This window comes from Ascaphus truei, chromosome 20 (genome assembly GCF_040206685.1).
Source record: "Ascaphus truei isolate aAscTru1 chromosome 20, aAscTru1.hap1, whole genome shotgun sequence".
In the NCBI taxonomy this organism is placed as follows: domain Eukaryota; kingdom Metazoa; phylum Chordata; class Amphibia; order Anura; family Ascaphidae; genus Ascaphus; species Ascaphus truei.
In genome coordinates this window covers 13,179,124-13,300,163 of record NC_134502.1, presented here as the reverse complement: position 1 = coordinate 13,300,163, position 121,040 = coordinate 13,179,124, and the positions used below count along the sequence as shown (strand labels likewise).

At 46.5% G+C, this 121,040-nt stretch overlaps 1 protein-coding gene across 7 annotated transcripts; it reads left to right on the top strand.

Annotated features, from left to right (window-relative positions):
- The first annotated feature begins 13,205 nt into the window (after nucleotides 1-13,205).
- LOC142470678 (volume-regulated anion channel subunit LRRC8C-like) lies at nucleotides 13,206-69,137 on the top strand. Of its 7 annotated transcripts, none has more exons than XM_075577298.1 (4): nucleotides 13,206-13,366; nucleotides 33,984-34,081; nucleotides 62,948-65,272; nucleotides 68,894-69,137. In XM_075577298.1, the coding sequence occupies exons 3-4, from the start codon at nucleotides 62,963-62,965 to the stop codon at nucleotides 68,906-68,908; spliced, it is 2,325 nt and encodes a 774-aa protein (XP_075433413.1). In that variant the 5' UTR covers nucleotides 13,206-13,366; nucleotides 33,984-34,081; nucleotides 62,948-62,962; the 3' UTR covers nucleotides 68,909-69,137. The 7 variants fall into 7 exon arrangements, with proteins under 7 accessions (XP_075433413.1, XP_075433409.1, XP_075433411.1 ...); XM_075577294.1 differs by lacking the exon at nucleotides 33,984-34,081 and adding an exon at nucleotides 30,509-30,660; XM_075577296.1 differs by having other exon boundaries at nucleotides 13,206-13,957.
- Nucleotides 69,138-121,040: the final 51,903 nt, after the last annotated feature.

Below are 121,040 nucleotides of genomic sequence, written 5' to 3'. Positions count from 1 at the left end.
GCCTCACACCCCTGCCACCGAACACCCCTGCCGCCGAAAACCCCTGCGCCTGGCGTGGCCCGCATCAACTGTCCAGGAGTAAGTGGGGGAGCGGCCATTAATCAATAAATTATATCCCCCCTACCTCACCAATTTGAGCCCCGCAGGCTCACCGCCTCAGCCCAGGACCACATATGGTGCTTCCTGCCGCCGCGGGAACGCGCCTCCGTCGGCCGGCCGGCCGAGCCATCGGAGAAACAAGCAGCTGAGCCAACGGCGAACCGGGCGGAGGGGGGAGCGGCCCACGCCATCGGGGGACCAACCTGGGGGAGAGACGCCCCAGCCATCGGGGGACCAAGCGGGGGGCGGGGGTGGGCGGCAGATACATATTTTATGACAATACATATGCCCCCCTGCACTCCCCCCACCCCCCTGCACCCCCCCTCAAACCCCCATCACCCCTCAACACCCCCTCCACCACCCCTCACCACCACCCCTCAACCCCTCCACCACCCCTCAACCCCCCCCAAAAAAAACCCTCAACCCCCCAACACCACCCTTCAACCCTCAACCCCATCCCCACCCCCTCACCCCTCAACCCCCCCACCCCTCATCTTCCCCACCCCACCACCCCTAAACCCTGCCTCCCCACCCCTCAACCCCCCCCACACCACCCCCCCTCAAAACTCCCCCACCACACTACCCCTCAACCCTACCCACCCCTCAACCCCCCTCACCACCCCACCCCTCAACCCCCCTACCCCACCACCCCTCAAACCCCCCCACCCCACCACCCCTCGAACGCCCACCACCCCTCAACCCCCCCCCACCCCACCACCACTCACCTCCTCACACCACCACCTCTCAAAACTCCTCCCCACCACCACCACCCCCCAAACTCCCCACCACCACCCCTCAAACCCCTCACCACCACCCCTCAAACCCCCCACCACCACCCCTCAAACCCCCCCCCACCACCACCCCTCAAACCCCCCACCCCACCACCCCTCAACCCCCCCCCCCCCCACCACCCCTCAACCCCCCACCCCACCACCCCTCAACACCCACCCCACCACCCCTCAACCCCCCCACACACCCTCAACCCCCCCACACCCCTCAACCCCCCCACTCCTCAACCCCCCCCAACCCCACCAACACTCACCTCCCCCCCACCTCAAAACCCCCACCACCACACCACCCCTCAAAACCCCCCCACCAACACCCCTCAAACCCCCCCTTAATCCCCCCCACCACCACCCCTCAAACCCCCCCGCCCCACCACCACCCCTCAAGCCTCCCCCACCACACCAACCCCCACCCCTCAACCCCCCACCCCACCACCACTCACCTCCCCCCCACCCCACCATCCCTCAACACCCCCCCCACCACCCCTCAACCCCCCCTACCACCCCTCAAACCCCCCCCACCACCCCTCAAAACCTCCCCCCCTCACCCCTCAAAACCCCCCCTCACCCCTCAAACCCCCCCTCACCCCTCAAAAAAACCCTCACTCCTCAAAACCCCCTCAACCCCCTCTCAAACCACTCCCCCCAACCCCCCCACCACCACTTCCCCCCACCACTCCCCCTCCAACAACTCCCCTCCCACCACTCCCCCTCAAACCACACTCCCCCTCACCACTCCCCCTCAAACTACCCCCCCACCACTCCCCCTCAAACCACCACCCCCCACCACTCTCCCTCAAACCAACACCACCCCACCACTGCCCCTCAAACCAACACCCCACCACAACTCCCCCTCAAACCAACACCCCACCACCACTCCCCCTCAAACCAACACTCCCACCACTCCCCCTCAAACCACCACCACCCCCACCACCCCCCCTCAAACCACCACCCCCCCCACCACTCACCCTCAAACCACCCCACCACTCACCCTCAAACCACCACCCCCCCACCACTCACCCTCAAACCACCACCCCACCACCACTCACCCTCAAACCCCCCCCACCACCACCCCTCAAACCCCCTCCCAAACCCACCCCCCCACCCCTCAACCCCCCCGCCCCTCAACCCCCACCACCCCCACCCCTCAACCCCCCCACCCCTCAAACCCCCCCACCCCACTACCACTCACCTCCCCCCCACCACCCCTCAACCCCCCCCCACCACCACCCTTCAAACCCCCCTTACCACCCCAAACCCCCCCCCCACCACACCTCAAAACCTCCCCCCCTCACCCCTCAAACCCCCCCCTCACCCCTCAAACCCCCCCTCACCCCTCAACCCCCCCCCTCACCCCTAAAAAAAAAACCCTCACCCCTCAAACCCCCCCTCACCCCTCAAACCCCCTCACCTCTCAAACCCCCCCTCAAACCACTCCCCCTCAACCCCCCACCACCACTTCTCCCCACCACTCCCCCACCACCACTCCCCCTCAAACCACCCCCCCCCCCCACCACTCACCCTCAAACGACCCAACACCCCACCACTCACCCTCAAACCACCACCCCCCCACCACTAACCCTCAAACCACCACCCCCCCACCACTCACCCTCAAATCCCCCCCACCACCACCCCTCAAACCCCTCCCACCCCACCCCCCCATCCCTCAACCCCCCCGCCACCCCCCACCCCTAAACACACCCCCACCCCTCAACCCCCACCCCACCACCACTCATCTCCCCCCCCACCCCTCAAACCCCCCCCCCACCACCACCCCTCAACCCCCCCTACCACCCCTCAAACACCCCAACCACCCCTCAACCCCCCCACCCCTCAAACCCCCCCACCACCCCTTAAAACCTCCCCCCCTCACCCTCAAAAAAACCCCTCACCCCTCAACCCCCCCTCACCCCTCAAACCCCCCCTCACCCCTCAACCCCCCCTCACCCCTAAAAAAACCCCCTCACCCCTCAAACCCCCCCTCACCCCTCAAACCCCCTCACCTCTCAAACCCCCCCTCAACCCCCCCTCAAACCACTCCCCCTCAACCCCCACCACCACTTCCCACCACCACTCCCCCTCCAACTACTCCTCTCCCACCACTCCCCCTCAAACCACAGTCCACCACCACTCCCCCTCAAACCACCCCCCCACCACTCCCCCTCAAACCACCACTCCCCCTCAAACCACCTCCCCCCCTCAAACCACCACTCCTCCACCACTCCCCCTCAAACCACCACCCCCCCACCTCCCCCCCTCAAACCACCTCCCCCCCTCAAACCACCACCCCACCACCACCACTCCCCCTCAAACCACCACCCCCCACCACTCACCCTCAAACCACAACCCCCCCACCACTCACCCTCAAACCACCACCCCCACCACTCACCCTCAAACCCCCCCCACCACTCACCCTCAAACCCCTCCCACCCCACCCCCCCACCCCTCAACCCCCCCGCCACCCCCCACCCCTAAACACACCCCCACCCCTCAACCCCCACACCCCTTAAATCCCCCCACCCCACCACCACTCACCTCCCCCCCCCACCACCCCTCAAACACCCCCACCACCCCTCAACCACCACCCCTCAAAACCTCCCCCCCTCACCCCTCAACCCCCCCTCACCCCTCAAACCCCCCTACCCCCTCAACCCCCCCAATCACCCCTAAAAAAAAACCCTCACCCCTCAAACCCCCCCTCGCCCCTCAAACCCCATCACCTCTCAAACCCCCCTCAAACCACTCCCCCTCAACCCCCCCCGCCACCACCACTTCCCCCCACAACTCCCCCTCCAACCACTCTCCTCCCACCACTCCCCCTCAAACCACACTCCCCCACCACTCCCTCACCACTCCCCCTCAAACCCCCCCACCACTCCCCCTCAAACCACCCCCCCCTCAAACCACCACTCCCCCACCACTCCCCCTCAAACCACCACCCCCCTTCAAACCACCACCCCACCACCACTCCCCCTCAAACCACCACCCCCCACCACTCACCCTCAAACCACCACCACCCTCAAACCACCTCATCCCCTCATACCACAATCCCCCCACCACTCCCCCTCAAACCAACACCCACCACCACTCCCCCTCAAACCAACACCCCCCCACCACTCCCCCTCAAACCAACCCCCCCCACCAATCCCCCTCAAACCACCACCACCCAACCTCAAACCACCCCCCCACCACTCACCCTCAAACCACCACCCCTCCACCACTCACCCTCAAACCACCCACCACCCCACCACTCACCCTCAAACCACCACCACCCCACCACTCACCCTCCCTCTCTCTCCACCCACCCTTCATCTCCCCTCTCCCCTTCACCTCCCCTACCCCCTTCACCTCCCCTACCCCCTTCACTTCACCTCCCCTCCCCCCTTCACCTCCCCTCCCCCCTTCACTTCACCTCCCCCCCTTCACGCCACCTCCCCCCCTTCCTCTCTCCTTCCCCCTTCACCTTCCCGTCCTTGCCTTCCTGCCCCCCCTGCCTTCCCACCCGCCTCTGCCTTTCGCCCGCCCAGCTGCCTCTGGCTTTCGCCCGCCCAGCGGCCTCTGCCTTTTGCCCGCCCAGCCGCCTCTGCCTTTCGCCCGCCCAGCCACCTCTGCCTTTCGCCCGCCTCTGCCTTTCGCCCGCCCGCCTCTGCCTTTCGCCCGCCCACCCGCCTCTGCCTTTCGCCTGCCCACCCGCCTTTCGCCTGCCCGCGCACCCGCCTCTGCCTTTCGCCCGCCCGCCCACCCGCCTCTGCCTTTCGCCCACCCGCCTCTGCCTTTTGCCCGCCCGCACTGCCGCCACCTCTGCCTTTCACCCACCGCCTCACAGCCGCCGCACGCACTCGAGACACCCGCCACATCCGCCGCCCCTCACCCACCCACCACACTCGACACACACCTGCTGCCTCCCGCCCATGAGCCCCGACATCACTCACCAGCTGCCGGCCGCACTCAAACCCCTACACATCGACATCACTGACCAGCTGCTGCCCTCACTCACCACACAACCGCCGCCTCACACCCCAGCAGGACCCTCACTCACAGCCAGCACTCACAACACACGCGCCACCCGTACTCAACACCCACCCGCCACCTCACACCCTAGCGGGACACACACCTCACATTTTTAGATCAGTTATGTCACCAAAATATACATTGTACTGTGGTGTGTTTACAATAAAACATTTTAAAACAACATCGTATTACATTTTCTTCCATCTTTCTTGTCTACATTCAATCCAACCTTTCCAACAAATAGTCAACCTATTGTTACACGATTTATTTATAATACTACCTATTACGCATTTTCATCCCGGGCAATGCTGGGTATATCAGCTAATAAATCCTAAAATACACAAACAAGTAAATCATAAAGTGTTTAAACTGTGCATAAAAGATAGAGTGCATATAATGTGGAAGTTATCCCAAGTATATAGTGTAGCACAGTTTATAATAACAATATTCGGTGCATAATAATACAGAAAACGTGTCAAAACTATATAAAGAGAAATAAATGGAAACTATTTGCAGCTTAAACCCCTTAAAAGAATTGTTCCACCAATTTTTCTCATAGTCTTTCAACAAGCAACTTAGGGGAGGACAATGTGGTTACCAGAAAAAAAAAGGTGGCAAATCTTTGTGGTGGTAGTCTGGTAAATGAGGAACCCCCCAGGAGAAAGCAGAGAAGAAGATGATAGTGCCGACAGTACAAAAAGTTATTTATATAAATATCACTCTTAAAAATGGACACTCACATTGTGTCTATTCTTCAAAACATGTTATAAAATCATTGGAACTCCTTGTATAATGGATAGCTCCGCTCTCACTGCCTCTCCGTCTCTCGGACACCGGCATCTGACACAGGGTCTCTGCACTTCTGGATCAGCTCCCCAGATGCTCGTCTGCAGAAAGAATGTGTCTCTCTCTCTCTGTTCCCTGGATACACTCTACACTTTTCACAAATTCAGTGTCCTCAGGAGTTAACCTACAAAGATTTACCTCAGTTTTGGATTTGCTTTTGACATTGGGAAATATGTGAGGATCATTCTGACCACCAGACCCCAAGAAGTCCAATTTTAAGAACAAGGTGTTTAAAGTTCAAAGAATGGTGCTCAGCTACAGGACACTCACAAGCATAAGCATGCAAACAATCACAGTATGTAAATGCAGGCTGGACAGCTTTAAATTGTGGTTTTAGGCTTGTGTGAAGGAACAGTCATATATTGAACAGCAATGAAAAGTTCTTAGCCTAGTGAGACATACCACAGTACTCACAATAATGTCAATGATAAGGTAATTTCATGGCATAATGTAGGACAAAATAATTTCAAATGCCCAAAGCCAGTACCTTTATCCTTCTTTAGTTGAGCCTTCTGTCTTCCATAAATCCCAGCCAGTCCTAGGTGTGCAATCCGTAGAAGCAACAGATCCAGAAATAATGATGAAAAAATGGAGTACTATTAAAAACAAAACATCACAAAGTGGCCCCAATAAAAGTTTTATTACATCTAATGGACTAAAAAGACAGACAAGTGCGCACAGACCCCTGCAGAACCTGGGTAAGCCTTGTGAAGCGGGGCCCAACACTTAGCTAACTAGGATTCCCCCCGCAACCCATTTTGGCAAGTTGTGGCGAGGATGGAGGTGATCAGGCCTGAATAAAGGTGTTATACCCGGCTGGTCATCCTCCCCTCGCATTGGGAATGAAGGGGTTAACCTTATTTGCCATGCATTGCTGTGTTTGCCGTCCCAGCCGTTTTTACCCCCCATTTGCAGGCCATTCCCTGCCTGCTGTAGTAAAAGAAAATGTATTGCCTGCTATATTCTGTGGAGACACAAGATGGGAGTAGTGAGCACCACAGTAAGCACTGATTGAATACGTGTGGCTGTGGTTAAGCCGTCTATGTAAAGCATGGGTACCCATTTACTATTGGTTTATTTATTTATAAAAAAAAATACCAGGAAGTAATACATTGAGAGTTACCTCTCGTTTTCAAGTATGTCCTGGGCACAGAGTTAAGACAAATAATACATGGTTACAGATACAGTTACATAAATGAGCAGGGTATACATTATATAAAAGACATTGCATGCACAGTTAAAGATAATAAATATTATGGGCGTATGAAACAGTTACAGACCAGATAAAAATGTGTGACAGCCTTAGATTTGAAAGAACTTAAACTGGTGGTGGATGTGAGAGTCTCTGGTAGGTTGTTCCAGTTTTGGGGTGCACGGTAAGAGAAGGAGGAGCGTCTGGATACTTTATTGAGCCTTGGGACCATGAACAGTCTTTTGGAGTCTGATCTCAGATGATAGGTGCTGCATGTGGTAGGAGTGAGGAGCTTGTTCAGGTAGCTGGGTAGCTTGCCCATCGAGAATTTGAAGGCAAGACAGGAAAGGTGAACTTTGCGCCTAGACTCGACTGATGACCAATCTAGTTCTTTGAGCATTTCGCAGTGATGTGTGTAATCGTTGCATTGGAGAACAAAGCGACAAATTGAATTGTAGAGGGTGTCAAGTTTGCTAAGGTGGGTTTGAGGTGCCGAGCCATATACTATGTCTCCATAGTCAATAATTGGCATTAGCATCTGCTGCGCGATACGCTTTCTGACCAGGAGACGTAGGGGGGATTTGTTCCTGTAAAGTACCCCTAGTTTGGCATAGGTCTTGGTTGTCAGGGTATCAATGTGCATTCCGAATGTTAAGTGTGAGTCAAACCATATGCCCAGGTATTTAAAACTAGTGACAGGGGTTAGGGTGGTGTTAGTGTTGGTTCTAATCTGGAGCTCAGTCGCTGGAAGCTTTAAAAATTTAGTCTTGGTTTGACCTGTAACCACAAGTCAATTGGATAAGTGGTTTGCGGTTAGCTTAACCGATAGAATGTATCCGTTCCTCGGTTAGCTTTCTAACTTGAAAGGCGGCCAGTCAATTGACGTGAGAACTCTGTGAACTTGAGTTCCCGAAGCCGGCATTTCAATTAGGAAAGCTAACTCGAGAACGGAAGCACCCAGCACCCTGGTTTTTGGAGAGCACATGTAATAAAACACAACATGACTTTACAGGGAAAAATTACAGTACAAATACACCCAGAACATAATGTTTTAATACAGTGTGTAAAATGTGTGTTTAAACTGTATGGGCAGGACTTGTTCCTATAAGCCCGGGAAAAATTCCTTTAACCTGTAAATAGGTCGGGGTGGATGAGCTGTGGGTATTTTATTCCTGACACTTCGAAGGGATTCCGCTGACCAGTCGCCCCTCAGTCTAAAGAAGTGTCAGGGATGAAAGACCACAGAGCACCCTAATGTATACATGGCCCGATTCCTAAGAAGTCGTAGATACCGGGCCATTGACACCTTCGCGCCAAACCTCAGACTAAGAGACGCCAGAAAGAGGGTGTACCCCAGGTATGCTAAGTTGCCCGGGTGTCAAGCCGACACATGCACTTTGCAAACTGCGGACAACGCAGCTATTGGTGGGTTAAATCTTCTCAGGATGGGGATTGGGCACTCATGTTAAAGGTAGGCTGGAATTGTCTATAACTGTGCCTACCGAGCTATCCCCGGTGTGTTCATGATTCTTGATCCATGATGTGAATACGCAAGACTTTGTTCCAGCACAGCGGCAACCGGCCCCAGAGAGAAGGGGTTAATAACAACGTAAGTATGTGTGGCGTCTGTCAGCGTCGCCATCACAACTGCGCATGCGCGGCATTGCAGCGGGCACGGGCAGCAGACGGGGTATGGGCAGCAGACGGGGCACTGGCAGCAGACGGGGAACGGCAGCACAGACTATCCCGCCACATATGTCAACAGCCGCCGGCAGCGGGCGGGGAACGGCGCCGCTGCCAGCCGCTTATGCGCATGCGTGGCTTTCCTCTGCGGTCCCCATGACTACTGCGCATGCGCGGCATTGCAGCGGATGTGCGGGGGGGAATGGCGGCCATTAGGAACGGCGCCGGCGGCGATACCGCATATGTCATCGGCCATGTGGGGGGAGCAGCGGCCGTTAGGAGCGGCGCCGGCGGCTATCGCCGCCGCATCTGATTTTTTGACCGGGTGGGATGTCAGTGTTGGGGTCGGGCTGAGCCAGAACACAGCCCGGCCTCAACTGCCAGCACTGACGTCACATCCGTTTCATTTCTGTCTCCATAATCCATTTTTGCCCCAGTTCGAATGAGGTGCCACTAAAGAAGTTTCACTTCAAAAAAAGAGCCTCTCAGAGGGCCCTGCACTTTGGAGCTCAAATTTTAATGAGCCCTTCATAATTCAGACAGATGCCTCGAGGTAGGACTGGGAGCAGTTCTGTCCCAACAATTTGATGGTGTTGAACACCCCATATTGTTCATCAGCCGGAAGCTGTTCCAAAGTGAAGTGAGGTATTCTGTCATTGAGAAAGAGTGCCTCGCTGTAAAATGGGCAATTGAGGCCTTGAGGTATTATGTCGCCAGGGTACACTTCACCCTGGTCACTGACCACGCTCCCTTGAAATGGTTAAAAACCTTGAAGGACACAAACTCGAGGTTGACCAGGTAGTATATGGCCCTCCAGCCCTTCTCTTTTGATATACAGCATAGGCCTGGGAAGGACATGGAAATGCAGATTTTTTTGTCATGAGGAGTGGAGGGTTGGGCATCAGGCGTGTGGGGCCCTAGCCACACACAAACAGGGGAGGTATGTGACAGGGTGAAGTCAGGTACTAATAGTTATGCCTGGGAAACATACGTCTGAGCCCTTCATCCAGCACTCAGAGGGTTAACCCAGGAAGAATGGTTGCGTAATCAGGAAGGAAGCAGACACTCCTGACAACCAGCATGATATATAAGGAAGCCAATGCTTGTAGCAGGTGGCAGTCTCATACTACAGAGCTGGTGCATGCACACTGCTAGCCAGGCGGATTCCCAAACCTCTTTTTAAAAGGACATTAAGAACTTTAAATATTGTTTCCTGACTGTGTTATATATGTTAAAAGGGTTGGGAACTGGAGATAGCCAGCCAGCCTGATAGATAGAGCTTGGATTGTGAGTAAGTTCTCCCACTGTGGAGGAGATGTTATTTTCCTATGTTTTGTATTGCCTTGAAGGGACGGTGCGCCTAACTGTTTAGTTTTGCATTGAAGAAATAAAACCACTAAATATTTGCTTCAACCTGAAACTACACATGTGGACTATTGTCTGACCTCGCCTACAGGCCGTCCTGCCACAGACGGTACTAGACTGGATCAGGGTAGGCGGAGCACCACTAAAACCCGAGCTGACCAAGGTGGAGGCTATCCTGCTGTGGCCACTACCCCAGACCCAGAAGCTGGTATTAGTTTTTCTGGGGATAGCAAGATTCATTCCACACTACGGTGCCCTGGCCCAGCCACTGACCGGCCTGACCGTTCAGTGAGTTGGTCCCCCGAATGTGAAACCGCATTCCCAGCCCTAAAAGAAGCTCTGGTCAGCCCACCGATCTTTTCAGGCTCTAAGTGCACTGAGCAGTTCATGGTGTAGCCCGATGTCTCTACCTATGGCATAGTTGCTGGGCTTAGCCAGGGGGGCGCCCTACATCAAGAAAGAGTGTCTGGAAATCATGTGGGTATTGAGAAGGCTACAACCACATGTGTATGGGCAGACATTTACTATGGTCATTGATAACAACCACCTGATCTTGTTTTACTGAGTGTCAGGAGAGAAAGACCCCAGCCAGACAAAAGAGCTCAGACTGGCCTTGATTTTGGTGATCAACCTGTCAGCGTTGCTACCCCAGAGCTCTCATCTTAAGGGAGGAGGTGTGATGGAAGGGGAAATGTGGCCAGCATATTAAAGGTTAAGCCTAGCCATTGCTCCTACCAGTCAAGATAGATGGCATATTGTACCATCGTATAGTGGCCAAAATGGCTGATGTGTGTGATACTGTGTGCCCTGTAACAGCATATATAATGTAATGTATTTGAATTACTACTTTGTGTGCACTTCACTTAGCAAGCCAGCACACAAAGGAATCAGGGAATGCTATGTAAATGTTTGTGGGTAAAGTTTTTGGGACACTGTTGGAGTGGGGAGGGCTGTTTACTCAGGTATGGGGAAGGGTGACTCTAAGAGTGGAGCCATTGTTCATCCCACAACCGAGGCATCTATCCCTACAGGAGGTATTAGACTGAAACTGGAAACTGAGGCCTGGGTCTCAGTCCCGACTGACTCAGTTCCCAGTGGTCAGTTTGAATTTTCCACTCTCTTTAAACCAACCTCTGCAGGCTGTCATAAAGCACTGATATCTCCCACTGCCCTGCTTGGCCCATCACTGGTGAACCCTCGCTTTGTGATTGGCCTACATAGCATTCGTGCTGTGATTGGCCAACATAGCATCATTGCTTTTATTGGTCTGCATCCGGTCTTGCATGCTTTTTTAGATGGTCATTGTTTGATTGTTACATTGTTTTATTTTAATGTTTGAGGTACCTATATGTTGCTCTCTGTTTTGATAGCAGTATCAATGTTTTTGTGAGTTCTTTGGTCAATCTGTTACTTTGCACCATGTGTTACAAATTTGGCTGCCTATTTATGGCTGCCTGATGGTCTTCATGAGACTGCCCCCTGATGAAGTGTATGACGCGAAACGCATAGAGGATGTTTCACCCTCCCACTGCCACGTCACCACTAGTGCCTTCACTCGGCTGCCGATCAGCTGTCCTGCTAGGAGCCGGCCTTTCAACCAGCTCCTGTGCTCGCTTGTGGGACATTCCTTGTTAGGAGGTCGGAAGATTACAAGCCAGGCACTGCATCTTGTTGTGATGTTTCCAGTGGGTGTGCCGATGTATTTGTTACTTGATGTGAGTTTTTAATATGTGTGGTGTATTTAAAAATAGGATGGGGATGGACCAGGATGGTAACGTGAACCCTAAGGTGTATTGCCTAGTAGAGGTAGTTGCCACACTATGGTGGTAATAAAGTGTGCAATGTAATCACCAGAGGGTACCTAACAATTAGTAGGGTAATGTATCCAGCTGCATAACTCAACAACCAATGTCTGGAGTGTAGCTTGCTGGTGCTGAAATAGAAACAGTCTCAAACACATCATACACATCAAGCCAACCTATGATTGCTATTTGGTGAAAACCCTCCTGTAAGATGTGATAAGTAGTAGTCTAGGCCAGGGTCAATAGTAATGGGTACAGTATGTGTAGAAATCTTGTCATAGTGGAGATCTGACCCATTGGTAAATAAAGACACCTGACTACTGAGAAGCAAGAAATCAATGTGAGCTCAGGTAGGGTAACACACAATCATAGGTTGGTGGTATGTGGATTGAGTCTGTGTAGGACAGAATCTATATACTGCTATATAATGCAGTGTGATGTAAACATGGCTATCATGCCGACAGTAAACTGGTTACCATGTCAATTCCTTCTCTGCAATATGTGGTATTTTGATGTATCAAGTCTGCAGTTGGAATGTCCCATATAAATATGACAGCATAAAGGTACAGCCCATTCCTACAAAATATGCAATAGTACGTCTGCTCAATTGATCACACAATACTGTTGATAAAGTGGTGACGATATACCAATAATATACACAGACATCAATGCAGTGCTGGCTATGAAGTAACCTCTCTGTATATAGTGCAGTGTGTACAATGCACAGTAGATCAACAGAGAGGTATAGCCACATGTAGTATAATCTGCACTACTGTAACAGAGCCTGGTGTAATATGGCAAAGCCTGTTCAAAAAGTCACAGAATAATGTTAATGTGTGAATGGCAGAGTACTAAAATCATTGCAATAGTAATGTAATAGTGTAGTACTGGCTGTGTAGTCTCCTGCTGCCACTATATGTACACACTGACACATGAATGTATATAATGTATAATATATACATATTTATATAACTTATGTGATAAATGTCCCACTTAGCAACAAATGTAAGCGTTAGAACAACCAGAAAACACCTTGTGTGGCCTTTGCACTTGAACCTCTTTCCTCTCAGTTGCTATTTACTCTGCCTTTCCATCCTGTCCAAATGATTTTGCTATTACCATGCCTTTTTTCCCCTAACAGACCACCTTTTCCTCCCCTCTTGCCTTTTTGCAGCTCTACACTGACCATCCTCCTCCTACTACACCTCCCCCCATATCCCCAATACAACACCGTTTAACCCTTTCCATTTACCCCCGCCCCACGTCCCCCCTCTTCTCTCTGCAATGCCTTCGTTACTTTCCGCCTAAATCAATACCACGTGACTAGCGGAGCGCCACGTGTCTCTGCCTCCCTGGTTCCCGCTCCAGCTGGGTGGTGACGCAATGAAACCAAGCCGGTCGCGCACTCTTTACGTGCCCCGATTGGCCTACGCGCTTTCTTTACGTCCCGCCTTTCTGAATTAACCTCGCCACCTATTCCCGCCCGATTGTAGGGTCCGTCATCAGTACTCGGACCTCCATTTGCTCCGCAGCCGCCGCCATTTTGTGCGCGGTTTCTGGAGCGGGTGGATTACCACCCTGAGGTTGGTTCTCAGTTACAGTAACCACACCCCACACACTCTTCTTCCGATGGGGCCGAGGGCCACCGGAAGGGTGTTTGACACCCCATATTCCCCATGCAACATTTTCACTGTCGATTTAAGCCCTCAATAGGGTAAAGGTGGAGATTAACCCCTTCTCTGCTGCCAGCAGAGCCCAGTGACCTCCTCTGCCTCCCTTTATACACCCAGCCCGAGCAATATGCTCTTCCCAATGAGTTGCTCAGTGCTCCTTATTACACATTTTGAATTGTATTTGGTCTATTGCTAAATACTATTTGTGTTGTATGCAGGGTTGCCACCTTCAACTGACGGCCAACCCGGAGATTTTTTTTTTTTTAAATGACACTGTTGCCATGACAATGGGGCGCTATGCAACGTCACGCGGCGTCAAGTTGCCATGACAACGTGGCACCGCATGACATGTGGCATCTCATGGTCATGGCAACGGGAATCACGTAATACTGTTACGTCACGTGACGTTCCCGTTGGCATGGCAACGCAGCGCCATTTTACGCCGCGCAACCATATTGACAGTAGTTGTAGGGGGAGATGCCGAAGACATTGCTGTTGAAGGTACGGTTGCTGCGTTAATGGTATATGGAATTGTAAATTACCTTATGTCATTTCTATTATTTATAACCAACGCTGATGACAATCTCACAAAAGGTCAAGTTTGTGGAAAGCAACATGAATCACTAGTGGCGGTAGCAGCAGCAGCAATACATTGCCACAAGTTACACACACACACACACACACACACACACACACACACACATACAGTGTTCGACAATCCTATACATTTACACGCCCGGGTCGTGTAGATTTAACCCCCGGGCGAGTAAATATTGGCCCAAGCAGCACACGTGTTTTGTTTTTTAATTTCCCTGCTCGCGCTGCAAAAATAAAAATTAAAAAAACTCCCCCTACCTGACAGCTGATTGTCGCGCGCTCCCAGGCTTTGTGGGCGCGCGGCCAGGCTCTATATGAGCCCCCCCCCAACGAGCGGCCATTCTTTCTGCCCGGACATCTGTTGGAGGGTAAGTACTCGCCATTCTGCGGCCCCTCTGCTCCTTCCCTGCGATCCCCCTGGTCCCCACATGGCTCCCTGCTCCCCACCGCGGCAGCTCTCCTGTCCCCTGCTCCTGTCCCCTTCCCCTGCTCCTGTCCCCTGCTCCTGTCCCCTTCCCCTGCTCCTGTCCCCTGCTCCTGTCCCCTGCTCCTGTCCCCTTCCCCTGCTCCTGTCCCCTTCCCCTGCTCCTGTCCCCTTCCCCTCGATCCACCGATCACTGCCCGGGGTGGGAGGTCCCCGCTGCTGCAGCCCGGTTGGCGTGTGGGGGGGGGGGGCCTCGGCCCTCACCCCTCACCACGTGCCTCCCATGCGCCAGCTAGCCGCATGAGGAGGGGGGGATGTCGGGCAGTGGCGGCCACGGCAGGGCTGACTGTCCCCTGGGCGCCCGCTGGGGGCTACCTCGCCACGTGCCTCCCACCCACCCTGCTGATTGTCAGTCACCCCCCAGTCAGTCACCCCCCCCCAGTCAGTCACCCCCCCCCAGTCAGTCACCCCCCCAATTAGTCACCCCCCCCAGTCAGTCACACCCCCCCCACTCTGTGTATCACCCACCGTTTCTCCCCTCTGTCTCCTCCCCACACTCTCCCCCACACTCTCTCTCTCCCCCACACTATCTCTCCCCCACACTCTCTGTCTCTCTCCCCCACACTCCTCCCCCACACTCTCTGTCTCTCTCCCCCACACTCTCTCTCTCCCCCACACACTCTCTCCCCCACACTCTCTCTCCCCACCCCACACTCTCACTCCCCCCACACTCTCTCTCCCCCCACACTCTCTCCCTCCCCCACACTCTCTCTCTCCCTCCCCACGCTCTCTCTCTCTCCCCCCACACTCTCCTCTCTCCCCACACCCTCTCTCTCTCTCCCCCACACACTCTCACTCTCCCCCCCACACTCTCTCTCTCTCCCCCCCACACACTCTCTCTCTCCCCCACACTCTCTCTCCCCCCACACTCTCTGTCTCTCTCCCCCACACACTCTCTCTCTCCCCCACACACTCTCTCTCTCTCCCCCACACTCTCTCTCTCTCCCCCACACTCTCTCCTCTCCCCCCACACTCTCTCACTCCCCCCACACTCTCTCCACACCTCTCCCCCCCACACTCACTCTCTCCCCCCCCACACCTCTCCCCCCACACCTCACCTCTCCCCTACACTCTCTGTCTCTCCCCCCACACACTCCTCTCCCTCCCCCACACTCTCTCACCCTCCCCCACACTCTCTCTCACCCCCCACACTCTCTCACCCCCCCCACACTCACTCACTCCCCCACACCTTCTCTCTCTCACCCCCACACACTCCTCCCCCACACTCACACCCCCCCACACACACTCCCAACCCCCCACACTCCCCCCCTCCCCCCACACACCCACCCCCACACACTCTCCCCCCCACACACTCACTCACCCCCCACACTCCTCTCTCTCCCCCACACACTCTCCCTCTCCCCCACACTCTCTCCACTCCCCCACACACCTCCCCCCCACACTCTCACTCCCCCCCACACTCTCTCACCCCCACACTCCTCCCCCCACACACCTCCTCACTCTCCCACACTCTCTCTCTCTCCCCCACACACACCTCTCCCCTCCCCCCACACTCTCTCACCCCCACACACTCTCTCTCTCACCCCCACACTCTCTCTCTCCCCCACACTCTCTCTCTCCCCCAACACTCTCTCTCTCTCCCCCACACTCTCTCTCTCTCCCCCACACTCTATTCTCACTCTCCCCTACACTCTCTCTCTCTCCCCCACACTCTCTGTCTCTCTCTCCCACACTCTCTCTCTCTCCCCCACACTCTCTCTCCCCCCCCACACTCTCTCTCTCCCCCCACACTCTCCTCTCTCTCCCCCCACACTCTCCCTCTCCGCCCCACACACTCACTCTCTCTCCCCCCACACTCTCTCTCTCTCTCTCTCTCTCTCCCCCATCTCTCTCTCTCCCCCCCCACACTCTCTCACTCCCCCCCCCACACACTCTCTCCCCCACTCTCTCTTCACACACTCAACCCCCCACTCACTCTTCTCTCTCTCCCCCCCCACTCTCTCTCCCCCCCACACTCACTCACCCCCCCACACACACACTCTCTCTCCCCCCACACTCTCTCACTCCCCCCACACTCTCTCTCTCTCCCCCACACTCACTCTCTCCCCCACACTCTCACTCCCCCACACTCTCTCTCTCCCCCCCACACTCTCTCTCCCTCCCCCACACTCTCTCTCCCCCACACACTCTCTCCCCCACACACTCTCTCACCCCACACTCACTCTCCCCCACACTCTCTCACCCCCACACTCTCTTCCTCTCTCCCCCCACTCTCTCTCTCCCCCACACTCTCTTCTCTCTCCCCCACACACTCTTCTCCCCCACACTCTCACTCTCTCCCCCACACTCACTCTCTCTCTCTCCCCCACACTCTCTCTCCCCCACACTCTCTCTCTCCCCACACACCTCTCTCTCCCCCACACTCTCTCACTCCCCCCCCACACACTCACTCTCTCCCCCCCACACTCTCTCCTCTCTCTCTCCCACACCTCTCTCTCCCCCACACTCACCCACCCCCCACACACTCTCTCTCTCTCCCCCACACACTCTCTCTCTCTCCCCACACTCTCTCCTCCCCCCCACACTCTCTCTCTCCCCCACACACTCTCTCTCTCTCCCCCCCACACACTCTCTCCCCCCACACCTCTCTCCCCCATACTCACTCTCTCTCCCCCCCACACACTCTCACTCTCTCCCCCCACACTCTCTCCTCTCCCCCACACTCTCCCTCTCTCTCCCACTCTCTCACTCTCCCACACTCTCTCTCTCTCCCACACACTCTCTCTCTCTCTCCCCCACACTCTCTCTCTCCCCCACACTCTCTCCCCCACACTCTCTCTCTCCCCCCACACTCTCTCTCTCTCCCCCACACTCTCTCTCTCTCCCCCCACACACTCTCTCCCCCACACTCTCTCTCCCCCACACTCTCTCTCCCCCACACTCTCTCTCTCTCCCCCACACTCTATCTCTCTCCCCCACACTCTCTCTCTCCCCCACACACTCTCTCTCCCCCACACTCTCTCTCCCCCACACTCTCTCTCTCTCCCCCACACTCTCTCCCCCACACTCTCTCTCTCCCCCACACTCTCTCTCTCCCCCACACTCTATTTCTCTCTCTCCCCTACACTCTCTCTCTCTCCCCCCACACTCTCTCTCCCCCCCACACTCTCTCTCTCTCCCCCCACACTCTCTCTCCCCCCAAACTCTCCCTCTCTGCCCCACACACTCTCTCTCTCTCCCCCCCACACTCTCTCTCTCTCTCCCCCCCACTCTCTCTCTCTCCCCCCCACACTGTCTCTCTCTCCCCCCCCACACTCTCTCTCCCCCACTCTCTCTTTCTCTCTCTCTACCCCCACTCTCTCTTTCTCTCTCTCCCCCCACTCTCTCTCCCCCCCCACACTCTCTCTCCCCCCCACACACTCTCTCTCTCTCCCCCACACTCTCTCTCTCTCCCCACACTCTCTCTCTCTCCCCCACACTCTCTCCCTCCCCCACACTCTCTCTCCCCCACACTCTCTCCCCCACACTCTCTCTCTCCCCCACACCCTCTCTCTCTCTCCCCCACACTCTCTCTCTCTCCCCCACACTCTCTCTCTCTCCCCCACACTCTCTCTCCCCCACACTCTCTGTCTCTCTCCCCCGCACTCTCTCTCTCCCCCACACTCTCTGTCTCTCTCCCCCACACTCTCTTTCTCCCCCACACTCTCTCTCTCTCTCTCCCCCACACTCTCTCTCTCTCTCTCCCCCACACTCTCTCTCTCCCCCACACTCTCTCTCTCCCCCACACTCTCTCTCTCTCCCCACACTCTCTCGCTCTCCCCCACACTCTCTTTCTCTCCCCCACACTCTCTCTCTCTCCCCCACACTCTCTCTCTCTCCCACACTCTCTCTCTCCCACACACTCTCTCTCTCCCCCACACACACTCTCTCTCTCTCCCCCACACACTCTCTCTCTCTCTCCCCCACACTCTCTCTCTCTCCCCCACACTCTCTCTCTCTCTCCCCCACACTCTCTCTCTCCCCCACACACTCTCTCTCTCTCTCCCCCCCACACTCTCTCTCTCTCCCCCATACTCTCTCTCTCTCCCCCACACTCTCTCTCTCTCCCCCACACTCTCTCTCTCTCCCCCACACTCTCCCTCTCTCTCCCACTCTCTCACTCTCCCACACTCTCTCTCCCACACTCTCTCTCTCTCCCACACTCTCTCTCTCTCCCCCACACTCTCTCTCTCTCCCACCACACTCTCTCTCTCCCCCACACTCTTTCTCTCTCTCCCCCACACTCTCTCTCTCCCCCACACTCTCTCTTTCTCTCCCCCACTCTCTCTCCCCCACACTCTCTCTTTCTCTCCCCCACACTCTGGATCTCTTATTTACCCTATATATCTTACTTGCCCTATACTTCACCGAAATAACATATACTGTTTTCTTCCAGATCTGACTCAAGCTTCACACGGAAGACATCGGAACCCCCCCTAACCCAGAAGAGAGGTAGGGAACACATCCCCTCCAATGTATAACATTGCGGGAATGAGGGTACCTGGACATTGAGGGACTGCGGATCAGGTAAGATTGCTGCTTTAAAGGGATTGCTGCTTTAGATATTGTGAAGCGGGGACGTCCAGACACTGGTTAAGGGGTTCAGGAATCTAGTCATTCACACCAGGCTTTTATTTCTAGATCCGACATTTACACACACACACACACACGTAACAAGGACTAATTGTAGTATAATGTAATACAATAAATACATTTATGTCAAAAACGAATGTTGTTCTGACTAGGAATTTATTAAATGTATTTTATTTATATTTTATTTTAAAGCGGGGTTGGGGGCGGGACTAGGGTTGGGGGGCGTGGTTGGGGGCGGATCTAGGGGCGGGTTGGGGGCGGGATTAGGGGTGGGGTTGGGGGCGGGACTAGGTGGCGAGTAGATTTTTTGGTTGGGCGAGTAGATTTTTGGGTGATTTGTCGAACACTGTTATTTCGGCTGTGTACGAAAATAAATTCAAGTTACAGTTAAATAATGAATATGGGCTTAAAGGGCAGTATATCAGCTTTAATTTGACGGTATTCACATTAAAATTGGAGGAAGGGTTTAGGAATTACATCTCTTGAATATGTAGCCCCCTCTTTTTCAAGGGACCAAAAGTAATTGGACAATTGACTCAAAAGCTGTTTCATGGACAGGTGTGGGCTATTCCTTCATTATTTCATCATCAATTAAGCAGGTAAAGGGTCTGGAGTTGATTCCAGGTGTGGCATTCGCATTTGGAAGCTGTTGCTGTGAACCCAAAACATGCGGTCAAAGGAGCTCTCAATGCAAGTGAAACAGGGCATCCTTAGGCTGCAAAAAAAGAAAAGCCATCAGAGAGATAGCAGGAACTTTAGGGTGGCCAAATCAACAGTTTGGTACATTCTGAGAAAAAAACGCACTGATGAGCTCTGCAACACAAAAAGGCCTGGATGTCCACAATGACAACAGTGGTGGATGATCGTAGGATCCTTTCCATGGTAAAGAAAAACCCCTTCACAACATCCAGCCAAGTGAAGAACACTCTCCAGGAGGTAGGCATATCATTATCCAAGTCTACCTGTCACGGTTGTGCTCGCCACAAACCAGGGTCGGACCGCGTGGCTGAGGTGGGGTTGTATAAGCACCGACCTTAGACCGCGCAGGCTGATCTGGATTGCGCAGTTCGTAGTCGTACATAGCAGGGTCGGGACTGGAGAGAGCAGCGTAGTCAGTGGATGAGCCAGGGTCAGGATTGGAGACATCATGGTAAATATAGTCCAAGCAGGGAGTCGGCAACAGGAGATCAAGCATGTCTTCCTGCTTCAGCGAAATTGCTGCAGGTCGGAAACGGGGTTTGCGCGAGTGGCATCCACGGCCCATGGCGCCGGTCTCAGGAAGGAGAAGGCTGACCGGAGTTGGCACACTGCCAGGCAGCACTGGTAAACCAATGCTTCAGTGCAGGAGTCCAGAATGAGCCTGTGCGGGGAGAGAGAGCTACAGACCTCAGGACTCAGAGACAGGTCTCTGCTATGGGAAGGGCAGCAGGCCTCAGGAAACAGGGAGCTGTAGTTACGCTGGAGATCCACCGCTTCAGCACAGGAACCAGGACACGGCCTCTGCAATGGAGAGAGAGCAGCAGGCACCAGGAACTAGGAACATGAACTAGGAACAAGGAACATGAAAAACAGCAACAAGGCGGCCAAGACACGTGTCAAATACAGTGAACATCCAAGAAGGATTATGCTCGGCAGAGAAGCATTGTGGGAATGCTGTATTTAAAGGTCAGCGAACCAATAGCAGAAGGGGCGTGTGACAGCATTGCTCTAATGACTGAACCCAGGCTGGGGCTTCAGTAATAGCTTGCACAGCTGCAGTAGATATCAGGGGGAGTGTTCCAGGACTGCACAGGTCTGTAAGGCAAGGTAAGAAGTAAACTGAGGTGTGGATTCCTTACACTACCATAAAGAGAAGACGTCACTAGAGCAAATACAGAGGGTTCACCACAAGGTGCAAACCATTCATAAGCCTCAAGAATAGAAAGGCCAGATTAGACTTTGCCAAACAATATCTAAAAAAGCCAGCCCAGTTCTGGAACAGCATTCTTTGGACAGATGAAACTAAGATCAACCTGTACCAAAATGATGGGAAGAAAAAAGTATGGAGAAGGCTTGAAACGGCTCATGATCCGAAGCATACCATATCATATGTAAAACACGGTGGAGGCAGTGTGATGGCATGGGCATGCATGGCTTACCATGGCCCTGGGTCACTAGTGTTTGTTGATGATGTGACAGAAGACAGAAGCAGCCGGATGAATTCTGAAATGTATAGGGATATATTGTCTGCTCAGATTCAGCCAAATTCAGCGAAGTTGATTGGACGGCGCTTCACTTTACAGATGGACAATGACCCAAAACATACTGCGAAAGCAACCCAGGAGTTTTTTAAGGCATAGAAGTGGAATATTCTGCAATGGCCGAGTCAATCACCTGATCTCAACCCGATCAAGCATGCATTTCATTTACTGAAGACAAAACTTAAGGCACAAAGACCCACGAACAAACAACAACTGAAGACAGCTACAGTAAAGGCCCGGCAAAGCATCACAAAGGAGGAAACCCAGCGTTTGGTGATGTCCATGCGCTCCAGACTTCAAGCAGTCATTGTCTGCAAAGGATTCTCGATAATGTATTAAAAATGAACATTTTATTTATGATTGTGTTAATTTGTCCAATTACATTTGAACCCCTGAAATAAGGGGACTGTGTATGAAAATGGTTGCAATTACTAAACGTTTCATACAGTATTTTTGTTCAACCCATTGAACCGCATTGGTTTCAGGTCCGGGGACCCCCTGCTTCCCGAGATACAGACCCCTTTATGAGGTGCCGGTATCCCTCTGTATTTAAAGGTCCCGATCACGTGACCGCGGAATGTAAACAAAGCAGAGGGATACCGGCACCCCCTTAAGGGGCCTGTATCTCGGGAAGCAGGGGGTCCCCGGACCGAAAACCAAAGCGGTTCAGCTCCGGAGACCCTCTGCACATCTACAGTATGAATAAAACACCCATATCAATAAACACTCGTTCCTTACCTTTGCGGCTATGTGCTATGGTAACGAAGCAGCATGAATGTATTTTTAATAATATTGTACAGTGAGCAGGGGGTTCCCTGAGCCACAAATCAAAGCTCAGGGGACCCCCTGCTCCTGCACAATATTATTAAAATACAGAAATGCTGCTTCATTGCCATAGCTGATAGCCGCTAAGGCAATGAAGGGGTTAACCCACCGTGCCCACTTTATTGTGGGTAGCGGGGGTGGGTGAAGGGGGTATTTGGCCCTTGGTGTGAGTTTAGGACTTGCGGGGGGATGGCGGGTGCACTTAACCCCTTCACGACCGTAGCAGTTAATACTGCTACGGTCATGAAGGGGTTAACCCCTCCCGCTGCCCTCCCCGCAAGCCCTAAACAACCACCGTTGGGGCTAATACCCCCTTCACCCACCCCCGCTACCCACAATAAAAAAATTCACACACAGCAGCCCTACAATAAATAAATCTAAATAAATACATGAATATAAATAAATATATATATATATAGGGAAGAAACGACCTAGGCGCAAATAAGCCAGGGAAGAAACAAAGAGAAAAATATCATAGGGCAGTATGTCTGTAATTTTCAGATTAAGGGTGGTAAGATATGCACTTACACTTAATTCAGCAAATTAAAGCATTTAATCCTCAATGGGACTCAGGAACCCTGCCTCTGGTTGTCTTTGTGATTTCTGTGTGTCTCATACACTTCACTTGCACAGATTACTCCAGAAAGCTGCTGCAGAATCACCGTCCGTCTGCTGCTAGACGATACCTTTACAAGGGATGAAACTCACCGGGAGGGGGGGAGGAGAGGGGGAGGGAGTGGAAAGGGACAATAGAACAAGGAATAGTGTAAACCTTTTATTAAAATCTATCTAAAAAATAACAAACAGTATTCCACTCACATGCTGTGAAATTAAATCTGGCAGTTGAGAGTTTGAATGAGTCTCTCACACTCGTATCTGTCTCTCTCCGGTTCTCTGCACTGCTGCTGTACTGGATCACTTCCGTGTCGTGTGCTCCGGCTCTGACTCTCGTGAGACTCCGTCTTCCAATGACGTCAGTGCGCTGCCTCTGCTCCGGTACACAAGACCTGTCCACAGCGCGTCTCAAACTGCTCTGTCCGCAAGCGTCTGCCCTACGCGTTTTTCCACTAGGGCTTCCTCAGGGGATAATACCTTAACCTCTCCCTTCCTAGGGTATAAATATCCACCTCTTGTGACTGATTGGATATTGTCATGATTGGCTAAAAGACAATTATTTCCGGTATTATGACATTCAATTATTAAGGTCAGAGTGCATACATATAAAGAAAATACCCAGTTTGGCGATTAATTGATCTGATGAGAGTATCTACTGGGATATTAAATATTTTAATGCTCATCATTGATTAACACAATAAGGTCAATTGATTTTAGGTTAAACCATTATCAAATGCTTAATCGTATTTATGTAGTAAAAACAGATTTCAGTAAGAACAAAATTACTCAAACAATAATCACAACTAAGTGTGTATTGATATTGAATAAATCCAATTTGCACTATAAATTTGGGACATAATGAGTGGACATTATTGTATAAAATCACAAAATTGGGTTACAAGGAAACCAATTACATAACATATTGCATAACAACACATTGTCTATACGGTTAGATACAATCCATTAAAGTTAAGAGGAGAATGGCTCCGTTATGAGACTAGGCTATACCCATGTTCAAAGTACTAAACACAAAAAATGCTAGCAAATTAAAAAGCAAAAATAAAAAACAATGCAGGATGTATTAGACCTGCTAGTAAAGCATATAATGCCCAGAAGCAAGTAGATGGGGCTGCGCATAAGTGTAAAGTTCTCAACACTCCTGATACCATTGACTGCCAATGCAGCAATCTATAAATGTAACCAACATGCTAATGGTGCATATAATGCCAAGAGGCAGAGAGAAAGTACAGTTATTCATTTAGTAACAAATATTAACTAAAAATAAAGAATATATTAACCAATTTTTAGAACAAGGATCTAGGGGGTACACTTAGTATTTATATATTAATTATTTATTTGCAGTACACACATTTAATCCAATTGAAACAATAACTATAGGGGACACACAGCACTTAATAATAGTGGAACTTCATGAAGGAGGAATTGGTATGATGCTCATTCAATAGAATTAATTTTGATGGGGCTTACAATTGGTAGACAAATACAGAGAGGGGATAAAATATTACATAATGTTGGCTATTACTAAATACAGTATTAATAAATCTTTATACATATACAGTACCCAGATGGATAGATTAATTCATTCACATTCCATTACATTATAACTAATCGCAATCTGGTGTAAATTAAAGTGAGGATACTGCACCGACACACTTTATTCGAGCAAATACCCGGTATGTACCTGGCAGATACCTGGAATGCGCCGCTCCTCACCTCTGACAAGCCCCGTTGCATTTGCCTTCCCAGCCTGAGTTCATGCCTGGCTGATGGGCGGCTGATCTGTTAAATGATAATGATTAGGATTTAATAGGCTGCAATGCTTCGCGTGTCTACCAGATGGCATAAATTCATGAATTGTAATGCAGTATATATATATGTAGTATTGCAGCCAACGGGAATAAAATGCTTCAATCCCTGCCGGAAAATAACTCAATGCACTCGGGCAGAAAACAGTCACAAACCTCAATACACCCGGGTATACCCGAATTCGTGGGACTAGCCGAGCTCGAATAAAGTGTGTCGCCAGTGTACATGAACTAATTATATTTATGAAATACAAAAATTAACTAAATTTACTCATTTTAGCTAATTTTGCCTTTTGCAGAGAGCTCAAATACTAATAGGCCTGTAAGTGTTCAATTAAGATAAGCAGAGGATGGAGGCCTCAAAATAAAAGGATTCTAAACATACAAATTTCGTATGTGTATATAGGAAAAAGAAAGGGATAAAGAGATGGGAACACCTAATATAATTCCTGTGATAAAGGAATTTAGAAAGGTGCTTGTGCATCTTACTGACAAAACAAAAGTAGGTCATTGATGTTACTCTCTTAGGAATGACCCCAGATCGATAACGATGTTCATGCCTAATGGTACTAATGTCTTTAAGGTGTAAATCCAAAAGGTTTCTTGTCTAGATATCTTTATAACCTGGTTACCACCCCTCCAATTCGGATGGATCTTGTCTATACCAAAGAATTTTAAACCATTTGGGTTCTGGTCGTGGTGCTCCTTAAAATGTTTTGATACACTGTGTTGTAAAAAGCCTCTCTCTATATTCTTAACGTGTTCTGCTATTCTCAATTTCAGTTTACGTGTTGTCCTTCCTATATATTGCTTGTTACATGGACACTGTAGCATGTAGATTACATAACTTGAGTTGCAATCAATGAAATCTTTTATTTCAAACTCCTCCTGAGTTGTTTCTGATTTTATTTTCTTGAATGACTTTGGTGCATTATGATTTAATTTACAGCCTCTGCATGTTAAACACTTAAAGAAACCATTGGTGATGTTTATGGGTTTAATACATTCCTTTTTCAGGCAGCTGGGAGCTAATCTCTGTTTCAGGTTAGGAGCCTTGGTGAATATTATTTCTGGTTTTGTTGGTAATATTTGTTGTAAAACGGGATCTTTTTGGAGAATATTCCAGTGTTTTTGGAATATTTTCCTAATGTGTTTAGAGGAGTTTGTGTATCTTGTAACGAAAGGTATTGATATTTTGCCTTTCTCACCTCTGTGATCCTTACTTTCTTTAGACTTATAAGACAACAAATCTTTTCTCTCCATCTTTGTGACTTTGTTGTAAGCCTCATCCACCAATTCTTTTTTGTATTTTCGTTCTGTGAATTTATCCATTAATTCATGTGCCTGTTCATCGAAAACATGATCTTGAGTACAGTTGCGCTTAATTCTTTGTAGTTGACCTAGAGGGATATTATTGATCCACTTATCTAGATGTCCACTATCCCCCATCAGGAAGTTATGGCAGTCCACCTCTTTTACATATGTTTTAGTTTCTAACACCCCATTTAAAACATATAGCTGTAGATCTAAAAAGTGAATTTGGGTTTGACTGAATTTATACGTGAACTTTAAATTATAGGGGTTGTTATTAAGTGTTGTCAGGAATGTCATGAGTCGTTCTAGACTCCCATCCCATACAAACAGTATGTCATCAATGTATCTATGCCAGGATACCAGATTTGCCCCGAACTCGTGGTTGGACCAGATGAAATTGTCTTCCCACATGCCCATAAAAATGTTGGCATAGTTCGGAGCAAATCTGGTACCCATGGCCGTGCCCCTAATCTGCAGATAGTTTTCATCGTACCAAAAATAGTTATGACTAAGTATATGTTTTATACAGTCTACAACAAATTTGATTTGTATAGGATCTAATTCCCCATTTTTAAGGAGGTTCTCTTTTACTGCATTGCATCCTTGGATGTGGTCTAGCACTGTGTACAGTGTACAGACGTCACATGTGACTAGAATATAGTTCTCACTCCATGTCATGTTTTGTACGATGTTTAATATCTGTATACTGTCCTGAACATATGATCTCAATTTCCTCGCTGTGTTCTTCAAAAATGTGTCAATATAGCCAGAAAGATTTGCATTCAGAGATTTTATCCCTGAGACTATTGGGCGTCCGGGGGGGTTGGTGGCATCCTTGTGAAGTTTTGGTAAGTAATAGAGATTGGGACTCTAGGGGACTCAATATTTAGGTATTCCCATTCTGATTTAGTGAGAATCCCATCCCTGAATCCTTCATTTAGTAATTCCAACAGTTCTTTTTTATATTGTTCAGTTGGGTTACCTTTTAACAATTTGTATGTTTCAATATCCCCTAATAATCTGTGGGATTCTGTATCGTAATCTCTTCTGTTCAGGATGACCACCCCCCCCCCCTTTATCTGCCGGTTTAATTACAATGTCCTGTCTTTTGGATAAATCATCCACTGCTTCTAATTCACATTTCGTGAGATTTTTTATATTTCTGGGCTTCTTGTTTCTATCAAGTTTTTCAATGTCTTCCTGTACTGATTTAGTGAAGGTATCTATGTGTCCTCCTTTTAGATAGCTCGGAAAGAAGATTGAATTCTTTTTGCATGAAGTATGTACAAATCTTTCACAGGTGGTTATACCACCCTGAGTCACCTCTTGTGTTACATTTTGTTTAAGGAAGTACTTTTTAAGTGTCAAGTTTCTAGCGAACTTACATCAATATAGGTATTAAATGTGTTAATCTTATTTGTTGGGGCAAAAGCCAAACCTCTCTGTAGGATACTTGTTTGCTCTTTAGTAAGAGAAATATCACTGAGATTAAATATACCATTTGGTTGATTCCCTACACTGTTTGCTTTTTTGATGCTGGTTTTTGTCCCTCCTCTCTTTCCTCTGTTTTTGGGCTTTCTATCTTCCTTTTCTGAGGAGTGTGTGGTTTGGTGTCCTCCTTCAGTTGCGCTTTCATTGTTTCCCCTGGTCTCTCTCTCTGTTGTTTCCATTCTAAAAAAGAAGATGCCGATGTGGATGGTCTCTCTTCATCCACAAAGACATCCTCCCTTTCCCTTTCTTTGGGTGCATATTCTTGACGTGTGTTATACTTATTTTGATGTCCTTTCTAACAGTGTTTTCTACTTCTATAGTTGCCTGACCCTTGTCTGTCCCCATCATGATGATATTTGTTTTTATTCCAATACCTATTATCTTTATGGTAATGAGCATTAGGTCTTGGGCCCATATATCTATTTTCATTAACGTTCTGGTGTCCCTGTTGTGTCTCATTTGAATTAGACTCCTTTACGTCTGTTTTATTTTCTTGTTGGTTCTTTTTCCATGATCTATAGCAGTTATTAGTCCTCCTTATCTCTCCTAAACTTCCTTTGTTTGGACAATTTGGTTTCCCTTTCAATTTTATCTGTTCTTAACTTAACCTTTTTTTCAATTTCTTTGTGTTTCTCAGTTTTATCTAAGTTATTCAATTTATTCTCTATCGACTGTATGTCAACTTCTAAGGTAACTAAATTCTTATTTCTATGCATTATTAATAACTTCATCAATTCAATTGATGCTTTATCTAAAATTTTGTTCCACTCTTTCATGAACATAATGTCATCTTGATCTGAGGTTTTAAGGAGCACCACGACCAGAACCCAAATGGTTTAAAATTCTTTGGTATAGACAAGATCCATCCGAATTGGAGGGGTGGTAACCAGGTTATAAAGATATCTAGACAAGAAACCTTTTGGATTTACACCTTAAAGACATTAGTACCATTAGGCATGAACATCGATATCGATCTGGTGTCATTTCTAAGAGAGTAACATCAATGACCTACTTTTGTTTTGTCAGTAAGATGCACAAGCACCTTTCTAAATTCCTTTATAACAGGAATTATATTAGGTGTTCCCATCTCTTTATCCCTTTCTTTTTCCTATATACACATACGAAATTTGTATGTTTAGAATCCTTTTAATTTGAGGCCTCCATCCTCTGCTTATCTTAATTGAACACTTACAGGCCTATTAGTATTTGAGCTCTCTGCAAAAGGAGTAAATTTAGTTAAAATGAGTAAATTTAGTTAATTTTTGTATTTCATAAATATAATTAGTTCATGTATCCTCACTTTAATTTACACCAGATTGCGATTAGTTATAATGTAATGGAATGTGAATGAATTAATCTATCCATCTGGGTACTGTATATGTATAAAGATTTATTAATACTGTATTTAGTAATAGCCAACATTATGTAATATTTTATCCCCTCTTTGTATTTGTCTACCAATTGTAAGCCCCATCAAAATTAATTCTATTGAATGAGAATCATACCAATTCCTCCTTCATGAAGTTCCACTATTATTAAGTGCTGTGTGTCCCCTATAGTTATTGTTTCAATTGGATTAAATGTGTGTACTGCAAATAAATAATTAATATATAAATACTAAGTGTACCCCCTAGATCCTTGTTCTAAAAATTGGTTAATATATTCTTTATTTTTAGTTAATATTTGTTACTAAATGAATAACTGTACTTTCTCTCTGCCTCTGGGCCAAAATTGCACAACAACAATGTGAGAGAGTGATAAAGTCAAAGGTGTAGATAGGTGAGGCGGTGCAGCTGCCTTTTGATAAAGATTGCAGACCGGGACTTCTTGACAAAGTACAAAAGCTTTATTGCACATATAGCAAAGAGACTAACTCTTATACGTTTCTCACGGAGGCTCGTGCTTTATCAAAGACATACTTTTGTACCTACCATGGTTGGAGCACGCCGACGCTGTCTGGATCCCACGTACAAACAGTGAGTTATTTGCTTTCATTAAAACTGGTTTACCTCATATAAGATATACCTCGGGTCAGAGGCTATTGAGGAGACCACACCACTGTATTACAACGTGGCTACGAGGGACATTATATTCATATGTGACAGTCATTGTGATTGAAGTATTCAACAGTTAGATGTGAACTTTTAAAATCTTGGATTCAATTGAATAGCGTCGCTAGGGGGCTTCTCTTCGACTGATAAAGTCATACAGAAAACGAGTACTTCACGTTATTGCTGCTAAAGGTGGTTCTACAAGCTATTGAATCATAAGGTATACTTGGTTTTTCACATATGGCTTCTCCATTTTGGCTTTATTTTTGTTAAATAAATCATGACGGTGTAAAATGTCATGTGTTGTTGTTCATCTGAGGTTGTATTTACCTCATTTTTAGATCTGCTAAGGAACAGATGATAGTTATTATGTCCTGATATGTAGAACCATAGAATTCAAAGAGGGTGTACTTTCTTTTTCACACCACTGTACATTACATACAAGACATTGCATGCACAGTTAAAGATAATATATATTATAGTAGTATGTAAAAGTTACAGACCAGATTAAAATGTGAGACAGCCTTAGTTTTGAAAGAACTTAAATTGGTGGTGGATGTGATAGTCTCCGGTAGGTTGTACCAGTTTTGGGGTGCACGGTAAGAGAAGGAGGAGCAGCCTAATTTAAGTATAAATTAGATGATTTATATTTTTCTTATGTACTTCTGTATGATACAGTATGCATGAATGGCATTTTTTTGGTAGCTGTGTAGTTAGATTGTATTTGTGTTATATGATAGGTGTGTAAAAAGTGCAATATGGAAAGGGTAGTCATTTTTGTATAGTTTTTGTAGCAATAAAAATAATTGGATTTCGTGATATTTTTTTTTTTTTTAAATATTGGGAGATGGTAAATGCCCAAACGATGTTCATTTTTGTTGTGTTTTTAAAATTATTTTTGATTGCACTATACCTTTATATTATACATGATTGCATTTTATGAACATCTATTCATACATTATTTTAACTTTTTGTGAGCATATATTTTAGAACAGAGTTTAATTGTATCTTTTTAGTTCGTTGTGAGAACATGATTCCACTGGCTGAACTCCGCCATTTCAGCGAACAGAATCCTGCACTTAGAATTCTGAAACCATGGTGGGATGTTATATCCGACTACATAAACATTTTGATGCTCATGATATCTGTATTTTCTGCTAGCTTGCAGGTGAGTGGGAAACGAGAAGATTATGTGAGCAACATCTATCAATAACTAGTCACCTTATGAGCAAAGTGTAATTGTCTGTTTACTCCATTACCATTTATCACAACATATTCCAGTTCCATTGCAGTTCCGTGTTTTTTTTTATTATTATTATTATTATTATTTTTTTAATTCATCATGTGTTTTGTTGAGAAATTGTGCAGTAGGAGTTTAGAAATTCCACAGAAAAATAGTCAAGAAAGTTTGCAAGAAAGACATCGAATGATGGCTGAAAAAGTAGAAGTTAGAAGGCTGGAAGCACACATCTGATTGACATCTAAATATATAAAAAAAATGTGTTCCTGTGACACATATCCTGTGTGGATTTTTCACTGGCAATTTTGCACAATTAAAAGTTCTGTAGGATTTCCACTCCCCACATGTGTGGACAGTTGCTGCACCTTTTTCCACAATCACAGCATTGTGGAATTTCACAAGGACACTGATCTATAGGATTTGCAATAAAGTGAAAGCTACCTTTGGGTCTCAATCATACAAGGGAAAATTGCATGGAATACCGTATATGATACACACTGCTTACATTATGGGCGAGTTAAAGTAGCAATCTTACCCCCCACCCCCAATTTTTTTTAACTTACATTATCTTAGCTGATTACATGCACATATGACCTCAAGGGACCCTTTGGTTTCTGGGATATTATGATTTTAATTGCGAGTTAAGAAAGAGAAAAGGCACTATAGGTGCACAATCACCAATAGACATTTCCTGCTTTACTGACATCACCACCAGAGGCAAAATTAAGCACCCTGGAAAAGTATTCCTATCTAGTATAAATAATCACTGTTATCTTGGGAACCTGAGGATCCCCCATTTTAGGTGGGCATTGTTGCTGCTTTAATAGATCGGACCTGCATGAAGTTGTAGGGTTTCAGGGGCTCCAAAGTTGTAGTGATTTTGTCCAAGATATAGAATCGTTATTAGAAAATACATGTCAGTGGCCATTTTTAAGAAGTCTCCTAAAACATTATTTGATATGAATATTTTGCTGCAATGGAAAATCACTAGAATATTTGACTGTACAGTTTGTGTATAGGATGACAAAGTAGAAAGTAAATGTGAAGCTAAAGCTGCGGCCAGGATGAAGAGAAGCTCGCTGACGCTCGAGAGGTGTGCCGTCAGGCGCTGATTGAGCATGAGCTTTTTCCTGTCCAGTTAAAAGTTGCGAGCGTGGGTGGGGGGGCGCCATCGCACCTAAAATCAAATTTCTGTGTCTCCCCAAGCAGAGCGCCGGGGCAAGCACACGTGCACAAGCGCGCACACACACTTTGGATGTGTGCACCCAGATTCGGCAAGCTGATCGCGCTCGCTTGCACTTCTCTTCACCCTGGCCACAGCCTAAGATGTTAGAGGCTGCCATCTTCGATTAATGATGTCATTTGTGACAGAGAATCTGCTGTATCTTCACTGATTACCGATTTATGATTCAGAATGCAGAGAAATTCATGTAAAATCTCAATATACTGCAGTCTCTCTAATCCTCTCGTTCACTATAATTACTCTCATTACTAATTCAACATGGCTGCCCCCTTTGTCCCTGTGATAACATATATATATATATTATGCATAACAGAGGTATTGACATTTCTCATTAATCCTCCTGGCTTCTGCTTCTACTCGGACAGCACAAACCTATTATCCAGTGTAAAGGACCCAGAAGGGTTAGTGGGGAATCTATTATACCCCTGAGGAGGCAGCATCAAGTATAAATGTTAAGCACTATGTAATTACAAAGTTCTACCATAAAGGTGGCTATATGGATTATAATTGTAAACAGTATTACAATTCTAAACATTATTCAAGATTCCACTCTAGATATAACAAACCAATACGGCATAAAGTATACTTTAAATAAGTTTATGTATATTTTGTTATTTGATTCAGCATTCCAACCTATATCTCTCTAACTGGAGCTGCGGTGGAGTAAGGCATCAATAAGGGTCTTCCCGGGGCTGTGGAATACAGACACTTTTCTTATATGCTTCCGATATGAGGAAAGAAGAAAACTCTCAGGGGGCTATGCACTAAGCTCAATGGGTTTGCGTTCTGATGTTCAAAAAAAGCACGTCCGTTAAAAAGTGAGGCCGGGGACGTGATTCACTAAGGCATTGAGCCCATTTTTTAACGTACGTGCTCAAAACACCCACAGCGTACGTGTTGCTTTTTTCCCCCCTGCTAGCGTTCTTAAACTTCACATACGCTAGCTGATAGAAAAAAAAGCCGCATGTAACATTTGCATGGAGATTTGCCATCTCCATGCAGGCTGTTACAGGCGATCGTACACTAATTAAAATCATTTTAATAGTGTACATGAGCAGGGGGTCTCCGGAGCTGAACCGCATTGGTTTCAGGTCCGAGGACACCCTACTTCAGGAGATACAGGCCCCGTTATGGGGTGCCGGTATCCACTGCAGAATTTAAATGTCCCGGTCACGTGACGCGTAAGCTTGAAACTGCAGGGGATACTGGCACCCCATAAAGGTGCCTGTATCTCGGGAAGCAGGGGGTACCCGGACATAAAACCAACGCGGGTCAGCTCCGGAGACCCTCTGTACATCTACACTATGAAACACATGTATATTAAAAAAAGATTTAACAAACATCAATACACGAACCCACCCACCCCCTCCTCCGCCCAAACCCATACAGTACAGTAATGTGCAAAATAACTATTATCCAGATATGGATAATAGATTATTTGCCCATTATTAAACACTGCATTAGTATACCTAAATAAAGTAAATTAAAACAGTAGCCACCTAATCCAATGAATACAAGCAATAACAACACCAACAATGAATTAATTAAACCATTAACCAATGAAACCAATTAATTCCTAAACCAACTCAAAATGAATAGTAACACTAACTAATTAAACCAATGAATTACTACAACAATAATGAATGTAAACATTAAAAGACAAAGAAATAAATTCAAACAATATCTGAAATAACCATAAAACGCATTAGCTAACATAATACAACATTAACTACAAACGAACACAAATCGCAAACATTTTATTAGCATTAAGCAGAAAAAAAACAATCACATCCACATAAGAAATTGAAATGAAAACAACCAACAGCACTACCAAGCCACAAATGCCCCCCAAATATTGTCATAATAATGTATTCATCTCTACCCTAAAGTGGTACAGATTAATATATTATCAGTCAATGTGCCTCCCCCAAAAATCAACAAATACATCCAATGAAAAATCCTGTAAAAAGAGACATTTACAAACATTCAATATATTACTTGCCATTAGAAGCGGTGGCCCTCCGACTCCCGGGGTAACAGGAAGCTCACGTACCTTGAAGGCCTCCAACAGCATCCGATGCCATCCGCCATGAAGATCCGGATCAGGTACCCAATCTTCTTTTTTCTTTCTTTAATCACCTACTTCTATCTTCATCTGTCATTATTTCTTGATCTTCTTTATCTTCTATCTTCATCTGTCAATCCAAAAAACCCCATGGTAAATCCCAACCGTTGTTGTCTCGTCGTCTTCTTGGGCTCAAATGAGGCGTCACGGCCTTAAATAGGGCTTATGATGTCACATTTAGCCTGAAAATGGTTAACAGCCACCTGATTGGCTGTTAAAACCATGTTCTGACTTTAATTTTTTTTTTTACATGATGTTACTTAAAGGGACTGATGCCAGCCAATCTGAATAGCTGTGCTTCATTTGCCTTTAAGATGATGTCACGAAGCAGGCGTCACATGGTATTTCAGCCAATCAGATCGTGGGAACCAATTCCACACTCTGATTGGCTGAAATACCATGTGACGCCGGCCATCTTGGATTTAGTGAAGTCATCTTTTTTTTTTTAACGGAATTTTTTTTTTATTGAGTTTTACTGATATATAGTACAACATAACATGACATATAATTTGTTGTATAACTGCAAGAGATTTACACTTAAGACACAAGTTGGGTGGGTCCGCCGGCTTTTCGAGCCCTAATTGGCCGGGCGACTCACATTAAACTAGTAAATTAACTGAACAATCTTGTGAATGGTATAAATAATAAGGTAATAAACCAATATTGGTAATCATTAATAATATATCATAGAACACACACAAAAAAAAGGGGGGAGGAGGGGGGTGGAAAGGAGGTGGGGGGGTATGTTAGGTAAGGTCTGTGGTGCTTCTCTTTGTTCTTCTCATGCTGCGGTCGAGACTGCGTATCAGAATTATAAGGAATGTAACAAAAATTGCAAAAGGGCAATGAAATTAGCAAAAATGGATAATGAAGAAAGGATTGCAATAGAAAGTAAGGTCAACCCTAAAAAATTCTTTAAGTACCTTAATAACAAAAAAATGAGAAAAGAAAATATAGGACCCTTTCAGGGTGAAATGGGTAGGCAGATTATTGGAGATAAGGAAAAAACTGAGGTATTAAACAAATTCTTTTCCTCTGTGTTTACAAGGGAAGAATCAAGTTCAATAGTAGTGCCGCAGGAGGAAGCCACAACCTCCATATTAATGAACAATTGGTTAACTGAGGAAGAAGTTCATAAGCGCCTGGCCCCGATGGCATACATCCAAGAGTTCTCAAGGAGTTAAGCTCAGTAATAGCAAAACCATTATATTTAATATTCAAGGACTCCATTTCCACAGGCTCAGTACCACAAGATTGGTGTAAAGCAGATGTGCCTATATTTAAAAAGGGAGCTAGATCACAACCGGGAAATTACAGACCTGTAAGCCTGACTTCAATAGTAGGGAAACTACTTGAAGGTTTAATACGGGATAATATTCAGGAATACATAATGGAAAACAAAATTATTAGTAATAGTCAGCATGGATTTATGAAGGATAGATCTTGCCAAACTAACCTTATTTGTTTCTTTGAGGAGGTAAGTAGGAATTTAGACCAGGGTCATGCAGTTGATGTGGTCTACTTAGATTTTGCAAAGATATTACTACCTACTAGGCCCGGAGCGAACATAGAATTGTTCCATAAGGGGGTCATCATGGTATGTTTTGTCGTGAGGGAATGTCTCAGCTTATTTGCCTCCCAGATTGATAGTGAGTTGGTCATCGGGGAGAGCGGTGTGGCAGCGAATTTTTGTGCTGTTTTGGGCAACCAAATCAGGCTGCGAAGTTCCAATGGGGAACAGGCAGTGTTTTCAAGCTCCACCCAGCGTTTCGAATTTGGGTTGGATTGCCATTGAACAATTTGGCTTAATTGTGCCGCTTTGTAGTATGATAACAGACAGGGCACTGCTAGTCTGCCCGCCAATACAGGTCTTTTCATATTCAGTTTATTAACTCTCGTTTTTTTTCCCCCCCATATAAAATTAGATATCTCAGATTGAAGTGAGAGTAAATCCTTCATTTTGAGTGGTACGGGCAGCGTTTGGAAGAGCTAGAGGATACGGGGGAGTAGATTCATTTTAACGCTATATATCCTACCTATCCAGGAAATTCTCTGAGAGGTCCATCTATGTAAATCAGATTTTAGAGTCGGAATCAAATTGGAGTAATTTGCTTTATAGATGCCTATGGTGTCTTTAGTGATGTGGACTCCCAGATATTTGATACATTTCTTTTGCCAATTAAATTTGAAGTTCAGTTGTAATAGTTTCTCAGTATGTCTAGGGAGATTGATGCTAAAAGCTTCAGATTTAGACTGGTTTATTTTGAACACTGAGATCCTCGAGAATCTGTCTAATAGGTCAAATAGATTTGGTAAGGAGGTGAGGGGTTTTGTAACAATCAAGAGGATATCATCTGCGTACAGGGCCACTTTATGAGATTGTGAGTACGCGTTCAACCCCGAGATGTCTGGGTTGCCACTGATTTGTGCCGCCAGTGGTTCGATACATAGGGCGAATAAGAGAGGAGATAGTGGGCAACCCTGTCTCGTGCCACTCTTTATTTGAAATGGCAGTGAGCGGTAGCCCTGATGTATGACCCTGGCAGTAGGGCCCGAGTAAAGCGCGAGAATCGCCTCACTCATCTGATCCCCAAAGCCAAATGACGCAAGCGTTTCCTTCAGGTAAGGCCAGTCTATCCTATCAAAAGCTTTTTCTGCATCCAGACTTAACAACATACTTTGAGTCTTTGTTTTATTAGCCAATTCTATCAGATCAATAAATCGTCGGGTATTATCCGCTGCGTGCCTCCCCTTAATAAATCCGACTTGATCTGGTTGTATAAGTCTGGGTAGGATATGACAGAGTCTATTGGCCAGTAATTTGGCGTATAATTTAATATCTGTATTACTTAATGAAATTGGCCTGTAACTTTTGCAATCCAGCGGATCCTTACCAGGCTTATGAATTAGGGATATAGACGCCTGCAACATCTCTCTGGGGTTGGGAGCTCCCGCTAAAATTGCGTTAAACACTTGGAGCAGCCTCGGGGCGAGCAGTTTGACAAATTTCTTGTAATATAGCCCCGAAAAGCCATCTGGCCCAGGGGGCTTTGATGGTTTCAGTTCTTTAATAGCCTGTGAAAGTTCCTCAATAGAGAAGTCTGCACACAGGGCCTCTCTGTCTGTATCTGTCAATCTCACTAGGCTTGAGCTGGCTAGGAAATCTCGCAATGCCCCGCTCGTTTTGGGATTATGTGCCACCTTCTCCCCATTATATAAAGATTCATAGAAAGAACCAAATTCCTCTACGATTTTCATCGGGTTGGCTGTGGTGGTCCCGGATTTTAAGCGTATGGCTGGGATGTTATATTTAGACTGCCTGTCTCGTAGCATATATAGAAAAACAGGACTTCCGTCCAAAAAGGTGCAACAGATATATGAACAGGTATATTATATAACAGGTCCAATATGTCACGGATACATATTCTTTGCTTGAATTATTAGTGAGGACAAACTGCTTCTTGAGGATATATATCCAAGTCAACCTTATAGACTGTTCATGAGTATGTGACTGCCTATATGGCTTCCAATAGTGGGATTTATAGGGTATTAGGGGAACATAGCGCCATAGGCTGAAAGTTCCCTGTTCTCCTACCACACTAAGGTAAGTCACAGAACAGAGATGGTGACAATATCAGAGAGCAGTAGGTATATCAAAGTCCACTCACTTTTTTGATTGTAGAGTAGTGTTGATCAGCAGGGGATCCATGCAGGCGTGCCTCCAACTTGATTGCAGAACAGGAAGGAAAAAAGCCTCTAGAGAGGAATGTGGAGCACAGCACAAGGACGGACAGCAGGACCAGCATATCAAGGGTTAACTAATTTATTGGTATAGGGGGGGACACCATAAAACTGTAAAATCACCACTCTGACGCGTTTCGGGCTATGCCCTTTGTCAAAGAGTATGCCCCAGACTTAACAAACACATATTTATACATTATTTAATTACCTTAATCGCGTGTACCTGTGTTGATGACGTCAGCAGTCCCGGTGAAACTCTCGTGAGATCCTACTCATGAGCAGGGCTCTGAGAGACTAATCACCAAGATGCATTGCGCCATCGTATAGGGAAAACGCTACATAGTGGACAAACAACAAACAACTAACAAATATCGAGTGCCATCCTTCATCTAGACCGGAAGTGACGTCGCGGGACCTAATCTCGCATCTCACGAGACATCCAGACTCACTGGTGCCTCAGAGAAACAGGAGCAGGCACAACAGCGCTCTCCATGGTGGAGATGAAGGGACATTACAAGCTATATATATGTAAATAAGCCAGCAGCTATGCTTCGCAGTGAATAATTAATATAGTAAATATTACAACAAGTACAATGCAATAGTGAAAGTCATGAAACCTTTGTATGTATAATAAGTTTAAAATAAACAATAGATGCTGACAGGACTTATATATAAGCTATCTCAAACACTAATTGTTCGAATTAAATAAAAAAGGATAAAAATAAGAACATGGGGGAACATTAAACATTTATTATACATTTATTTAATATTTATTAATCGTGTGTGACATATATTCTCACTGTATATCTATATGGAAAAAGATAATTAACCATTTACCCAACGACAATTTTATGTTAATCAATACTATTATTATGACAATGTTTTAGATCTAGGAGACCTGATAATGGAAGGGCCTTTGATAGTGCATCTATTAATACTATCAAATACAATCGCAGATATCTATAGACCGCACTTTTTCATGAGAAATTGAAAGACATTAAGGTACAACTATGGTCAGCGAGGGATGAACAACATGACTATTAGGATAAGAAATGTTTCAATTCCCAGCCTGTGTTCATTCCTCGCGGAGCCATAGATCCCAATGTGTGTATCCAGAACATTTCTCTGCGATTAAGGATATTTTCTTTGTTTCCACCTCTAGTTTGTGTTTTAATAGTTTCTAATGCAGAAAACGAAAAATTGCTAATCTTACCAGAGGGGCATGCAGAGAAATGTCTGGAAACGGGATATTTATCGTCTTTTTGTTTAATGGATCGCAAATGCTCAGATATTCTCTGTTTTAGAGGACGTATCGTCCTTCCTATATATTTGCTGCCACAGCCGCATTGCAACATGTAGATAACAAAGTTGGAATTACACGTGATCAAGGATTGAATTTTTAACTTTTTCTTAGTGTACACATTTTTTACATTGTTAAGGGGAGTAGCGTATCTGCACATATTGCAGTTTCCGCATTTCTTAAATCCTTTAATTTTAGACGCAACATTGATCTTTTCCCTGGTTTGTAAAAGGCTTGGTGATAAATAGTGTCCTAGAGTCTTCGCTCTTCTGTAGACAAATTTAGGTGGTGTGTCCACATGGTTTTTCAATTGTTCATCAAGCCTAAGTACATCCCAGTATTTCAGGATAATGTTGCGAATTTGTCTAGATTATCTACTGTAAGTAGATATGAATAGAGGTGTGGAATCTTTGGTGAATACCTTATTCCTTTTCTTATTTGATTTTAACAAAACCTTTCGGTCCATTTGTAAAGCATTAATGTATGCGCAGTCTATGTTAGACTTATTGTAACCTCTTAGAAGGAATCTATTCTTTAGATCAGCAGATCTATCAATGAAGGTTTGTTCGGTCGAACATATTCTGCGCAAGCATAAAAATTGTGCTTTAGGTATTCCATTTATTAAAGCGTTTGGGTGTGCACTCTTAGCCTGGAGAAAAGAATTGCGGGAGTTGATCTTACGATGTAAATCAGTTTGGACATTACCATTCATATCGACATAGAAACAGACATCAAGATAGTTTATACGATGTCTGTTTGATTCAAATGTAAATTTAAGATTGTATATATTTTTGTTCAGGTAGTCAATAAACAAAACCAAATCTATATTGCTACCTTTCCAAATTAGAATCAAGTCGTCGATGTAGCGACGATAGAATATTATATTTGTACGATATGGATTGTTGTCACCAAAAATAAATAAAGTCTCCCAAAGGCCCATAAAAAGGTTTGCATAAGATGGGGCAAAAGAAGTGCCCATAGCCGTGCCCCGTGTCTGTAGAAAATATGTGCTATCAAAGAGGAAATAATTGTGATGTAAAAGGAACGTAATAGCTTCCATAATGAAAATGATTTGTGCTGGTGAGAGTGAGGATTTATCTAAGAAATATTGTGTGGCTTGAATCCCTTGTGCGTGACAAATACTAGTATAGAGTGACGTAACATCTAAAGTCACCCATGTGTAGTGAGTACACCAAATAAATGTAGAGAGTGTTAATCAAATCTGTAGAGTCCCTTAGACAAGATGGGAGTTGGTGCACAAGTGGTTGTAAAAAAGAGTCCACGTACCTAGATAAACCATGTCCCAAAGATCCAATGCTAGAAACAATCGGTCTACCAGGTGGATTAGTAAGAGATTTGTGGATCTTTGGGAGATGGTGAAAGATAGGTACGATAGGATGTGAGATGTTAAGAAAGGAGAATTCGCTGTCATTCAAGACCCGCAATTCCCTCCCCAGGTCAATAAGAGTGAGGTATTCTACAAGATATTGTTTAGTGGGATTGGATCCCAACTTCTGGTATGAATTTTGATCGCCCAATTGACGTAGGGCTTCTAGAACGTATTTTTCCACATGCTGCACGACTATGGCACCACCTTTGTCGGCTCTCTTAATAATTAAGTCTTTATTCCGTTTCAGATTTTGTAGCTCAGTTTGTTCTTTCTTAGTTAAATTATTAGAACCTTCTGAGGAACAGGTGTAACCCCTCGCCAAAATCTGCAGATCCCTCTCTACTAGCCGTTCAAAGCTTTGTAGGTAGGGTCCTTTGTTATAGGTGGGATAGAATATAGATTTATTTCTAAAGGAAGAGTGTTGAGTACCCGCCAGAAATAGTGAGGCATCTGTCTCATCATAGTTAGCAGAGGAGTGTGTCACCTACTCCTGCAGAAGGTCATCTAGGTCTTGTAGGGCAGTCTGTTCTGAAAAGGAAGAAAGACTCATGGACGGATTAGCATCATCAAAAGAAACATCTTGTAAAACATTTGTATCAATAGAAGGTGAATCAGTAAGCTTATTACTAAAGAATTTTTTGAGGGACAATTTCCTCATAAATCTTTGTAGATCTATGGTAGTTTCGAACAGTTCAAAATCGTCACTGGGGACAAAATGTAATCCTCTATTGAGGAGTGTTAAAGCATCATCTGATAATGGGATGCCTGAGATATTTATAACAATATTATTTACAGGATCTAGCGAGTCTTTTTCCTTTTGGACGGTACCCCGTCTTATCTTCGATCGTCTAGTCCTTTTTCCCCGTTTTTTGACTCATAATCTTCTTCATTGGTTGACGAATGTGTATAATTTTTCTTTGATCTTTGTTCTCTAGGCCTAACTATCTCGTCTCCTGAAGATTCCCCCTTCTCACTGTTGTCTCTACGTGAGAAAGAAACGGTCTGGTATCTGCTATCATTATCTGAAAAATCAGAGATACTTGAAATGTCTTGATGTCGATTTTTCAAAATAGATTTGGATGGACCATACCTGTATGTGTTCACTTGTCCCCCTTTTTTGTGTTGATTGGCCTTTAGGGGACTTTTGACTTTGGCGAAAAAAAATTTTGGGCATAGATGGCCTTTGCCAGACATATATCTGATTTTTTTCATAGTCACTACGGTCTCGGTTAAACTTCATCTGTTTCTTCAAAATCAGGTCCTTCTCTAGATCATTCACGTTTTTAGTCATTTTTTTATCAAGATCAGAGAAACCTTCCTCATCCTGGAATTTATCTATGTTGGACTCAAGGTTCTTAATGGTCACCTGTAGGGATTCTTTTTGTCAAAGAGTATGTTCCCCCATGTTCTTATTTTTATCCTTTTTTATTTAATTCGAACAATTAGTGTTTGAGATAGCTTATATATAAGTCCTGTCAGCATCTATTGTTTATTTTAAACTTATTATACATAAAAAGGTTTCATGACTTTCACTATTGCATTGTACTTGTTGTAATATTTACTATATTAATTATTCACTGCGAAGCATAGCTGCTGGCTTATTTACATATATATAGCTTGTAATGTCCCTTCATCTCCACCATGGAGGAGAGCGCTGTTGTGCCTGCTCCTGTTTCTCTGAGGCACCAGTGAGTATGGATGCCTCGCGAGACGCGAGATTAGGTCCCGCGACGTCACTTCCGTTCTAGATGAAGGATGGCACTCGATATTTGTTAGTTGTTTGTTGTTTGTTGTTTGTCCACTATGTAGCGTTTTCTCTATACGATGGCGCAATGCATCTTGGTGATTAGTCTCTCAGAGCCCTGCTCATGAGTAGGATCTCGCGAGAGTTTCACCGGGACTGCTGACGTCATCGACACAGGTACACGCGATTAAGGTAATTAAATAATGTATAAATATGTGTTTGTTAAGTCTGGGGCATACTCTTTGACAAAGGGCATAGCCCGAAATGCATCAGAGTGGTGATTGTCCGGTTTTATGGTGTGTCCCCCTATACCAATAAATTAGTTAACCCTTGATATGCTGGTCCTGCTGTCCGTCCTTGTGCTGTGCTCCACATTCCTCTCTAGAGGCTTTTTTCCTTCCTGTCTCGTAGCATACGTGCCAGCATTGTGTCCGGTCTGTTTGCCTTTTCGTAAAATTTCCTCTTAGACCAACTCAGTTAATTATCAGCTCTGGAAGTCAATTGGAGATTTAATTCAATTTTGGTGTCTTTTATGTTTTGTAGGGATTGAGGGTCTGGGCTATTTTTGTGTTTTAAGGAGAGGGAATGCAATTTAGATTGGAGCGAGATAATTTTGGCATCTCTCGCTCTCTTTTTCTTTTGGCTGTGATATTAATTAGTGTGCTGTGCAGTGTTGCTTTATGTGCCTCCCATAATACTAGGTGGGAATTGACCGAGCCTAGATTAATATGGAAAAATTGTTTTATTTCATTACCAATAGCCGCACATATTGAAGGGATTTTTAGGATTGATTCATTAAGTTTCCAGTTCGCTCCAGGTCTAACAGCCTGAATATTGTTGCACCTGAGCTCTATCGGTGCGTGGTCTGACCATGAAATATCATGGATCTCGGCCCGGGAGACCATCGGAACCAGTTGACATGAGACAAAAAAGTAATCGATTCTGCTGTATGAGCCATGTGGATGGGAGTAGAACGTGTAGTCTCTATCTGCCGGGTGCAACTCTCTCCAAATGTCAGTTAATTGATTGGCTTTGAGGCCTCTGTGAAGCGAGATCCCAACTCCTTTGTTATCTACGCCTGTCCCTCCTGATCTGTCCATATGTGGTTGCATGACCATATTGATATCTCCCGCGAGCACGACACTCCCCCTAGCTGTGTAGTTTCAAATCTTAAAGAAATGATCGAAGAAGGATGCGTCCTGCTTGCAGGGAGGATATACAGAGGCCAGAGTGATATATTTGCCTCGGATTGTGCCAGTGATAATTATATACCGACCATCCGTATCCCGTTTGGTTGACTGCCAGATAAATGGAGTCTGATTTCTAAATAATATGGCCACCCCCCCATTTTTTAACGGAGGCTGAGGACAAGTAAACCTGAAAAAAATCTCTGTCCAGGAATTTAGGGGTATTTTTCCTACTGAAGTGTGTCTCTTGTAATAGTAAGATATCTGCTTGTTTTCTTTTATAATCTGAGAAAGCTATCTTTCGTTTGGTTGGGTTATTAAAGCCCTTGACATTGTGGGATATTAGTGTTAACGCCATGATATAGTGTTTGTATGTAGTAGCAGCTTAACGTTCATCCACCCACCAGAGTCGTCTTCTTTCGAACCGAGGAATACCGTGTCTAAGATATGTCCCTGATCGGTAACACCCCTGTCGCACCTGAATTGATACTTCCTTCTGTGTGGGGGGGGAGGGGGATGGGGGGGAGGGCAGAGGGAACAGGGAGGTAAGACAAAACACAAGAGAATACATAAGGAAGAAAACTTATATTAAACAAAAGAAACAGATCAAGTATAAAATCACAAAAAAAATGGGAAAACAAGAGCCCGACTCGGGAGCCCCCGAGTGTGGCTCTTCCGCCCAAGGGAGTGGGCCACTGTCCCAGCATTCTTTTCCTGCTGGGACATGCCCTCCCTGGGACTTGTCAGCGATCCTTTGTTTTTAGAGACCGAAACAGAGAACACCTGCGCGCCGACATGGGTAATCCCACCGGCGCCGTTCCGTATGTAGTCACAACAGTGGGTTTTCTGAACAGCTCGTCACTGGGAACTATAACGAGATCTATATAGAGTCAACATTGGTAAACTTTCCCCTATTGTCTAAGTGCATCCTTTGGGGACAACAGTACAAACAGTATACACAATCTAAACAGTATGAACAATTGACAGAAGCGAAGATAACTAACTTTAACCTGGAGGAGAACCTATATGTACCTGACACTATGCTTATGAATGCCCTTTACGTTATATATTACCCTCTGTACGCTGGTGAAAGTGAACTATATGTGATTACACATTCGCAGGGCCTATTATGTGCATTGCGGGGAAGGAGATATGTTTTACTTCTAAAATTTCTAATATTTCTAACTATAATAAATCTATTGCTACTAGTGGGTCTCTGAGGTTTGTGTGGTAGAAGGGTGGGGGTAATAATTTTAATGCCGCTGATCTTGGAGTGGATTGCCTAGGGCTAGTTTTCTCAATCTACCCTTGCCTCCATCCCCCCACCCCTGTATCTCTTCTCCTTCCTTCCCCTCTCCCTTTCACTCCCCCTATCCCTACCTCCTCCCCCCCCCTTTCCCCTCCTCTTTGACTGGGGCCTGTTAGGTGACAGTAGGGGCCTTGAAAAGGCAGATTCGACCCTCATATATTATGGGAGGGGCGCCGCCGCTCTTGGACCATGCCCGCGGGTTATGTCCCTTTCGCCTGCCACTGTGTCCCCTTATGGGCCTAAGGCTGCGTTTGTCCTCCGGGATAGGGCTCCATCTGACACATCTCCCTGCGCCATCCGGTGATGTGACGTCATTTGCTGGCGCTGCTGCCACAAATGCCAGTGTCCAGATCTCACGAGATATTGGCGCTTTTTAATGACGTCATCCAGACAGCCCGAGAAAGTCAGAGGAACTCCCGCCTGCCGTGAGGAAGGAGCAAGGTAAGATGGGCGCCGGTCCAAAAACACATGCGGGTCGTAGGTAAAGTTATTGGACTATCCGTCCGCTGCTAGTGCTCAGAGTGGGATCAAACGTCGTTCTTTTTTGCTCCGGACGGTTGGTTCTCATTTCAGGTAATATTGTCCATTTCACTGAGAGGCTGGTATTTCGTGGGATCTCTTTAAGGGGAGCTGGCAGCTACCTCTGTAGAGCGGACCTCTGCATGGACGGTTCCTACTTTGCTCCACGTGGGAGCCGGGCCGCCATCTTTGGCTGCCGTCAGTCTAGGAGGGCTTAGAGAGGGCTCCGAAACACCCACACGCTTAAGGAAATCCTCGCCGTCATCCACGTTCTTGAGGGTGTGAGCTACCCCATTTTTTAAAACCAGTAGAGCGCAGGGGAACAGCCAACGATAACGCACATCCTGGTCTCTTAGGATTCTTGTAACGTGGGCTAGAGCTCGCCTTTTAGCCAGGGTAGCAGGGGACAGGTCCTGAAAAACCTGGAATTTAATCTGTTTGAACTCCATGACTTTGGTTTCCCTAGAGATTCTGCAAGTTTCCTCTTTGACACTGTAGTGATGGAAGCGGATCACTATATCTCTGGGGGTCTCCTTTTTGGGGCCTCCCTCGCAGAGGCCGATGACATCTATCTAGTATGAGATCCCCTCCAGTCTTGTCTGGGAATAGATGTTCCAGCCAGCTTGTTGTGAATTCTTCGGGATCTGTGTTAGATTCGGGAACCCCCCGCAACCTAATATGGCATGTCCGATCCCGATTCTCGCCGTCTTCTATTTTGTCCTCCAGTATTCTGACTTGGTCCGTTAGCGTAGTAATTTGAGTCTGGGTATGTGCCATGGCCCCTGCCGTCTCATCCGATTTGGACTCCAGGGCGTCAGTCCTCTCTCCCAGTGCATCCACATCCTTTCTCAGTGCCCACAGCTCAGATTTAAAGAATTTCTTCATGTGGGAACAAAATTCTTTCATGTCCTTGCCGCGCATGATTTCAAGATCCTCCGGTTCAGGATCATCATCCGCAATCTCCATCTCTGGCTTTGCTCGTTTTTGCTGGCTCTTTACTTTTAAAATACGTGGTGACTGGTTGTTTTTTTTTCCGTAGAGCTTTGACCGTTGCCATCGCTAGACGTTTAGGGGCACTTTCGTGGGGGAATAGCTAATGATCACCCGCTGTTGCTGCAATATATTGATTTAAAGGCGCCGGTGGGAACGGAGCTCTGCCACTAAGCCTCCATTCACCTTCCCGTCGCGCATGCGCCTCTATTGAAGTCATCTTAAAGGCAAATGAAGCACAGCCATTCTGATTGGCTGGCATCATTCCCTTTAAGTGACGTCATGTAAAAAAAAAAAAATTAAAGTCGGTACATGGTTTTAACAGCCAATCAGGTGGCTGCTAACCATTTTGAGGCTAAATGTGATTTCACAAGCCCTATTTAAGGCCGTGACGCCTCATTTGAGCCCAAGAAGACGACGAGACAACATTGGTTGGGATTTACCATGGGGTTTTTTGGATTGACAGATAAAGATAGAAGATAAAGAAGATCAAGAAATGGTAACAGATGAAGATAGAAGGTGATTAAAGAAAGAAAAAAGAATATTTGGGTATCTGATCCGGATCTTCATGGCGGATGGCATCGGATGCTGTTGGAGGCCTTCAAGGTACGTGAGCTTCCTGTTACCCTGGGAGTCGGAGGGCCACCGCTTCTAATGGTAAGTAATACAGGTAAACCCCGTTATAGCACGGTCTTCGGGGGCCACCCGATCCGACCGCGCTAGACCCGGGGTCGCGCTAATTTTTAAAAAATGGCCGCCGCGCGCCTGATCGGGAGGGAGTGAGGAGGGAAGGAAGGGGTGGCCGGAAGCCCTACACGTCCCCTAGCAGCGGCAAGTCCTCCCACCACCGGCATCCATTTCCTCCCCCCAGGCCCCCACACCTACCAGCCCTCCGCGGCATAGCGGGGGTTAAGATGGCGGCGCCCGTGCTGAGCGTGTCTGTGCCGCGGTGGGAGAGCGGGGCCCGGTATGCGGTGTGCGCGCTGGGGATCCTGCTGGCCCTCTACGCCTACCACGTGGAGAGGGAGAAGGAGAGGGACCCTGGCTACCAGGCAATGTGCGACCTCAGCGAGTGGGTGCGCTGCTCCAGCGTCCTATCCTCCAGGTACCGGGGAGGGAGGGGGAGACCCGCACACCGGTCCTGACATGCAGGGAGGGGGAGACCCACACACCGGTCCTGACATGCAGCCGCAGGGAGGAAGGACACCAGAGCAAGGGACCGGTACTGATCACCACCTCCCCGTGTCAGGAGAGATAAGGACTAAAGGGGGAGGAGGGAGCATGCTTCCCTCACTGGAAGTCTCATCCTCTGAGGGGTTAATATGGCTGTAACAGGGGGGATATGACTTCAGTGCGGGTGTGAGGTTTGTTTTATTGTAGGTAGGGCTACATTAAACCCCATGCGTGTCAGGGGAGGGGGAGAGAGACAGCACTCATTGCTCTGCACTGACATTCAAGCGGTTAAGGTGTTCATTGTGGCACTCAAGGGGTTAAGGTGCTGGGGTCCGTGGGGGTGACACTGTTGATGGTTGGGGGAGGGGGGGGTGCAGGTGTCAGATCTCAGGTCATGTGGCTGCCAGCGATCAGGTGTAGAGAATATCCTCCTCAGCCTCTGGTTTTCCTTGGGGAGTTGATAATGGGAAGTCCTCTTTCCTGTGCTGACAGCTGGGGACATGTTTGTGGTTGTGCAAGGTCTTCTGAATAGGGGATGACTTTTTCAGTCCTGAAGCATCTGATGCCGGGGTTCAGACCTACCTGTCTGAGAGAGATATCTGTTTAGAGTGTGTGCAGTGTGAGCAGTGTAGAGTGTGTGCAGTGTAGAGTGTTTGCAGTGTGTGCAGTGTAGAGTGTGTGCAATGTGTGCAGTGTAGAGTGTGTGCAGTGTGTGCAGTGTAGAGTGTGTGCAGTGTAGAGTGTGTACAGTGTAGAGTGTGTGCAGTGTAGAGTGTGTGCTGGGAGTGTGTGCAGTGTGTGTGCAGTGTGCAAAAAAAACGGGAGCCACGTAAAAACCGCGTTATAACCGATTCGCGTTATAACGGGTCGCGCTATAACGGGGTTTACCTGTATATTGAATGTTTGTAAATGTCTCTTTTTACGGGTTTCTTCATTGGATGTGTTTTTTGAATTTGTGGGGGAGGCACATTGACTGATAATAAATTGTAACCCATCTCCCCCCCCCCCCCCCGGTCGCAGATCGGACCCCTAGGGTGTACTGAGGGCTGGTTACATGTATGTGAGTGGTGCATACCTGCTGGTAACAGGAGGGCCTGAGTCTCCCGTGATGGTATGGGGGACAACAGGGACAGGCTTCTGGGGTTCTCGCCTTCATCTTTTAGCAATGGTACAGCGCCTCCATCTCTGGCAAGCCCTATCAGGGTAGGGTGAAATCCTTCCAGAGAAGCCCCCGCAATAGGGCGAGAGATTTCAGTCTCAGTCTCTTTTAAAAGCAGCAAGTCTCTTTATTAGCACAACAGCTCACAGCAGCAATAGCAGATCATGTACAGTGGTCTCTTCCTCCTCCTCCTTCTCCTCCAGACTGTACCCCCTCAGGTTGGGCTGTCTGGGGCTCTCACTGCTACCGGCCTCCACCCCAAGGTGCAGACACTCAGGGTGGGGCTAGCTCTCCCCTCACCCCCTGAGCAGGGTGAGGGGCATTGGTCCACCACAGTTCTATGAACTCTACTCAGTCTGGCCTGAGCTCCTCCAACTGTAATACTGCATCTCTCTTCTGGAACACACTCCTCCCTGATCCCAGGACAGAACTCAACTCCTACTGTCTCTGACAGGAACAGCCAACTAACTTTAGACAGCCCCACCCATCATGATGTCAGCAGGCCCCTCCCCTGTGTCTCTTGCCTTCCACACAGAGTCAGGGGGCCTATCTCCACCAATCAGGGCAGGGCTTGAAGCGGGGAAACCCACGATAACTACTGGCGGCCTGCCCTTAGCAGGGCTTATAACACTAGGAGGATAGACATATAGCCCAAATTCTTACCAGGGCTACAATATTAATCTGTACCACTTTAGGGTACAGATGAATAGATTATTATGACAATATTTGGGGGGCATTTGTGGCTTGGTATTGCTGTTTGTTTTTTTAATGTCAGTTTCTTATGTGGATGTGATTGTTTGTTTTTTTCCTGCTTAATGTTAATAAAATTATTGCGATTGGTGTTCGTTTGTAGTTAATGTTGTATTATGTTACAGTAGCTAATGCGTTTTATGGTTATTTCAGATATTGTTTGAATGTATTTCTTTGTCTTTTAATGTTTACATTCATTAATGTTGTAGTAATTCATTGGTTTGATTGGTTAGTGTTACTATTCATTTTGAGTTGGTTTAGGAATTAATTGTTTTGATTGGTTAATGGTTTAATTAATTAATTGTTGATGTTGTTATTGCTTGTATTCATTGGATTAGCTGGCTACTGTTTTTATTTAGTGAAGTATGTTTTTTTGGAGTTAGGTTTTATTATTGTGTATCTGGTGCATTAATGTATTGTAATTAGGGTGCCCATTGAATGCTATAGAGGCTTATCATGCCCATATTATTATTATATGGGTATGATGTACCACTATACTACTCAATGGGTACAGGGTGGGTATAGTCAGTTCAGGGTGGGTGCTTAGGCCTCCCTGTTTGTATCGGGGCAGGGTGAGTTAACCCCTTAATGACTATAGCCGTTAGTAACCGCTAAGGTGATTAAGGGGTTAGGGGCCATTAGAATGTCTTTATTATGTATATACTGCATGCTTTCTTTCAACGGAGGACAGAGGACCTGCTGTTGTGGTAAGTATAACTGTATTTATTTACTTTATTTATGTATGCTAATGCAGTGTTTAATAATGGGCAAATAATCTATTATACATATCTGGATAATAGTTATTTTGCACATTATTGTACTGTATGTGTTAGGGGGGTGTATTTAGTTAGAAATATGTTTAGTATTTTTGTAGGCACAACATTGGTACCGCAGGCCCGCGGGGACCTCGGGATGGCCACGGGGTCAGCCGGGGAACCTCGTGGGGTCAGCCAGGCACACCCGCCGGCCTGTTGTATGGGTGTTGCGCATGCAAAAATGTAAAGCAAGAAATTTTTCAAAGTCCAGCTTTTTTTGCGTCTACCTTGAGCTGACGTGTTCTGTTGAACGCAACTTTCGCGTACGCTAAGGTTATGTAGCTTAGTGCATCCCGCTTAAGGGCAGAATTTAACACAAACAGGGTAACGAACGAGCAAAGTTGGACTTAGAAAAATTTCCTGAAAAAAGTCAGTTTTAGAGCGCAAAGTGCCTGTTTGCGTGGCTTAGTGCATCGTGTTCAGCGCAACATCACGTTCTAAGAGCACTTTGCGCTCTAAAAACGACTTAACGGAGCTTAGTGCATGACCCCCTCAGTGTGGTATGCTTAGAAGTATATTTGAAATCACAGCTTAAGAAAATGGTTGAGCATTCACATTTGTACACATGAAATGGGTATTGTACGAGTGCTGAGGATTTTGTCTGTGGCGTCTCAATATCCGGCGCGCGTCTCCTCGGATCCCTATGTCACTTCCGGACAGGTGGGGCTTGTAGGAATGCGCAGGTACCATTGCCTGAACTCCTCTGCACAGGAGAGGAAATGCGTAGAATCCTGTCCAAGCTATGCAGAGGAGTCCTGGCAACGGTACTTGCGCATTCCTATCAGCACCGCCTGTAGTGACTGATTACCAGAAGTGACATAGGGGTCTGATGAGACACACGCCAGAGATTGAGACACCACGGACGAAATCCTCACCCCTCGTACAATACCCATTTCATGTGTACTACCATTTTCTTAAGCTGTGATTTCAAATATACTTCTAAGCGTACCACTCTATGAGAGTTTTCTTCTTTCCTCATATCAGAGGGATATAAGAAAAGTGTCTGTATTCCACTACCCTGGGAAGACCCCTATTGATGCCTTACTCCACCGCAGCTCCAGTTAGAGAGAGAATGAGTGTCTAGCATGCTTCAATTACAAGGAGGAATCTGTGAGTGGAATAATATCACCTATAGTGAATATTTCACTTTATCATACTGGTCACACTTTGAGGCCTATGCTGTAAACGGCACTAATGGACTTTCGGCAGGGGCCTGAACTCGCCATGTTTTTGCCGAGTTGCAAGAAGGCCCTAATATCTGTGAGAGCAGCCTGAGCAAACATAGTGAGCTGCCGACGGCGTATGATCTGCCCTGCCGATAAGGCCCAACCCCCCCCCCCCCCGCCAAGATCCGGCTGCTGCAGCAGCGAGATCCACCTCTGTCAGCGAGAATGTTGGCGTATCAAAAATATTTTTACATTTAAATTTTATTAATAGTGTAGATGAGCAGAGGGTCTCCGGAGTTGAACCGTGTTGATTTCAGGTCCGTGGACCCCCTACTTCCCGAGATACAGGCCCCGTTATGGGGTGCCAGTATCCCCTATGCATTGGATTCCCACGTCATGTGATCGGGACATTTCCATGCATAGGAGATGCCGACACCCCTTAACGGGGCCTGTATCTCAGGAAGTAGGGGGTCCCCGGACCTGAAATCAACGTGGTTCAACTCTGAAGACCCTCTGCTCATCTACACTATTAATAAAATTTACATGTACAAATATTTAATAAACACCAATACACCACCCCCCCGTGCCCCCCATAATGTAAAACCATGATGTATTTTTTAACATACAGAATTCATGCCCTAGCCTACGGTAGTCCCTGGTGGGCCCGACTGGTCTCCACAGGCCCCACAGTGCACTAGAGGGGGGTGCCCACAGGGTCTGGGGGTCTCCGGGTGGTCCCCACTAGGCTCTGTGGACCTCCAGGTGGTCCACGCGGGTCACCATGGGCCCCAAATGGGGTCCACGGGTGGGCCCATGGGTGTCTGGGGGTCCCCGGGTCAGCCCCACAGGTGTCTGAGGGCCCTCAGGTGGTTCCCACGGGGTCTGGGGCCCTCGGGTAGTCCCTGTGGGTCTGTGGGGCCCCCACAGCTGTGGCCCCCCCCGGTTCTTCCCTGCAGGTGGTACCCGTGGGTGTCCGGGGTCCTCGGGTGGTCTCCATAGGTCCACGCAGACCTAAGGTACCAACCCTGTATGTAAAAACATAAAACATGGGCCTACATGTCAATCAACCCCCTCACCCAAACACATACAGTACAGTAATGGGCAAAATAACTATTATCCAGATATGGATAATAGATTATTTGCCCATTATTAAACACAACATTAGCCAGCATAAATAAAGTAAATAAATACAGTTCTACTTACAACAGCAATATGCTGGCCGTCCTCCTCACAATACAGCAGGTCATGTCCTCCATTGGCAGACAGCATACATACATAATAAATACATTCTAATGGCCCCTAACCCGTTATTCACCTTAGTGCTTAATAACCGCTATACAGGCATACCCCGGTTTAAGGACACTCACTTTAAGTACACTCGCGAGTTAGTACATCTCACTCAATAGGCAAACGGCAGCTCACGCATGCGCCTGTCAGCACGTCCTGAACAGCAATACCGGCTCCCTACCTGTACCGAAGCTGTGCGCAAGCGGGGAGACTATAGTGCCTGTTACAAATGCGTTATTTACATCAGTTATGCACGTATATGACGATTGCAGTACAGTACATGCATCGATAAATGGGGAAAAAGGTGGTGCTTCACTTTAAGTACATTTTCGCTTTACATACATGCTCCGGTCCCATTGCGTACGTTAATGCGGGGTATGCCTGTAATAATTAAGGGGTTAACCCACCTTGCCCCGCTACCCACCCGAAAGGCCTAAGCACCCACCCTGGACCAACTATACCCACCCTGGACCCATTGAGTAGTATAGTGGTATATCATACCCATATAATAATATGGTCATGATAAGCCTCTGTAGCACTCAATGGGCACCCTAATCAAAATTCATTAATGCACAAAATACACAATAATAAAACAAAAAAAACACAATTCACTAAATAAAAACACTAGCCAGCTAATCCAATTAATACAAGCAATAGACTAATAATAAGGAAACCCCGCTGCAGCTTAATGTATCTGAATATGTTGGTAGGGTGAGGTGCTGTGAGTGATGAGATAGGTAGAACAGCAAAGAAGCAAGAACCCAACTAAAGCACTCACTACCCTAAATGCAGTATGAGGATAAATTAAAATACATATTTTAATGTTCATCAAATTAAAATAATGGGGTTTAAAATCCAAGGATAAGACACACACATTTAATCCTATGTTGAGTGCGTGTAGCACTCTGGATTATATATATTGATAAGAACAAATGAGGGAGATTAGATTAAATGTTTTTAGGGGAGCTGGTATGCAGTATTCCCTACAAGGATGTTCTTAAGTGAATCAGGGATGAGGAGGTACATATGCAGCGGCATACACAACCAGCCACACCGTTTTTGGTATCTGCAAGCTGTTCTATCTACTGCCAGTAACGAGTGCCTTTTAGCCCTTATTACCACGGGCTACACCCGTTCTATGTAGGCAGCTTTCTACACCACCTCCTCATCCCTGATTCACCTAAGAACACCCTTGTAGGGAATACTGCATACCAGCTCCCCTAAGAACATTTGATCTAATCTCCCTTATTTGTTCTTATCAATATATATAATCCAGAGTGCTACACGCACTCAACATAGGATTAAATGTGTGTGTTATCCTTGGATTTTAAACCCCATTATTTTAATTTGATGAACATTAAAATATGTATTTTAATTTATCCTCATACTGCATTTAGGGTAGTGAGTGCTTTAGTTGGGTTCTTGCTTCTTTGCTGTTCTACCTAATACATGCAATAACCAGATCAACAATGAATGAATTAAAACATTAACCAATCAAAGCACTAAATTAATAAAAGAGCTCAGAATTATTTCAAACAGTAACCAATCAAACCAATGAATTACTAAAACAACTCGAAATTAATTGTAACAGTAATCAATCAAAACAATTAAATAATTTGGAAGAGGTATAGGATATGGGGTAGTAAATTAATTTTGGTGCTATGTATCCTACCTATCCATGAAATTTGCTTGGAGGCCCATCTGGAGAGGTCTTTTTTCAAGGACCGAATTAGGTTGGGATAATTTGCGGAATAGATATTTTTAGCGTTTTTTGTAATTTGAATACCTAAGTATTTTATGGATTTCTTTTGCCAATTAAACTGGAAGTTGAGCTTTAACAATTTCTCGGTATGACTAGGGAGATTAATGTTTAGAGCTTCCGATTTGGATTGGTTGATTTTAAATCCAGAGACTTTGGAGAATCTAAAAGAAACAAACATTTTAACGCGTTTCGCCGTTCTAGATGACGGCTTCGTCAGGAGTAGCAATCACCTGTTATGAGTGTCTATTTATACCCATATACCTATCAACATCCTCTCCTCCTATAGGATAGTTGATAAAACACCCCCAAATACTGGCAAATCAACTAATTGCCTCCGCATACAGGGATATACATATATTTGAACATTTGTAACAATTTATTTATACAATCATAATAAAAAAGTTTAGTAGTCCGAAAAAATGTTAAAAAATGAAGATTCTACCTTTTCTATTCATAAGTAATGAATCCTAAAATAAAACACATTAAAAATTGTTTAAAAATACATAAGTTGCTTCCTAATTTTATCAACTTATCATAATAAACGGCGATAGATGAATCTTAAAAAGACAAAGAAAATTTGATTAAGAGACAACAAAATATCAAATTTCAGTATATATACACACAAAAGAAGGCATATTTTAAAAGGGTCTTAACCATATTAGACATAGATCGGATCACATAGTTGAACCCAAGACAAAGTAAAAATATTCCAAAGAATGTGTAAAAATATAAATAATCCCATCAAAATTATATACAAATTGATATATAATAAAAATGAAAAATTAATATATAATAAAATGAGAAATTACTAAAGAAAAACACCGAGCTCAAAATCCACATTCAGGCCTTGCGGCACTAAGGTTTTGAGAGAAAAGATCCAAAAGCTCTCTCTTTTTTTTAGTATAACATTTCTGTCACCACCTCTCCAGTGGGGCAGTACATGTTCCAGCACTGTAAACCTCAGTCCTGAAGTGTCACCCTGGTTTATTGTGATAAAGTGATTAGATAAAAAGTGCGTTGTGACACCTCTCCTCACATTACCAATGTGTTCCAGAATACGTGTTTTAACAGGCCTAGTGGTCTGGCCTACATATTGAAGCCCACATGGGCATTGTATGAGGTAAACCACGTATTCTGACCTACACGTAATGTGTTGTTTAATAAAAAAAAATTCATTAGTGATATTTGACTGGAATCCAAATTTGTCATCCGATCTATGTCTACAAGCTAGGCATGTAGTACACCCAAAGAAACCCTTAATTTGGGGTAACCACCTATTTCCCTCTTTAGAGACTTTTTGCAGGGCACTAGGTGCTAATGAGATCTTCAATGAATTAGCTTTTTTTAAAATAACTGTTGGTTGTTCAGGTACTATCTCACCTAAAATTGAATCACTTTGTACAATGTGTCAATGTTTGCGTATTATCTTTGTTATTTTTTTCGGATTGTCTATTGAAGTTTGTAAGAAAAGAAAAGTCAAAATTTTTATTTATCTTAACTTTTTCTGAATTCTTTATAAGATCTTTCCTTTCTAGACACCCTACTTTTTCTACTGCATCCTGAATGATTTTTTCTTCATATTTCTTTTCCCTAAATCTTTCCTGCAGGAAGAAAGATTGTTCGTTGAAAACATTGGTATTCGAACAGTTCCTCTTAACCCTATGTATTTGGCCGTATGGTACATTTTGTAGCCATTTAGGGTGATGGCAGCTTGAGGGTGTGATATAGTTATTTATATCGACGTCTTTGAAGAAGGTTTGAGTACTAATCTCTCCCTCTTCTATGAGTTCAGTCAGGTCCAGGAAATTAACCCTTTCTCGACTGTACTCACAGTTGAATTTGAGGTTGATCAAATTGTCATTTAAATAGTATATAAATCTTTTAAGACTTTTCTCATCCCCTCTCCAAATAAAGAATATATCGTCGATATATCTCCGCCACAGGCACAAGTCCACACCCAGCTCTGCAATATGCACATATGCAGCGGCATACACAACCAGCCACACTGTTTTTGGTATCTGCAAGCTGTTCTATCTACAGCCAATAAAGAGTGCCTTTTAGCCCTTATTACCACGGGCTACACCCGTAGGCAGCTTTCTACACCACCTCCTCATCCCTGATTTACCTAAGAACACTCTTGTAGGGAATACTGCATACCAGCTCCCCTAAGAACATTTGATTTAATCTCCCTCATTTGTTCTTATCAATATATATAATCCAGAGTGCTACACGCACTCAACATAGGATTAAATGTGTGTGTTATCCTTGGATTTTAAACCCCATTATTTTAATTTGATGAACATTAAAATATGTATTTTAATTTATCCTCATACTGCATTTAGGGTAGTGAGTGCTTTAGTTGGGTTCTTGCTTCTTTGCTGTTGTACCTAATACAAGCAATAACCAGATCAACAATTAATGAATTAAAACATTAACCAATCAAAGCACTAAATTAATAAAAGAGCTCAGAATTATTTCAAACAGTAACCAATCAAACCAATGAATTACTAAAACAACTCGAAATTAATTGTAACAGTAATCAATCAAAACAATTAAATAATTTGGAAGAGGTATAGGATACGGGGTAGTAAATTAATTTTGATGCTATGTATCCTACCTATCCATGAAATTTGCTTGGAGGCCCATCTGGAGAGGTCTTTTTTCAAGGACCGAATTAGGTTGGGATAATTTGCGGAATAGATATTTTTAGCGTTTTTTGTAATTTGAATACCTAAGTATTTTATGGATTTCTTTTGCCAATTAAACTGGAAGTTGAGCTTTAACAATTTCTCGGTATAACTAGGGAGATTAATGTTTAGAGCTTCCGATTTGGATTGGTTGATTTTAAATCCAGAGACTTTGGAGAATCTGTCAAGTAGGCCAAATAGGTTTGGGAGGGAAGTGAAGGGCTTTGAGATTATTAATAAAATATAATCCACGTACAGGGCCGCCTTATGTGTTTGTGAATATACGTTTAACCCTGAGATATCTTGGTTGTCTCGGATGTGCGCCGCCAGAGGTTCAATACATAGGGCAAACAGGAGAGGGGATAATGGGCACCCCTGTCTCGTGCCGCTCTGAATCTGGAATGGGAGTGAGGGGAAACCCTGATGTATAACCTTGGCTGTTGGGCCTGAGTATAGAGACATAATTGCTCTGCTCACCTGATCCCCGAATCCAAATGCTGTGAGCGTTTCCTTAAGATATGGCCAGTCAATCCTATCAAAGGCTTTTTCTGCATCCAGACTTAATAACATACTTTGGGTGTTATTTTTGTTTGCCAATTCTAGCAGATCAATAAATCGACGGGTATTGTCCGCTGCCTGCCTTCCCTTAATAAAGCCGACTTGATCTGGGTGTATTAGTCTGGGTAGGATTGTACTCAATCTGTTGGCCAGGAGTTTAGCAAATAATTTGATATCCGTATTGATTAATGATATAGGTCTATAACTTGTACAATGCAGCGGATCTTTCCCAGGCTTATGTTTTTGAGAAATATAGACGCCTGCAGCATATCTCCGGGATTGGGGCTCCCGCTAAGATCGCGTTGAACATGTGGAGCAGCCTTGGGGCAAGTAATTCTGAGAATTTCTTATAGTAGAGCCCTGAGAAGCCAGCCGGACCCGGTGCTTTTGAAGATTTGAGTTCTTTGATAGCCTGTGACACTTCTTCCAATGTGAAGTCAGCGCCCAGCTTGTTTCGTTCGCTCTCTGTTAATCTCTATAGTTTTGAGCTGGCCAAGAAATCTCTTAAAGCCTTGCTCGTTTTGCTGTTATGTGCCACTTTCTTCCCATCATATAAGGAGCCATAGAAAGAGCCAAATTCTTCTACTATCTTTTGGGGGTTGGATGTGTGGATGCCAGATTTTAAGCGTAAAGCTTGGATATTAAACTTTGATTGTCTCTCTTTTAGCGCATGAGCTAGCATCGTATCCGGCCTGTTAGCTTTTTCATAAAACTTCCTCTTTGACCAGCTTAGTGAGTTGTCAGCCCTGGAAGTTAATAACATGTTTCATTCAATTTTGGTATCTTTTAATGTCTGAAGTGTTTGTTTGTTTGGGTGAGACTTGTGAGATACTATTAGAGAGTGGAGTTTGTCTTGGAGAATAATAATTTTAGCGTCTCTCTCCCGTTTTCTTTTAGCGGTGATGCTGATTAGTAGGCCCCTCAGTGTAGCTTTGTGAGCTTCCCAAAGATTTATATGGGATTCCACAGAACCTGTATTTAGCTTAAAGAATTGATCAATATCTTGACCTATGGCAGCACAGGGTGCGGGTATCTTTAGGATTGATTCATTTAGTTTCCAGTTCGCCCCTGGTCTAAAGGCCTGAATTTTAGTGCACCGTAGCTCTATAGGTGCATGGTCGGACCATGAAATATCATGGATCTCGGACCGAGCGACCATAGGGACCAGTTGACCCGAAACGATGAAGTAGTCGATTCTGCTATATGTTGTGTGTGGGTGGGAGTAAAAAGTATAATCCTTACTCGTCGGGTATGTCTCTCTCCAAATGTCCACTACTTGGTTATCTTTTATGTTTTTAAGTATCCTATACCTCTTCCAAACTTTACCAGTGCCACTCAGACTGAAAGATATACTCTCGCTTCAATCTGAAATTTCTAAATTCATCTGGAAGGGGAAAAAAACGAGAGTCAATAAAACAAATATGAAACGATCTGTATTGGCGGGAGGCTTAGCGGTACCCTGCCTGTTATCGTATTATAAAGCGGCTCAATTAAGTCACATCATACAATGGCACTCCGATCCTAAATTGAAAAGATGGGTGGAGTTGGAAGGTGCTGCTAGTTCCCCATTGGACCTTAGCAGTTTAATTTGGCTACCTAAAAACTCAAGAAAACACATTGATCTGCCGCTCACCTCAATGACTAACTCGTTATCGGTCTGGGAAGCTTCCAAAATTAAGAATTCTCTTACATCAGTCAACTCCCTAATGTCCCCCATATGGAATAATCCGAGGTTTGCACCTGGCCTAATAGGCAGCAATTGTTCAATATGGAGATCAAAAGGATACAATAGGATCAAAGACCTGGAGGGTTTTGATCTTAAAATTAAAACATTCGAACATATCAGATCAGAACAAAATATCCCCCACTCAGAATTCTTTAAATATCTCCAGATAAGAGCATTCTACAGCAAATTGGCCCCATACCCCCCCTGACAAAATTCGAAAAGCTCTGTCGGGCAGAAACCGACACTAAGGGACTTATATCAGCGATATATGGAGAGGTAGTCGATTTCTCAGCCTCACACCAACCCAGCTTTTAGAAACCAATGGGAGAAAGACCTAGGAGAGATCCTCGAAGAGGACGATTGGAACACCATATTCTTAGCCACGGCCAAAAGCTCTATTTGCACCACACTAAAGGAGAACGCATATAAAGTACTCATGAGGTGGTACCTCACCCCACTCAAATTATCTAAGTTCGTGCCAGGTTCTTCTCCTCTGTGCCCCAAGCAGTGCGGGGGAACGGCCGACTTGTTACATATGCTGTGGTCTTGCCCACGAATAGCCCAAATATGGGAAAAGATTAGGAATTGGATACAGAGGATTTTTGACCTCACTATTCCCCCAGATCCTTGGCTGTTCCTCCTGAACAGACCTCTAAAAGATCTAACAAAATCACAAAATAAATTAATTGCTCATTTTGCAATTGCAACGAGGTGTGAGATCGCAGCACTATGGAAACGCCCCGACATACCAAACATCCCAAAGATTCGGAATCGATTATGGTTTATCTGCCAGATGGAAAAGTTAACGAGTCTGGTTAACGACACTGGTGACAATTATCTAAACGTCTGGCTGCCATGGTTGGCACAAACAGACATCCCCGGGGTTGAGCGTAACACAATTTGGCATTGATAATGGTAGATGCGTTCTCCTCTAGGAGTGAGTGATCTCAAAGATCCCGTTCTATCTTATCCGCCTCAGCGCGCAGGAGCCAGCTTACACATTTTGCTGCCAACAACTGGAATGTCTCACTTGACCCGGCAATCCCAACATCTAGTAATAAGATACCTCTTTTCCCTATCCCCCCTACCAATTCCTAACCCTCCTCCCCCTTTTTTTTTTCTCTCTTACCCCCAAACCCTGCTCAACCCCGTTTTCCACGGCTCAGTAGGGCGCGAAAAGTCGTGGAACCCCCACTTTATACACAGCACAATGTTTCAAAGATTGTATTTATTTTACTACGATGCACAAAGTAACTATGTAATGTATGTTTTATTGTATTTCATGCACAAAAAAAATTTCAATAAAATACAAGTTATAAAAAAAATAAAAAATTAAATAATACAACAGCAATTAATTAATAGAAACATTAACCTACCAAGAAATTAATTATTTAAAAATATCTGAAACACAACAATTAAATGCATTAGTCAACACAAGACATTAATTAAAATAAAAAATCAATTGCAAAATTTTATTTAACTAAACCAGCAAAATACCAAAGAATGACATCCACATATTAAAGTGACATTGCAAAAATCACCATAAATAAAAAGCCAGAAATGCCCCCAAAATATTGTCCTAATAATGTATTGATCTGTACCCTAAAGTGGTACAGATTAATACATTATCAGTCAATGTGGCCAAAAAAAATACAGATCCAATGTTAAAACCTGTAAAAAAAATACATTTACAAACATGCAATATTTAACTTACCATTAAAAGCGCTGGCCCCCCGACTCCCGGGGAAACAGGAAGCTCACGTACCTCGAAGGCCTCAAACAGCATCCGATGCCATCCGCCATGAAGATCCGGCTCAGGTACCCAAATCTTCTTTCTTTAATCAGCTTCTTCTATCTTCATCTGTCATGATTTCTTGATCATCTTAATCTTCTGTCTTCATCTGTCAATCCAAAAAGTCCCATGGTAGATCCCAACCGATGTTGTCTCGTCGTCTTCTTGGGCTCAAATGAGGCGTCACGGCCTTAAATAGGGCTTGTGACGTCACATATGGGCAGGAACTGGTTTAACAGCCATGTGATTGGCTGTTAAAAACATGTGCCGACTTTATTTATTTTTTAATGACGTCACTTAAAGGGAATGATGCCAGCCAATCAGAATGGCTTTACTTCATTTCCCTTTAAGATGACTTCTCTAAATCCAAGATGACCGGCGTCACATGGTATTTCTGCCGATCAGATCGTGGGAATCGTAGGTCTGGGGTATGAATCCTGTATGTTAAAAAATACATCATGGTTTTTCATTATGGGGGGCACGGAGGGTGGTGGTGTATTGGTGTTTATCAAATATTGTAATGTTTATTGGGTCCTAGGAGATGGGTAGTCAGGATGTAGTGTTTTTTTTGTATTGGGGGTAGTGGGATGGATGAAGGGGGTATTAGCCCCAATGATGGGTGTTTAGGCCTTGCTGGTGGGTAGCGGGAGGGTTAACCCTTTCATTACCATATCTGTATTAACCGCTAAGGTAATGAAGGGGTTAAGTCCACCCGCAACCCCCCCCCCGCCCCCACAAGGTCTAAACACCCACTAAGGGCCAATACCCCCTTCACCTACTCCCGCTACCCACAATAAGCCTGGCACTGGTGGTTAACCCCTTCATTGCTTTAGCGGTTAGCCGCTAAGGTAATGAAGTGGCTGTGAATGCATTTTTCCTGCCTCGGATGCATGCCGGGGGGCTCCGGTGCTAGTATTAATGGGTATCAGCTCCGGAGACCCCGGCATCAATCCGATACAGGAAAAGGGCCTGATTTTTTCTAAATCCCGTCTCGCCGCTCAGCCCCAGCTTCTTGCCAACTTTTTGTGGCTGGGCGATTTTAAGAAAAAATCTCAATTCTAGAGCGGCAATCAGTGGTGAGATGCTGATCGGGGCTATTAGAATACAGAGAGTTTGAGAAGTTGGCAAAAAGCGGCGAGATAGGGCTTATCGCCAAGCAAAAAAACTGATTTTTTTTTCGGCCAACAAAAAACGGCGGATTTTCCTAATCTTGACAACTTTTCGGGGCTTACTGAATCACAGTAGGCATATTTGCCAAAAAACTGTCGAGATAGGGCTTATCGCCACGTACTGCATGAGGCCCTATGTCTTTTTAATTGATATTTTCATATATGCTGTGAACACTGTGCGCTCCCCTTACCTGGAAGAAAGACAAGATTCGTACAGACCCTGGAATGGTCAACAGAGGGTTTATCTTGAGCTGCTTTACATTGTTTATCCCATGATCACTTGCATTATTGTTGGTGTAGATTTGGTATTATATGTATTTTGATTTTTCCACATTTATATTCACATGATAACACTTGTTCACTTTGAGTTCACAAATGATTGATTTAAGATTTGTTTTCACTGAAGTTCACTGTTTGTGTATATAGACACGTTGCACTACGATTAGGAGTGCCCGATTACATTTTTTTGTTTAGAATGTCCAACCTATATGTGATTGCATTAAATATAATTACTACGTTTTATATCCATAGAAGATATTGTTCTGTTTCATTTAACAAATTCTCAGATGATCCAGCATTCTGCTTATGAATGCCTTATTTATTTTTAACTTCCTGTTCAACAGCTTTCCTATGAGAAAATGCTTTGCGTTCCCATGCCTCCTCACCCGCTAATAGGCACTTTGCTGGTTAATTTCACCTCATTAGACGTAGTGCAAGCTCATCAGTTCCCATCACGTTACAAGATGAATTTGGACCTGCAGTACTACTTACTGGCCAAACAGTGGTGCTACGACAACGCAGTCCAGGACTATTCAAGGTACTTCCCGTACCTCATCCTCACTAACTCCATGATCTTTCTTATCATCAGCAACTTCTGGTTCAAATTCCCAGGGACAAGTTCAAAGATTGAGCACTTCATATCTGTGCTGGGGAAGTGCCTGAACTCCCAGTGGACCATCAAGGCACTGTCAGAGACAGTGTATGAAGACACAGAGAATCACCTAGGCAAAGTATCCACTTCTATAATCCCCTCCACGCCATTTCTGCCTTCTACATCTGTCTTGGGAAATGGTGAACAGAAGGCAGAGCTCCGGCTCCCATTGTATGAAGCTTCACAGGTCCATTTAGAAGGGGCCACCCAGGATGAAAGACCACTCCTTACCTCTAAGAGCTCCAAGAAGTTTGCTGGAGCAGTATTAGACACGGGATCAACTGTGAAAATCCTGGACAAGAAGGAAGGAGAGCAGGCCAAGGCTCTGTTCGAGAAGGTGAAGAAGTTTCGACTGTACACGGAGGAAAAAGATATCCTGCACCAGATGTATAAGAAACAAACTATCCTTAGAACACTAGAGGCGGTGGCCTTTGTGTCATACGTTGGAATTCACACCCCGCGCATGAAGCACGTGGCATACTGTGTTGAGCCCTTGAATGTGACAGGCTACACAAAATTCTATTGTATCCATGGGCTTTGGAGGATGTGGAGCATGTTGTCTTTTGGGTATCTCTTCATCCTCAGTATATACATCTGCATATGCTTCTACACTCTGCACTGGATCTTCTACTATAAGCTAAAGGAGTACTCGTTTGAAACTATCAGGAAGGAGTCGGGTATTGACGACATCCCTGACGTCATCAATGACTTTGCTTTCCTCCTGCACTTGATCGACCAGTTTGACAAACTGTACTCATGGAAGTTCGCAGTGTTCTTGTCGGATGTGAGTGAGACCAAGCTGCTGCAGGTCAACCTGAACCACTATTGGAGCTTGGAGAAGCTAAAGCAGTGCCTGTCCATCAATGCACGGGGGAAGACGGAGCTTCGGCTCTGTATGCTTCCAGGCATCCCTACACAAGTCTTCGAGCTGGTGGAGATAGAGGTGTTGAGGCTGGAGTTCATCAAGAGTCTGACTTTGATACCAGTCATCACCAACCTAAGGCTGCTGAATGAGCTGTGGGTGTTGAACAGCAGGGTGAAGGTGGAGACTCAAGCCCTGGCCTTCCTGAAAAAGAACCTGGACATCCTCAGGGTTTGCTTCACCACCCATGAAGAGTTTCCGTCCTGGATATACAGCCTTTCACAGCTGCAGGAGCTCTATCTTGGGGGGCGCCTCCAGCTGGAGAACAAGAGCACCATCACCCTGCAGTCCTTCAAGGAGCTGACCCAGCTCAAGTTCCTTTCCCTCAAGCTCCACATCTCCAAGATCCCCTCAGCTATCATAGACTTGGCCCCCATTCTAAAGAGCCTTACGATACACAATGATGGCTCCAAGCTGCTTTCACTCATTAGCTTGCAGAAGTTTACAAACCTCATTCACCTGAGGCTCATCCACTGCCAGTTGGGCCGGATCCCCAGCTCCATCTTCAGCCTGGTGAAGCTTCAGGAGATAGACTTGAGCAGCAATAACCTGACCTCTCTTATGGAACTAACAAGCTTTCAGCAGCTGAAGAAACTCAACTCTCTGCGCCTGTCCAAGAACATAATCTCCTCCATTCCTCCAGATATCTCCGAGGTGACCAACCTGGAGATGCTCTACCTCAATGGCAACAAGCTGTCATCTCTCTCACCTGGGGTTTTCAAGCTCACCAAGCTGTTCCACTTGGATGTGTCCAAGAATAAAATCAGCGACCTGCCCCCGGAGATCGAACAGCTGGAAGGCTTGGAGTACCTCTCGATCTCCCACAACCAGTTAACCTTTCTGCCTGACCAGCTCTTCTCCTGCACCAATATCCAGACGCTAGTGCTCTCCAACAATAAGATCTCCACCCTTTCGCCTCTCGTCAGGGGGCTGACGCAGCTGAGCTTGCTGGACCTGATGGGCAACCCATTGAAGAAGCTACCCACAGAGCTGGAGATGTGCCCCTACCTACACAGGAACCAGCTGCTGGTGGAGAAGGAGATCTTTGATACACTGCCCCATGACATAAGAGAGCGGATGAAGAACAGTGGTGGTGTGAGTAGCCTCCTCCTCTAAGAACTGCATCTATCCTCACTCATAAACTTAGAAGTGGAGTATTCCAGTTGCTCTGGCTGTTGTCACTGACACACTAAACATTTCTGCATTAGTAGCTATAGCCTGGGCAAAGCCTGGGGGCCCATGCTCTTGTGGGCCCAATCATCCCCCCCTCCCCCCCATCGGTGGCCCCTCCCTCCTCAGATAGAGACAGGTGGGGGGAGATGGTATGCGGCAGGCCCCTTGCGTTAAACAGGATAAGCTGGCAGAGAAATTAGCAGTTGTTACAGAGGCAGAGCAGGACGGCCGGGGAGGAGCACGCTCTAGCAGCAGACACCGGAAGAAATACTTCTGGGTCAGACCGCTAGAGTGCGCCGCTTCCCGGCCATCCTGATCTGCCTGCGTAGCAACTGCTCATTCCTCTCCTGGCTTATCCTCTGGTTAATGCCGGGGGGCCCCCACCGCCACATACCACCTCCCCCCGCCTGTCTCTATTACCACCCACAGGTAGGCATGGAGGAGGAGGAGGGAGAGATGATGATGATGGGGAGAGGTGATGATGAGGGGGAGAGCTGAGGGTGATGATAATAAAGGGGAGAGCTAGGGATGGTGATGATGAGGGGGAGAGCCGATAATGGTGATGGGGAGGAGGGGAGAGAGGATGAGGGGGAGAGATGATGATGTGAAAGGAAGGAGGGTGGAAGGAGGGAGGGAGGGAGGGTGGAAGGAGGAAGGGAAGAGGAGGGAAGGGGGGGAAGAGGGATGGTGGAAGAGGATGGATGGGGGGAGGGGGGAAGAGGGGGAGGGAGGGGAGGGGGGAAGAGGGGGAGGGAGGGAGGGGGGAAAAGGGGGAGGGAGGGGAGGGGGGAAAAGGGAGGGAGGGGAAGAGGAGGGAGGGGAAGGATGGAGGGAGGGGGAAGGATGGGGGGAGGGGAGGGGAAGAGGAGGGAGGGGAAGGATGACGGAGGAGAGGGGAAGAGGAGGGATGGGGAAGAGGAGGGATGGGGAAGAGGAGGGATGGGGGAAGAGGAGGGATGGGGGAAGAGGGGGGATGGGGGAAGAGGAGGGAGAGGGGAAGAGGAGGAATGGGGAAGAGATGGGAGGGAGAGTGGAGGGGTTAAGAGGAGGAAGGGGGAAAGAGGAGGGAGGGGGAAGAGGAGGGAGGGGGAGTGAGGGTGGAAGGGGGAGTGAGGGTGGAATGGGGGAGGGAAGGAGGGAGGGAGGAAGGGGGGAGGGAGTGAGGATGCAAGGAGGGAGTGAGGGGGGAAGGGGAAAGTGGAAGAGGGGAGGGGGAGGGAGGAAGGGGGAAGAGGATGGAGGAAGGGGGGAAGAGGAGGGAGGGAGGGGGAAAGAGGAGGTAGGAAGGGGGAAGAGGAGGGAGGGGGAGAAGAGGAGGGAGGGGGAGAAGAGGAGGGAGGGGGGGGAGGAGGGAGGGGGAAGAGGAGGAGGGAAGAGGAGGGAGGAGGAGGGGGGAAGAAGAGGAAGGGGGGAAGTTGAGGTAGGAGGAGGGTGGAAGAGGAAGAGAGAGGGAAAGAGGAGGGGGTGTGGGGGAAGAGGAGGGAGAGAGGGTGGAAGAGGAGGAGAGGGTTGGGTTAAGAGGAGTGAGAGTGGTGGGGGAAGGGGAGGGAGAGGGGAAAGTGAGAGGGGGAAGGGGAGGGGAAGAGGATGGAAGGGAAGAAGGTGATAGGAGGGAGGAGAAGAGGGAGGGAGCAGGGGGATGTGAAAGGGGGAGAGCAGGGAGGGGGAGGAGGGAGGAGGAGGAAGAGGATGGAGGGGAAGAAGAGGGGAGAGGGAGGGGGAAGAGCATGAAGGGGGGAAGAGGAGGGAGGAAGAAGAGGGATGGGGGATAGGAGGGAGGGGGAGAAGGTGGGCACGGAGTTGGGGAAAATGAGGGGGGTGGGGGAAGAGGAGGGAGAGAGGGTGGAAGAGGAGGAGAGGGTTGGGGTAAGAGGAGTGAGAGGGGTGGGGGAAGGGGAGGGAGAGGGCAAAGGGAGAGAGAGGGGGAATGAGAGGGGAAGAGGATGGAGGGGAAGGGATGGGGGGATGAGGAGGGGTGATGATGAGGAGGAAGGATAAAAGTAGACAGGAGGATAGAGGGGGGAGATGGGGAGGGTGTGAGGAGGAATAGGGGAATGGAGTGGTAGGTGAAAGAGGAGGGGGAAATGCAAGAAGGGGAGGATGAGGAGGGGGGAGGATGGGAGGGGGAAAGAGATGGGGAAATGGGGAGGAGGGAGGGGAAAGAAGAGGGTGGGAGAATAGGAGGGAGAGGGGAAAAAGATTGGGAAAGGGGGACAAGAGGAGGGAGGGATGAGGAGGGGGGAGGAAATAGGGAGGGGAAGAGGTGGAGGGAGATGATGGGGAAAGCGGACTGGTACAGAGAGGGGAGGGGATGTGTGAGGGGATGGGGGTAAAGAGGAGGGGAAGGGAGATATAGAAGGTGGGAGAAGAGGAGGGGGAGGTATAAAGAGGATGAGGGAGGGGGAAGTGGAAGGGAGGAGAGAGGATTGAGTGAGAAGAATAAGGGAATTGGGACAGGGGAGGGAGATGATGGGGAAAGGAGAGGTAGGGGAAAGATAAGGGGGAGGGTGAAATGTGAGAAGGGGGAGGATGAGGAGGGGGAAGAGGAGGGAAGGGTGGAAGGGAAAGGTGGGGGAAGAGTAGGGGAGAAAGGGGAGAGGGGAAAGAGATGGGGGGGAGATGAGGGAGGGATGAGTAGGGGAAAGGGGGAAAGTAGAAGAAAGGAGGGAGGGGAGAAAGGGAAAGAAATGGGGAGGCTGGAGAGGGGTGGGAGATGATGGGGAAAGGAGTGGTAGGGGAAAGAGAAGGGAGAGGGGGGAAATGCAAGGAGGGGGGAAGAGAATGGAGGGTGAAGAAAAGGGAGGGGGAAAGAGGTGGGGAAATGGGGGGAAGAGGAGGAGGGACGGATGAGGAATGGGGAAGGAGGAGGTTGAGGGGGAGAAGGGAATGGGGAGGGAGGAAGGGGAGGGTGAAGATGGGGAAAGGGGGGAAAGAGGAGTGGTCGAAGAAAGGATGGAGAAAGGGGGGAAAAAGAAGGGGAGGGGGATGAGTTGGGGGGAAGGGAGAAGGGGTTAAGAGGATGGGGAAGAGGGAAAGAGGAGGGCGGGGAAATGTGAGGAGGAGGGGGAAGAGGGGAGGGGAAGGGAATTTGGAGGGAGAATAGGGTAATGGGGGGGCAAGGGAAAGAAGAGGATGAGTGGGGGAAGAGGAGGTGTGGGAAGGGGAGGAGGGTAAAAGGTGGGGGATGGAAGACGAGGAGGGGGAAAGTAGGGGAGAAGGGGTATGGAGGAAAGGGGGAAGAGGACAGGAAACAATGGAGGGGGGAAAGAGAAGGAGGGGGCAGGAAGGGGAGGGACAATCACATTGAGTGACAGCATTGGAGACGGGCGGCATAGTGACATAGAAGGACAGTCACAGTGAGTGAGAGCATGGGGACAGTGATAGAGAAGGTCAGTCCTAGTGAGAGAGCATAGGTGACATTGACAGAGAATACTTAGAGTTTCCTTTCTTGGTCCCCTCATATATATAATATATGTTCAATATATTTTGGGGTCAAATGCATCTCAACATCCCAATTCTCCCTCCCAATTCTTTGGCCCACAGACTCCTCCTGTTTAACGACTCGGTAACAGCGCTGGAGACTACAAGCAATGTATTATTACCTGCGGCCAGTGAAACCTGCAGTCATATATAGATGTCAAGCAAATTGCTACGTCACAGATAAGACAGGATAAACCGCAGTATGTGATGATCGTTTGATGCAAGACCTGGAGCAGGTTACCACATGGGGGACAGCCAATCAGCTTTCGACTTTTCTAACATTAATTAAATAGACATTTGGCTCGTATTCGGTGGTCAGTGCTTACTTCCGTGTGCTGCTGGATCAGAGACTGCAGTTCAATGTGAGACAAAGATTGTAATGGTTATTCTTGGCAGAAACAGGAATTCATATAGTGTAACATTGCAGGGGTTATTATTAGTGGGAACTGGAAACCAATGAGATTGCAGGGATTATGCTAAGAAGTAACAGGAAACCAATGGGATTTAGGGATCATTCTTGGCAGCAATAGGAAACCAATCAAATTGAAGGGTTTCTTCTTGGTACGGACAGGAAATCAATAAACTAGGATTTTCTTTGGCAGGAATACAAAAGCCAATAATATTGCAGGGATTTTTAGTGGCAGAAACAGAAAACCAATGAGATGGCAGTTATTATTGTTGGCAGTAAACGAAATTGATCAGATTGCATGGATTACTATCAGCAACAAGTGATATTTTTATTTGCTGTAAGAGTTTTTGTCACTTTTTACCCACCATCATTTATTAAATGTGTATTTGAAAGAACTTACATCTTCACATTGCAAAACCAGTATAACAAGCCTCACACTGATGAGACACAAAAGGTTGAAACAGCTGTCTGTGAGTAGGGTTACTAGCCCCATGCAGTTCTTTAACCCAGGTTGTACTGCAAAATATGTGTGTAGCCCCCTTTTCGCTATGACTATTGGAACAACGCGTGCTGCCGTTACCTGTGGCTCACAGAAGGCCTAAGCCTCCGCCGCTGGGAGCATGGGGTGAGCTCTCGCCCTTCTCGGTACAGCGCCTCCACCTGGGAGGGATCCTAGCGTAGCTGGATAACCCCTCTGTGACGGTGAGGGGGTACTCAAGCCAATAATAAAGGTATTATGCCCGGCTGGGTGCCCCTGAGCCATATTGGGGAGTTTGAAGTGTCAGCTCGTCAGCCCAGTTATGGCATGTGAACTGCATTGTATTTAAAGATTTCTATGTGTTTTACTGTTCCAAGAGTGCCAACCAGTGGAGATTCGCAGGGCATGAGTTTCAGGGGGATTTTATGGTAAAAATGTTGTCAGGGTGTGTTTGGATAGAAGGGGACTAGAGCTGTTGGCTACCCCAAAAATGTACCCAGGAATCCTACCGGATTCCTGGGGACATGAAGACACAGACCACCGGACAAAATCCTCCCTAGGAATCAGTAGGTGTCTCACCGCCAGGTCTCCCTGCTTCAGCACAGACCAGAACAGTAAGATGGGCAGGGGGATAAATCACATTCAAGGGTCCCCGGGTATATGCCCAAAACCCCAGAATCCAGTATAAGGGTTCGGAGTCTCTCCCACCATTTATAAGGTGGCGAGAGTAAAATGTTTCTAAGTCCAGCACTTAAAGAATAAAAGCGGCTTTTTGCGAACTTTTGCTAGGAAGCTCCTAGCGCTCTGAAACTGGCCATGCACATAGTTCAGGCAGAAACATATAAAACTACCATAACTCAATTTTATAACGTTTCATAAAAATTGATGAATGAAAGTCCCCTAAATTAGTGTATTAAACAGGATAGGAATAGTTGGACCTGCATTCAGAACACCGTAGACAGGGAAACACTCATTTATTATAGCCCCCCACTTAGTATGCGTATAGTGACTCACTGTAAATGAGCTGAGGATGTGCAGCTCCGGACTTCTAAGGCATCCCGCTGGCTTGATGCCACAATGTCTGCAAAAGTCCGGGGTTGAAAGGGCCCAGTGTCTCTGAGGTGTCAGGTTGAGACGGGTAGCCCAAGTACCCCCATCCTAATATGAAATCTGGGCCGTTGGCAAATGGTTGCCCAGCCCAGACTTACTGTTGCCAGGTAGAGGGGTTGGATCCCATGTGCTAAGAGGCAAAGGTGCTAGGTTGGTGTATGCACTTAGCAGAATAGGAAGCCACCCCTGCCAGGTTTCTGAAGTATTGTCAACTCCGGGATAGGTGGGAAAAGTTATTCCCACAGAGAGATTGGCTGCACATGTTAGGTATAGGGTTCTGGACCCTATAAGAATTCCTGCAGCCCATCAGGAATCAGATTCACCAGATTCATCTTAAGGTTCATCAAGCTTCATACATTTCATCAAGATTCCAAGTGCCATTAAAGCAGCGGCAGATTTAAGAACGGACCAAGGCTTTCACGAGTAATTCCCGCACCTGGGAAATTACTCCTACAGATTTTATTTTACAAGATTTCATTCTGGAAACAAATTATTTCATTTGCCCCCGTCCTAATAAGTGTATTTTGCTTGTAATTGTGGAACATTGTGTGTATGTCTTTTCGTGAAATAAATTACCATTTATTTTACCTCCTTGCTTTGCTCAATCATATGATCCCGTTATAATTGTGTTAATAAACCTGGTCTCCCGTGACAGGCTTATTTATTAACTGGTGGCAGAGGTGGGATCTGATTGAGCCTATGTTATAGCATCCTGCGGGATCCTATAGCATAGCGGGAATTTTGAAGATTGCGAGCTCCCAAAGCAAGAGGTAGCATACACATGTTTCACAAGAGCACGAAAAAATACAGATTCCCTTTGTAACCTAACTTTGTGCCTGCGGGCGAACATGGATAAGCGATCAGGACGGTTCTGGTCCTGGGACCACTCTTGGGTCGTTACCCGGTGTGAAAGTTATGGATTACCGACGGCTGGTCGGTCAAAGGTAGACTTGGAATTCCATGAAGCCAGTATTACTTTACCTGAGGGCAACGAGCCCATACCTGCAGCAGCAGTGATCACACTTCAGCCCGGGGTGCAGGAGGTTAATCCAGCCCCGGAGGGAGATGGACATGGGGAGGGAGAGGGCGATCACCGGGATAATGGTGAAGGACTGGTTCTTAGGAGTGCGGCAGGGGTAGTCCCGTGGCTACTGGACCCGCCACCCCTGGAATCACTGCACTCCTTGCCTCATGGGGAGAGAGGGCTACATCCAATGAGAGGATTCGGATATTGGCAGCAGTATACGGTAATGTGTCCTCTCACTCCAACCTGATCAAAGGGGAACAAGACACCTCCTGAGTGGACCACCACAGTTTCACCAAGTTTGTGGATGGCACCAACAGAATCGATGGTTTTTTAAGTGACTGAGATCCAATGTTGAAGGTGCCGGGTGCCGACACAGGACTGGGTGTTGCGATTGCACCCCTTGTTGTCCGGAGTGGCCAAAGAGACTCTGCAGACCATCCCACCAGAAGCTTGGGATGACTATAAGCATGTTAAAGCAATGCTGCTGATGCAGTATTCCCTCACCCCAGAAGCTTACCGGAACATGTTCAGGACAGGGGAGCGATAACCCCGGGAGTCCTATGTCTGGTATGGGGCCCGCATGGTATTGCAGGGGACTCAGTGGGTGGAGGGTTGTGGTGCCACCATATACCACATGTTACTGGACTTGATCTTTCAGGAACAGTTGTTGCAGCAGTGTCCCTCGGACGTGAGGGCATGGGTCTTTGACCGTAAACCTAAGACCCATGTGGAAGCTGCAAGGATGGCTGATGAATTTGTGACCAGTTGTGCTTTAATGGATGGGAAAGGGGCTACCAAGGGACCGGCCATGCCAGTCAAGGTAGACAAACAGACCCCTCAGTGGATGCACAAGCCTGCAGCAGAAGTCAGCGCACCCAAAGCTGCAGAGTTTAAGCATGAGAGGCAATGTTACCTGTGAAACAAAGTGGATCACATCAGACCAGACTGTCCGGACCATCAAAAGTCTGGTGGACCCCATCAAGGGCAACGTTCTCCAGCTGCGAGGCCAGTCGCCCGTATACGGCTAGCACACACAGAGGAGTCAAATACAGCCATGGAATCAACCCACAGAGGGACGTCCATGGAGAGATCTGCACTTGCCACCCAGGAACCAGCAGCGGAGACGGGAGGACATCAGGTTGCACCGGTCGGGTTGCAATCCAATGATGTCCGGCAGAAGCATCTGCGGAGAGTGACCATCAGAAATTGCCAAGCGGACGGCTTGCTCGACTCCGGTGCCACTGTTACCCTGGTCCGACCTGATATGGTCTGGCCAAAGGATTTGCTCCCGGTCACCGGAATGCAAGTGACCATGCCAGATGTAGGACCGTGGTCTCTCCAGGTTGCCCAGGTCTTTTTGGATTGGGATGCCGGATGTCGGATGAGGGAGGTGGGGATATTGCCCAGGTTAGATGCTGAGGTCCTACTTGGCAATGACCTGGGGCCCGTAACCTGTGTGTTCACAGCAGAGCTGGCTCCCGTTGCAGCAATTACCAGGAGTCAGTCAGCCAAGATATCAGAACCATACCCTGTCCCCCTGCATTTGGAACCAACCATTCCAGGGGTCTCTGTGGAGACCAGACAGGTAAGCCAGACTGAGTCGTGACCAGGTGCTGACTTACTGTTCCCTTTACCTGACCCCGTTCCCCCCAACTTAGAGACTAAAGGCATCATGCAGTAAGCAGCGGAAAGGCAATTCTCGCCACTTTCCCGCCAAAAATGGTTACCCGTATTCAGTAAGGGGCGAGAAAGTGGCGAGAATAAAAAAAAACACCAGTTTTGTTGGCGGTTTTTTTTTCCCGCCGGTGGTGAAGCGAGAAGGCACCTTCCGCCTAAAATAGAAACATTTTCCGCCACGCTGTATTCTAGTAGTGGCAAGTAGCTTAGCGGAGCTATTCGCCACTCTAGAATGGCGTTTTGATTGCGAATTAGCCACGCAAGAAAAAGTTGGCAAGTTGATGATGAGAGGCTGCTGATGAGTGGCGAATCGGCACTTAGAAAAATTTCTGGCCTTTTTCCTGGCTGGGATTGATGCCGGTGGTCTCCGGAGCTGATACCATTAATACCAGGCAGGAAAAATGCATTTAAAGGCCACTTCATTACCTTAGCGGCTAACCGCTAAGGCAATGAAGGGGTTAAACAGCCGTGCCAGGTTTATTGTGGGTAGCGGGGGTGGGTGAAGGGGGTATTTGGCCCTTGTTTTTTGTTTAGGGCTTGCGGGGGGGTTGCGGGTGCACTTAACCCCTTCACGACCGTAGCAGTTAATACCGCTACGGTCATGAATGGGTTAAGGCCACCCGCAAGCCCTAAACAAACCACCGTTGGGGCTAATACCCCCTTCACCCACCCCCGCTACCCACAATAAAAAGAAAAGACACACAACAGCCCCACACTAACGAAAGAAATATATATATATATATATATATATAAATATATATATATATATATTACACCAACAACACCTATACCCCCCTAACATACAGTATAGTAATGGGCACAATGACTATTATCCACAAATGGATAATAGTGCATGTGTCCATTTAAAATACATACAGAACAATAAATACATTAAATACATGTAGCACTCACCCATGTCCAGCTGCCACGATGAAGGCCATCCTCATCTTCATCCTGCTAATGCCCCATCTGCTTCTGCAAAACAGACACAAGAATAAAAACATCCAGTGTAATGTCCCCTAACCCCTTAATCACCATAGCGGTTATTAACCGCTACAGTCATTAAGGGGTTAACCCACCATCACCCACATACCCTCCCCCACTACCTCCCCACCCCCTGAGGCCTAACTACCCTCACCCACTACCCACAAGGGAGTGCTACCACATACCCTTTGGGCCAATACCCCCTCCTCCCACCACATACAGTACAATAATGTGCCAAATAACTATTATCCAGATAGGGATAATACATTATTTGGCCATTATTAAACACATTAAATACCATAGTAAAATAAAGAAAATTCTACTAACCTCTTCAATAAGAAGGCCCCGTCTCCAGCATCATCCTTGTGGTCCGTTGCCAAAATAATACATAGCCAATACATTGCAATGACATTCACATATCAATGAACCCCTTAATCACCTTATCGGGTACTAACTGCAAAGGTAATTAAGGGATTAAGCCATCCTGGAAATAGCAATACCACTTATCCATAACATCCTCAATGAAATACAATGCTATTTCCTAAACAAATCAAATGTAATCATTCAATTTAAAGCATCAAATGCCAATCCAAAGCCTCAAATGCCACTTAAAACATTGCATTTACATTGTATACATGCTGCATAAAATATAAGCTACATGTAGATGCTGCAAATCAATGTTAACAATACAATATTCCAACTAAAATAGCATTACATCAAAAGAAGTATACTATGTAATACAATAATGTCACCATCAATCAATTAACATACATGAATTACATCCCAAAACAATTAAAATAGCATCCATACCAATTACACAATTAACTATAGCAACCGTTACAGAGAACAAGTTACATCATACAAAATAGGACACCAACAATTACAATATACTAAAGCAAGCCTCACCATTACCTAAAGTACAGCATAGAAGCCCAAAAATTACATCTATCTAATTATAAAATACATTTAACACACATCTATGCATAGCAGCATAGCCCAAATCATTTACAATAGTGCAAAGAAAGCTTTTACAACATTATCATTTCTTACCCTGTATGTATATATATCTCTAGACATACATACATAAATACATACATACAGTGGCAACAAATGATGTACAATAAAAAAAATAAACACATGAAAAAGCAAAAAAAAACACATTTACATTAAATACATTTCTTTAGTTAACTTACCATTACTTGACCCACTCACCGACTCCCGTTGATCAGCTTACTCACAAACCAATCCACGAACAGGAACCCATAAAATAAAAAAACAAAATAATAAACATTAAAATAATAAAACACGACAATCCAGGGGTCTTCTACTTGTAATCCATCTTCATCTGTATTCTTCTATCTTCTTCCGGGGTCTTCTTCCCGTCTGCTGCCACGCCCTGGTCTTCTTTCTTCTCCGGAGGTCCTTCCTCCTCGGCGTCTGGCTTCAAAATGAGACGACATAGGCTTTTAAAGGCCTATGACGTCACATTTTCGTCATGGTTCCCACGGCCCTGATTGGGCCGTGAAAACCATGTGTTTTGGCCGATGCAAAAAAAAAATGATGACGTCACTTAAAGGCAATGAAAGCACAGCCAATCAGAATGGCTTTGCTTCAATTGCCTTTAAGATGACATTAAAAGAAACATGGCCGGCCTCACATGGTACGGCAGCCAATCAGAGCGTGGGAAGTCTATCCCTACTCTGATTGGTTCTAGTACCATGTGACAGGCTTTCAATGACGTCATATCCGTTCTTCCCCAAGCCTCTGTCACATGGTCTACTAGAGCCAATCAGAGTTGGGATGGAGTTCCCACGGTCTGATTGGCTGCCGTACCATGTGAGGCCGGCCATGTTTCTTTTAATGACGTCATCTTAAAGGCAATTGAAGCAAAGCCATTCTGATTGGCTGTGCTTTCATTGCCTTTAAGTGACGTCATCATTTTAATTTTTATCGGCCAAAACACATGGTTTTCACGGCCCAATCAGGGCCGTGGGAACCATATGACGAAAATGTGACGTCATAGGCCTTTAAAATCCTATGTCGTCTCATTTTGAAGCCAGACGCCGAGAAGGAAGGACCTCCAGAGAAGAAAGAAGACCAGGGCGTGGCAGCAGATGGGAAGAAGACCCCGGAAGAAGATAGAAGAATACAGATGAAGATGGATTACAAGTAGAAGACCCCTGGATTGTCGTGTTTTATTATTTTAATGTTTATTATTTTCTGTTTTTTTATTTTATGGGTTCCTGTTCGTGGATTGGTTCGTGAGTAAGCTGATCAACGGGAGTCGGTGAGTGGGTCAAGTAATGGTAAGTTAACTAAAGAAATGTATGTAACCCTTGTTCCCCCCCTACCCCCAGACACAGATACTATATCTAGGGTGTGTGAGGGCTGGCTACACGTGTATGAGTGGTGCATGCCTACCGGTAACAGAAGGGCCTGAGCTTCCTGCGATATTGTGGGGGAGACAGGACCAGGCTTCTGGGGTAGTTGCCTCATTCTTTTAGTGGTTGTGCAGCGCCTCCATCCTCTATACCTTCCCAGGGTATGGGGTAGGACCCGTATAGAAGAAGTGACCCCTGGTCCCAGGGTGGATGCTCCAGAATCACACAACAGTTTCTATTAAGATCATCAGTGTCTCTCTTTATTATACACAGCAGCCTTGCAGCATACAGCCGCAACAACAACAGCAGTAGTAGCAGCACACAGCAGTGATCCCAAGGTACACAGTCTTTCACCCCTCCTCTCCTTTCCTTCAGATGGTACTGCACAGGATGGTCTGTGCGGGGCCTCAATACCCCAGTGCCCACCTCAGAGGGTCCCCTCTGGGCGGGGGTAGATCCTCCCCATCACCCCCTCATCAGGGTGAGAGGCATTGGTCCCACCGGAGCTCTGCTCACTCGCTGACTATCATAGGCCAGAGTCCTCTTAGTATCTCTGCTGCTCCCAGGAGAGAGAGCTCGACCTATTCCTCTCTCTTCCAACTCCCAGGACAGACTTCCAGAAGTAGACTCACTGTCACTTACAGGAATGGGCTGCTAAATAGTCTCAGCCCCACCCCCCATGATGTCAGCAGGACCTCCCCTCTGTCTCATGCCTTCCACAGAGTCAGGGGCCTGCATCTATCACTCAGGGCAGGGCTTGAAGGGGGGAAAACCCATGATTACTACTGGTGCCTGCCCTTAACAGGACTTACCACAGTAGGAGAAAGATATGTATAGCCTGTGCTGTTTACAGGGGGCTACATGTATTTAATGTAAATGTGGGTTTTTTTTGCTTTTTTCATGTGTTTATTTTTTTTATTGTACATCATTTCTTGCCACTGTATGTATGTATGTATGTATGTATGTATGTCTAGAGAGATATATACATACAGGGTAAGAAATGATAGTGTTGTAAAAGCTTTCTTTTCACTATTATAAATGATTTTGGCTATGCTGCTATGCATAGATGTGTGTTAAATGTATTTTATAATTAGATAGATGTAATTTTTGGGCTTCTATGCTGTACTTTAGGTAATGGTAAGGCTTGCTTTAGTATATTGTAATTGTTGGTGTCCTATTTTGTATGATGGTAACTTGTTCTCTATGACGGTTACTATAGTTAATTGTGTAATTGTTATGGATGCTATTTTAATTGTTTTGGGATGTAATTCATGTATGTTAATTGATTGATGGTGACTTTATTGTATTACATAGTATACTTCTTTTGATGTAATGCTATTTTAGTTGGAATATTGTATTGTTAACATTGATTTGCAGCATCTACATGTAGCTTACATTTTATGCAGCATGTATACAATGTAAATGCAATGTTTTAAGTGGCATTTGAGGCTTTGGATTGGCATTTGATGCTTTAGATTGAATGATTACATTTGATTTGTTTAGGAAATAGCATTGTATTTCATTGAGGATGTTATGGATAAGTGGTATTTTTATTGGAGCATGTTTTTGTTAACCCAGAGACATTTATTTGTATATTGGTTCATCATGTGGGTATATATATGTGTATATATATATATATATATATATATATATATATATTTTTTTTTTTTTGTTTTTGTTTTTGTTTTGTTTCTTTTATTTTTATTGTATTTTTTCATGATGAAGCCACTGTACAAAGGAATGTGTGAAGGGTGGGTATGTGGCCAGGATGGCTTAACCCCTTCATTACCTTTGCGGTTAGTATTCTATAAGGTGATGAAGGGGTTCATTGATATGTGAATGTCATTGCAATGTATTGGCTATGTATTATTTTGGCAACGGACCACAAGGATGATGCTGGCGACGGGGCCTTCTTATTGAAGAGGTTAGTAGAATTTTCTTTATTTTACTATGCTAGTTAAAGTGTTTAATAATGGCCAAATAATGTATTATCCCTATCTGGATAATAGTTATTTGGCACATTATTGTACTGTATGTGGTGGGGGGAGGGGGTATTCTCCCCAAGGGTATGTGGTAGGACTCCCTTGTGGGTAGTGGGTGAGGGTGGTTAGGCCTCAGGGGGTGGGGAGGTAGTGGGGGAGGGTATGTGGGTGATGGTGGGTTAACCCCTTAATGACTGTAGCGGTTAATAACCGCTATGGTGATTAAGGGGTTAGTGGACATTACATTGGATGTTTTTATTCTTGTGTCTGTTTTGCAGAAGCGGATGGGGCATTAGCAGGATGAAGATGAGGATGGCCTTCATCGTGGCAGCCGGAAATGGGTGAGTGCTATATGTATTTAATGTATTTATTGTTCTGTATGTATTTTAAATGGACAACTGCACTATTATCCATTTGTGGATAATAGTAATGTTGCCCATTACTGTATTGTATGTTGTGTATTGCTATGTTTATTGGGGGCAATTGTCCCCAATAAACATACTATTCTGCCTTAACCCCTTCATTGCCTTAGCGGCTATCCGCTATGGTAATGAAGCAGCATTAATGTATTTTAATAATATTGTGCGGGAGCAGGGGGTCCCCTGAGCTGAACTGCATTGATTTGTGGCTCAGAGACCCCCTGCTTCCCGAGTTACAGGCCCCGGTTTGGGGCATTGGTTACAGTGTCGACGCCATGTTTATTGTGGGCATAGCGTATGGGACGATATAAACATGGCTGCGACACTGCCCACCCGATCACACATACCGGGGCCTGTAACTCGGGAAGCAGGGGGTCCCTGGTCCACAAAGCTATGCGATTCAGCTCGGGGGACCCCCTGCTCACTGTACAGTATTATTAAAAAAATATTCATGCTGTTTCGCTACCATAGCAGATAGCCGCAAAGGTAAGGAACGAGTCTTTATTGATATGGGTGTTTTACTCATAGTGTAGATGTGCAGAGGGTCTCCGGAGCTGAACCGCTTTGGTTTTAGGTCCGGGGACCCCCTGCTTCCTGAGATACAGGCCCCTTTATGGGGTGCCGGTATCCCTCTGCTTTGTTTACATTCCGCGGTCACATGACCAGGACCTTTAAATGTAGAGGGATACCGGCACCTCATAAAGGGGCCTGTATCTCGGGAAGCAGGGGGTCCCCGGACCTCAAACCAATGCGGTTCAGCCCCGGAGACCCCCTGCACATGTACACTATGAATAAAAATGTTTTTAAAAATAGTTTTTAATGTGCCGATGTTTGCGCCAAGAGAGCAGCGGATCTCTCTCTGCTGCAAACACATCTCGGCAGGGGACGGCTTCTCGGCAGCTTCTCACCAGGCAGCCGTCTCGCCACCGGTTACTAGCCATTTTATCAAATGGTGGTGGCGCATTCATTCGCCAGGAATTCGCCCCTTACAGCATACAGCGAGATTATCACGCCAAAAACATGGCTAATTGCTAAACAGGCTAATGCATTTTTTCGCTGCTTACAGCATGATGCCCTAAGAGTGGGTGGCCAGTATTAGGAACACAGTTCAGGCATGCGGTGAAAGCTGACCCCAGCTTAGAAGGCATGAGACTTCGGGCGTCCGAGTCTATGGCAAGTGAAGGGTCAGACCACTTTCTGTGGCACCGCGGGCTCTTGTATAGGGTGCCAGGGTCTACCGGGTTAGATAGAGTCGGGACAGGTAGACGACAGCTAGTGGTACCCAGGGAGTATAGGCAACAGATGTTACAGGTAGCCCACTCCATTCCACTAGCGGGGCATCAGGGGGTCACTCGGACGAGAGCCCAGCTGCTGCAGCATTACTACTGGCCGGGGGCATCAGGGACTGTGGCAGATTTCTGCCAGTCCTGTGATGCCTGCCCGCGAGTAGGTAAGGCGGGTGATCGTGTGAAGGCACCCCTGAACACGTTACCGGTCATTGGGGAACCTTTCCAGAGGGTAGTTATGGATATAGTGGGTCCCCTCATGATCCCCAGCTGGACTGGCAAGTGTTACATACTCACGGTGATGGGTTTTGCCACCCAGTATATGAAAGGAAACTTATCAAAATGTGGCGCTCTAAATTATCAGTTAATACACAGTGATACTGGTGCAAAATATATGCAAAAAGGTATATATATAAACAGTGATACTTATACAAATTTATAGGAAGATGCAGCTGTAACCCGGTAGAGGTTGCTCGGTCAATCCTCGTGATGTGAAGTATGATGAAGTGTCCGGGAAGCGCAATATGTGAAAAGAAATACAAATCGTGATAGTGCAATATTGTTAAGATTAAGATCTGGATTTAATGTCTTGGCTCAATAGTTAATACTCACAAACGTGAGAGAGTATAAGGCACATAAAGGTATCTTTTAGGATGCTGTTCACTCGGTGGACAGGAGATGCAGAACTCAATGTTCCCCCAGATATGTGGACTCCCAAGGACCTTAATAAAAGATACAACTGGACATAGTGCAGACCGTCTGTACAATTTATAATTGATAAGTGAAAAGGGAGTTACACTCACATGGTATCAGTTAAAAACAAGCATTTAGATCTCTCTGGATCTCGCTGGCCGGATGGATGATGTCTCCTCTTCCCCTCTCTCGTGGCGTGCGTTCCAGCGGTGCGTTCCACTCAACCGGAAATGATGTCATCCGCTACGTCCACTTCCTGGGGTTTCGGCCGGCTCTGGAGAAAAACGTCACTCTACGCGTTTCACCACATAGGTTTCATCAGGAGTGACGTTTCAGTGAATAGAGGCGGTGTATATACCCTAATTTTGGGTCTCATTAGTCAGAAAAACCCCTGATACTACTTTGACTAATAGTATGCATCTGTGGCTATAATGAGCTATACAAAATGCTATCTCTCTATTGCACACATATGAAATGTATAAGTTAACCCATATATATTGCGCAAATAACATTTTAGTATACAGTTCATAAAAATACAAATCATTTATACAATCATTTTAAAATACATTAGGTTTATTAAAAATATATTTGTTAAAAATATATATATATATATACTATTTAGTCTTCAGTGCAAATTTTAACAATAAAAACCCTGAGGCTGTAGCGCTTTCCACCATCGATGCTAGGGCAATAGCTAAGGCATTGTTAGTCATCTTCACTAGGGTAGGTTTCCCTAGCGAGATCCTAACCGATCAAGGGTCACAATTCAAGAGTGAATTATTACAGTGTCTCTGGGATGCGTGCGGGGTGAAGCACCAGCGTACAACCCCTTATCACCCCCAAATGAACGGACTATGTGAGCGGTTCAATAGTACCCTGATACAGATGCTTTGTGCGTTTATAGAGGCGGAGGGGAAAGACTGGGAGATTCACCTGCAACACTTGCTGTTTGCATACCGAGAGGTACCGCAAGAATCTAACGGCTTCTCTCCCTTCAAGCTCCTATATGGTTGCAGGGTGCGGGGACCTCTCGACTTATTCCGCAAGGGATGGGAAGGGGAGACTACCAATACTGATGCTTGTGTACTTCAGTATGTGGTAGATCTCAGCTAGAGATGCTCATGGGGTTGGCACAGGACAACCTTAGGGATGCTCAGACCAAGCAGAAGACTTGGTATGATCAGAATGGCCGTAGCAGAGAATTCATCCCAGGTCAGCAAGTACTTGTTCTAAAGCCCACTCGGGAGAACAAATTAATGGCTGCCTGTTCTGAACCGTACACGGTTCTCAGAATGATGAATGAGTACAACTATGTTATACAGTTAGATGGTGAAACAGGCAGAACTAGGACCTATCATATCAATATGCTCAAAGAATACTTTTCACCGAGTGTGGCATCAGTGCTGACTATTTGGAGCCCACCGATGGGGGATCCGGCGAGCAGTGCTCTGCCGGACCTCCTATGGGAGGCCAGGCAGGAGGGCACAGTAGAGCAGGTTGAGATAGGGTCCCAGTTGAGTAGGCAGCAGAAATCAGAAGCCAGGGCTATGTTAGAACAGCATAGGGTTCTGTTCACGGACAAGCCGGGCAGAACGCATATTACAGATCATCCGGTACTCACAGGTGATCTGCGACCTCTGCATAAGCATGCCTACCGGGTATCAGCAGAGGTGAAGGGCAGTATAGAGAGGGAGGTAGAAGAGATGCTGGCCCTAGGGGTAATAGTACCGTCCCAGAGCCCTTGGGTTTGCCCGGTAGTCCTGGTGCCTAAGAAGGATGGGACCACTCGGTTCTGTGTGGACTACCAGCAGCTCAATGCCGGGACGGTATCAGATGCTTATCCCATGCCCCACATGGAATAGTTGCTATATGAACTTGCGGAGGCAAAGTATCTGACAACCATGGATCTCAGTAAAGGTTACTGGCAGATCCCTCTGACCCAGGAGGCTAGGGAGAAGTCGATATTCATTATTCCGTGTGGCCTCTGAATTTTTAGTGTTGCCATTCGGGATGAAGAATGCCCCGGCTACCTTCCAACACCTGGTCAACAAGTTGCTGGAAGGAATGCAAAGTTTTGCAAGGGCATACCTGGGCGACATTGTTGTATTTAGTAATTCTTGGGACTCACATCTAGTGAAAGTAGCAGCGGTGTTAGCCAGAATTAGGGAAGCGGGGCTTACATTGAAACCCACCAAGTGCTTAGTCGGTATGGCAGAGGTATTGTACCTAGGGCACCGGGTGGGCGGAGGGCATCTTAAACCTAAGCCAGCTAAGGTTGAGGCAATCGTCAGTGGCCCGTTCCCAAGACTAAGAAGCAGGCTATGGCTTTTCTGGGCACCGCTGGCTACTATAGGAAGTTTGTCCCACAGTACAGCGCCGTGGCTAAACACTTGACAGACTTGACACAGAAGTGACTCTCAGTTCTGGTTGTCTGGTCTCCCGCCTATGAAGCCGCATTCCAGGCATTAAAGACCGCACTGGCCAATGCTCCTATCCTAGCTGCACCGGACTATTCAAAAATGTTTTGGGTGCAGACTGATGCCTCAGACTATGGCATCCAAGTGGGGGGGGGGGAGAGCATCATGTGGTGTACCTGAGCAGAAAACTGCTGCCAAGGGAAGTGTCTTATGCCACTATTGAAAAGGAGTGTTTGGCAATCGTGTGGGCTCTACAGAAACTACAGGCTTATCTATACAGTCGCCCGTTCACAGTGATCACGGATCACAACCCCTTGAGTTGGCTACAATGGGTGTCCGGTGAGAATGCCAAACTGCTGCGCTGGAGTATTGCCCTGCAAGAATTTGACTTTACTATCCAGCACAAGAAGGGTAACGAGCATGGCAATGCGGATGGACTATCCCGCCAGGACAGTCCCAGTGAACCTGTAACCTCAAGAGGTGTCCGGTCCATCAAACTGCCGGCAAAGGCGGTTGTAACAGCGCCTACACTTTGAGGTGGGGAGGTGTGATGGTTTGGGGGTACCCAGGCCAATAATAAAAGGTATTATGCAGACTTCCGGTGATGTCACCGCCTATGGACACATAGAAGGAGAGCTCCTGAGCCCCCGACTGTATAGAGCACTAATATAGCGGTAATTGGACCCCAAAACTCAACCGAGTGCAAGAAAACAGCAGGGGAAGGTCCCAGGCATGACTAACCGCCCGAAAAAAACAGCGCAGCAGAGCGTTTCTAACTATTTCCCGGCGAGCCAGAAGACCGCAGGGAGCTGCGGCCTGTTTCAAGATGGCGACGATACAAACTCGTGGGAAAACCCTGGCGGTGCAGCCGATAGGGAACCTGACGGCGTGAGCAAGGAATTAAATAAAGAATACCTCGAGGCCATGTTCACCAGGATGAGACAGGGCTTCCAAGACGACTTATCAAAAGCAGTGCATACTTTGCGGGCTGACATGAACCGGCTATCAGAACGCACAGATATTATCAAAAATAAAGTGGACAGCTTGGAGCATGCTAATTCCTCAGTGGAGGACGAAATCAACAGAATGCAATTTGAGATTCGGGCACTCAGAGAGCAAGCTGAAGAACAAGAAAACCGAGACCGCAGACAAAATATCCGGATCAGATATATCCCGGAGGCGATAGAAACAGAGTTGCTCCGACCATAAATGATTGACCTGTTCTCAGACTTGGCCCCAGAGCTCACGCTCGATAAACTGGAGATGGACCGAGCTCATAGGGCCCTGGGACCCAAGTCTGCGGATCCCAGAAGAGGAAGGGATGTCATAGTCAGACTACATCATTATCTGACAAAAGAAAAAATCCTGACGGCCAGCAGGGAGAGGGGCACAGTGCAGTTTCAAAACGCAAAGTTGGAGATATACAGTGACCTCTCCAAAAACACAATAGATAGAAGGAGGGAACTAAATCCCCTGACCCAGAAACTAAAGGATAACAACATAAAATACCGATGGGGTTTCCCCTTCAATATTGTGGTGCATAAAGGAGGCAAATTTCATACTCTGTCTTACCCCGAGGACTGCACGCGTTTCCTGAGAGGCCTGGGCCTGGCACAGGCTGGAGAGAAAGCCACCTCTGAGGATGCGGGGGATACATTGCGCCAACACCAGCAGCCGAAATCGCAGCAAGCATCACAAAGAATCGCTACGTAGAGAGCCCCGGCCGGGGAGGAGTATGGGATTCCCCCCTGCACGTCTCACTCACAGCACGATCAAGATGAACGTTCACAACGCCCGCTGACCGGAGGAGATCCGTGAGGGTGTAGAAGAGGCCCGGGCAGTGCTACCGAGTCCTTGCGACTGTCTTGGGGATGCCCGAGGTTTGGGGAGTTCCCCTCATCCCCGGCGCACCTTTGCCTGTTGGCACACCCGTGCCCTCCGGGTTCGCCCGTGATCTTGTCCACTCCCCTCTCCCCCCCACCCCTGAGTCCGCCGGTGCGACTTGCCCCCCCTCCCCCTCCTTGGCCCCCCCTCCTGGGCTACCCGCTCCATAGCTCCCGAGCTGGTCCCGTCCCCCCTGGATGCTTGACCCCCCCCCCCTAGTGCCGCAGCCGCAGCTCCCTCCGGCTGTTCCGACTGGAGGGTTGGGTAGAGGGGCCCCGTTTGTGGGCCACGGGGGTGGCGGTGCCCGCTGTGCTCACGGTCCTCCAGGGGAGGAGGAGAAAAGGGTGAGACAAGCAATCAACAGTACCGTGATGTAAAGGAGCTGATACCGAGCAGAGGGAAATGATCGCAGGTTTATTCAATACGGGGGGGGGGGCGCTGGTGTCGGGGTCTGGTGGGGGGCGATCGGGACTGGACTGGGGGGAATACGTATTGAACTCGTAATGTACAGTATGCTACTTGTCCACATGTACAGACGAGTATATTTTATACTGTACATGGAACACATTCTAAAATGGTGGCATCCACCAGTTTATAAAACTTAAGTTAACGCGTGCTCCAAATAGACCAGGTTAACAGAAAAGTATATCTCCCTTCTTGAGCATGTCGTACGAGACACTCATAGCCCTCTAGCACCATCTAGTGGTGTCACTCCAAATTAAAGTTAAACTAAACCCCTCTTACAGGGAACAAGCTGACAAGCAAAAGAAAGAGCAATGCAAATGAAAATGCAAACCCTGCAACAGATCAGTGATAACTAACCCCTTCTAAAAAACAGGCAAAGCAGACCACTGTCAAAATGGAGAGATAGAGTTCTTAGGTGTACTTACCTCCAACAGTATCAGCACCAAGGTATATGCCAACTTGATAATTGCCTAAGACAGAGAAGGTATACATTGGGGGAAAATATAATAAGATAATATTAAAGACATGTGGTCCAACCAAAGGGGTATATGTACCAGAGAAAGGTGAGGGTATCAGATAAGACAGTAAGAACCTTTGAGATAGGTGGGATGTGCCTAGCATAAACTAAATGACATGGCAGACCTGAATACCTAATTCCAGGGAATCCACCCCTAAACTTGTTATGTTTTTTCTTGTTATTGTATTTTTCATCAACGTAGGTCCGGTTAACCATTTGCCTATCCACAGGGGGCTCCGGGTGTACCCAGATGGGTCCACGGACGGGACGCGCCGAGAAGTTTCCAATGGGCACTATGCCCTATCCCCCCACCCTTAGAGTGGTGGGGATTCCCATGTTAAGGCGCAAATACTGCCCATTTATTTATTTTTTCTTCTTCTCCTTCTCTATTCCCCCCCCCCCCCCATCCCTCCTTGTCTGTCCCCCTCAGCCCACACCCAGCAGAGACGAACTCCAACACAGAGGAATGGAAAGCTCAGAAACTGAGGTACCGCAAAGCTACCACACAGATCCCAAGAGGAGGTATGAATGCAGGTCTCCCCTCCATCGTAGGAAAATGGAGGGAAAGGTAGGCCTCCATACATACCCAAAAAACTATAAATGGCCCTTAAAACAACACTTAAATTAATATCCTTAAATGTTAGAGGATTAAACTCGGTAACCAAAAGAAAGCTTGCTCTTCAAGAGCTTAAAAAAACAAAAGGCGACATACTGTTTCTCCAGGAGACGCACTTCAATACGACGTGCCCCCCAAACACTTTCCAGAGGTTTTACCCACAGGCGTATTACGCGTCATGCCCCACAAAAAAAAGAGGGGTAGCTATCCTATTTAAACATACTATCAAGTTTTCGCTGAAACAAGAGACTTCTGACCCAGAAGGTAGATACCTTATTTTACAGGGCACCCTGTCAGGAGTGGACATCACTCTTGTCAATATATACGCCCCGAACGAAGGCCAAGCCAACTTCTTGAGAGATCTATGCGACCTCATAGCCCCCCAACCCCGAACTACATTACTGCTAGCAGGAGATCTAAACATGATAGCGGTCCCGGAACAGGATAGAGCAAGCTCCACAGGAACCCCACACCCCCGTTCCGCAGAGAAAAACGCTAGAGAGTTTAGAAATATATTGAAAGAGTTCTCCTTGACAGACATTTGGAGGTCCCAGCACCAGGGCCAGCGGGACTATTCCTATTTTTCTCCCCCACACCAGACCTACTCAAGGATTGACTATTTTCTGGGTACTAAAGATATCTTCCATGCAATATCAATATCTTGGTCGGATCACGCTCCGGTCTCGCTGACACTCTCTCTCCCCTTTTATAGAACTAACCAATACAATTGGAAACTGAACGATTCTCTGTTAAACCAAATAGATGTAGAGACAGAAATTAAACAAAAACTCAGAGAATACTTCATGATGAATAAGGGCTCCGTAGAGTCACCAGCAGTGTTATGGGAAGCCCATAAGGCTAAAATCAGAGAGAATATAATTTCCATAGCATCTCATAAGAAAAAAATAAAGCAGAAACTCTACAACGAGTTAGCGGAGAGAGTTCAACTTTTGGAACAAAACATAAAACCAATCCCTCGAAAAAACTATTCAAATTACTAGATAAAACCAGATCTGAATTCAAGCAGATCCAAATAGATGAAGTGGAGAGGGCATTGCGGTGGACCAAGCAAAAATATTACGACAAAGGTAATAAAGCCGACCGACTATTAGCTTCCAAATTGCGAGGTATGAGAACCAAATCTCAAATAACAGTTATTCAGACAAAGTCAGGCACGAAAACATATTGTGAGACACAAATAGCAAACGAATTCTCAGATTTTTATACCAAACTATATAACTTAAATTTCCCAAAAAACAAATACTCAGGCGCGGAGGCTATCTCCAGATACCTGGAATCATGCAAACTTCCAGAACTCTCAGAAAGTAGCCTCCTAGACTTAAATAAAGAAATATCCCAGGAAGAATTACTAGATGCCATCTCCCAACTAATACCCAGCAAAACGCCAGGCCCGGATGGGTTCTCCAATCAGTACTACAAAAAATTTAAGATGGTTCTGACCCCATATCTACTTGACGTGTTTAATGCGTTTCTGGAAGGAACAGCCATCCCACCATCTATGTCTAAAGCCAACTTAGCAATCATACCAAAGGAAGGGAGAGACCCACTACAGTGTGGTAATTACTGCCCCATAGCCCTCCTTAATTCAGACTTAAAACTTTTCAGTAAAATTCTAGCAAACAGATTGACCCCCATACTCCCAAGCCTAATACATATAGATCAAGTTGGGTTTATTTCCGGCAGACAAGCCTCAGACAATACTAGGAAAGTTATTGACATAATCGACCATGTACATCTCTCATCCACAAAGGCCATCCTGTTGAGCCTGGATGCGGAAAAAGCATTCGACAGGATCAGGTGGGATTTCCTAGACCAAACACTAATTAAATATGGATTTAAGGGCCAATATTTGGAAGGGGTCAGAGCCCTGTATAAATCTCCCATGGCCGTTGTGAAACTCCCAGGAGAAGACTCAAACCCTATAAATATAAAGAATGGTACTCCACAAGGATGCCCCTTGTCTCCGCTTCTATTTGCTCTCTCCATCGAACCCTTGGCATCAACAATTAGAGACGAAAAAAATATAAATGGAATTGAAATAGGAGAGACAAATTATAAAATATCCCTCTTTGCTGATGACATTATCCTGACTCTCGCCAACCCCTTGATATCACTCCCGAACTTACACTCACAACTAGTCAAATTCAGCAAAATCTCGGGATATAAAATTAACATGGATAAGTCGGAAGCACTGAACCTATCTCTACCAGATCCCGAGGTTAAATTACTGCAAGCAAATTTTAAATATAAGTGGAGCTCCACAAAGATCAAATACCTAGGAATTCAGATAACAAGGTAGTATAATTCGTTGTACAAACCCCACTACCCACCCTTATTCGAGAGGCTAAAAAAGGACCTCCCGAGCTAGAATGAATACCAGATATCTTGGTTAGGAAGAATAGCCACGGTCAAAATGAACATCCTGCCAAGGCTCCTGTATTACTTCCAGACTCTCCCAATAGACATCCCAATGCCTGAGCTTAAAAATATGCAAAATAGAATTTTCCAATTTATCTGTCAAAATAAAAGACCCAGGGTAGCTAGATCTATTCTGCTAGCTCCAAAAGATTGCGGAGGCTTGGCAGTCCTGGATATCATTAAATACTATTTGTTGGCCCAACTCAAACAAGCAATAATGTGGAATAATGACCCAAACACAAGTTGTTGGGTGGGAATAGAGTCTACCTACACGAGACCTCTCTCTCTCCCGGTCCCTATGTGGACTGAGAGGGGAAGAGAGACCTTCTCGGAAACATTAAAACTGGGAGCAATGAAATGTACATGGCGGATATGGTCTAGAAATACACTGGCGACACACTTTATTCGAGCTCGGCTAGTCCCACGAATTTGGGTATACCCGGGTGTATTGAGGTTTGTGACTGTTTTCTGCCCGAGTGCATTGGGTTATTTTCCAGGCAGGGATTGAAGCATTTTATTCCCGCTGGCTGCAATACTGCACAGTATATATATATATACTGCATTACAATTCATGAATTTTTGCCATCTGGTAGACACGCGAAGCATTGCAGCCTATTAAATCCTAATCATTATGATTTAACAGATCAGCCGCCCGTCAGCCAGGCATGAACCCAGGCTGGGAAGGCAAACGCAACGGGGCTTGTCAGAGGTGAGGAGCGGCGCATTCCAGGTATCTGCCAGGTACATACTGGGTATTTGCTCGAATAAAGTGTGTCGGTGCAGTAAGGATAAATATGGTCTGACAGCCGGTCCAACACTATTAACTCCTATATTCAATAATTCTGAATTTCCCCCAGGCTGGCTCCCACAGGGACTCAATAAATTCAAGACGTTAAAGCTGATGGTAGCTGACAACTTTGTAGACAAAGGTAAAATTTTACCACTCCAGGCTCTGGAGAAAAAACATCAAATAGTAAATATACCAGTGTTTGGTTTCTATGGGGAAGATCAGTACTCAAGGGGCAACACTACACCAACAGTACCGCTGCTGTTGTGAGTGTAGCCCTATGGAGTATAGATGCTGTTTGGTATATATTGTAATCCTCTAGAAGTTTATAGTGGGGAATAATAGCCACAGCCACTAATGGGGTGGTCCAGAGGAGCACTGCTCCCTGGATACTACCTGCTCCGTTGGTGTCCCTGCTCCAACTCGCTCGTGGTTGTTTCGCTCCAAACTCCACTACTTGCCCCTGCGTAGATCCTTGAGCCCTATTGACTCTATTGCCCCACGTGTCCAGCCCCTCAGAGAATGCTGGGACATGTAGTCTCTATGAACATGGTGTGGAGCCACCTGTAATGGCCGCCGCACTTCTGGGGTCCCAACAGTAAAGCAGTTATGTTTTATGTGTTATAAACTTTTGTAACAGTAGTCCCCTTCTTTTGGTGTTTTAAAATTATAGAGAGCAAAGGCATTTACATTCAAGTAGGCGGAGCAGCGGAAACACTGGGTTGACAAGTACATTGATTCGCAGAGATATGGCCAGCCATTCCAGCAAGCGACAAGGAAACAAAAATCACCCGGCGCTCTTGTGGAGAATATACCATTATAAATACATAGTTACATAGTACATTTGTAAGTCGCCTTTTTATTCTTGCATCCCAAATGCATAACCTCACATTTATCTGTATTAAACCTCATCTGCCATTTACCTGCCCACGTTTCCAGTCTCTCCAAGTCCTTCTGAAGAGAAATTACATCCTGCTCTGATTCCATTACCTTACACAATTTAGTATCATCAGCAAAGATGGAGACTTTGCTCTCGATCCCAACCTCAAGGTCATTAATAAACAAGTTAAAAAGCAGGGGCCCAGTACCGATCCCTGAGATACTCCACTCACTCCACGACTTTAGCCCAACCTGAAAAAGTTCCATTTATGACAAACCTCTGTTGTCTGTCCTTTAACCAGTTTTCAATCCAGGTGCATATATTATTACTGAGTCCAATTTTCTTTATTTTGTACACCAACCTCTTGTGTGAAACCGTATCAAAAGCCTTTGCAAAATCTAAGTAGACCACATCAACTGCATTACCCTGGTATAAATTCCTACTTACCTCCTCAAAGAAACAAATAAGGTAAGTTTGGCATGATCTATTGATACTAATAATTTTGTTTTCCATTAGGTATTCCTGAATATTATCCCATATTAAACCTTCAAGTAGTTTCCCCACTATTGAAATCAGGCTTACAGGTCTGTAATTTCCCGGTTGTGATCTAGCTCCCTTTTTAAATATAGGCACCAAATAATATTAGTGATTAATATCGTGAAAAAAGTGAATAAACAGTGAATAAAAATCAGTGGATGAACAGTGAATAAAAATCAGTGATACTGTTTGAATGGTTTATTTTCTGCTTCAACCCACATTGAACCCTCCTGGTGGATTCTTTAGTGTGCAGTTTGTAGACAAAAGCGGGGAGCTCAGGAACCATAGGACAGGGGTCGTGAAACCGTGGCTCGCGAGCCACTTGCGGCTCTTTGGGCAAGTCCGTGCGGCTCTCCACTCAGTATTTGAAATTGAGGGGCAGGCGCGATGCGGGAGCAAAATGGCGGCGATTCCCTTGCGGTTCCCTTTGGGGTCCGGCGCGCGCATGCGCAGGTCCCCAAACGTGGGACGGAGGGGGAAGTACAAGCTCTTCTTGCTTCGGCCCCTCCCCCTCCCGCTCCCAACGTGGGACGGAGGGGGAAGTACCAGGTAATCCTGCGGCCCCTCCCCCCCCCGCTCCCAACGTGGGACGGAGGGGGAAGTACCAGGTAATCCGATCTGGTAACCACAGGATGCGGCAATGCAGAGCACAGCGGAACAACAACTCCTGTTGTTCCGCTGTGCTCTGCATTGCCGCATCCTATGGTTACCAGATCGTCTACGCAACCCAGCAGAAGCACGCACATTCAGAAGAAAACGGGCATGGTTCACGTGAGTTTTTGCATTATAGCAATCACTGGGAGGTACACTACAGGTGTTCTTAGGCGGTCATAGACTTTGTCCTCATTGGGAGTGATGTGGTGGGGCTTATATATACCTCTGCTTACAGCACTCACCAGGACTATATACATGTCTTCAATGTACGCCCACCTGCATACCCCAGCACTCACTTGTGTATAATACCTACCGTTTATTATTCTTCTTCAATCAAGATTATTTATACCTTCATCATCCTTGGTCATTAGTTGCACTATTATAGAACATTGTTCTTGTACCAGGTAATCCTGCGGCCCCTCCTCCCCCCTGCTCCCAACGTGGGACGAAGGGGGAAGTACCAGGTAATCCTGCGGCCTGCTTCCCCCTGCTTCCCCCCACGGCCAGCTTCCCGCGCTCCCCCCGTGCCCACCTCCCGTGCTCCCCCCCCGAGCGCACCTGGGGGGGGGCAGTCTGATGTGATGAGGGGGAATAATGATGGGGGGACAGCCTGATGTGATGACGGTTAATCAACCGTATTTGTAAAAATATATGTATGGCTCTTTGAAAAATTCTAAATCGCCGTGCTACTCATATTTGGCTCTTTTGGACTAAGAGTTTTATGACCCCTGCCATAGGATATAGAAAAAATAGAAAAAGGAAAATAGCATAGTGCAATAATGTAAAAAATGAAAAAGGTGACAGTGATCCCTAAAAAGTGGAAACTCACACTTCCACAAGGAAAAAACAGCAATAAGCCCCTCCGGGATCGCCCTTTTTCCTCACAGCTAGGATATTTTGATTGCTGATTGATGTCAGTTGGATCTCATGTCAGCTCCAAGATGAACATATATGAAAAGGGTATACACACAAGAACACCGGAATAAGTGTAGAGTATTGATGTAAAAGGGTTTAGTAGGCACATTTACATAAATGACCACTCACATTTTTCCCCAAACAATAGTCATGGTACATAGTTACATAGTAGATGAGGTTGAGAAAAAACTTCCGTCCATCAAGTTCAACCTGTGCTAAATTTAGCCAACAGATACTTTATTCTATATCTATACTTATACGAAGTCCGCCCTCGTGGATACCGGTTGTCTCGCGTGAATATCAGGTCAGCGCCACTCTCATCAGCCGCTGCTTGCGCATACAGCAGCCGGTGGGGATTCTCTCTTCTCCGATACTCAGTGGCGCTAGACGTGAACACCTGGAAAACTTCATCAACGTTCTTTTTTAGATGAGGAGATTTGAGTAACGATTGGTTCTGAGCCTGGTAGCAGGGGGCCCTTTATGTCAGTCTCTGGGTCTAGGTTGGTGTCGGTTGAGGGGCCACCCTCTGGTCGGTTCCAGGTCTGGTGCCTGGTGTCTTGTGGGCAGCACAATCCTGTGCTCAAGAGAATGTTTCTGGCAGTCCCTCTATGCTCAAGAGTGAAGTAGAGGGATGTAAGTGTAAACAGGTTTCCCTGCCAGATGTCCGGAACAGAGGTAGACATTCTGCCGCCAGAAAGGGGGCTTGGTCAGATATGCTAAGCGGCTCAGGTGTGATGTTGGTGCATGACCCTTGGCATACCATAAAGCCCCTTGCCCGGCTGCAGGAACTGTGGGCAACTCTGTCATAGGGTGGAGATTTGGTTCCCATGCCGAGATTGACTGCAGATAGGAAAGATAGGCTTTGAATGGTTTTAAAAATCTGTGCAGTTTGTAGGGAAGGGAGATTCACCTGAGATTCACCTAAGATTCATCTATGAAACATTGTGCGGTACAAACAATATTCCATCGTAACTAAGGATTGTACCCCGCTTCAGGAGTTCTTTAGAACTAAGGATTTGCAAACGAATCCTGCAAGGACAGAACAAAAGTTTACTTTCAGCGGAGAAACGGGTCGCATGCAGCACCCCTAGCCAAAGACTGGGGCACGACTCTATTTGCGCATCAACCCCGCTCCTGGGAATTGGTGCCTAGAGACTTTATTTCTGTGAAGTTCGTTCCGTGGACATTTTATTTCATTTTGCCCCATCCTAGTAAGTGTTTATTCGTGTTATTTTGTATATCAAGCTGTGTGTGTTTCTTGTGTAAATAAATTACAATTTATTTTATCTCACGTTTTGCTCAAAGGATCCGGGTATTTTTGTGTTAAAAGCATTGGTCTCCCATGACAGCAGCCTTCTGCCGTGGTTCCTCTGGGTAGATCTTCAATAAATTATTGAGGACCTTGGCCTTGCTGGAGTACCCCTCTACAAATTGACAGTAGTATCCGCAAAATCCCAGGAAAGATCACAGCTCCATTACATTGTCTGGTCTGGGCCAGTTTACTACAGCTTCGACCTTCGCGGGGTCGGTAGCCACCCCTTCTGCGGACACTATGTGGCCCACATAGGTGACCGACGTGCCACAGAACCGAGATTTATCCAGGGACAACTTCAAGCCTTCTTTGCCCAGTCTATCCAGTACCGTCAGGAGGCATTCTTTGTGCTCTTCTAGAGTTTTACCGAACACGATGTCGTCCAGATAGACTAGGCATTCCCAGGGGTTCATATCGACACTGGTCTTCTCCATTAGCCTCTGGAAGGTCGCGGGGGCACCGCAAATGCCTTGGGGCATTCAGGTGAACTGGTAGAACCCGAGGGGGCAGACAAACGCTGTCTTCTCCTGGTCTTCGGAGCTCATGGGTACCTGATAGAACCCAGACCTCAGGTCCAGCACGCTGAACCACTGATTGCCTGATAGGGCGCTGAGTTCTTCTATCCGTGGCAAGGTATATCGGTCTGGTACCATGTGATGGTTCAGTGTGCGGTAGTCTATTGTGACATAGTCCCAGAATATTAGGCATCTGTCTGTCTGATTTTAAGGCAGAAAGTACAAAAAAGGGAAAAAATGATCCATTCCACAGTTTCACATTTGCTGAGACTGTGGGATAGAAACTCCAGGCCAGAGTTTACAGTGGTTCTGGTTTGCTCTCCTAATTGAGGAAGAGGAATATATTGCAGTTAGTTTGGCTGCTTCAGTCTGTCTCTTAGAGCCTGGAGGCTGGGAGGATTCTGCTCCCCAGGATCTAGTACGGGGTAGACAGCCCCCCAACATGTTGCAGCACCTGAGAATCTATTGGGACGCTGTCCCCATCTGACAGTTAAGGACTCAATGTGATGTGGTGTGGGCCCTGATTCAAGCCTATCGCAAGAGGTGGGCGAATTACTTCTATCCTCCCTACGGATCCATCCAGTATTTAAAGAGGAGTGCTATAGGATCTCTGCCCAAGACAGATTCGGCCAATTCTTCAATCTCGAGAAGGGGTGTACCGAGATTCCACCAGGGGAAGTGAAACACATGGCTGCGGTACCGAACTACCCGAAACGTGACGAAGCCGACTGGTATTTCTCCCTGCACTTTGTCTCCTTAGACTTCAGGACCGGCGCCCCTTTGGTCTCCTCTTTGCGGAACTCATGTTTCTTGGCAGTGTGCAACCGGACATGCGCCTCGTTCACTTTCACTTGAGTAGTGGCCATAATACTAATTGTATATAGTGAATGAACAAAGACAGCTCCTCCCCTTCTTTCTGGTGGAGAGCATACTGTAGTACTTAGCCCAAAGCTCACTCTCATCATCCTCCAGAACCTAGGCCTCAGTTAGAAAATCCACTAGCATCCACTAGCTTTCACCTGGATGCTAGTGGATTTCCTAACTGAAGCCTATGGTCTGGAGGTGTGGTTTCGTCCATGTGGTTATGTCCACATTCTGCTCCCGATGCATGCACACCATTGTAGAGGCAGGGTGTCTTAGGCATTCCATGATTCACTGACTCTTTACCGCTTCGGTGCATGACCATTCCTCCAATACTTTCAGATTATGTTCTTTCCATGCTGCAATCCCTTCTCCAATGGGAGTGGTTGATATCCTGGAGAAGTCTTTGAGTTTGTGGTAGTTGTGAGACTTCGAGGACTATGCTAGGGCTTCCACCAGTTGGGGTAGTGTTACCCCCAAGTCGGAGCTTCTGGTTGATAGGCAGCTGTGGTATTCAGGCCGCTTGCTATGGACTTGCTCAGGGCTAGTTCCGTACCTTCTGGGGGTATATGAATGGTGTGGGGTCTCAGCCCGGTCAGGCACCTCTAGTGTGGTTCCCGGACTGAAGGTTACCAGGGGTATGGGTATGTCTGGGTAGATTAACGAATAACCTGTGGCCAGAACTTTGTTTCTGCTTGGGCTATAGGAATTGCGGGAAGATTCAGCTTAATAAGGTACCTCTGATGCGGGTCCCGGACTGGAAGTTACCATCGGTATAGGAAGATCTGGATAGATAAACGTGCAACCCGTGGGAAGGGCTTACGGAAAGTGCAGGGCCTGGGGGGTTTCTTCTTCCTGTATTTCACGGCCGGCAGCCATTATAACAATGTTCCTGTAAGAAATTCATGGCCATTGTGCGTAGCCGGGGTCAAGGAGTAGAGAGGTCAGAATGGTCGTTGTGCATAGCCGAGGTCTAGGGGTCAGAGAAGGTGGGAGTCCGAATACAAGCCGAGGTCAGGGATCAGAGAAGGCAGCAGTCCGGATAAAAACTGAGGTCACAGGTAACGGAAAACAAGACAGAATGCACAGCAGGATGCTTGAGGCAAGCACTAGAAACAAACAGTAGTTTATCCTCAGCCAATTTGCCTAAGGGCTGGCTAAGCATATAAAGAACAGAGAGCCAATGGGAAGGCTGCAGGCAATGAGTCATCACACATAGACTGTGTAATAGGCAGGGGCGGAGTGTATCACAGCTGTGGAGTAATTCATATTGTTATGTAACGGGTATTCCCTCCTGTCTGACCCACCCAATCTCAGATTGGCCCGTGTGGTCTAACCGGTCCCCATTACGTGATCGTGTATGGTGGTGCACCTGCAAGTAACAGGACTCCTGAGTCTCCTGCATGATGATATTAGGGGATGTCATCAGGAACAGGTAGCTGAGGTAGTGGGTGCGAGTCCTACCTATATCATGTGCAGCGCCTCCACCTCATCAGGATCTGTGCTTCCGCAGGGAGATGGTCCTGGTGAGGAACTCCTTCTCGGTGGTGACTGCCACTGCAGAGTAATCTCACACTCACACAGTGGGGGTATCTTTGAACAGGGCATCTTTATTGACGTACACGATGTAGTAGACTGCCCCATGCAGCTATCAGCTCTAGCTGCACATTTCTCTGTGCTATCCCTTTGCCAGGTACTGCCCTCCCAAATGGAGTGGGATCCCCTCTCCCCGTAGGGAGATCACCCCTGTGCCAGGTCCCTGGACACAGTGTGGCCTTGACAGGCTTGATCTAGAAACCAGTGCCACTAGTTACAGCACTAGTGGTCACAAAGCTATCCTGCAATCCCTTTCACAGGAGCCAAACACTTTAGCAACAACAACTAACTTGACAGTGTTGTGCCTTATATACCTCAGGGGGCAGGCACATCTCTGATGTCATCAACCAGGGACTCCGAGCATGCAGCCACTCCCATTCATACATAGGGCACCTCACCAGGGTGTGAGGGAAAACCTCCATAACTACTGCTGGCATTCCTGTACTTACCAGGGTTTACTGCCAACAGGGAAGATGTCTGCAGTCCATTATTATGCATGGCTACATACTCCCCCTGGTGAATCCTCACCGTCCCGGCTGGGACATAAATTTGGTGTACCTTGCGCCAGGAAACACTGCAAAAGAACACACAAATTATCTTTTCAAAACATAATTGATTTTTCATAATAATGCAATGTAGAGCACACTCTGACCAGCAGGGAGCGCTAGACTAAACACAGACTCTATCTATTCAGGCAACCTAATAGTAGTGTCTAGGGTCTGGCTTTTTCACCTCCCTTCCCGCTGCATCGGTCACTGTAACACTGTACTCCCGGGGCAGACCTCGCTCATTGCGGTACACTACTTTGTGCATGTAGATGCTGCGCCCGATCGTCCAAACCCTCATTAATTGAGAAACTCTCTGTTCAGCCTGAACTCCCGTAATGGCACCTCCCTTGTTGACAATATAATACTCAATGTCAGCCCGGAGCCACCTTTCTCGGTTATCTTCGATCTCCCTCATCAGAGGTTCGGGGACATAAGGGTACTCAAGCCCATGAGACCTCTTATATTTAGCCGCGATAGCTCGCTCGGCACGGCAGGCCCGGGTCAATTTAGCATATCCCGCCCTCCCCGGCAACACCCATGACAGGGGCTCGTCTGGTTCCACGGGATCCTCTAATCCCTCGGGACCCTTTGGCGTGATTAAACCTCGCCTAATCTTACCCCACTCGTTCGCAACTCTCTAAGGTAAGCCTCATCATCAAATTCACCTGTAGCCCACCAATGATCCACCACCCCATCTCTTTCCAGAATGAATCGGGTGCGGTCAAGCCACGCTACATATCCCTCATACAGAGGCGCCCACCATCTAGTCTCCCTGAGCTCTTCCTGACCTGACTCTAGGGATTCCTCTTCCTCGGGCCCCCCAGAAGATACCCCCGAGGTAACCTCAGATGGTGCCGCAATTCCCCGGCGCTGTGACTTATTCCCAATTGTGACACTCATAGCGTTAGGACAGTCACTAGACACCGACACTTGTCGGGACATCCTCCCTCCTCCCACCGATCCATCATCGGACGTTCCCCAGTCCAGGCTTCCAGTCCGTCCCTCCGAAGTGACCCGGGAATCCCTTGACATCCCTAGACTAGAAGTTGACCCAAACGTGAAAACGACTGGGGCAGGGACTTTATCTAAGGCCTTGGGGCTAACTTTGGGAGTGGACGGGGTTTGAGGACGGGACCGGACAGTAGGTATGGGCAGGACTACGATCTGCTCCTCGGCACTACCTGGCTCAGCTCCGCTACAAAGTCTCTCCTCTTCGCCAGTGCTGAGGCTCTTTACTCTCCGGATCGATCACCATTCCTCCTCGACGTAGGCGACCGACTCCCGCTGCTCGACCGTAGTGGCGCGATCATTTCCCATTCTACCCCGCTCTGGTCATCAGGAACATTCTCCTTGCACGCACGTGCCTCGCCGCCATCTTGAGTTGGGTCCCCAATCGAGACCTCTTCCTCCACCAGGACATCCGGCAATGCCCTGCTCCAGCGCGATCCCGTCTGGGCCTGACTCCGCTCTTCCTTTCTCACCACCCCCGGAGCCTGCGATAGACACGGCTTTGCTTTACCATGCCGAAGGGTCGGGGTGGATCGACCTCCATCCGAACCACTAGTCACCACGCCCGTGGGACTCCGCTGCTCGGGTTGTCGCGGTATTGGCGACACTCGACTCCGTGTCTCCACACCACGAGGGATGGCATCTCGCCAAGGCGTACCACTGGTATGGTACTCTGTCATCAGATCCAGCGCATCCAACAGCCTTGCGCACTCCTCGTCCGAGGACTCTAGCTTCGCATTCGCATTCGTAGATGATCGCCGGTGTGCCCCTCTCTTGTCACCCCGTCGATGGCTATGTTTTTCTTTCTTGAAAACCCGCCCTGGTCCTGGTTCTTCGGGACCTTTGGTTTCTCGCCATAATGCACCCGGAAGCTCCGCTTCCAACATAGGGACATCTTCCTTGGCTTCCACGGCTTGCACCGGCACAAAAGTCGGCATGGGCCACAGATACTGCAGTCCACAATGAGGGTATCGGGCCGCAGTGCCCATGGCTCCGCCCGGCAGTCTGCACTGCAGGCAGAGACACGCCACAGTCTCTACACCCTCTACCCAGAGGATCAGGAAGCCTCCTGGAGCCGAGTAGGGATGTGTAGTAATCAAGGGACTCTGTTCGACTTGCTCAGAGACACCAGCCATATTCACCAGTGGAGGGACTCGCTTCAATGGTCTGTACTGGTCAATGGCTCTTTTGGCAACCCCTCCTCCTACCTTCTCCATCCGCATCCGGTGGAAATGCAAAAAACCAGGGGGAGGTCTCGTAGACTTGAAGGCTGACCCAGCACAGGGGCGGAGTGAGTCATAGTCCATGAGGGCGCAGCTCCAGCTTTCGCGCCATACTCCCCAACAGGGTGGGGTTGTCTCATTGGCGCCAATCCTGGCCAACAATCAGCAAACTGCAAAGTTGCAAGACTTTCTGCAGCTGGCCCACACGGTGTCCCGGGAACGCGGGAACCGCCATCTTGGTTCGTACTGTCTCTTTGAATCACATTTGAGGTAGCGTTTGGTTGTTTGTGTATCGAATGATAAGCAAGTCCATTTCGTTCCTTCCATCTGACGATACTGTCATCCTCGCTGTCCTCGGGGTTATTATCCCAAGAGCATAAGCAGGACAAACACGGCGCAGCCACGGCTTTCACGCCAGCCCACAACAGGCTCACTATTGCTAAGCTTGCTGTCTACAAGCACTACTAAATCCTTCTCCATCAAGGATTCCCCCAATTTATCACCATTTAATTTGTAAACTAATTATTTGTAAACGGTCATAATTATGTTTACTTCCCTTCCTTACCTTTTGCCCCGGATTGTAGGTAGGTGCTTCACAGCGAAGCCGCCTGCTTCTTCTGCATGGAGACTGCCTTTCTGAGATTCTACTGAATCTTTCTCCATGACTCTTGAAGATGCCGAATCCTATTATCCGCTGCTGGTACCCCGGATCCAGGTCCTGCAGTAGAAAAGAATGGTGAGTCCTGAGTTGACTCATTACGTAGATTGTTATAAGAGAATTCGGCCCACAGCAAGAGATCTACCCAGTTGTCATGGGTATCAGAAATGAAGCAGCGGGTGAACTGTTTCAGTGATTGATTCGTCCGCTCTGTCTGACCATTAGTCTTAGGTAATAGACGGAAGAAAAGTGAAGGGAGATTCCTAGTTGTTTGCAGAAGGCCCGTCAGAACATTGAGATAAATTGTGAGCCTCGATCTGACACAATGACTTGGGGGACCCCATGAAGACGGAACACATCCTTGAATAAAGATTTCTGATAGTTTGAGGCCATTGGGTAGACCTTAAGGGGAATGAAATGGGCCTGCTTAGAAAATCAGTCGACCACCACCAGAATGGTATTCCTACCTTTGGATATACTGTAGGTAGTTCCACGATGAAATCCATGGAAATATGAGTCCATGGATGATCCAGAATCGGGAGGGGTTGCAGCAACCCTTGAGTTCTGTTACGGGGAGTTTTGTTCTGGGCACAAGTAGTACATGCGGTGACGAATTCCTTTATGTCCTTATGCATCCCTGGTCACCAAAAGGTCCTTTCCAGAAGATCAATAGTTCTCCTTGTACCTGGATGACCAGAGCTTTTAGATGAGTGACCCCATTCCAATACCTTTCAATGATAGGCTGGTGCGGTGAAGAGACGTCCCTCCGGAATATCAGACTGACCTCTCGCAATGTCCTCCATAGCATCAAATGTGTTAGCAGTGTGAGGATTCACCATCGTGGCGGTTCTGTCCCCTTAACCCTTACCCGCTTGTCTGGTTCCTGGAGCAACTCAAGAAAGGCAGCCTAACGGTAGTGATCATATGCGGCACGCAGGCAGTGCATGGGTTCCGTCGGTCTCTGCTATTCCTGGGTCCAGGGTACACTCTCTTGCTTCTGGCATTGACGAGCGATGCACGTGCGGTGCGCGGTCTCCTCGGCAGTCTGCGGTCCCTGCCTCTCATTCCCGCCCCTGCCCTGACGTCAGAGTTACTCGGCGCAACACTACCCTGGGCTCCTCTATCTCCGCGGGCCCCGCCTCCGGTCTCCGCCCCCATACTGACACGGGTGTCGTGGCCAGCACTGACGGCGCACGACCGGGTCGCCAGCGTGATGCGTGGGTTGCGCGTGCACTCTCTGGAAGCTCCACCTTGGTCTCAATCGGCTGTGTAATAGGACGCACCTGCACGATCCAGCAGCCTATCAAAGAGGGTGGTTCTTCTTCCTGGATGCCTCCCATTGGTGGGAGGTCCTTTAAATATGCTCTCAGAACTTTAATTTCTCGCCGAGCATAACTTCTGTTTGTGACGCTAAACCTCATCACTCCTTGCCTGTCTGCCTCTTACCTTGCTGCCTGACCCTGCCTAGTACCTTGGACTTCATGATACTCTCCGGCACTGACCTCTGGCTTTGGATTCAACGACTCTGCTCTCTCCTGCACTGACCCTGGCTTTTGCTCTACGACGACTCTGCTTTCTCCAATCCTGACTCCGGCTACGTACCCCAATGATCCGCTACTCTCCACTCCTAGATCCGGCAAGTACCACATTTACGCTGTCTTCTATAACCCTGACCCGGCTTGCAAGATTATCCTACGGTCTATACCAATCCCTACCTCAGCCCTGTGGTCGCGCCTCATTTGTGGTGAGCTACGCGTTAGAAGCAGACATGATACATGATGGGGGAAGTATGGTTCCTCAGCCCTGTCTTCTATGAGAAATTGATGGGAGAGAGCAACTGCCTTTACATTTTTAGAACCTGGTAGATATGAAATTATAAAACTAAAGTGGGGGGAAAAAAGTGACCATCGGGCTTGTCGCGACCCCAAGCGATGAGCACCTTCAATGTATAAGAGGTTTTTATGATCCATCAGTATAGTTAGGGTTTTCAGTGCCCTCGAGCAAATGCATCCATTCCTCCAAGGCCATTTTGATGGCCAACAGTTCATGATTGCCCACGTCGTAATTCTATTCGACAGGCGACATTTTTTTTAAAAAGAACGCACAGGGGTGTAGCTTGGCTTGTGGGGTTTTCCTTTGGGACAAGATTGCCCCGGCCCAAACATCTGAAGTATCCACCTTGAGTGTGAAGGGTAGACCTGGATCAGGATGAACTAGCACGGGGCTGACCTAAAAGGCTGTTTTTAGCTTCTTGAATGCTTGAAGGGCTGTAGGAGACCAAAGTGCTGGGTCAGCTCCTTTCTGTGTCAACGCTGTAATGGGTGCTACTACGGATGAAAAGTTTTGTATGAACATTTGGTAGTAGTTTGCGAAGCCTAAGAACCGTTGTACGGCCTTCAGGGTCATACGACGAGGCCAATCCAAAACTGCTTTCACTTTGGCTGGATCCATAGCAAGGCCAGTATCGGAGATGATGTAACCCAGAAAGGACGTCGTAGTCTGATGAAATTTCGCGAATAAGCGATTCTTCCGTAGTCGTTGGAGTACCTGTTTGACATGACCCGGGTGTTCACGTGCGGTTTTGGAGAAGATTAGAATGTCATCTAGATAGACAATGACGCCAGGAGTTCCCTGAAAACCTTGTTGATAAAGTCCTGGAATACCGCGGAGGCATTACAAAGACCGAAAGGCATGACTAGGTATTCGTAATGTCCATCCCGGGAGTTAAACGTGGTTTTCCACTCATCCCTCTGTCGGATTCTTACAAGATTGTAGGCTCCTCGTAAGTCCAGTTTAGTAAAAATGGTGGAACCCTGTAGTCTGTCAAAGAGATCGGTGATGGGGGGCGTGCCGATGACGTCATCGGGACGGAAGGGTAAGAATAGAGCTCCAGAGACCCTCACGAATCAACGCAATTATCAGCAGTTTTACCCCGAAATTTCCGAACCCAAAATATATAGATCAGACTCCTGAATACCCAGGCATGTCTCACAAACCGAAAAACCTACCCGGACAGGGAGTTACAAAGTTCTTTTCCCCTGCGAAACAGAGCGCCGACACAGGCACAAAAAAACAAGATGACGCCTCCCCGTCCGGTGCACGAGGAGCCAAATCTACAACAACGGATCTGGATCGATCTATCGAAATGCCGGCCTCAGACGAGGGGATTACAAAGGCTTATCTAGAGGAGCTACACAGCAAACTTGTATTATGCTTGTTGGTTACAGTGTGTGCAGTTAGAACCAGAAGCAGTTTGAACAAGGTATAGTTTATTGAAGTACAGTTTACTGTTAGTACTTCTAAACTTCATAGTTGCTAGAATGAGCAGGATTGAAAATGCCACTCAGTGCACATCTTGCCACATGTATGTGCACTTGGAGCAGCTGTTCCAAGGAGCATACCACTGTAAGAAGTGTGAGCAGGTGGTCTCCTTAGAATCAGAGATTGCTGATCTGAAGAGGCAACTTGCAATATTGAGGGACATTGGCAATCTTGAAAGGGAATTAGAGCTCACTGAGCAGGCCCTTGCTTCGACTAGTGATGCAGATCGTGGTGCTTTTAGTGAGGAGCAGGTAGGTAGCTTAGTTGCTGTTAGTGAGGAGCAGGTAGGTAGCTGGGTGACAGTTAGAAGGGGAAGCAGGGGCAATAGGGAGAGGCAGGTCATTTCTGAGCTGACATCCCAATAGATTTGCCATGTTGAGTGAAGATATTGGGAATGTTGGGGCAGAAATGGCAAGGCTGGGGGTGACTAATTCCTCTAGCAGCCAGGGGAATAGTTCCTCCAGCACAGTGGGGACTCAGGATGTTCTGATACAAAGAAAGATTGTGGTGGTAGGGGACTCCATTATTAGGAAGGTAGATAGGGCAATATGTTGCCGGGACCGCATGAACCGAACAGTTTGTTGTCTCCCGGGTGCTCGGGTTCGGCACATTGCGGATCGGGTAGACAGATTGTTGGGGGGGCTGGGATTGACCCGGCGGTCTTGGTACATGTTGGCACCAATGACAAGGTTAGAGAAAGATGGAGGGTCCTAAAAAATGATTACAGGGATCTAGGCCAAAAGCTTAAGGCAAGGACCTCCAAGGTAGTATTTTCTGAAATACTACCAGTGCCATGCGCTACTGCAGGGAGACAGTCAGAGATCAGGGAGGTTAATGCATGGCTAAGAAAGTGGTGTAGGAAGGAGGGGTTTGGGTTTTTAGAGCACTGGGACTCCTTTTCTGAGAGGTGCCATCTATATTCTAGGGACGGATTGCACCTCAATGAAGAGGGATCTTCTGTGCTAGAGGGGAGAATGCTAAAAAGGTTGGAGGAGATTTTAAACTATGATGGAGGGGGGAGGGGAGTGAAACAGATAATGAACTAAATGGAATAGATGAGGATACAAGGTGGTATGGAGGTAGAATGGGGGCAAGTGCAAGTTTGACAAGCAGTGAGATACCCATAGTAAATAGAGATAATACTAGAAAACTTCTAAAGACTAAACCAAGTGGGAGCAGTAAGGAAGGATCAGATAAGATAATAGTACAGGCTGAAAAAAAACTGAAATGCATGCTTGCTAATGCAAGAAGCCTGACAGATAAAATGGGGGAGCTTGAATTAATAGCTACAAGGGAGCAGTATGATATCATAGGCATTACTGAAACATGGTGGGATGAAACTCATGACTGGACAGTTAATTTAAAGGGGTATTCTCTTTTTCGGAAGGATCGAACAAATAGAAGGGGAGGTGGAGTATGTCTATATGTTAAACCAGATCTAAAACCTATTATAAGGGATGATGTCTATGAAGGGAATGATGAAAATGTAGAGACCTTGTGGATAGAAATTAGCAGTGGAGGTAAAAGTATAAAGAAAATGTTTGTGGGAATATGCTATAAACCACCAAATATCTGTGAGATTGAGGAAGCTAAAATACATTTGCAAATGGAGAAGGCATCAAAACTGGGTCATGTTTGCATAATGGGGGATTTTAATTATCCAGACATAGACTGGGGCAATGAGATTAGCGTTACAACAAAAGGAAACAGGTTTTTGGGGGTGCTTAAAGATAATTATATGACCCAAATTATTGAGGAACCAACCAGGAGAGGGGCAGTTCTGGATTTGGTCATATCAAACAATGTAGAAGTAATAACAAATATTCAGGTCCTGGAACATTTGGGTAACAGTGATCATAACATGGTCTCATTTGAAATAAATTATCAAAAAACAGATTACTTGGGTTCAACAAAGACTTTAAACTTTAGAAAGGCAGATTTTAATAAACTGAGGTCTAATCTAGTAGTAATACAATGGGATGATGTTTTTGCAGGGGAAAATGTAGAAGATAAATGGGCAGTCTTTAAAACATTGTTAGAAAAGCACACTTATCAGTGTATACCCTTGGGTAATAAGTATAAAAGAAATAAGTCAAAACCAATGTGGCTAAATAAACAGGTAGGGGAGGAAATGGACAAGAAGATGAAGGCGTTTAGATTCTTTAATTCAGAAAGGACAGAGACATTGTATCAGAATTATAAGGAATGTAACAAAAATTGCAAAAGGGCAATTAAATTAGCAAAAATGGATAATGAAAAAAGGATTGCAATAGAAAGTAAGATCAACCCTAAAAAGTTCTTTAAGTACCTTAATAACAAAAAAATGAGAAAAGAAAATATAGGACCCTTTCAGTGTGAGATGGGTAGGCAGATTATTGGAGATAAGGAAAAAGCAGAGGTATTAAACAAATTCTTTGCCTCTGTGTTTACCAGGGAAGAATCAAGTTCAATAGTAGCGCCACAGGAGGAAGCCACAACCTCCATATTAATGACCAATTGGTTAACTGAGGAAGAAGTTCATAAGCGACTTGAAAAAATTAAAGTAAATAAGGCACCTGGCCCCGATGGAATACATCCAAGAGTTCTCAAGGAGTTAAGCTCAGTAATAGCAAAACCATTATATTTAATATTCAAGGACTCAATTTCCACAGGCTCAGTACCACAAGATTGGCGTAAAGCAGGTGTGGTGCCTATATTTAAAAAAGGAGCTAGATCACACCCGGGGAATTACAGACCTGTAAGCCTGACTTCAATAGTAGGGAAACTACTTGAAGGTTTAATACGGGATAATATTCAGGAATACCTAATGGAAAACAAAACTATTAGTAATAGTCAGCATGGATTTATGAAGGATAGATCTTGCCAAACTAACCTTATTTTTTTCTTTGAGGAGGTAAGTAGGAATTTAGACCAGGGTAATGCAGTTGATGTGGTCTACTTAGATTTTGCAAAGGCTTTTGATACGGCTTCACACAAGAGGTTGGTGTACAAAATAAAGAAAATTGGACTCAGTAATAATATATGCACCTGGATTGAAAACTGGTTAAAGGACAGACAACAGAGGGTTGTCATAAATGGAACTTTTTCAGGTTGGGCTAAAGTCGTGAGTGGAGTACCTCAAGGATCGGTACTGGGACCCCTGCATTTTAACTTGTTTATTAATGACCTTGAAGTTGGGATCGAGAGCAAAGTCTCCATCTTTGCTGATGATACTAAATTGTGTAAGGTAATAGAATCAGAGCAGGATGTAATTTCTCTTCAGAAGGACTTGGAGAGACTGGAAACGTGGGCAGGTAAATGGCAAATGAGGTTTAATACAGATAAATGTAAGGTTATGCATTTGGGATGCAAGAATAAAAAGGTGACTTACAAATTCAATGGAGATATATTGGGGGAATCCTTGATGGAGAAGGATTTAGGAGTGCTTGTAGACAGCAGGCTTAGCAATAGTGCCCAATGTCATGCAGTAGCTGCCAAGGCAAACAAGATCTTATCTTGCATCAAACGGGCAATGGATGGAAGGGAAGTAAACATAATTATGCCCCTTTACAAAGCATTAGTAAGACCACACCTTGAATATGCAGTACAATTTTGGGCACCAATCCTAAGAAAAGACATTATGGAACTAGAGAGAGTGCAGAGAAGAGCCACCAAATTAATAAAGGGGATGGACATTCTGACTTATGAGGAGAGGCTAGCTAAATTAGATTTATTTACATTAGAAAAGAGGCGTCTAAGAGGGGATATGATAACTATATACAAATATATTCAGGGACAATACAAGGAGCTTTCAAAAGAACTATTCATCCCATGGGCAGTACAAAGGACTCGGGGCCATCCCTTAAGGTTGGAGGAAAGGAAATTTCACCAGCAACAAAGGAAAGGGTTCTTTACAGTAAGGGCAGTTAAAATGGGGAATTCATTACCCATGGAGACTGTGATGGCAGATACAATAAATTTGTTCAAAAAATGGTTGGACATCTTTTTAGATGGGAAAGGTATACAGGGATATACCAAATTAGTATACATGGGAAGGATGTTGATCCAGGGATTCATCCGATTGCCAATTCTTGGAGTCAGGAAGGAATTAATTTTTCCCCTTAATGGGGTTTTTTGTTTGCCTTCCTCTGGATCAATAAGTAAGTATAGATATAGAATAAAGTATCTGTTGTCTAAATTTAGCATTGGTTGAACTTGATGGACGTACGTCTTTTTTCAACCTCATCTACTATGTAACTATATGTAACTATGTAACTGACGGATTTTGGCAAAATATCAGGTTACAAAATAAACAGCGAAAAATCTGAAGCCCTAAATTTAAGCCTCCCAGACTTAGCAGTGAAACTACTCAAATTGAATTTTAGCTACAGATGGTGTTCTTCATGCATTAAATATTTGGGAGTAAATGTATCAAGACATTATCGAGCTTTATATCATGATAACTACCCAGCTCTCTTGGGAAAAATAAAAAAAGATTTGGATCAGTGGGAAGGTTACCAGATATCAAGGATCGGAAGAATGACATCAATTAAGATGAATATACTCCCCAGATTATTATATTTCTTCCAAACACTCCCGGTCCATGTTCCTGGCGCTGAACTGGAACATACCCAAAAGAGGCCGTTTAATTTTATTTGGCAGGGCAAGAGACCCAGAGTTGCAAGATCGGTCCTCTTAGCACCAAGAGCAAGGGGGGGTATGGGTGTCCCAGATATAAATAAATATTACCTTGCTGCCCAACTAAAACAAGCAGTAATATGGAACACAGACCCAGCCCAATGCTGCTGGGTCGAAATAGAGTCACATTATGCCAGAATGCCTTCTCTGCTAGCTTGCCTCTGGAGTCTGGACAGAGGAGATAGTCAATTGCATAATCTAAAACTAAAGGCGACGAGACACACTTGGGAGACCTAGTCGAAATGTAAGACTAGATTCGGGCTCTCCACTTGTAGTTCACAACTTACGCCTATATTCGAAAACCCCAAATTCCCTCCGGTGTGTGGTTCCAGGCTGTTCGACCATTTAAAATCAAAGGGAATTGGGGTGATTGCGGATCTCTTAAGCTTTGGGAAATTCCTGAGCTACCAGAACCTACGGGTTAAATACGATATTAGAGAACTAGATACATTTAAATATCTTCAAATCCGACATTTCATCCAAAAAACATGCCCAAATCCTGAATTCCCTCCTCTCACCAAGTTTGAGCATTTGTGTAAAGTTAAAACCCATCAAAAGGGTCTAATTACAGAAATCTACTTTGAACTGGAGAGATCAGTGGATCCTCCAAACCATGACTACATGGTCAAGTGGGCAGCAGACTTGAAGGTAAACGTAGAGAGAGAGGAATGGGAAGAAATTTGGGAAGCAGCCTCAGGAACATCCATATGCACCACAACGAAGGAGAACATATATAACATTTTATATAACTGGTACCTTACTCCTGTACGATTAAATCAAATATACCCTTTGGCATCCGACCTATGCTGGAGAGGCTGTGGGCAAAGAGGGGACATGGCCCATATCTGGTGGACATGTCCAGAAATTGTGAAATACTGGACCAAAATCCAAAATTTGATAAAAGAGGTCACCGACCTGGATTTACCTATTGACCCACTGGCCTTCCTACTGGCTAGGCCAATGAAGGAAATTGACCGTCCAGTAAGGAAATGAATCTCCTTCATTCTTACAGCGGCGAGATGTGAGATAGCGGCCTCCTGGAAGAAGATAACCACTCCCTCCAAAGGAACTATAAAAAAAGGATCAATGAGGTGATGCTTATGGAGAAGTTGACGGCTCTCCTTAAGCAAAACTTAGTCACATTTTACAGAACATGGGAGCCCTGGTTACTCTTTATAAGATGAGGGCAATCCTTACAGAGCAGATTGGGAAACTAGATACTCAGACAAGGTGCTCCATGTCACCTTGAGCCTAAACCTAAATACTGCCACAACCAGGAACCCGGCTGCCAGGGAGGGAACATTCCCTCTCCTTCTACCAGTTCACACCCCCCCTTTCCCCCCCCCTCCCATGCCCTTCCCTCTCTAGCCTTCTCTCTCTGATGGCCTCACCTTTATGACAATTAAGGTTGTCAAGCTTTTCCCCCCAAAAAATGTAAAAATGTTTTTGTATTAGGCTGTACTGTGTGTAAGACGAATTACTGTTGTATAACTGCCTAATAAAACTATTTGAAAGAAGAAAAAAAAGAGATCGGTGATGAGAGGTAAGGGGTAGCGGTTCTTGATTGTGATTTTATTAAGTCCCGATAATCAATACATGGTCTGAGGGATCCATCCTTTTTCTTTACAAAGAAGAATCCCGCACCTGCGGGAGACGAAGATTTCCAGATGAAGCCCCTTTGCAGGTTCTCTTGGATGTAGTCCTTCATGGCCTTGGTGTCTGGAGGTGACAGTGGGTAAGAACATCCTCACGGAGGCACCGAACCGGGCAGAAGGTCGATGTGGCAGTCGAATGACCAGTGGGGTGGAAGCTCATCGGATTCAGCCTTGCTGAATACGTCCTGAAATGCGGAGTAGAGTTGATAGTGAGGCACAACTCAAAGAGCAAGAATATCTTGAACTTAAAGAAGGAGCAAAGCAGAGATGATCTGCCACCAGTGCTCAAGGGCCAAAAAGCATAGGAATGTCCTTAGTATTGATAACACACGTATGAGGCACTAGAATGAGCAAATAAACAGTTCTCAGCGGACAAAGTAACGCAGGTTGGGGGGAGGGGTGATAAGGGGTGACAATAAGAATCGCCGACTGTCTTCAATGAGAACAGCCTGGCTAATGCTTCGTCACCCTCAGCCCACTCTGCCAATGAAATACCTGCTATCACGCTGCTTGTATCCAGTGCATCCACGCTGAAGGGGAGATAATCCACTGGAGTGAGTGCCTCCAACTGTGTGTATATAAGAATCCACGTGCCACCAGCAGGAGTAATCGGAACAACGAAGGGAAGGAGCGGTGCACTGAGGTAAGTAGGTAAAACCAAACGCAGCTCTATCAAAAACGACTATTTATTGAAAAAAGGGACAAACATCACAAAGAGGTTTCTAGCTTTGTGATGTTTGTCCCTTTTTTCAATAAATAGTCGTTTTTGATAGAGCTGCGTTTGGTTTTACCTACTTACCTCAGTGCACCGCTCCTTCCCTTCGTTATCTTGAAGTTATTGCGGCTCTCCTAAAGAAAACGAAGGACCCACGGATTTGCGCCTAGATTTGGGTCTAGGCAACATGGAAACAATGACAGATTCCAGGTTTAAACCAAAATCTAGTTTCTATCCACTCCACTCAAAGGGTCATAATGTTGAAATTTTTCATGATTTAGTCCTGAAGGATCTTATTAAATTGTGTGAAAATCATCTAAAAATACCATCCAATTTGACACGCGCTGAGATCAATGCCCAAGAAGAACTTAAAAATAACAAGAATGGGGGCGTGGCCTTGACGCAGAGCGGGAAAGTCGCATGCCAGTTCGGCTCCATCCAAGAGGCCAAATTAACAATAAAAGATAAACAAATAAAAGCTCATTCTTTATCCTCAAATACCAGTGTGAACTCCCACATACACCACCGGTGCTAGCATCAACATCCTGAGAGGCTTTAAAAATACCCTGCCCGAGGAGATCTGGGTGCCAGACAGAGCAGACGAGGTGAGCAGTGGGACGGAGATGCCTCCCACCGGTGCTGTCCGGGCACAAATATAAATAATAATAAAGAATCCCACCTCCCTGTCGCTGCTGCGGGACCTGCAGAGAAAGTTAGGCCGGCCATTTTGTCCCCAGGGACCTGCGGTGGTGGCGCTGGGGTGGGTGGGGATAGCTTCCCCTGAAGAGATCGGGCCCGCTGCAGACCTGGGAGATCCGGTCAGAGTTAAGCCTGGGTCGTGGAGTGGAGATAGCAGCGTAGTAGAGGTCCGTATGCCGAGTCCAAGGGATATAGAAGACTGCGAGGTAGAGAGTCCAAAGCCAAATCCAAAGGGTAAAAGAGAGCAGCGAGGTCGAAGTCCAAGGCCAAGGGTCAAAATCCAGGGAGGTCAGCAGAGAATCCAGGAACAGGAACAGGGACTGAAATACAAGAGAGCCAAGCAGGAGCAGACAGCACCAAGGTACAGAAGCTATGCAGAGCAATGTGGTAATGGTGAGGGGAGACTAAATAGTGGGCTGGGACCTATCAGAGGAAAAGGAGGAGCGGAGGTGCGGCCCAAAGGAAGCCCAGATAGGGGAGAAGAGCCTGGGAGCGGTCCTGGTGGATCAGGGGCAGGGGAACATGCCGATGCATGCGCCGCAACGGAGGGGGCGGGGCCAGACCCGCGGCACCAAGAAAGGGAAGCCTGAGTCTGCGTGCGACCGTAAGGGTGACGCGCGCGACCTGGAAATGTGGGAGCAGCCGTGGGGGAGCCGCCGAGGGCCGGGGCATGCCGCCGAGAACCAGGGGCAGCGGGAACAAGAGGTAAGGAGGCGATGGTAGCGGGAGTCCCCGCAGCGCGGGTCCTTACAGTAACCCCCCCTCGAGGGTCGGACTCTGGACGATCCATCCAAGGTCTGAGGGGAAATTTTTGGTGGAATCGTTTGAGTAGAGACGGAGCGTGAAGATCAGCATGCGAGACCCAAGAACAATCCTGAGGTCCGTATCCTTTCCAGTGGACCAAAAACTGGAGTTTGCCCCTGGAGATGCGAGAGTCAATAATGGACTGAATTTCAAACTCCTGTTGTCCTGGTACACTGGCAGGAGGAGGCCGAAGTGAAGGATGAGTAAATCGTGTGCCTTGGATGAATGGTTTCAACAGTGAGATATGGAAGACGGGTAAAATCTTCATGGAGGGAGGCAACTGAAGCTGATAGGCCACAGGATTAACTTGTCTCAGAATGGAAAAAGGGCCCAGAAACCTGGGAGACAGTTTAGGGGTTGGGGCCTTCAGTTTAATGTTTTTAGAAGAAAGCCAGACCTTGTCTCCAGGTACGAACTTGTGAGACTCCCGACGAAGCCTATCTGCTTGTTTCTTTTGTCTTAGGACAGATCCCTGCAAAGCAGTTTAAATCCTCCTCCACGACCCCTGTAAGGTGGTTACCCTATCATCTGCTGCAGGAACTCCGGACCTGGAAGAATGCATAGGTAGGCGGGTAGGATGAAATCCATAGTTAATAAAAAATGGTGATTCTTGAGTGGACTCATTTTTGAGAGTTAATCGCAAATTCCACCCAAGGAAGTAACTCTGCCCAATTATCCTGAGAATCGGAAGAAAAACAACGCAAATACTGTTCGAGGGACTGGTTCATGCATTCAGTCTGCCCATTCGTTTGAGGGTGATAGCCTGAGGAAAAAAGAAGGGTAATGCCCAACCTCTGGGAAAATGCACGCCAGAACTTCAAAACAAATTGAGTACCACGATCCGAGACAATGGACCACGGAACGCCATGAATACGGAAAATTTCTTTTACAAAAATATCAGCCAAAGTACTAGAATTGGGTAGAGCCTTAAGGGGAACAAAATCAGCTTGCTTGGAGAATCTGTCAACTACTACTAGAATAGTAGTCATGCCATTAGAAGGGGGAAGATCCACGATGAAGTCCATAGCAATGTGACTCCAAGGACGGACCGGGACCGGGAGGGGTTGTAGAAGACAAGAAGGCTTTTGACGGACAGATTTATTTTGGGCACAGACTGGGCAAGAGGAGGTGAAAGCTCTAATGTCCTTTACCATGTTGGGCCACCAAAAAGTTCGCTGAATGAGATCCGTAGTCTTCTTAAAGCCGGGATGGCCGGCAGATCTGGAGGAGTGACCCCATTCAAGAATTTTAAGATGAAAACGTGGAGGTGCGTAAAGGCGTCCATCAGGGACCTCTAGTCCTTCAGGTACCTGTGTTCGAGACTCCAAGATTTTATCCAGTATGTCAAAAGAGGCGGCAGAGATAAACAGTTGGGGGGACAGAATACTCTCTGGGACGTCTTGTGACTTCTCTTCAATGATGAACTGACGGGACAATGCATCAGCTTTAATATTCTTTGTCCCAGGAATATAAGAGATGATGAAGTTAGACCTTGAGAAGAACAACGCCCAACGGGCTTGATGGGGCCCAAGGCGATGAGCACCTTCAATGTAAGAAAGATTCTTGTGGTCCGTCAGGATCAGAATGGGTTCCTTGGTTCCTTCCAGAAGATGTCTCCATTCTTGTAATGCCATCTTGATGGCCAACAACTCCCTATTCCCCACGTCGTAATTTCTTTCTGCTGAAGAATTTTTTTTGGAGAAAAACTCACAGGGGTGGAGTTTCTCTTCGGGGGTGGTTCTTTGAGAGAGAACCGCACCGGCTCCAACGTCAGAGGCGTCAACTTCCAAGGTAAAGGGGAGGGTGGGGACGGGATGTTGCAGAATGGGGGCCGAGACAAAGGCTTTTTTTAAGAGACTCAAAGGCACGACTGGCCTCCAATGGCCAAGAGGAAGGATCGGCCCCATTTTTTGTAAGGGCCGTAATGGGTGCTACCAAAGTAGAGAAACCAGCAATAAATTTCCTATAATAATTAGCGAAACCAAGGAAACGCTGAATCGCCTTCAAGTAGTTAGGTTGTGGCCATTCGAGTACAGAATTGAGCTTCTCCAGATCCTTGGTGAACCCCTGGTCCGAAACAATGTATCCCAGGAAGGTAGTTGAGGATTGATAAAAGACACACTTCTCCATCTTGGCGTAGAGCTTGTTGGCCCGTAAACGAGAGAGCACCATCTTGGTATGGAGAATGTGTTCCTTGAGGGACTTGGAAAAAATGAGGATATCATCCAAGTAGATAATCACAAAAGAATTTAATAGATCACGAAAAACCTCATTCATAAAGTCTTGGAAGACTGCAAGGGCATTGCACAACCCAAACGGCATCACCAGGTACTCATAGTGACCACTGCGCGTGTTGAACGCGGTCTTCCACTCGTCGCCACTGCGGATGCGAATCAGGTTATATGTCCCCCGTAAATCAAGTTTAGAAAAAATCGTCGAGCCTTGCAGCCTATCGAAGAGCTCGGGGATAAGAGGCAAAGGGTAGCGATTCTTGATGGTAATTTTATTTAGGCCACGGAAATCGATGCACGGGCAAAGCGTCCCGTCTTCCTTTTTTACAAAAAAGAATCCTGCTCCGACGGGAGAGGTGGATTTCCGGATAAAGCCTTTTTGAAGGTTCTCTGTGATATACTCGGTCATGGCCTCCATTTCAGGCAAAGATAGTGGATATGACCTGGCTTTGGGAAACGGGGCACCCGGAATTAAGTCAATCGGGCAGTCGAAAAGGCGGTGAGGGGGAAGTTCCTCGGATTTGACCTTACTGAAGACGTCCAGGAACTCCAAATAAACCTTCGGTAGGGTGACATCTTGCGGGGGAACAGTTTCCAAGACGGCCACTACCGCAGCGGACGGAGGAGGCAATTCCACATGGGGTGATCTCCATTGAACGGGGAACTCGGCAGTCCAATCGATAATTGGATTCTGACGTTGTAACCATGGCAAGCCCAGAATGAGTTGAACCGAAGGGGAATGGATGACATCAAAAGAAATGAGTTCCAAATATCCATCCTTCATAGAAAGTTCAATGGGAAGTGTCTCCAAGGAAATAAAGGCTTGCTGAAGAGGTCAACCATCGATAGCCTCCAACCCGACCGGAAAGGCCTTCTCCCGGAGAGGAATGTTGTACTGGATAGCAAAAGCATGATTCATGAAATTCCCTCCGGATCCAGAATCGAGGAAGGCCAGAGCGGGGATTTGATCGCTGGTGTACTTAAGGAGGACAGGAAGTAAGATGCGCTTGGGGAGATCCTGTGCGGGAGAGGGGAAAGAAGAGATGGTACCCAGTGAGATCCCCTCATACCTCACTGGGCGTTGGCGTTTCCCGGCCTCAAGGGACAACGCGGCAAGATGTCTACGAGATCCGCAATAGAAGCACAGGCCCTCGTTCCTCCGACGTAGTCATTCCGTAGAAGAAAGTTGATGGCTGCCCAGTTGGATGGGTTCAGGATCGTCCAATGCTGGAAAAACAGGAGCCAGAGACCTGGAAGCAGAAGGCATAGAAACAGAAGTACGAGGACGTTGACGTTCAGCCTGCCTTTCCTGAAGTCGTTGATCCACCCTGATGCACAAGGCAATTAAGGCCCCCAATGAGGATGGCTTCTCACGAGCTGCCAGTTTGTCCTTTAAAGACTCCGAAAGTCCCTGCCAGAAAGCCGCGGAAAGTGCCCCATCGTTCCAGTCCATCTCAGCTGCGATAGTCCGGAATTCCAGAGCGTATCGTGCCACAGATCTCCGACCCTGCAAAATGTGGAACAAGGAGGAAGCAGCCATATCACTACTTCCAGGGGTATCAAAGACTAAACTAAATTCTCCCTTAAAGTTGGGGAAGCTGTAAGTGAGTTCTGGTTTTAGCTCCCAGATTGGTGAAGCCCAGGCCAAGGCGTCCCCGGTGAGAAGGGAAAAAACATAAGCTACCTTGGTATGATCCTTGGGGAAGCGAGAAGGTGACAGTTCGAATTGTATCTCGCACTGATTTAAAAACCCACGGCATGCGAGCGGGTCTCCTGCGTATTTACTAGGCGTAGGAATTCGCAACTCCGAGGACAATGTTCCTTCACGGGAGACAGTGGGAGAGGTAACGGAACTGGGAACATTAGGCTGGGGAATCTGAAGAGATAGGGTAGTAACTTGTTGGTTAAGGTTAGAGACCTGGTTGTCCAAGAAGTTAAAGTGATTGGAAATGGTGGTTAGGGTATCTTCCACCTCAGGGGGGGTCTGGGTCTGATGGGCTCTGCATAATGTAACGCTCGGCCTGCCCACAAGCCAGACGAGACCCCGGGACTGAGGTGGAAAGGAGTAATACCACACACCTAACAGTAAACGGGGTCACGGCCGGAGTGTGGAAGTAGCGTAGATGGTCCGGGTAACAAAAATAGAAAGGGTACCGTACTTGCCAACTCCAGCAAAGAAAGGTAAAGTCCGTAAGCCAATGGTCGTGGGATAGAGAGAGCAGCATAGTAGAGTGTCCGTAAGTCTGGGTCGTGGAGTGGAGAGAGCAGCGTAGTAGATTGCGCCCCTACCCCTCCCATCGGAGGGCCCCAACCGTACGAAGTCTTGCTGTGAGCCATGAAGCCCCGCCGCGGCTCCTATACAACCCAGTTCTAGCCCCCCTTCATGGGAATCCAAGGGGTTGTGAGGCCTTGAGCTTCACAAACAAACACCCCACAAAATGTCTTCTATAAAGCTTATCTCCCTTATCGTAAAAGGCCTAAATTCGGTAAAAAAAAAGAAAACTCGCATTGCATGAATTTAAAAAATCAAAAGGAGATATCCTTTTCTTACAAGAAACACACTTTGATTCCCCCAATCCACCAGACACGTTTAGACGTATATTCCCCCAAGCATTCTATGCCTCCTCTACAAATAAAAAAAGAGGAGTGGCTATACTAATTAAAAACAATGTCCCCTTCTCCCTTACAAAAGCCACCCCAGACCTTGATGGGAGATACCTGATCCTCCAAGGTACCCTATCTGGGTCCCCCATCACTCTAATTAATTTGTATCTCCCTAACGAAAATCAAACTCTGTTCCTAAAAAATTTCCTAGAAGACATAGATCCACAAGCCCTCATCTCGGCAATAATAGCTGGAAATTTTAATATGGCAGCCTCATCTACCCTAGACAGATCAACAACGTCACCTACACACCTCTCTTCCCAATCTCAAAAAAAGGCTAAATACTTTAGAGACATCATGGAGAGCTTCTCTTTAACAGATATATGGAGGGCTCAGCACCAAGGTCAGAGGGACTACACATTTTTCTCTGCCCCTCATCAGTCCTACTCCAGGATCAACTACTTTCCAGGTACCAAAAATATTCTCCAAGCATCCTCACACTCGAACATTGGCCCAATTACCTGGTCTGATCACGCCCCTGTCGAACTCACCCTCTCTCTGCCCTTCGTCAAAAGCAATTCATACAAATGGAAATTGACTGACTCCCTGCTTAATTGCCCCAAAACAGTGAATATAATCAGACAAAAACTCGCCATTTTTTTCCAAATAAACAAGGGTTCAGTCACAGCCCCAGCAATATTATGGGAAGCTCACAAAGCTACGATTAGAGGAGACCTTATCTCTATCGTTTCCTATAAGAAAAAAATGAAACTCAAGCTGCAAAATGAACTCACAGATAAAATTATAAAGTTCGAACATATCCACAAATCTAACCCCACCAAAAAGGTCCTAAAATTGCTATCCCAAGCCAGAGCGGACCTAAAGCAAACCCAACTCGAAGAGGTGGAGAGAGCGCTGAGGTGAACCAACCAAAAGTTTTTCGACAAGGGCAACAAGGCAGACAGACTACTAGCCACTAAACTTAGAGAGGCCCGGATAAAATCCCAAATCTCCAAAATTCGCACTAAAAACGGACAGGTCACCTGTATAGAGAAGGAGATAGCCCAAGAATTCGCAAAATTTTACTCAGATTTATACAATCTATATCCCCCAGACAGAGAACCTGTCAATCTTGAGACAATAGAGCGATACCTCGCGCAATGTAACCTTCCCTCTCTCTCTGAAGAGAAGCTAGAAGTCCTAAATAAACGAATTTCCCAGGAAGAGTTAGCCGGAGCCATTAAATCCCTCAAACTAGCCAAAACACCCGGCCCCGACGGATTCTCCAATATCTATTATAAAACATCCATGTCAACCCTGGCCCCCTATCTGCTCGATATGTTTAACTCCTTTCTGTTCGGCAATCCAATTCCCTCTACAATCTCCTCGGCAAATATAGCCGTCATCCACAAGGAAGGTAGAGATCCACTGTTGTGCTTGAATTATAGACCAATTTCCCTTCTCAACACAGATCTCAAGATCTACAGCAAGATCTTAGCAAACAGGCTCAACCCAATTCTCCCTCAACTTATTCACATTGATCAAGTAGGCTTTGTGTCAGGAAGGCAGGCCTCTGACAATACCCGCAAAATTGTGGATATTATTGACCATGTGCATCTCACTGGAACTAAGGCCACGATTTTAAGTCTCGACACTGAAAAAGCGTTTGACAGAATCAAATGGTCATACCTAGATCAAACATTGCTGAAATTTGGCTTCAGTGGCCCATTTCTCCAAGGAGTCAGAGCCCTCTACCAAAACCCCACGATACACATTAAGCTCCCAGGTGGATTATCAGATCCGATACAAAATAAAAACGGAACCAGGCAGGGTTGTCCCGTATCCCCTTTACTATTCACCCTATCAATTTAACCTCTTGCGGCTAAAATTAGAGATGAAACAAGTATAAAAGGGGTTAAGATTGCCGAAACAGAGTACAAAATCTCTGTTTGCCGACGATGTAGTACTGACCCTCACAAGCCCCATATTTCCCTCCCCAACCTCCAAAAATTACTAGACCAATTCGGAACAATTTCAGACTACAAAGTCAATATGGATAAGTCAGAAGCTCTCAACCTAACTCTCCCAGAGCTGACGTGGAAACTGCTACAGCTTCATTATAAATATAAATGGAGTACAACCAATATTAAATATCTTGGAGTTAAAATCTCAAATTCATATAGATCCTTATACCAGTACAACTTCCCCCCCCCCCCCCCCCCCTATTCGACCAGATCAAAAAAGACCTCGAGTCTTGGAGCAAACTCCAAATCTCTTGGTTCGGAAGAATAGTCTCAATTAAAATGAACATCCTCCCGAGACTTCTCTACCTCTTCCATACTCTCCCCATAGCCGTTCCACTTCCAGCTCTAAAGAACATCCAGTTCCATATATTCCAATTCATCTGGAAAAACAGGAGACCAAGGGTCCCGAAATTGGTAATGCTATCCCCAAAACGAAGGGAGGGTTTGGGGTCCCTGATGTGATCAAGTATTACAAAGCGGCACAGCTGAGGCAGGCTGTAGCTTGGAATTATGACCCGGCCTCCTCATGCTGGCTTTCAATAGAGTCCCATTACCCGGCCCCTCTCCCCCTCCCGGTGTCCCTTTGGTCCCAGGGGGGCAAGGAGAAAAGCCCTAGGAAGTTTGATCTGGGATCAATGAGATGTACATGGGACATATGGCTCAAAAATAAAGGGAAGTATGGCCTGTTAGCATCCCCCTCTTAACTCACCCCTATCTTTGGAAACCCAAATTTCCCGCCCGGGTGTTCGCAAAGACAATTCGGTCAATTTCAAGACCTAAACATCAGGCTGGTTGCATATCTGCTGAAGAAGGGACAGCCCTTCACCTTCCAGGAGCTCCAGGATAAATATCAGACCCAAGATCTCCATCTATTTAAATACCTGCAAATTAGGCACTTCCTCTTCTCGCTTTCCCAAAGTGCCAAATTCCCCACACTAATGAAATTCGAGTCCCTTTGTATCAAGGGCAGCTACCAGAGGGGGTTGATCTCCGAGATCTACAGAGGGCTGGAGTTGACAGTGGATCCCCCAACCCATTAATACATGCAAAAGTGGTCCGCGGAATAAAATCTGAGAATTGACGCAGATGACTGGAAGGATGTTTGGGAATCGGCAACTAAAACCTCTATTTGTACAATCACTAAAGAAAACATATATAAAATTCAATTCCTGTGGTACCTGACCCCGACTAGGCTGAACCAG

Excerpts from the sequence above, each read along its gene's own strand:
- LOC142470678 (XM_075577294.1), top strand. The coding sequence starts at position 30,523 with ATGATTCCACTGGCTGAACTCCGCCATTTCAGCGAACAGAATCCTGCA. Across the intron at positions 30,661-62,947 it reads TATTTTCTGCTAGCTTGCAG|CTTTCCTATGAGAAAATGCT; the intron begins GTGAGTGGGAAA and ends CCTGTTCAACAG.